The sequence below is a fragment of the Cnephaeus nilssonii genome (assembly GCF_951640355.1).
Source record: "Cnephaeus nilssonii genome assembly, chromosome: 16".
In the NCBI taxonomy this organism is placed as follows: domain Eukaryota; kingdom Metazoa; phylum Chordata; class Mammalia; order Chiroptera; family Vespertilionidae; genus Cnephaeus; species Cnephaeus nilssonii.
Window position 1 is genome coordinate 12,904,899 of NC_137087.1, and position 142,781 is coordinate 13,047,679.

Sequence of the window (142,781 nt, forward strand, 5' to 3'; positions counted from 1 at the left end):
CCAGGGTCCCTGCAAGCCTCGAGCCTGGGGCCCATGGTGGGGCTGGCTGCTGGCCTTGGGGCATTTGGAGACGGGGATGTTCCTGCCCCACCCCAGAGGCTTTCCAAGCTCCAGCACCAAGTGGCAGATTGTGTCCATGCCCCCAGCCTAGCGCCCTCCACAGGGGGATGGCTGCTGGCCTCTGGGGTGTGCGGAGACCCCGGCAGCCACCACCGGGTGGCAGGGACACGCCCCTAGCCCAGTGGGCACAACCCAGGGGCTGCATGAGCTGCAGAGGATACACCTTTTTAAAAAATTTTTTTATTGATTTTTTTTTTTTTTTTTTACAGAGAAGAGGGGAGAGGGATAGACAGTCAGAAATATCAATGAGAGAGAAACATCCATTAGCTGCCTCCTGCACACTCCCCACTGGGGATATTCCTCCAACCAAGGTACATGCCCTTAACAGGAATCAAACCTGGGACCCTTCAGTCTGCAGGCCCACAGTCTATCCACTGAGCCAAACCATTTTGAGAGTAAATACCTTTTCTGACAACTCATTGGCTAAGCTCCCTGTAGGCCACCAATTGCAGTGTTCTTGGTAATTTGGGTTATAAGAATCCAAGAAGGTAATCTAGGGTTTTTCCACCACACTCTTGAAGGAAAAAATGAAGATCCCTTGAGGGGTCCCAGATTGGAGAGACTGCAGGCTGGGCTGAGGGACAACACCCCCCACTACCCCCCCCCCCTCCCCGCCGTGCACGAATTTGTGCACCAGGCCTCTAGTTAAAAATATATTTTTTAAAAATTGTAATAAAACTAACCAGAAAATAATCCCTGACCCTCTATGCACACATTTTGATAAAGTAGCATATTAGAGGACACACCTAAAAAGCTAATTATTCTGTTAAGACCCTCCCCTGAGACCTCCCCTAGGATTCCCACCAGCCAAAGAAAGAAAGCCCTCAAGACAAAGGACCCACAGCAGGCTCTCACTAGAGCACACCCACGCCTTGTATCTCTGCTATATTTTTTCTAAACTCTGTGGGTCCCCATGAAACTTACAACCAGGGGATTAGTGGGCAGTGGCAGCTCGTCCCGGGCTTACCCCCTGAACCTGTCTCCCAGGCCCCATTTTCTCTGAGTCCTGTTGCTTCTAAAACCTTTCCTGTGTTGCACTCTAATAAACATACTCTCAAAATCACCTGGACTCGTTTTTTGAAATCTTTCCTACACGAAGTCAAGAACCCACACACTACCAGCAGGCCCAAGGCAGACCCTCTCTGGGCCCAGACCTTGTCCAGAAACAGAAGCAGTCGTGGAGGCCAAACTAAACTGTTTTCTTACCCACTTCCTCCTCCCACCCCAAAATAATTGTCAAGAGCTTGTATAGTTTGGAAGAACAAGAAAGGATCAATAGAAAAAAAAAAACACAAAACGAATGACCTCACAACTTAAACAGCAACAGGCCAGATTTGTAAACTAATACTATTTCCTACATTCACCAAGTTTATTACTCGGCAATCCAAGTCTAAATGTGTTTTATAAATCATGGTTTTAAAATGTGTCTTGGGTTTAAGAGGTTATGTTCCTATTTTAAAGGTTATGTATTTTGCTAAAAAGGTCTTAAGCAAAACACCTTGCCATCTGAGAGCCTGTATGTATTTACATGGAGAGTCTGAAAACACAGACGTTAGATAAACCACCATTGAGGTCAGAGTACAGAGAGCAATCATATTTTTTATCTTTGCCCCAGCCCTTCCTGGAGCCTCCTTAATTATTTATTTAGATGCTCAAATTTGGCCAGTGGGAGCCCCTTCAAGGTGGTTCTGTGTCCTTTTGAAATGCCCTCATCAGTTTGAGTATTTTCAACAAATTGTCATTTTCCTGCCCTAGTCCTAGAATCAGCCATTTTCCCAAGCAGTTTGGCTTCCTTTTATTGGAGAAAAGTATTTTAAAACAACATCTGGTCTGTCCCTTGTTGTCAATGGTGCCATTGCTTTAGAACTATTCAATGGACAGAGCTAAAAATGCACTTTTTTTTTTTTAATCATGAATTGACTAGAGGCCCGGTGCATGAAATTCCTGCATAGGTGGGGTCCCTAGGCCTGGCCAGAGATCAGGGCCTATCAGGGACTTCTGGCTGCCGGCCAGGGCCTTCCTTCTTTCCGAGCCGCCCCCTGGTGGTCAGCACACATCATAGCGAGAGATCAAACTCCCAGTCTCCCAATCAAACTCCCGAAGGGACAATTTGCATATTAGACTTTTATAGATAGATAGATAGATAGATAGATAGATAGATAGATAGATAGATAGATTGATACTGACACCTTGTAATTCCAATTCTTCCCACAAGAGAGCGTTCTTCCTCTCCTGTGTCCCCACCCAAGGGAGAACTGTAGTTGGAACAATGTCAGTGTATCACTCAATCCTACAGCAAGCACAGAATAGTTTCCGAATATCTCAGTTTGCCAGCCAATATTACTATGAACAGCAAACTTTCTTTGAAGTTCTTTCAGTTTTTACAATATAGGTCATAGGAGTTATAGTTTTTTTCTTTTTGTGAATATGTTGTTGATTGGTATTAGGTTTTAAGTTCATTTGCTAATTTGTATTCAATTTTAGGGTTTTCTTTTCCCTCCATCCTTGATTAATTTTCTCTTATATCATTTAACATGGTTCTTACATCCATCAACAAGGTTCAAAAGGCAACACTATATCAGAAGACATCAGAGAAGTCTATTCCCTCCTCTTTCCTTTCAGCTCATTCATACCCCCTGCCTACAGACAACGGTATTTTAAAATCTCCTGCTAACCCAGAAAATCATCTCCAAATGTAAAAAAAGAAAGAACAGTTTTATTACTGAATAAGCATTAAACTAGACTGTGATATGTGTCACAGGCAATCCGTCTGCTAATGAGATTGCAAAGGCAGAAAGAAATATCACCCTCTATATGGCCAAGCAGATACCAACCATTACATACATGTTCTCAAGATAAATGGTAGAGCTCTGGCTGGTGTGGCTCTATTGACTGAATGTTGCCCTGCGCACCAAGAGATCACTGGTTCAATTCCCGGTCAGGGTACATGCCCGGTTGTGGACTTGACCCCCAGTAGGGAGTGTGCAAGAGGCAGTCGATCAATGTTTCTCTCTTATTAATGTTTTGCTTTCCCTTTCTCTCTCTAAAAGCAATACAAATATATTCTTTAAAAAAAAAAAAAAAAGATAAATGGTAGCTAGTCCTCCTGTAGAGTACTTGGTAAGATCATTTTCTGTACATTCTTTCACAGTTGCTCCTAAACTCCCCTGGTAATTGGGTGTCATCTGTATTAATTGCTTCCATCTTTTTGTAGTTACAGCTTAAAGCAAGGCTAAACTCTCACCATGGCAGGGAGACTAGAGAGCTATCTTCCTTGGTATTTACATCTCAAGGAAAACATTCCTGGGTGGCAACACTGTTAAGAGACTTATTTAGCTTTTATATGTTTTACATGCATATCAAAGAAATAGGGAAAGGACTTATAAATATGGTTTGTTCATAAATACAATTATATTATTTAATCTGCTATACTAGTGGCCCGGTGCACAAAATTTGTGCACATTAAAAGGGGATTAATTAGAGGAAATATTTTAATATTGCTATTTTCCCTTTCTCTATAATAGAAGTGTCAGAGATTTTAAAAAATTATTAAAATGTATATGAAAATCTTCCTTCTGTTAGAGTCTGGGGCGTGCCGCAGGACACAGAGTCAAGTCCCTGCCCACCCGAGGTGCCTCAAAATCACTCGAGACCCAGACCCAGCTGGCCCCACCCTCATTGGGCGAGATCCAGACCCGGCCAGCCTCAGGTCACCTGGCTGGGCACCGGGCAGGGGGCATGCCTTGAGGTCTCCTGTCAAGCCCCACCATGGGGGGCGTGGCCTGAGGTCCCCCATTAAGCCCCACCAGGTGGCAGGCGCAGCCTGAGGTTCCCCGGCCTGGCACAAGGGTAGGGGGCGCGGACTAAGGTCCCCTATCAAGCCCTGCCAGGTGGGGGTGCAGCCTGAGGTCCCCTGTCAAGCCCTGCCAGATGAGGGGTGCGGCCTGAGGTCCCCTGTCAAGCCCCACCAGGCAGGGGGTGCAGCCTCAGGTTCCCTGCCCTGGCCCAGCACCACACAGCCTCAGGTCCCTGCTGGTTGCTAGTTAAGGCTTGTTACGGGAACTCAGCCTCTGCTGTGGGTGCAGCCATTTTGTGTTACAGAAACCCTGCCTCCACTGTGGGCGCTGCCATCTTTGTGAGGGTGTGATAGTCAATTTGCATATTCTATCTTTAGTAGATAGGATTAGTTATATGTTGCAATATGTTATTAATATATCATCCTATCTAATAAAAGGGTAATATGCAAATTAACCATCACTCCGTCACAAAGATGGTGGTGCCCATAGCCACAAGATGGCAGCGCCTAGTCCTCTCAGCTCCGCCGGAGTCCCCCAGTCACAGGGGGGCGGCTGCTGAGAGTAGGCAGCGTGAGCAGCCTCGCAGAATGTTTGCTTCGTCACCGTGGCAACGAGACAACTGTTCTGTGCCTAGCCATGGATGGGCGTCTGGGCCGCAGAGAGCCTCTGGGCAGCGGACGTGGAGCGGCCAGGCCCCACAGAGAACTATTGGTGCATGGATTCGTGCGCAGGGCTACTAGCATTATACATAATATGTTTATTATATTATATCAACTAGAGGCCCAGTGCATGAATTCATGCATGGGTGAGGTCCCTTGGCCTGGCTAGCAATGAGGGCCGATGGGGGGGTGGGGCTGGTCGGCTGCAGGGAGGGACTGAGGGAGGTTGGCCAGCTGGGAGGAGGGACCACGGGAGGTTGACTGGCTGCAGGAGGTTGGCTGTGGGAGTGCACTGACCACCAGGGGGCAGCTCCTATGTTGAGCATCTCATAAATATAATTTCTCAAGGAAATGCTCTAAGAAAAGAGAAGGGGGAAAAGATCTTTCCCTTTTAGAAATAGGGAAAATTCAATCCTATTTTCATTTACCTTACATAATAAATATCATTCATTTCTACTTTATCTTTCCTGTGTGAAATTTTGCAAATAAAAGCAAACACATATGAATATTCTTATTTTGCCTTTTCCCTAGGTGTCAATTCTTGTACTAGATGCCACCGTAGCGTAGATTCCCCAGACATAAATAGGCAGAGGCTGTTTCACCAAACACCTGCCATGGTATTTTGAGTGTTCATCCCTGGGAGAGTGGCATACCAGATTAAGAAATAAGTTTTGAAAAACTTTCCACTTTCTAACCCTCTAGAGTCCTCATGTTCTCAAAATAAATGGTAGAGCCCTGGCCAGGTGGCTCAGTTGGTTGGGAGCATTATCCCATACACCAAAAGGTTGCAGGTTTGAGTCCTGATCCGGGCACATTCGTAGGCTGCAGGTTTGAAAACCGGTTGGGGCATGTATGGAGACAACTGATCGATGTTTTTATCTCATATCAATGTTTCTCTCTCTCTTCTTTTTCTCTCTCTAAAATCAATTTTTTAAAGAAGTACTAGTGGTACATACAAAAATAAGAAGGAAGGAAGGAAGGAAGGAAGGAAGGAAGGAAGGAAGGAAGGAAGGAAGGAAGGAAGGAAGGAAGGAAGGAAGGAAGGAAGGAAGGAGAGAGAAAGAAAGAAAGAAAGAAAGAAAGAAAGAAAGAAAGAAAGAAAGAAAGAAAGAAAGAAAGAAAGAAGAAAGAAAGAAAGAAAGAAAGAAAGAAAGAAAGAAAGAAAGAAAGAAAGAAAGAAAGAAAGAAAGAAAGAAAGAAAGAAAGAGGGAGGGAGGGAGGGAGGGAGGGAGGGAGGGAGGGAGGGAGGGAGGGAGGGAGGGAGGAAGAGGCAGCAGAATGTAATGGAATAGGGTCCTGGGCTTTTGAGTGACAGCTCTGTTCAAATTGTTACCCACTATTCACTAGCTTTATCACCTTGGGTAAATTTTATCCTCTTTTTGAGTCTCAGTGTCTACTTCCCTCTTGATTTATTTCCTTTTATCATCATTTTCTTCCTGCCCCCACTCCCAGGCAACGATTCCAATGTGTTTGCTGTGCATGTATTCTTGCAAAATGTACTCTGTTGTTTTGTGAGCATGTGTTTTTAATTAACAGTGTTTTAAATAAACAGTGTTGTAATAAGACCCAATCATGTTGCCATCCAGAGTGGGGCAAAAGTAGGTTTACCATTGTTCGTATGGAAAATAATACAATAATTAATAAATAAATATACAAGAATAAACAAGTGTTTCCCCTATTCACAATTGTAAACCTGCTTTTGCCCCGCCCTGTATGTCAACTGCTGCTGAACTTTGACATCTTGAGAACTCCGAGGACAGTGTGAGTTTGGTTACTTCATCTGATTTTCATTTAATTCTTGACAATTTGCCAACAAGAGCTGAGTTGCCCACATTCCATGTTGCTCCCTTGGCGGGGGGGAAAAAATCTGTCTCCAAGACAGTGTGAGAGCCAAGTGGGACCCACGGGGTTTGAGAACAAGACAGATAACAACAGAAAAGAAAGCCCAGGCTGGCCAAGTAGCACAGTTCATCCTGGATGCCTCCGGAAATCTATCTTCATTTTGCTCGACTTCACCGGAATCGCATTAAGCTACACAGGATGTGAGATAAAACCACGCTATGGCCACTTGCAATCAGGATGCTGGAAGGGGCTGCAGCAATCTTCAGCTAGACCCCCTCACTCGACACGGGGAGAAACCGAGGGCCTAGGAAGCAAGGTAACCAGTAAGGTCACACAGCCAATTTGGCAGCAGGCCTCGGTCCCTGACTCCTCAATATTTCACCATGCTGCCTGTCAGCAGTGTTGGATGAAACATCCAAAGAGATGTTCTCAACAGGATGCCTCACCTCCCAAATATTTTTCAAATATTATCCAAGAATGACCCATTAAGAGTGAGAATACTTTCCATCTTTGTTAGCTGCCCTAACCCCCTACATCCCGTTCATGTTCCTGGCGCCCGCCTCTGATACTGTATCCATAGCAATGGACAAACACCATAAACACTCTGCAGACCCAGGGGCTTCTTGCCATTGGTTAAAGGTGCAGCAATAACATGTTGCACATGCACACAGAATAGAGGTATCTGTAGCATTTATGAAGCTGTGATATATGCACAGCTACAGAGCTTGCTGAGTTTTCAGAGGATTACAGAGGATTTCCTAGGAAACTCAAAAGAAATATATTACAAAATTTCAATTTCAATGTGTCACTAATATTGTCCTGGCAGCCTGGTGTGCTGGTTGCAAAACACACTGTTGGCCAGAGGCAGGAATTCCTTATGTAATCTCATCATATCCTTTGAAACTGCAGGAATCCCACAGAATGTCCTCTTTACTAACAGTAATAAGAACAAACACTAACTGAACACGCACTGTGTGCCAAGCATTATGCTTGGCCATTTTCCAGTTAGAACGCTGAGGCCTAATGAAATGGTGTCGCTTGTTAACAATCAGAGCTAGCGGTGGCCGAAGCAGGAGTCAAATCTAGATCCCTGTGACTCTGAAGACCATGTTTGTAACATCTGTGTGCTCATGGCCTATTGGTTGTAAACTACAGGTAGAGCCATAGCATCTAAAATCACTTCCTGGCAGCAATATTTTCACAGTGAAATACGGCCTCGTATTTGGCTCTGCGAAATACGTACGGTATTTAAAATGGACGCCACCATCTAATTCCTTATGTAGAAATTATTCCATTTATATTTCAAGCAAGGGATCCCGTTGAAATGTCTATTTGAAATGGTATCAGGAAAAGACGTTTTCATTGGAACATGAGTCTGAACAAGGATTGGCTAGAGCTCCCTGCTTGGGGCCATTGGGAAACGGCACCAAAGAACCTCAGTCCCTGTAAAAGATGGCAGTGACGCGTCCTGATTTCTCACCACAAGGAGTTAATTCAAGGGGAGGAGGAGGGGCCACTCAGGAGCACAGAGCCAGCCAGGAGGCTGATCCAAGGGCATGTCAGTGGCACTGAGGGCTGCTGGGGTAGGTGTGGCCAGGCCCCAGCTCTGAGCAGGTAGCAAGTCTTTCTTCCATGGTCACTGAGGGGGAGAGAACCCCAAGCAGGTCAGCTGTAACTGCTACATCTGGACTAGTGGAGGGGGTAGGTAAATGAACATTAGCCTTCAGGGCCTCAGAGACCAGGCAGCTTCAAGCAGAATCAAGGTAAATATTAAGATCAAGGTGGGACTAATGGGGGCTGGGCACTCAAAAAGCTACACCCAGGAACGGAGAGGAGCTGAATCAACCCTGTGACCCTGAGGTGGGCTGGGAGAGGATTGTCCTGCAGAATGTAGAAAGAAGAACCTGGACTTCACTGTCCAGCAGTTCTGAAATAGAGGCTCTTATCCTGAGGTCCATGGATGGGTCAGTGAACTTGATATTGTCTAGATTAGAATCCAAAGAGGCCCAGCAGATAGTTCCTCTTCCTTTTCTCTTTTGGATCTTTTCCCCATGGTTCTTCTTGAGTGTTTTTCTATATCAACTTTAAAATCAGCTTATCTGTTAATAAAAAGATTCCATTTATATTTCATTTGTGGCTTATTTACATTATAGAATGACTTAGGGGAAATTGACATCTCCATGATCTTGATTCTTCCTATCCAAGAACATGGTAGTCTTTCCATTTGTTCTAGTGTTCTTTTGTATCTGCCAATAGCATTTCCAAGTTTTCGTTATGGAGATTGTATCAGTTAGGTCTTGTTGTATAATAAATCATCCCCAAATGTAATAGGTTTAAACAATAGCCATAATTTAGCTCATGATATTGCACATTATCAATTCAGGCTGGGCTCAGCTGGGTGGTTTTCCTGCTGATCTTCGCTGATCTCAGATGGATTCACTCGAGAACCTGTTTGGGAGGACTAGAATGACTAAGGATTCTACATGGTATCTCATCCTCCAGAAGGTTTTGTTTGGGCTTTTTACTCGATGTCTCATACACTGAGATTGTTCAGTAGGTCTTTGAAATTATATGCAAAGTTGCATGTGCTTACGTGTGAGTGTAGGTGCATACTCAGGGCACAAGTCCTCTGCTTTTGTCAAATCCTAAAAGGAGTCCGTGTTCCAAAAGAGATTAAGAGGCAAAGGCTGTGGTCCTCCTGCACCTACTTCAGGAAGCAGAGTCAGCTGCTGGCTCTTAACTTGGCCAGTAGTTGACTTTCCTTACTCCTTGGAAACCTTGAACTTCTTCCGAGGGCCTCCGTAGGCCTGTCAGGCACTGTTTACACCCTTTCCACCCTCAGGAAACTCCCAACCTGCAAATAAATAAGGCAAGGAAACAGTGACCTCAGGAATGCTGGAAAAGCAGGTCAGAGGCAGGCAAGGGAATTCACATTTTCCACTGTGACGTGGGTGTTATTGTTATTCCTCTTTGCTGGTGAGGAAATTGAAGCTCAGAGGAGGGAAGTGGCCTGCCTAAGGCTACCCAGCCAGTAAGGATAGAATCAGGGTTTGAAGCCTCCCCTTACTGAGGGATCCTAACTGAAATGCTTTGAGTAGTCAGGAGGCAAACCAAGTCCTCAGACAGTTGACATTTTACCCAACTCCAACCTAAAGGGGCAAAATGAGATGCTCCTAGAGAGCCCTACAAACAAGGTATAATAAATGGCTAGGGGACACGCCAACAGTCTCCCTAACCCCAAGCACACAGAGGATCCTAGAATCGTGGATTAACTGAATTGCCAATGAGCAATGTGAATCTGTGCAAAAATATCTCCAAAGCCAAGCAGGTACAACCCCATTAAGCCATCTTTAAATGTGGATTCATCACTTCAAAGCACGCTTTTGGGAAACTGCTATTGCCAAACTCTGGAGCAACCGCAGAAGCTACCTCATACAGTGAGTAGCCCTGATTAACCGAGGAATGAAGCACACGGTGCTTTGAACAGTGCGTGTCACAAACTCGGAATCGATGAACGTGGGCTGTTAGGTCTGTGACTATTGATATTATAATCGTTAAGAATACACCTCTACCCTCCTTCCTCACTTCACTTCTGCCTGGACCCAAAAGATTTTCCCTATCTGCGAGGAGTCAGGACTGCACGCAAGTGGGTAGATTAACAAAAAACAAAACAAAAAACCCACACTTCTTAAATCTCAACATGTCAAGTCCCCCTTCTTTTTATTCCCCCAACAAAGACATTCATACCCACACCCCACTGGTTGGACTTCTCTGACCATAATTTGTGTGGCCTTGGGCCCGGCATCTATGTGGGGAGGAGGAGGCCTGGCCCACAGGGCTGAGGGTCTCCTGGACCCGGTCTTGCCTGCGCCAAGACGGGGAGACAAGGAGGCTTTGTGCAGCTCCCACCTCCCGGCACCAAGGCCCTTTCACTCGGCTGTCCCTCACCCCCTCTACCCCCACAGGAAAGGCCAGCCCCTATTTCCTGTTTCCCTGGATCCCTGCCAGACTCCCCACATTGGTGCCCTCAGCACTGCCAGGCTGGGAGGCCTGTGGGCATCCTGTGCCATTGCCTCTGGAGGCATAGGTGCCCTGGGAACGCACCCTCACATTTCTACACGGGCACCTCCCACCTTCTCCGACCTCACACTGTGCTCACTGTGGACCCTGACGCTGCCTGCAGGGTGACAGGAGCCTACGGCACTTCATTTATGCAGGAGGCTGTGGGTGGGCTCCCCTAAGTGCTAAGAACTTGCTACTCTGAGCCCACACATGCCCCGTTTGCCCTCTTCTCCTTTCCACATCTCTCTGATTCCCTCACTACCTGGCTGCTCCCCTGGGGCCCGAGAGAGAGCAGGCCTGATAATGCTTAAGAGCATGGGTTTTAGAATCAGATCTACCCGCTTCCAATCTTGGATCTGCCACCCTCTGACCTTCATCAAATATATCATATTTGAAAAATGGAGATAAGGATACCTACCTTATAGGTCTAATGGTGCAAGGATTACATGAGCTAACACAAGTACAGCCTTAGCGCAATACCAGGTTCAAAGAAGTTTAGCAAATAACAGACTAATGATACTTATTGCCATTGATCCCAGCTGGCCATCAACTTGCTTTGAGGCCTGGCATATGGGTGGCATATTTCCCAAGTTCCTGGCACTGGTGTCAGTTTCCATTGGTCATTTCTAGAGAATGTTGGAAGGAGGACATCAGCAAACTGAGTCCTTTCTGTCATCTTGCCCAGAAGTGTTCCTTCATGGAATTAGGCTGCTTTCTGTTGCTGTGAGGAAATAAATGATTTCCAAGCACTTATCTCAGTTCTTTTAGTTCTACTGAATTTTTTAAAAGGCAACAGAATCTTCCACTATTACCAATACTTTGTCGCCTTCAGAATTCCTCTTCTTTTAATTTGTGCTTCATTGATCAGACCATGAATAATTAATAGTGGTGATGGTGGCATTTTTACCTCATGCCTGGCTTAATAAAAGTGCCTTCTCTCTGTCCTCCTTGCAGCACATGTGAACTATTTCTTTAAGATAAAATAGTTACCTTGTTAAGGAAATGCCCCTTTATTTCCTTTATTTCTGCCTCTTAGAGTTTGTTATTGTTTTTAAGTCTAGGATGGCTGTTTAATTTCATCAAATAATAGTTTCAGTAGTTATTAAAATGATAAGCTTTTATTTTAGCTTCCTTGCAGACAAGGCTGGTCTCTGTCTTCTCATTCCCAATCGCGGTCTTGTAGTTCTCCAATTCAGTCACCACACTACCCAGCAGTCCTCACTGTCACTTCCTCCCCCAGATAATAGCCTTAGGCACAGAAATTCCAGTTCTGAAGCAGCAGATCTTGGACAGAGATGTGGATGATAGACATGATGGCTAGAAATTTTCTGGAACTCCATTTAGGAATGAATAGCTAACCAACAATTTATTTTATGTTCAAATTAGTGTCTAAAGGATGACCTATGCAATAAAGAGCATTAGGATTTTAAATGTCCATTCAGGAAAAAATTAAGTTTTAATCTTTCCTTACAACCAATACAAATTCTAAATGGATTAGAGATTATGCCTTTAAAAAAACACACACACAAAAAAAAACTTTTAAACTATTTGAAGAAAATATTGGAAAATATTTTTATAGTCTTGGTATGAGGAATCATAAACAAGTTGTAAAACTTAGAAGCCATAAAAGAAAATAGAGATATGACTACCTAAATATCTAAATATTCTGTATTATGAAAGACACACAAAGGAAGTTAAAGACAATGGGAGGATGGAAAAAACATTGCCAACAGACACTGAATTAATACTCAGAATATGTAAAAGAAAGGAGGGGGAGTATTTGAATTGGCAAATAAAGTTCAACTTCACTCATAATTAATAGCATATAAATAAAAACAACAAGGTAACGTTTTTCATCATCAAATGGCCTATATTTTAAAAGCTATATATCCAGTGTTGGAGAATGTACATACAAGGTTACTAGATCTACAACTTTAGGTCTCTCCACTACAGAATTCTTTTATGTAAATAGCGCCCCCTGCAGCACAACTCCAACACAGAACAAGATTAATTGGGGACCGGGGAGAGTAGCTCTCCAGTGCCAGTCCCTTGCAATGGGCTCAGTGAGAATGTTTGGCATATCCAGCAAAATATAAAAGGCCCTCTGACTCAGTGATTCCTCTTCCAGGAATCTAGCCTTTCAGAAATACATGAGTACGTGACATGTACATAAAGATATACACAAAAGTATGTACCCTGAAGCACAGGGGGGAAAAGAAACAAACTACATGTCCATCAGTAGAGGATTGTAGAGGATTGTCTGGGCAAATAATGGTGTATCCATTCATGAGATATTTTGCAAGTCTTCAAAGGAATGAAGTGGATTTATGTGTACTGACATAGAATGATCTTCAAGATTTGATGCTATGAGTGAGATAAACATGAATGTGAAAGCAAGTTCCAAAAATACCTATTTTTCAATCCCAGGTACATGCTTGTGTGTGTCTGAATATACATTAGGTAGGTAGGGAGTGCACACACCAGGAACGGGAAGAGTCCGCCACGCCGAGGGGATGGACTAGAATCACTGTGTAGGGGCGTTAGTGCCAGGGAGGAGTTTCACATTGTCCTCTGCCTGCTGTCCTACTCTGTGACTCACCACAAGAAAGTATTGCATGTGTGTCAGTTTCATTGCAAATTCAAATATTAGGTAGGTAGCCCACTGATTCTGGGCCGTTCTTTTGACAACGTCTCACCTGACTAACCTACCTAGGAATGTCCTACTAACGAGTGTGAGACATTCTTGGCATTCTTGAAAGAAACCCTTCTGGGCAGCTCATCTGGACATCCTAATCCCCATGAGAGCATCTTAAAAACTAGATCCACGCCTCTGTCCAAGATCTGCTGCTTCAGAACTGGAATTTCTGTGCCTAAGGCTATTATCTGGGGGAGGAAGTGACAGTGAGGACTGCTGGGTAGTGTGGTGACTGAATTGGAGAACTACAAGGCCGCGATTGGGAATGAGAAGACAGAGACCAGCCTTGTCTGCAAGGACTCCCATTAACCCTGACGGGGGCCCTGGCTGGACAGGTACATTCTCCTGGGCTTGGTGATGAAGGCGCTCCACTGACTCCAGGCTATGCGCTCCGGGCTCTGCAGATGTCAGGGCTGCTGCAGCTTTGGTTTTTGTTTTCACTAAAACTTGTGTTGTTTTGCACTTGCTGGGGGGGGGGGGGGGGCGGGGTGTGTCCCATGAATGAGGCTTTGACTATTGTGTTCTAAACTGGAGGAAGGTGGATTTGAAGTTCACTGAAAAAGCCACCAGCTATTGCTCTGGGCTTGCTTACATGAAGAAAGACAACTTGGTTCTCAGGAATGCTGTGAATATTATTATCTAAGGCAGTGATTGTCAACCCGCGTGCCATGACACACTGGTGTGCCACATGTTTTAAAACATGCAATACCTGACTATTTAGACAGGGGCACTGACCTCTTTTCCTTTAGGTTGTCAAATAATAAAAATGGCAACAGCCAACACAACAATAGCCATCCCATGTGGATGAATCAAAATTATGCCTATTTTATTTTTATTTGATATCCATATTTATTTATCATCAGATCAGCAAAAAAGTGTAATTTTTGACGTGCCACAGAATTTTAGTAATTAGTTTACGTGTGCCGTGAGATGAAAAGGTTGAAAAACCCTAGCCTAAGGGCTGGCCTGCAGAGACAGCAGGACTGGATTCAAACCCTGAATCCAGCCGGGCGACTGTCAGCAAGGAGATACCAGCCAGGCGACTGTTGGCAAAGTTCTTAACATTTCTGGGTCTCAGTTTCTTGGTTTGAAGAATGGACGCAATGATGGGGTTGCAGTGAAGATCAGAGAAAGGGTATATGGAGAGGTTAGTCGATCAACGCTCAGCTACTGTTTATTAATATTATGGTGGTTACTAGGCCGTTAACTCCTGGAGGGCAGACATACGTGAATGAGAAGTCTTTCATCCAAGTCTACCTTCCACTGAATCAGAATCGGTGTTCAAAAACAGAGCTGAACACCGATTCTGATTCTGTCAGGGCTCCGGGCTTTCATTCCTTTAAGCTGTTTAACGAGTCTGTAAGTCATAGATAGGAATGCAAAATAATGCTTGTCCAAATGTATGTAAACTAGTCCTGTTATGGGCTCAGTTAATTCTCCCCCAGGATGTGGAAGAAGCCAGTTTTATTTATTTGCACATTCATATCCATATTCCAGATCTGTGTCTGTCCTTTGGCTTGGCTGTCACCCCTTACTGATTCCCTCATTCATGACTTAAATAAGATCTTCACTGGATCCCGGGTCCGGGTGAGGCCGTGTGCCCCTGGTTCCGGGTGAGGCTGGGTCCCGGGTCCGGGTGAAGCCGCGCGCACCTGGGTCCAGGTGAGGCCACGCACCCCCTGGGTCCGGGTGAAGCCGTGCCCCTGGGTCCGGCCGAGACCAAACCAGAGGGAATCGAGCCTGCATTACCACCATTTGTCCACCATCCAGAGCTGAGGGGTCAGTGCTGACATGTACACACAAGGAACTGGTGGACATTGAAATTGGGTCTCAAAAGAACTGTTGGTCCAGAAAGAAACTCACTACAGACTGATTCATTTGCCTGTCAGCATAACTATTATTGCTCGTCTCACATTCAGTTCTTATAAGTATATCTCTAGTGACACATGATCTCGCTCATCTAGGGGAAATGATGAACAACATAGACTGATGAACAAGAACAGACCCAGAAACAAGGAGGCATCGATCGGACTATCGGGCCTCAGAGGGAGGATAGGGGAGGGTGGGGGGAGGGGGGAGAGATCAACCAAAGGACTTGTGTGCATGCATATGAGCCTAACCAATGGTCAAGTTCAACAGGGGGTTGGGGCATCAGTGGGGAGGGGTGTGGGATGGGAATGGGGGAATGAGGACAAATATGTGACACCTTAATCAATAAAGAAATTAAAAAAAAAAAAGATCTTCAGCACATGCTCGTTTTTCACCTCTCATGATTTTAGGTTTTTTTTTTAATTATCTTCTAACATTACTATGACTCCTTTAGCACTTTTCTATAGAAGGCAGATGCACTTCTCAGGGCCATTACTGTCCCAGGTAATGAGAGTGAATAACTTGTTGGTAACTTGTTCGTATGGGACAGAGAGAAGCTCCCACGCTGCGTGCAGATCCCGTGCCAGGGCTGTGGGTGACACGGAGGATGAAGGCCCTGCTCTCAGCTTCCTTGGCCGGCCAGGCTGTGTAACGGGCTCATAGCGAATGCCGGGCCGGGAGCGGGCCCTCACCCTTACCCCCGCGCCCTTCTCCCTCTCCTCTGCGCCCGGGGCCCCGCAGGAGCGGGGACTCGAGGGCAGCCCCTCGCCGGGCAGGCGCCCAGGCTGGCACGTCCGCCCTCCGCCCTCGGGGTCTCTGGGCTCCGCGCGGCCCGCGGGTGCGGAGGGGCCTCTGGAGGGGGCGGGTTCGCTCGAGCCAGAAAGCCCGGAGCCGCCCAGGAATCTTGGCCGGGACTGCGCGCATTTCCTCCCGAGCGAGCGGGCGGGCGGCGCGATCCCGGGGAGGCGGCGGGCAGTCGGCACCATGCGGCCCCTGCTGTGCGCTCTGGCCGCGCTCGCCCTGCTCCGCGCCGCGGGCGCCAACGGTGAGTGGGGCCCGGACGGGCGGGGGCCCGGAGAGACGCGCTGGGCGCGAGAGATGGAGGAGGGAGGGACAAGGAAACAGAGCCATTTAGAGAGAGAGAGAGATGGAGAGAGAGAGGGAGATGGTGAGAGAAAACGAAGAGAGAAAGATAGGAAAGGGCAGAGAAATAAAGGCAGACGATGAGAGAGAGGACAGAGGGAAGAACAGAGAGAGAAAGGTGGGGACTGAGACAGAGACTTTGGAGATAACGGGTGGGTGTGAACCATGAGCTATGAACGGCGATAGAAAGAAAAAGGAGTTTGAGAGGCAAATGGAACAAGAGGGAAAGAAACAGAGGACCTGACATGGCAAGAGAAGTGGGTGGGGAGAATCTAGAGGAAAAGAGAAAGATTCGAGACCAAAAGGAAGAGAGATTGTGGGGAAACCCCAGGTCTGAAGGAGAGAGGGGAGGTGACAGGGATCACAGGGTGGGAGGCCAGTCTACAGGTGGGGCAGCCCCCCTCACCTGCTCTTACCCCCCCACCCCCACCCCCAGGGTCAACAGAGGCTCGGGGCCTGGCTCACTGGGCCTTGGAAACCCAGCTTCAACACCCATGACCCAGCCGGTCAGGGCGGGGCAGGCGGGCCCAGGAGCAAGGCCCCTGTTCCACCTGTCAGGTGGCCTGAGGGGGCTGGTAGCTGGGGTGAGCAGCCAGTCTCCAGGCTGCAGGAGAGGTCCCTGAGAGCCTGGGGGGCGGGGGCTCTGCGGGCTGGGTGCTTTGTCTTCCGCTCTCCCCTCTGCCCTCACAAGTGAGGCTCAGGGCAGGTGGCTGCAGGTGCATTTATTTTTGGACACAGACGCTCTGCCTGTTGTACAGTATGTTATGGTTTACAAGCCACATTCCCGTTTTCCGACGTCCCATGAAGGCCTCAGCCAGGGCAGCTGGTGCCCATCCCAGTTGTCCAGGTGAGGGGAAGGCTCAGATCTCACCAAGGTGCCAAGGCAGAGCCCTCACGAAGCACCCCGGCCTCCTGCCCCAGGCCACGCTGCTCCCCCATCAACCTGGAGTCCGTGGGTGTTGAGTCACCCAGACCAAGTGCCCTGCGCCAGGATGGAAGGCCCCAACCCCAGTCCCCCTCGGGGCACAGCAGCTGTGGGGTGAGCACCAGGGAAAGAATCGGGCCAGTCCTGATCCGGGGCAGCCCTGGCTGAGTAGCCCTGGGTTAGTCACTCCACCTCTCTGAGGCTGTTGGGGGGGAAGGTACCCACCCCACAGAGTTGTCTGCGGGGATTGGAGGAGAGAGGGAGTATCAGGTACGTCAACACATTGGCTCCTTCTCCCGTCCCCTCGGCAGCCCCACTGCTCCCTCTGAGCCTCAGTTTCTTCACCTGTTAGGAGGACCTCACAGGCTGTGTAAGAGTGGCTCAGCCGAGTCCTTCTCCCCCCCTCCCCACAGCCCCCTCCTCCTGGAGCTGAGGAGACAAAGCAGGGTCTGTGTCCCCACAGGGAGAGGTTGGCCACCTGCCCACTAATGGCTGACGTTCTGTGGCCCCTTTAGCCACAACTGGTATAGACCCTTTAACTTAAAACCATTTTAAAAACATCATTTTCTTCCTGGTTATGCATGCTCATTGCTACAGATTAAGTAAGAAAAGGGATAGTAATGAAAAAGAATAAAATCAAGAAAAATATTAAAATTTAAAAATAGAAAGGAGGAAAGTATAAATGCATTAAATGCGATTTCACACTGAGTTCACACATTTTTGTGTATAACCTTTCAAACTTCGGACAATGTACCATTGTTTTTCTTAACTTTTAATTATGGAATCATTGGATATAAAGGCATACCTCAGAGATATTGTGGGCTCGGTTCCAGACCACCACAATACAGTGACTATTGCAAAAGAGTGAGTCACATAATTTTTTTTTGGTTTCCCAACATAATTAAAAATTATGTTTATACTATGTCTTAGTCTATTAAATGTGCAATAGCATTATGTCTAAAACCCCAATAATTTAAAAATATTTTATTGCTAAAAAAAATGCTAACCAGCCGAAACCGATTTGGCTCAGTGGATAGAGCGTCGGCCTGCGGACTCAAGGGTCCCAGGTTTGATTCCGGTCAAGGGCATGTACCTTGGTTGCGGCCACATCCCCAGTAGGGGGTGTGCAAGAGGCAGCTGATCGATGTTTCTCTCTCATCGATGTTTCTAACTCTCTATCCCTCTCTCTTCCTCTCTGTAAAAAATCAATAAAATATATATTTTTAAAAAATGCTAACCATTATCCAAGCTGTCAGCAAGTCATAATCTTTTTGCTGGTGAGGACTCTTGCCTTCAATCTGCAAAAAACGCAATATCTTCAAAGCGAAATAAATCGAAGTATGCCTGTAAAACGAATCGTATAATTAACCCCATGTACCTATCACCCTGCTTCAACAAGTATCAATAATGGTCAGCCTTGTTTCATCTATTATCCCATCCTTTCTCTCCTCCCTCAAATTATTTTGAAGAAAATTCCAGACATCATATTCCAGATATATTGTTTTTAATTTTTAAAAATATATATTTTTATTGATTTCATAGAGGAAGGGAGAGGGAGACAGAAACATCAATTATGAGAATCATTGATTGGCTGCCTCCTGCATGGCCCCCAGCCCGAATCCGGGCATGTGCCCTGACAGGGAATCAAACTGTGACCTCCTGGTTCATCGATCCAAACTCAACCACTGAGCAACACTGGCCAGGTTATTTTTATTTCTAAAAATTTCCTGATGTATCTCTAAAAGATAAGTAACCTTTTAATAAACGTAAGTATGAAACCATTATCATAATGTAAAAATGGTCAAAAATCCCTTACTACCATCAAATATCCAATCAGGGTTCAAATGTCTCTGATTATGTCATGTTTTTCCATTTGGTTAGTTTGGTCCAAATAAGGTGCATACAAATTGCTTTTGGTTGAGATGTCTGATGAGTTTCTTTAAATATGTAAGTTCTCTTCTCCTGTTTCATTGTTGTTTTTTCTTAAAGTTCATTCATTGAAGAAACTGGGTTGTTTGTCCAGTAGCTTTCCACATATAGATTTTAGCTGCTTGCATTCCCCCAGGTGTCATTTAAATGTTGTTGTTTTTTTTTTGCCCCTGTATTGTCTTTAAACTAGTAGTTAGATCTAGAAGCTTGATCTAATTCCAGTTAGAATTTTTCCCCCAAGAATACTTTAAGACAGTTTTAAAATATATATATATATATATATATATGTGTGTGTGTTTTTATTTCAGAGAGGAAGGGAGAGGGAGAGAGAGAGCTAGAAACACCAATGATGAGAGAGCATCATCAATCAGGTGCCTCCTGCATGCCCCACACTGGGGATCGAGCCCGCAACCCGGGATAGGTTGACGCTCAACCACTGAACCACGCCGGCCGGGCTAAGACAGTTTTTATTGCTTTCATTTGCATTTCTTTGATTAACTACCAAGATTGGACTTTTTCTTCAAATACATATTGGGCATTTCTACTAAATCATTTTTTACTTTTTCAGTTGTGGTGTTGGATAGTTCATATTGGTCTGTAAAAGCTCTTTACGTGTGGAGTGAGACAAACTATTTTGTGTCACTTGTACAGAATTTTTTTTAGGTTCAGGCTTGGCTGAGTTCCTTTCCTATTTTGCTCTCAGAGGGATCTGAAGTCCCAGAGGCTGGTCCTTTTAGCCAGTGTAACCATTGTCACCCATGCCTCGGGGCCCATCGGGGAATCTCTCACTCTCCACCACCAACCACTCCAGGTCCCTGTGGGCATCTGTCTTCCCGTGGATCCTGCTTTTTGCTGTGGGTGGAAGAGGAAGATACTGAAGGGCTGTGGTGAGGATCCCAGCATTTCTTCTTACAAAACTAGATGTTGTGGGGAGTGAAGCACTCAAAGACAGTTGGGTCCAAAGCACACATTTGGGCTCTTGTGGGGCTTAAAACAGCTGCAAGGGTGTCAGGTGTATAGGTCCCCCACACCTGTCCAGCCCTTCATTTTATAGAAGAGGCACCTGAGGCCTCAAGTGGGAGGCCTTTGACTTACACAAGGTCACACCACTGTCAAGGCATAGTATAGACAGTGTCAGGCAGGTTGGATTCAAATCCTGTCCTCACCACTTACTAGCTGTGTAATCTGGGACATCAAAATCTTTTATTTTGTTTTTCTAAACTGTAAAAGAAAAAGATGTAAGAGTTCTGAGCTCACAGCTAGAATTAAATGAGATAATGCATTTAAGAACTCACCAAAACCTTGGCACATAGTAAGTGATCACCAGTCAGGAGTAGCTTCGAGGAGCCCGTCCAGTGTGGCTCAGTGGTTGAGCATCGACCTTTTAGTCAGGCCATCACGGCTCAATTCCCAGTCAGGCACATGACCTGTTGCAGGCTCGATCCCCAGTAGGGGGCGTGCAGGAGGCAGCTGATCAATGATTCTCTCTCATCATTGATGTTTCTCTCTCTCTCTTTTTCTCTCTCTCTCTCCCTTCCTCTCTGAAATCAATAATATATTAAAAGAGTATCATTGAGGAGGGCAAAGGGATGGAGGAATGGGGGGCATCTGTAATAGTGTCAACAGTAAAAAAACAAAATAAAAAAAGAGTAGCTTTGAATATAGAGTATGCTCATGTCCATTCTAAAGGTGAAGAAACCAAAGATCCAACAATGGGCTTGGCTTAAAGGAGCCCAGAGAGCTGGGTCAGCACTGAGCCCTTTGGTGGGTGTTGGAGAAGCCCCTCCCAAACATCCTTTGGGCCCCTGCTTGGGTTTAGGTCTAGGGCAGATGCAGCGCCATCATGAGGAGAGCTGGTCGGAGTGATCTAACCAAGAGCACTGACTCCATGTAGAGGGGCAGCCCTGGGGGCTCTCACCGACCCGCTCATTCTTCAGCTCACCTGGGCAATGCCCTGCGTGGCATTTGTTTGCATTCTTTCCACAGCACTCGGAGATATCCAGGATGCCTTCTCCACCTTACGGGGGTTTTGGAATGTTCTAGAACATTATAACATTAAGAAGCACAGTATTCCAAGATAGAAGATAACTTGGTTTCTGTACAGCCTCAGGGAGCAGAGCTGCCTGCCAGCCTTGACCACAAGCCAGTCTACCTCTGAACTGATACATGAGAAAGAAATTAACTTGTGTATAATTGAGGGGGCTCTTTGTTACAGCAGTCTAGCTTGTGTCCTCAGCAAAATACTAACTTAACCAGATAGTGAAGGTATTAGAATGGCATTGCTATGCTCTCAGAGTGGATGGCAAGGCTCCAGCCACATCTGGAAAGTGACCAGAGACCAAGGGAGCAGGACATGTCTCACCCAAAACAAAACAAAACTAAACTAAGCAAGAGTGTTTCTCAGAGCCTGAGACCTCCCCCCCCCCCCCCCTCTCTCTCTCTCTTTCTCTGGGGGCCTGAGGGCCCCTCTCCTGTTTCAGCCAGAGCAGTTCCACAGATTGGAGTTCTTCACATAATTATTTGGAAATAATGTTCTTCTGGCTTAAAAAAATCAAAAACCACCGATGGCTTTAAATTAATCACAAATTTTAATACAAATATCAAATGTGACAAGATGTATTATTCTATTATACTTAATGTGGCCCAATAGAATTAACCCCCAGTGACAAGAGCTGCTGGTCCAGCAGAGGGTCTTTGATGACGCAGGAGGCTCCCAGCACCTGTCAGTGTCACCCTGGCACGGCAGAATTCATTAGTGTCGGGGGCACTTCCTTAGCGTTTGGGTCCCAGATGACAAAGGTCTCCTCTGATTGAAAGTGGAGGGGGACCCAGGGGCCAGGCCTCTTTAACGGAGCCGTTAGCCCAGCTCCTCCGCCTGGGCTTCTGGCCTCTACTGCAGCGTGTTCTCACCAGCGCACGACATTCCACCCCTGGCCACCGTCCAGGGTGCACAGAGGCCCGAGCAGGAGCCAGGCCAGGGAAAACAACCCGGCGTCCAAGAAGGTCCATTTCCCCACTGGCCGGGGCAGGGCGGGCGGGCAGAGGAAGGAAGGGAAGACGGAACCCCAGCCTTGGCTCCTCGGGGTCCATCATGGCAATCCTTCAGCCTCCCCGACTCCTTCCCTTTCTGGAAGCCCCGTGAAGCAGGCCTGATCGTGATCCCCTTTCTCCTGATGAGGTACCCGAGGCTCCAAGGTGTGCGTGTGCGTGTGCGTGTGCGTGTGCGTGTGCGTGTGTGTGTGTGTGTGTGTGTACACGCTCAAAAAAGAAAAAAAGAAGGCACCCAGGTCTTGCCTTGCTGGAGGGTCTGGTCCAGGAAGCCACTTGGCCTTGACTCCTCCCTGTAGCTAATTTCGCGGCCTCTGGGCAGGCTCTGGAAGACCCAGCAGCGCAAGGATGAGCTGTATCTGGGCGGCAGTGCCTCGGGGCCACCCCACCCGTGTTGCAGGGGCGGCTGCAGAGGCTCAGGGAGGAGGGACGTGTCCCACAGGCCCACAGCAGCGCATGGCTGAGCCGGGCCAAGAACGCGGGGCCCAGTGTGTTTTCTGCCGTCATGCGTTGAGCTCAGCGCCGTGGGAGCCCTCTCCGATGAGCCGGTCGGGAGGCCTGCCTGACTCATGGGCAGTTGGGCGGTGGAGCCCGGGCGGAGCTCTGTCCAGATGTGAGAGATTAGTGCTGCGCTGTGGAGAGCAGCTCCGGCCAGCCTTCTCCCCGGACGGCTTTGGAGCCAAGCGAGATCTCATCACAGACACGCAGAGAACAGTGGGTTTTAGGCCAACGGGAGGCGCACGTCCGTGCTGTCCGGGACTTACAGAGCTGGCAGAGCCCCACCGGCCCCCAGGGTCACAGTGCTTCCGCTCGGCCTAAGCTGGGGGAGGGGCGGGGAGGGCCTGGGAGAGGGCAGGCGAGGCTCAGAGGGGAAATTCGCCCAAAGGGCCCTGGGCAGACCTGCACAGGGTGGGTGGGGACACAGACCCACGCTGGGTCAGCCACCCCCGCGGGAGGATCAGCTCCTCCTGCCCCTCCAAGTCTTTCCTCTCCAGGCTAAGCAGCCCCGTTCCTCCAGCTGAGATAAATGAATCCAAATGTGGGTCCCTGCAACCTGGCTCGGCTAGGCCTCCCTAGGGCACGCGGCCCAGATGGAGCACAGCCCTCTAGGCAGGGTCTCAGACCACCCCTCTGTCCTCCTGAACATTTCACACCAATGCATGCCGCCCACCGTGGCTTCTGTGTTTTGCTAAAAACCTATCAGACAACTGGCTTTTCTTATGGAAAATTTCTAAACACACACACACACACACACACACACACACACACACACACGTAGAAGAGTGCGGTGAACTCCCATGTCCCCATCACCCAATTTCAACAATTACTAATCTTGTTTGCTCTATGCTCCCACCCATGCCTCCTCCACTCCCAGGCCTGGGTTATTTTGAAATAAATCCAAGACATCATAGCATTTCATCTGTAAATATTTTAGTGCAGATCTCAAAAAGCGTCCCTTTAAAAAAGCTCCATTCTAACACACACACCCCCAAAGGCAACAAGAAGCCCATTGTCTTATGAAGAGGCTTTTGTGGGTTCCGAGGAGGGAAACAGTGGAGTGGAGAATGTAAGACACAAATGGTTCGCCACAAAAGATGCTCAGAGTGGAAGGAAGTTTTGTCCCTGCTGGTGGTCCTGGCCCCCAAGTGGAAGTTTTGTCCCTACTGGGGTCCAGACGGAGCTGGAACCGGAGAGTCTCAGGGGGCGCTCCGGCAGAGCTCCCAAAGGCCAGCCTGCTGAGGGGGGTCAGGAGAAGGCCAGTGCTTGGGGTCCAGTCATTTGCTGACGGTGTGACCTCGAGCAAGTCACTCAACCTCTCACGGTGGCAATCATCACCAGCAAAAGGACCTAGCAGCTCCATTCTTAACTCAAGACCTGCCGACTTCGCAGTCCCAGGAGTTTTGCACTGACAGAGACAGTGCGGTAACCGTACCCCCTCTGCTCAGGGTCCCATCCATGGCCACGCCCGCATGTTGTCACTCCGCCCACACCGCCTGTTCCTGTCTCTCCCAGCATCGCCTCAAGGCCTCCAGTCCCTTAGCCCCTCCACCTCCCAATTGCTCTGCCTGTGGGCCTCTTCTTCCCTCTCCAAGCCAGGCTCCAGAGCTCATTCCCTCCACCCTTCGCTGGTCAAACCCGCACTTCCTTTGCTCTCTGCACGCATCCTGCAGACTCCCGGGTTCCGCTCCATCCAGCCACCGTCTTTGCTGCTCTGCACCGGCCTGCGGGCCGCTGGGGGAGGGCTGGTGCGTCCAGAGCTGCTCCCTGATGTCGGGCCGTCCTGCAGTCCGCCTGCGCTGCCTCCAGTTTTCCTCGTTCCCCTTCGGGACCCCCTCTTCACGCAAGCCCTCTACCGAGTGGCACGCTGTCCGTGCTCTCACGGGGCTTCTATTTTAGTGGCTGTTTAACAGCCTACTCACAGAATTCCTGAACATTCACAGCTCGCTCTCCCCTTCCTTAACCCCACCCGAGTGTTCAGCAAACGATTCTCCTCTTACTTTACAAAGCAAACCGAGGCCATCAGGTGGGAACCCGCTCAACGTTCTGGCCCTCTAAGTAGAACTTTTCCACCCATTTTTGCTGCATCCCCTCTCTCTTCCCTCACGGGTTGTCCCTACCTGCATGACCTCTCTCAAATGCATTCCTTCAGCTCTCCTTTCTTCTTGTTCCTCAGGCTCTAAGCACGGTGTGTATCTCCAGTGTAACAAAGCGGGAGGGACAACAATAAACTTTCTCTAGACCTTGTGATCTGCTCTCCTTCCTTCAGCCACACTTCCTGAAAACACTTCCCAGGACCTAGGTTCCCCCTCGGACCTCTCCTTCCCTTCTCATCCCACCGCAGCCTAAACCCTGCTCGGCCTCCACCAGCCACTGAAAGAGCTGGCGTGGGATTTAGCAGTGATGTTCCTGTTGCTCTGTTTTTCTCCCTGTTCCTGCTCGGCCTCTGGCTGCTTTAGGTCTCGCTGGCCTTCATTTTCCCTAAAGCTCTTTGCTTCTCTTCGTTTCTGGAACAGTAGCCTCCCTCCTGAGTGCCGAGTTCTTCCAGGGTCCAGCCAACTCCGGTGGGCCCCAGTCATCTCAGAGCCACCAGCTCTGACACCTGAGCTCAGACCAGGGTCTGAGACTTCCATACGAGGGTTGGTGGTGCCAAGAGGAACCAAGGAGGAATCAACGTTGGGGAGAAAAATGATGAATCAGGGGTTGAACGGGTTGAACCTCAAATCTTCCACTTACCAGCGGCGTGACATTGGACATATCATGTCACCCGTCTGTGCATACATTTCCTGTGTGTATGTTAAGGATGATAATAGATTGTTGTGGAATTGACTGAGTTAGTACATGTGTTTAGCACTGTGTGTGCATGTAAGCACTCATGGATGCCAGCTGTTACTAACTGCTCACCAATGTCAATGCTACTACTCAAACATCTCCACTCATTTTCTTTAAAAAAAAAAAAAATATATATATATATATATTGATTTCAGAAATGAAGGGAGAGGGAGAGAGAGATAGAAACATCAATAATGAGAGAGAATCATTGATTGGCTGCCTCCTACTCACCCCACACTGGGATCGAGCCTGCCTCCCGGGCATGTGCCATGACCAAAATTGACCGTGACCTCCTGGTTCATAGGTTGATGCTCAACCATTGAGCCACGCTGGCCGGGCTCTCCACTCATTTTCTTCCTTTCAATTCCTACTACTACTGCCCCCTTGCCTCACTTCTTACCCTGGTTACTGCAAAGACAAATCCCTCCAATCCAGTGTCTGTATTTTAAAAGTTCATCTATGGCTGTGTGACCCTTCTGTTAAACCCCCAAACAAGCACCGGGACTGGTTTGTTAGGGCCTCTGGCTTGGTTTCTGTGACCCACCTCTCCAGCCCCATCTCCCAGCCACCCTGTACTTCGCAGCCGCGCTAACTGCAGGGCTTGTGCACGGAGCCATGCTGTGCACGCTTCCCTGTCTTTGCACACGCCATTCTCCCTGGTGGACACCTTCCCTCCCTTCCTTGTTCAGGCAGCGCCTCCTTGAGGAAGCCCACCTGGACTGTCGGTGAGCCCACAGAGACAAGTGAGTGATGGGGGCAGCCCCTCTCTTGCCCTCACCCCCCCACTGAGGCTGCCTTCGCTTCTCTCTGTGACTGTGTTCAGGGCCCACCCCACTGACCCCAGTGCTTTACAGGAGTCTCAAGTGTTACCGGGAAACGGGGGCCCCCAGTGACAGGACTTGTCTTCCCACAGCCGCTGACCCCTCCATCCCCTCCAGAGGTGACCCAGCTCGGAGCACAGGGTGTGACACACACATGGCTGTCCTCGGCCGCTTGGACGTCATAGAGGAGGTAATAAGGGTGACCTGGGAGGACATGCACCTTTGGGACCACCTGTGAGGCTGCTGGCTTTATAGGGCTCGGCCAACCTTGCTTTGGAAAATTAGGGAAATCCAGGCCAGTCCTGCTCCCTGCCCTACCTGGACTGTTGGGCTGACCAGCTCCCTGCCCTACCTGGGCTGTCGGGCTGACCAGCTGCAGGGGACCCTGCCGCCGCTGGGACCCAGCCAGAAATCTCCGCAGAATCATCAGGTGAAAAGGTAGAAATTTGATCACTGTGTTTTGTTATACAGCCAGTTTGTAACCTGGGGTTCATAAATTTATGTGGGACAAAAATTATACTTTATTTTTAAAAACCTTAGCATTCACATTTAGTATAAACTAGAGGTCCGGTGCACGAAATTCATGCTCTTGGGAGGGGGGGGGGTCCCTCAGCCTGGCCTGCGCCCTCTCACAGTCCCTGGAGCCCTCAGAGGATGTCCAACTGCCGGCTTAGGCAGCGAGCGTGCCTAAGCCATCCGTCGGACATCCTTAGCACTGCCACGGAGGTGGGAGAGGCTCCCGCCACCACTGCTGCACTTGCCAGCCATGAGCCCAGTTTCTGGCTGAGCGGCACTCCCCCTGTGGGAGCACACTGACCACTAGGGGGCAGCTCCTGCATTGAGCATCTGTCTCTTGGTGGTCAGTGCACATCATAGCAACTGGGCGTTCCGCCATCGGGCCAAAACTGGATCTCCGACATCCCTCGAGGGGTCCTGGATTTTGAGAGGGCGCAGGCCAGGCCAAGGGACACCACTGGTGCACAATCAGGGCTGGGGAGGGGAGGGATGCAGGAGGTTGGCCAGCCAGGGTGGGACAGTGGGAGGGCTCCAAGGCATGTCAGACCTGTCTTGCTCAGTCCTGATTGGCTGGACCCCAGCAGCAAGCTAACCTACCGGTCAGAGCGTCTGCCCCCTGGTGGTCAGTGCATGTCACAGCGAGCAGTTGAGCAGCCTTAGCATATCATTAGCATATTACATTTTGATTGGTTAAACTGCTGACTGGACACTTAGCATATTAAGCTTTTATTATATAGGATACAATAAACCATAGTAGTATTATCAGTATTAATAGTACTGTGATTTTTGTCATCAATAGAAATCAGGTAATTTCATCCCCTTACAATTGTTTTGAACATCTCAACATATCACTCAGTTTAATCTGTATGTCAAAACTGCAGTAGTTGTTAGACTTTATGGTGGATCATGTTGTTTAGTGAGTTAATAAAAACAAATTTTTACATCAAAAATTTAATTTTGAATACTTGAATAATATGTTAATGAAATTAGTGTCCTTGGAAATACTATATGTTTTATTATTTTTTTCAATTAGATCATTTTTCTAAGATGGAGTTTGTAGGTTTCAGCAGACTATTAATGGGATTCATTCATGAAAAAAAGTTAACAATGAATAAAGAAAATTTCAAAATCCCAAACTTGTCATTTGGCAGAGTTGCCACCAGGGGGCGAGGCGACAAAAAGAATGTGAGCTCCCGTGATGAAGTCCTTGAAAGAGAAGTGGAATCCTGGTCACTCCAAACCTATGACAGAGACAAACCCGTGCCAGGAGCAGCCCCAGAGAGGGGCCCCCTAAGATTTTGTCATCTAGGAAACCCGGAGGCGGGCAGGTCAGGGACTGAACAAGAAGGGCCCAGGTCCCCTGGCAGCCAGTTCTCTCCCCGCTGCACAACAGGTGCTTCTGACTAAGCAGGACTGGGCACCACTCGTGCCCTCTGCTCCTCTGCCCCACCCCACCCTGTTCCCATCTCTCTTGCTCCAGACGGTGGAGAAGACGGTGGAGCACCTGGAGGCCGAAGTGAAAGGCCTGCTGAGCCAGCTAGAGGGGCTGGCCTGGAATCTGCCCCCGGGGCCCTTCAGCCCGACCCCCGACCTCCTGGGAGATGGTGAGCACCTCAGGTGGCAGAGGTGACAGCCCTGGGGCTGGGCAAGCAGGGTGGGATGGGTGCTCTGGTGCAGCCTGGACAGGCCAGGCCTCCAGCTCCTCCTCCAGACGGAAGTGGGCAGGCATTTCCCCCAGCTCACGCCTAGTGTTCTCAGCCCCCACCCCGGGTGGCTGCAGGCCAGCGTCCCATCGGGGCTCCTGGGACACACTCTCCCCGTCCTCTCATCTCCCTTCCATGGACCACCCCTGTGCCACCAGGAACCCTTTCAAGAAAGACCGGCGTCCCTCTGACCGGGCAGTGGAGGGATTGTACCTGCTCCCTCCTTGAGCCCTGTGTTCCCCCGCACAGTTCCTGGGACCCGGGGGCGGGGCAGGGTGCCTTCAGCACCCCTCACTCTGAGCCACCCTTTCTTCCAGATCATTAGTGAGTCGGGAGATGGAGTTGCCCAGCAGCTGGAAGTAATACACCTGCCCGACAGCTCTCCTCTGAGCCTTGCCTCTGGCCTTCCTTCCTCAGCTTTGTGCAAATAAAAGCTACACCTTTGACCCCGCTGACAGAGTGGACCCTACAGCGGCAGCCCTTCTCCACCTACCCCCACGCCCTGAGGCCCACATCCCCCTGGAGGCTTGGGCCTGGGCACCCCCAGCCCGGCTGTGCTTCAGCCCTCCTTCTTTACAAGGCAGGGTTGGTTCACAGAGGTGAGGCACCTGAAGCGGAGAATCGTAAGATGACTCAGCGGAAGGGCCCTTTGGGGAGCCTGGCTACTCAAAGTACGGGCTCGCCTGGGAGTTTGTCAGAAATGCAGAGTCTGGGGCCCCAATCAAACCTCCTGAATCAGAATTTACATTCTAATGAGACCCACCAGGGGATTTGTGTGCCCATTAAGGTTTTTAAAAAGATTTCTATTGAGGTAAAATTCACCCAGCACAAAATTCAAAGCTGTAACCATTTTAAGCTGTACAAGTTCAGTGGCTTCGCAAGGTTGTGTAGTCGTCGCCTCTCTGATTCCAGGACATGTCGATCCGCCCAGAAGGAAACCCTGTCCCCATGAAGCATCGCTCCCCGTTTCCCCGCCCGCCGTCCCTTGGAAACCACTGACATTTCTGTCTCTATGGACTTGCCTGTTCTGGACATTTTAAATAAACCGTCTCATACAATATGTGATCTTTTGTGCCTTCTTTTTTCTTCACTTAGCACGTTTTCAAGGTTCATCCATGTTGTAACATGTGTCAGTCCTTCGCTCTCTTTTGTGTGGACACATGCTTTCATTTCTATTGGGTCTATAACTAGGGATGGAATTGCTGATTCAAACAGTAACTCCGTCTGAAGTTTTGAAGAATCACCAAGCGTTTTCGCGTCGCAGCTGGACCATTGCACATTCCCGCCAGCAGTGTTTGTGGAAGGGTTCCAACGCTTCTGCATCCTCACCATCTTTTCTGTTACAGCCATCATACCAGGTGTGTGGTGGTATTTCGTAGTTTTAGGTTGCATTTACCTAATGACTAGTGATCGGAGCATCTTTTCGTGTGTTTGCTGACTATTTTTATGTGTTTTTGTGTTTTTTCAGCAAAAAGCTTTATTGTTTTATTTGGTCCAATTCATGGGAGAGGGTTTCAGGATGGTTAGAAGAATGGCTAGTAGTTTCAGGGAGAAGCTCAGGCAAAAGCCAGATTCCAGGGTGATGCAGGGGGCCCCTCAAAGGCCTCTGGGCTCCAAAGGCTCCTAGTTGTGCTTGAGGGTGAGCCTTTCGAAGAGATACTCGCCCAGCCCGGCCTGGGGGCCGCAGCTTGCGGAGGTGAGCCAGGTGCGGCCCATCTTCTTGATGAGTTTCACCTGCTCAGCCAGGCGGCAGTTCACCAGGAAGTCACGGAGCTGAGGTCTGTGCGGGTAGAACCCGGGCCTGCAGCTCCAAAGGCCTCGTTCAGGTTCTTCTCCAAGGCCATGGCGGCTTCCTGAGTGTTACCCACTCATGTGGGGAAGGCTCCTGCACGTCCTGGAGGAGAACGCGGCCACCGGGCCGGTTTTGCATCTTTTTTTTTTTTTTTTTTTAATATATTTTATTGATTTTTTACAGAGAGGAAGAGAGAGGGATAGAGAGTTAGAAACATCGATGAGAGAGAAACATCAATCAGCTGCCTCCTGCACACCCCCTACTGGGGATGTACCCGCAACCAAGGTACATGCCCTTGACCGGAATCGAACCTGGGACCCTTGAGTCCGCAGGCCGACGCTCTATCCACTGAGCCAAACCGGTTTCGGCCGGTTTTGCATCTTTAAGAGCCTCTCAGCGTCCTCGCGCTTCTGCACCAACCCCGGGAAGAGGCGCCCCCCCCCCTCCAGAGCCACATCGTCGTGGTCAAAGTAGAAGCCCAGAGAGAGGTAGGTGGGGGGCCAGCAGGTGCAGGCTGGCCAGCGGTTGACCGCAGCCTCCACCTCGGTGGAATAATTCTGACGAATTTGGGAGCTCATGGTTGTTCGGCAGTGAGTTAAGGTAGAAAAAAAAAGCGGTATGTGGTATGTTGGCTGGTCTCGGAGGTGGTTCTGAAGGTGGTGACTGGATAAGAGACAGGAGAGTGGCGGGGGCTGGAAGAAGGGGCGTCCCTGGGTCTGTTCCGTCCAAACACTGTTGAAGCAGGAGACAGATCTGGGATGCCGAGGGCACTGCCTTTATGTGTGTGTTTTTAAATGGTTATTCAAGCATTTGCCCATTTTAAAAATTGGATTGCCTTTTGTTGTTGTTAGAATTATGTTGTGGATACTAGGCTTTTATCAGATATGTAATTTGCAAGTATTTTCTCCTATTCTGTGGGTGGTCTTTTTACTTTCTTGATAGTGTTCTTTATCAAAAGTTTTAATTTTGATAAAGTCCAATTTGTTGTTGCTGCTGCTGTTGCTTTTGGTGTCATGTTTAAGAATCCAGTGCCAAATCCAAGGTTACGGATGTTGTTTTCTTCTAAGATTTCTATAGTTTTAGGTCTTACATCTAGTTCTTGGATCTATTTTGAATTAATTTTTGTATATGATGTGAGGTAGGGACTCAACTTCATTCCTTAGCTTGGGATACCTAGTTGTCCCAGCACTGTTTGCTGAAGGTAATATTCTTTCCACATTGAATGGTTCTGGGACCCTTGTCAAAATCAATTGAGCAGAGATGCTTAGGTTGATTTTTCTATGCTATCTCATTGTCTTTGTGCCTATCTTTATGCCAGTATCATACTATATAAATTACTGTAGATTTGCATTAAGTTTTGAAATTAAGATGTATGGATTCCCTGACTTTGTTGTTCTTTTCTAATACTGTTTTGGCTATTTCTAATACTGTTTTGGCTATTCTTTTCTAATACTGTTTTGGCTATTGCAATCCTTTGCAATTTCATAAAAATTTTAGGGTCAGCTTATCCATACCTGCAAAAAGGCAATTGGAACTTGATAGGGATTGGACTGAATCTGTAGATCAACTTGCAGAGTACTGCCATGTCAACAATACTGTCTTCCAATCAATGAGCACAGGATGTTTTATATTTTTGTATTTTTCAGTGTACAAGTCTTACATCACATTGGTTAACTTTATCCTGAAATATTTTATTCTTTTTGATATTATTGTAAATGAGATCGTTTTCATTTCATTTTCAGATTGTTCATTGCTAATGTTTAGAAATACAACGGATTTTCATTATTTTCATCATGTATCTTACTCTGCAACTTTGTTGAATTCCTTTATTAACTCTAATAGTTTTTGTGTGGATATTTTAGGATTTTCTATATACACTGAGTGGCCAGATTATTATGATCTCTGAACGCATAATATATATATATTAGAGGCCTGGTGCATGAATTCATGCATGGGTGGGATCCGGCCAGCCTGGCCAGGGGGAGGGGACATGGGCGGTTGGCCAGCCTGCCTGCTGGTTGAACTCCTGGTTGAGGAGACAATTTGCATATTAGCCTTTTATTATATAGGATATATACCGAGTGGCCAGATTATTATGCGTTCAGAAATCATAATAATCTGGCCACTCAGTGTATATGATCATGTCATCTGTTACTTTGCAATTTAGATACCTTTTATTTCTTCTTCTTGCCTAATTGCCCAGCTAAAACTTCATTCTTTCATCATTAAGTACGTCAGCTGTTTTTTCACAGATGCCCTTTATTTCAGTTTGATAATTTTCCCTTCTATTTTTAGTTTCTTGGGTTTTTTAATCATTAAGTGTTGTTGGGTTTTCTCAAATGCTTTTTCTGCATGGAGATGATCATGTGGTTTTTATCTCCTGTTAATAATGTGTATCACATTGATTGATTTTTGAATATTGAATGATTTTTGTATTCCTTTGATTTATCCCACTTGGTCATGGTAAATAATTCTTTTAACATGCTGCTAGATGCAGTTTGCTAGTATTTCATTGAGGATTTTTGCATTTTCTTGTGATGTATTTGTCTGGCTTTGGTATCAGGGTAACACTGGTCTCAGACTGAATTAGGAAGTATTACTTCTATATTTTGGAAGTTTGAGGAAGATTGATGTCACATCTTTATTTATTTTTTTTAAATTTCTTTATTGATTAAGGTGTCACATATTTATCCTCATCCCCCCATTCCCATCGCACACCCCTCCCCCCGGATGCCCCCACCCCCCTGTTGTCCTTAACCATTGGTTAGGCTCATATGCATGCACACAAGTCCTTTGGTTGATCTCTCCCCCCTACCCCCACCCTCCCCTACCCTCCCTCTGAGGCCCGATAGTCCGATCGATGCCTCCTTGTTTCTGGTTCTGTTCTTGTTCATCAGTCTATGTTGTTCATCATTTCCCCTAGATGAGTGAGATCATGTGTTACTAGAAATATACTTATAAGAACCGAATGTGAGACGAGCAATAATAGTTATGCTGACAGGCAAATGAATCAGTCTGTAGTGAGTTTCTTTCTGGACCAACAGTTCTTTTGAGACCCAATTTCAATGTCCACCAGTTCCTTATGTGTACATGTCGGCACTGACTTTTCAGCTCTGGATGGTGGACAAATGGTGGTAATGCAGGTCCGACTCCCTCTGGTTTGGTCTCGCCCGGACCCAGGGGCACGGCTTCACCCGGACTCAGGGGCGCTTGGCCTCACCCGGACCCAGGGGGGCGGCCTCATCCGGGACCCAGCCTCACCCGGATCTAGGGGCACACGGCCTCACCCGGACCCGGGATCCAGCTTCACCCGGACCCAGGGGCGCGTGGCCTCTCCCAGACCCAGGGTGATGTCACGTCTTTAAACATTTGATAGAATGCATCAGTCTTGATTTTTTCTTTATTGGGAGTTTTTTAAAGTACGGATTTAATCTCATTATAGGTCTATTCAGATTTTTTATTTCTTCGAGTCAGATTTGAGAATTTGTATGTTCCTAAGAATCTTCTATTTCCTCTAGGTTACCTAATATGTTGACATACAATTGTTAACAGTATTTTCTTGTAATCCTTTATTTGTATATAGTTGCTAGTAATATCCCTTACATTTCTGATTTTAGTAATTGAATCATCTGTCTCTTCTTCATCTAACTAAAGGTTTGTCAATTTTGTTGATCTTTTCAAAGGGCCTTTTTGTTTCATTGATTCTATTGTCTTTTCTTCTACTCTCTATTTTGTTTATCTGCACTCTAATATTTATTTCCTTCCTTTTGGTTGCTTTGGGTTTAGTTTGCTCTTCTTTTTCTAATTCCTTAAAATGGAAAATTAGGTTTTTGGTTTGAGATCTTCTTTTTTTAATGTAGGCATTTACAGCTGTTTCCCTCTGAGCACTGCTTCCAGTGCATCCCACAATTTGGTATATTGTTTTCATTTTCATTAATCTCAAAGTATTTCCTAATTTCTCTTGTCATTTATTCTTTAACTCATTGGGTTATTTTTTTAAGAGTATGTTGTTCAGTTTCCATATATTTGTAAAATTTCCAGATCTCCTCCTGTTATTACTAATTTCATTCCATGTGGTCATAGAAGATACTCTGTATGTATGGTTTTTATCTTCTAAAATTTATTTACTTTTGTGGTCTATCTGGATATTTCCCATGTGCACTTGAGAATGTATATTCCGTTGCTGGGTGCACTGTTCTCTATGTCTGTTAGGTCTAAGTAGTTGTAGTGTTCAAGTTTTGTTGCCTTTTTTACCTTGCCTAATTGATCTATCCAATAGAGAGAGTGGGATGTTGAAGCCTCCACCTGTACTATTATTCCCTGTCAGTTTTCCTTTCAAACTCACTTGGGGCTCTTCACTTTACAAAGGTCAAGAGGCCCAAAGAGGGCAAGTGACTTTTCCAGGATCACACAGCCAATCAGTGGCTCAGCTGAGATCAGAACAGGGATGCTCGATTCCCAGGCCAGTGCTCTTTCTACCTCAGGACTGGATCAGCTCCGATTGTTGGGAAGGAACCAGGTTCAGGGTGGACCCCAGGATTAGGCAAAGGAGAGCTTTCCAAGGAGCCAGGGCTGAGGGCAAGAGCCCCTCGCAGAGCTGGGGGCCTGATTGGATCCTTTACTGAGAGGGGACCCTGTATGTGTCCAGGTGGAGGACTGGGTAATGACCCCCGTCTGTCACAGCACAGGTGGTAGGTGTGGTGGGGGGAAAATGTAAGCTGTTACCTGCCTGGGGAAGTGGTTTAGGTTGATTTGTTTCTAGGTCTGACTCCACTCCATATCAGCCAGGGCAGGAAGAAGCTGACAGTAGAAACAGGGTCAAATCTTCGGCTAGGATTAGAACTCCCCATCCAAGTAAGAGAATGGGCATGGTGTGGCCATCCAGCTGTTGCCTGGACCAGGGGTATCTGCAGAAGTTCACCTCTCAGATCCCTCTTCCCAAAGCTGGGAGTGGACATGTTCCATCTCCCATTACCTAACTGGATTCCAAACACCCTGCCACCTGCACCAATACCCTCTGTGTGAACACGTCCGTTCTCGGGCTCAGTACTTAGATGGGCATCAGAATCACAAGGCAAGCAGGTAACAGAGGAGTTCCTGGGCCGCATGCCTGCTCTGCATCTGAGGGTGGGGCCCAGGGACCTGCCTCTGGAACAAGCTCCTCAGCTGATCCTGATGCACACGCAGGTGCTTTCTTTACTATCTTTATCCGATTCAGTGTCACAGAAACACACATCTCAGACACATCATCAGTGTTCAAAAAGGCTCACATCTGACAGCTAATTCCACACCTCCCTTTGTCTCCGTTGCAGGGACAAACTGTTTCTGCAGTTTCCTCATACATGAAAGCACTGTCAAGATTATTGTGGTTAAGTTGTGACTCAGTTGGTTGGGCACCGTCCCCTGCACCAAAAGGTTGCCGGTTTGCGATTCAGTCAGGGCACGACGTGTCCAGGTGGCGGGCTCGATCCTTGGTAGGGGGCAGGAGGTGGCTGACAGATGTACCCCTCTCAATCAATGTTTCTCTCTCTAGAAATCAATGGAAAAAAATTTTTTTTGATTGTGGTTAGCCTGGTTGGCATGTCTCAGTGGTTGAGCATCGACCCATGAACTAGGTCAGGGGTCAATTCCTGGTCAGGGCATATGCCCAGGTTGTAGGCTCAATTCCCCATGGGGTGTGCAGTAGGCAGCTAATCAATGATTCTCTCTCTCTCCCTTCCTCTCTGAAATCAATAAAAATATATTTTTTTTTAAAAAAAAAAAGAAAGACTGTGATTAAGAAGGTGGCAAGAGCCGAAACCGGTTTGGCTCAATGGATAGAGCGTCGGTCTGCGGACTGAAAGGTCCCAGGTTCGATTCTGGTCAAGGGCATGTACGTTGGCTGCGGGCACATCCCTGGTGGGGGGTGTGCAGGAGGCAGCTGATTGATGTTTCTCTCTCATTGATGTTTCTCTCTATCCCTCTCCCTTCCTCTCTAAAAAAATCAACAAAATATATTTTTAAAAAAATTTTTTTAAAAAGGTGGCAAGAGCTGGAGTTTTACCTCCCCTTTTGCTTCGTTTTTCATTCTATTTTCGAATCTAAAATGTTCAGAACCAACCTTGGAACAGGCCTCCACTTGGACAATTACAGCTCGATGGAAATACTGAATGGGCTTTGGTGGAGACAGAATTGGATTCTCAAAGTATTACCCATGGGAGTGCATGGTGTTTAACAGTGGAGGCTACCTGCTGGGTCCACCCCCCCCCCCACCCCCCACTTCTATCGTCTGGGCTACCCAGTTCAATGGCATCCCATTACAGCATATTGACTCCCTGACTCTTCAATAGAACTGCTTATTCTTTTTTTTTTTAAATGTTCCTAGTTCCTTTCCTTGGTATTTTATGTCACACTGAGGTTGAAGAACAATCACGTCAGCCCCATTTCCCCATCAATACAAAGTACGCATTCCAAGGTTCCTTCCCTAAATGTTACCGCCCAGACAAGTGACTCACTTGCCGCACCCTAGTCCCAGTGCTACCCTTAGCAGTGTTCCTCCGCGGGCCCACCGCTGTTGAAAATTCACTAAGGGCTGAACTCCCTGGATCCTCTATTCTGGAAGTGATGTTAGATGTGTGCCATGGACTGGCCCTGACCCAAAAGGCTGCAGAAAACCTGTGTGGTCCTCTCCCAAAATGATCTGTAAGGTCAAATGCCCCCTCCCCATCTTTTTTTGTTCTGAGAATAATCACTGTTAACAACCACCTCCCACTGACCTTTGCCCCTGGAGAGATCTAGGAGTTCAGTCCTCCAGCCCAAACTTACTATGGATTGGGTGCCTGGACATGACCAAGAAGGCAGCCAGAGGCACAGGAAGGCAGAGAACCAGGACCAGGATGAGCACAGGTGTCCCAAGTGCAAAAACTAGGGTCTCAAACTCAAAGGCCTGCAGGGGCCAAATAGGTAACATGTGATGGTGGAACACATTAGGGAGTGGTGGGGCCTGTAGCGAAATGAAGAGTATATGCCTAAAGGGGGCAACAGCAATTTGGCTCCAGCAGCATCTGCTGTGCCGGAATGCTAAGCCAATACTGCCAGAATTTTTAGTTTTTCAAGAGAAGCCAGCAATGCCCTGGCTGGTGTGGTTGTTGGTTGAGCTTCCTCCCGTATTCCCGTCAGGGCACACACCCAGGTTTAGGGTTTGATCCCTGCGTGTGTGCAAGGCAGCAGGTCAATTTTTCTGTCTCTCTCCCTCTCAAATCAATTAAAAGAGAGAGAGAGAGAGAGAGAAAGAGAGAGGGAGAGGGAGAAAACAGCATCAGTTTTCTTCCTTACTTTATTTTAAAAAGTCTAAACTTGTTTAAGTATGAAATCGTTCAGTACTTAAATGTTGGTAACAAGTTCAAATATCTAAAAAATCATTGGAGACCAAAGTCAATGCATGTGCAGTTAGACAGCGCCTGCTGGGCACCAGGTTGGAACTCTGGTGCAGACAACCGGGCAGGCATGCCACAGAACGCCGACAGTCACATCAGAGCAGACGGAATCCAGGCACACAGCTCTGAGGCTGCTGGGTCAGCCCGAGTTCATGGCAACTTGGGCAATGCCAAGTGGTCCATCCCACCAGGCAGGGCACACCTGGGCACCCAGGGGCAGGGGGCCTGCCCTAGGGAAGGAACACCTCAGCCAAGCATACTGGGTCTTGGTCAAGAAGCTCTGGCACGGAAACCGAGGCAGAGCTGGCCTGACAGGAGGGCCTGCATCGGTGCCGGTGCCCACACCAGTCTCCTCTGGCTGGGGAAGGCAGGTCTAGGTAGACCAGGCTCCTGTCCCGCTTGTGGCTGCTCCATGCCCCTTGGGTGATCCCCTCTTCTCACCATGTCCAAGGGGCAGTGAGGAGGTATCCTCAAGCCCTCCTAGTCTCTGGATTCTCTCCTTTCTACACTTTCCACAAAGGAGGTCCGAAAGGGAGTGAATAGAGACCTGTGACCAGCAAGCTCTGGGTTCTGGACATGACAATGACTTCTGGAAACGCTGCCCCTTTTGGACTTGCCCTGTCCTACCACCATCAACCAAGGGGCAAGGAGCCTGCCAGGGCCACAGCCAGAACCACCCCCTCAGACGGAAGGGTCCTCAGGGAACCCGGCAGTAAGGCCTGCCCAGGAGGCACGCACCCCCTCCTTCCAGTGTCCCTCCTTCGGACCTGAGCACACCCCCCCCCCCCCCACCCGCCTGCTCTCATGTGACCCAAATCTCCGCCCTTCTCAGTGTCTGGGCCCCACGTGGATTTCAGAAGCACCCTTACAACCTGGGTCCCTGTGAACTACTCATGCCCAGGTTTCCTGAGCACAAGCGTCTATGTAAAGCCACATAATTTCACTGGCTAATAAGGTTGGAACCCCTGGGGACAGGGCAGAATCACGAAGCAGAAGAAAAGAGGCCGTTTCCAGAATGTTCTAGAGCTGGCTGGCTTTAATTTAGAAACAGCTTTTGGCCATCAGCGTCCAGGTGTAAGGCACATACATCCTCCATTACAGAGAGCCCTGTACCAGGGCTGGGTCTTCCCTGGTTTTACACGAAGGAGGAACAGATGACTTTCTGGCCTTTTTTTTTTCTCTAAAAAGCAGTGAGTTTGGCAATAACAAAGCTCATGACACATTCTCACCAGATTCAAAGATTGCCCTGAAAGGTCCTCCCTTTTCCTCCTCATTGAGGACATGGCACGGCCCCCGACCGCTCACACTTCCCGAAATGTGTGGCAGCAGAGTGGACGCACCTGTCTGGCAATGACTATAAAAAAATGCCTCCAAAAAAACATTAAAATCATGTGACTAAAATGAAGCCGAGTGTCTCAGCTACAAGCAAAGGGGAATGGCTGCATGAGTCAGAGATAAAACATCTACTTTAGCAGCAAGAGGCTGAGGGGGGACGGGGGGAAGGAGACGTATCCTGAGCGTCCAGGCCAACCAGGCCCGTGGGCACCGTCAGGAGAGGCGAGGGCAGGGGTGGGGTACGGTCAGGAGGGTCGGGGGGAGGGGCACGGTCAGGAGGGGCAGGTGGGGGGGGCACAGTCAGGAGCGGAGGGGTTGTACAGTCAGGAGGGGAGGGGGGTACGGTCAGGAGGGGCGGGTGGGGGGTACGGTCAGGAGGGGCGGGTGGGGGGGCATGGTCAGGAGGGGCGGGTGGGGGACAGGGCCGAGGCTCCGCGGGTTGTCGGCACTGGGGTTTGGTAGAAACAGACAGACGTTCCTTTGGCCTTTTCCTAGCATCACTGTTGCTGGCAGGTGGACAGTGAGCCACCGGTCACGGCTCAGTCGTTGCCACCACAGATCTTCAGCAGAATCTTCCGGTAATCCCCCGAGGTGTCTCCCTGTCACAGAAATGGGTGCATCAGTGAGGGAGGTGTGGCCAGTCCTGGCCTCCTGGCTCCTCATTTCCTTCTGCCCCAAGTGCCCTCACAGAGCGGAGGCCCATCCCAGGGAAATGCCCCGTCACGCAGGCCCCAGAGTGGCCAAGACTCCCACACTAGGCAGCTAGGGCCTTGGCAATGCAGCTTGGCCTCCCCCGGCCCCCTTAAGAAAAGCAGAAAGCGACATCACCCCAATATCGAAGTCAGAATCCGAAAAACAAACACAAATTTTAAACAGTCAGCACACCACCGCCCAGGGCTAACTACTGGTGCCACTTCGCCGCGCATTTCTGAGGCTCCGATGGGGATTATGCTGTAACAGGAGTGTGTCCGTCCCACTTGGGAATGTGCCGGACTGACAGTGGGGGCGCTGTATTATCTGGGCACCCAGTTCACACTGCTGTCTCCTCCCCCTGAGCCCACGGGACTTACTCCAAAGTGCAGCCACGCTTAGCTAACGTCTAATCATGTCCTTCCTTGAAGGCAAGGCCTGTGGGGTCTTGTAGACGCCCACAGCCCGCTGGCACAGAAAATGATACTTTGTGGCTAATTACTAATTCTCTTCTACAGAGCGCATCATCATTACAGCCAGGGCAATGGAGCTCGCTTCTCCCCCGACACGCCCAACAGTACATGCCAATGGGTTTGAAATCGCGACTTGGTCATGGTGACTGCAGTTGCAAGGCTCACGCGAGTTCGGAATTTACTATAACTGTCGGGCCACACAGACAGGGTACGCCTGTCACACAGCTCCGCACACGGTGACTGTCAGACACATTACGTGTCACTCGATATGCTTTACAGGGACCGCCTCGTTCTCGTTCACCACTCCCAGGGGAGCACCAGCACCTGGCCTTGCGATGGGGAATGGGTTTGGAGGGTTAAGGTGGGTCACACAGATCTCCAGCGCGCAGAAGAGCCAGGGCTGGGCTCCACGCCGCGGGACTGACCCGAGCCCTCTGCCCCGCCCTCCTTACTGCTGAGGGGTGGGGGTGGCAGCAGGGAGGACCTATTTGGGGGCAACTGGATATAAAAGCTGAGAGAGAAAGGACAAGGTCCACAAACACGATGCCCAGGCCCTGCAGAGGCCAAGCGGTGGGAGCTGAGGGAAGGTAAAGGAGACAGTGTGGTGCAGGGTGCCCACAGGCCAGCGGGCGGCCCAGCCACCCCGAGGCCCGTACCGTGATGTCGTGGTACAGCGACTTGCCGTACAGCCGCTTGTACTCCGCTCTGATGTCCAGGAGGTCGATCTCGCTGCGAGACACCATGATGCGAATCAGGGTCCGGTCCTTTGTTCCTGCTCCCTAGAGAGTCCACCGAGGGTGTGAGCAACGGGCCTCACCGTCCCACCTTCCCGGCCCCTGGTGCCCTCCTGCCTGGGGCCCTCAGTCCTCCTGGCTGAGCTGTAGCTCTCCCCAGGCCTTCTACCAGGAGCGCTGGTCCCAGCCAAGGTGAGGCTGACCCCCCACGCCCCGCCCCTCCACGGGAAGGTGCGTACCCTCATGGCCTTGTTGAGCCTTTCAGCAAAGAAGGCAGGGGTGTTCTTGAGGCATTTCACTGGAAGAGAGAAACACAGCATAAGTCGCTCTGCAGGAAACAGTCCAGGGGCCACCTCCTCCCCCTTCTCCTCCAGGGTCAGTCAATCAGCCACATTCTCGGCTCCAGTTCTTTGGATAAACATGCAGGGCCTGGACAGCACCCCGGCCTCTTCCCGGGCAAAAGGAGCCATGTAGAGAACGGGATGGCGACCCCGCGGTGCTGCTCAGGTGGGAGGGGTGAACTGGAGATGCTGAGAACCTTGTGGAGGAAGGATGGCCGAGTGGGATGTCTCCCCGGTGTTCTCAGGCCATGAGGCCTACCATAGGGGACACGCAGGGAAGCAGGAGCGTTCGTCACCTCTCCCATCAGAAAGCTCCCAGAAAAGCAAAGCAAAAGATGGACAAACCGTGAGTTTCCCGAGTGGGTTTAGAGGGGCCAACCCTGGGGGGGGGGGGGGGGGGCCTGGAGCGCTGGCTTCAGAGGGCGGGGCGCGGGCCTGCCAGGAGCACACCGTGCAGGGAGCTAGGCCAGCTCGCCTCTAGCGAGGCTTGTGTTGCTGTTGCAACCACGTGTTTCCATCACAAACATCTGACAACTGCCTGCGGGGATGTATTTTTAGAGGAAACTTGGCGGGATGTGAGTCATCTCTCCCAGCAGGGCAGCTGGTTGCTCTCCCACGAATACCCACGCGGCACGCCCTTTCCAGAGCTGCGCTTGAAATAGAAACAAGACACCTCCAGACGGCTGGGGGCGCAACCACGCCGTGATGGGGAGCAGGGCGACCCTCCCATGTTTAGCCCACTGGGTCCTATGGTTCTTTCACTGCTCTGCCTGCCCTCGACCAGAGGATGGTGAGCACCCTGCAAGCTTACAGTACATGCCAGTCCTGGCGGGCAGGCGGCGGACACGCAGGCCCAGGACACCTACCCACGGCCAGCATGCCCTGCTCCAGGTCCCCGGACATCTCCCGGCAGATGCTCTTCTCAATGTCTCGGCCTGTCATTCGCTGATACTCGTTGAAAACTAGTGAGAAGAGAGAAGGAGCACGTTGTGGGCTGAATTCTGTCATCCTCCCTAAATGCACATGAAGTGCTAGCCCCCAGGACCTCAGAATGCGGCTGTATTTGGAGATAACTAATTGCCTTTAACGAGGTAATGAAGCCTGCGCGGGCCAGGTGGCTCAGTTGGTTAGATCAGAGAGTGACACACACAGCCCCCCTCCATGGGGAAGTAGCGTATCCCCATGGCCTTGTTGGGCCTTTCAGCAAAGAAGGCTGGGACCAGGGCTCTGGGTGGAGTCACACCTCCTGAGTTGACCTCTTGCCATCCTAGAACCTCAAACACTTTTAAAAAAATACATATTTTTATTGACTTCAGAGGACCCCGGCCCGGAATAACTACAAAGCTGAGCCCTGTGGCTTCTGCTCATGTGAACAGGCTTGGGGTTATGTTACTGTCTGCTTGTCTTTTTCTTCTTCTTCTTCTTCTTTTTTTTTTTTAATGTATTTTCATTGATTTCAGAGAGGAAGGGAGAGGGAGAGATAGAAACATCAATGATGAGAAAGAACCATTGATTGGCTGCCTCCTACACATCCCCTACTGGGGATTGAGCCCAGAACCCTGGCATGTGCCCTGACCAGGAATCAATTGCTTAACCACTGAGCCACACCCGCTGAGCCCATTGGTTGATTCCTGCATGTGCCCTGACTAGGAATCGAACCTGCAACCTTGGGGCGTTGGGACAATGCTCCAACCAACTGAACTAACCAGCCAGGGCCAAATCTCTTTTTCTGTTCGAGATCACCTGGCCATAGTCACACAGACCCAGACAGGATGTCAGAATAGATTTGTAATAAACTTTTAAGGTGAAGGGAAATGTCTTGCTCATCGTTAGCCTGAAATCTTGGCTTACCTTGATATTGCATTGTGTGTCCACCACCCAAAGTCAAATCATCTCCCGTCACCATATATTTGGCCCCCTTTACCCGTTACTATGAGGAGGCGAGAGCCCCATGCAGAGAGGAGCTGCGGTTGTACCTTGTCTGCCCTCGTTACCTGGCCCGGGGAGGTCTGGGACTGCCTTACCTGCCACCAGATGGGCCCGGCTGCGGGCGCACAGGATTGCATTGAACTTGGACTCATCTGTTCCCAGGCGGTTCTCCCCAGCTGCGTACAGATCCTGGACAGACAGAGGGGACGATGGCATGCCATGCAGGCTCACTCAACACCAGGTCCAGGTCACCCACGAGAGCCGGGCAGAGTCTCCGGGCTGCGCAGGCCCCGAGGGGAAGGGTTAGGGCCAGTGCCCCGCTGTGCTCCATTACTGTGCAGGACCGGACACCATCCGCACGTCCCTTCCCTGGCAACACCACGGATCCTGAAGCTGGGAGAACTCGGACCCAGGAGAACCGAGGCCGACGGGAGCCAGGATAGGGCAGGAACTGCTTTAACCAACCAAGGGAGCAGCAGCACCCAGGACAAAAGAACGAGGGGCCCGAGTCCTCGCTCGCAGCCAACTTGCCGCGAGGCTCTCGGCAGGCCACGGGCCCTCTCAGGGCCTCGTTTCCTCATCTCCACAATGTGAACGCTGGATTAGGTTTGGGGTCACAAACCCAAAAGCCCAAAGGGCCAGCTACGTAACCTGAGGATACAGGGCCCGAGGGAGGTGGGGACCAAGGCTAACCACAGAGGGCGGCTACTTATCAGCACCAGCGAGCTCCGTGACCGAGCAATGCAGACTCACTCTGCCAGGCCCACGGCACACGAGCAGCCAGATCCTGATCTAATGAAGTTCCCAATCTTTCAGAGGAGCATGGAGATGAGTATGACAATAACTGATAAGTCAGTTACAGATGTGGGATTCACATGCGAGGCACTTTCCCTGTGGTTGCATATGCCATGATGTTTGCAAACGGGCAGAATTTGCATTTGCCTGTTAAGCTGTTGAAAGTATGAGTCCAAAATATTTGCCAATTTGCAACCCTTGCAACAGATGGCCCAAAAGTGCCTTCCAGCCTCAGGTAACAGCTTTTAGATCTAAAGGCACCAACATGCAGGGGAGAGGGTGGCCATCAGGGGCTCCAAGACCCCACAGGTCAAGGGGAGGCAGGAACAGGTCCAGGCCATGAAGGCAGAGCAGCAGGCACGAGACCTTGTGACTGAGGCCACTTCCGCATCAGCTGGGAAACAGCCCACACAGAAATAGGAAAACAGGAATGTTCCCACTGAGGCCAGAACCAGAGCCCGGGAGCTTTGAAATCGTCCGAGTCTAGAAATGGGAATGGGTGTCTCCAGCCAGGGGGATGGTAAGGCAGACCCTCAGGAGGGCATCTGGGACCAGGGGTCAGTGTGCTCCCTGCAGGAACAGAGCCAGGAGGCTGGGCCCTTGTCCAGGCTCTGCCTCCATGTTTCTCTGGGCACAATGTCAACCTTTCTGAGTCTCAGTCCCCATTTGGAAAGCAAAATGGACCAGATCGTAAGAGTGGCTCTCTTCCAACCCTAACAAGAGGGCATTCCGCAGAGGTGCTCTTCAACTTGACCGCTGGGGGAGACGGGAGACCACGGCAGTGCCCGGGGAAGCCTGTCGAGGCGGCAGGAGCAGTGACGAGGGAGAGGGAGGGCCGCTCCGTCTCACCAGGGAGCTGGGCTCTCTCCAGACTCAATGCTCTGAATTCATTAGGGGGAAACCCAACCTCCTCCAGAGGGGCACTCGGATGCCTGGACCAAGAGAGGAAATGGGGACTTCCCCCCTCTGTCTGCAGCTCACAGCAGACTGGGCACAAGGACAGAATGCTAAGGCTGCACAATTAACCTGACAGCTGGTTTCCAGGCTCAAACCTTGAAAAGCTTCACCAGCAAGTGTGGGTTCTGCCCATTTGCAAACATCATGGCAATGCAACCAACAGAAGTGCCAGGTCACACGAAGTTCCACCTTCATAACCGTGACCTACCAACCGCTCTGACGGTCCTCACGGAGGTTCCCTCTACAGGGAGGGAAACGAACCCCACCGCGGGGACCTGCTCCAGGCCGCACCGCTGATAAGCAGCAGGCCCTCTGGAAGTCACAGCATCGGGACCCACTCCTGCCGGTTCTCGGTCCATCCTAGACCTCCTCCCTCAGGAAGAAGGAAGTGGCCTCCCACCAGCTCAGGAAGCCCAGGCAGGTGCCTGATCTGGCCACCACACTCACCTGGACATCTCTCTGGACGAGCGACATGTCCACGTTTGTGCTTTCATCCCGGTTTCCCTGAAAGGAAACAGGCTGTGTGGTCAAGCCCACTCCCTGGGGCTGCCCCTCGCTCCCCTCCTTTCCCTCCCTGCTCAGGGAGGCCCCTCTCCGCTGCGTGGGAAACGTACCTGAGAGAGAGAGATGAGGAGCCGCTGGAAGTGTCCTGACGTGTCGCTTCGAATGGCCTCCTCCAGGGTCTTCCTGAATTCTGGGAGACAGAGAAAGGCCCACCTTGTAGCCCGGTGGACAGAGCTGCCCACTGCAGACACAGTCAACAGGGGGCAGGGCCCGGGAGTCCTGGGCTCGAGACAGGTGGCCCACGTGGCTCTCCAGGGACACACATTGGGAAATCCTGGCGGGGGGGGGGGGGGGGGGGGGCTGTGAACTCCAGGTTGTCCTGGCCTCTTGCCAGGCTTGGCCCAAACCATGCCCAAGAGGTTTCCTCAGCCCTCGCTTCCTTTAGTCACCTGTCCTGTGTGCAAACAGCAGGCAGGGTTGGGCCTTAGATCAAAGCCCCATGTGCTGGCTGTGGCAGGGGGTGAGGTGATGAGAATCCAGGAAGGAACAGAGGCCCTGGGAGAGGGTGTGGCCAGGCCCGGAACACACAGGGATCTGGGGAGGGCCTGGGCCTGGGGCAGCCTACCTGCTTGGTAGGCTCTGCTCAGTTCCCGGATGTGCTCGTTGTTGCGGGAGGCGAGGATCTCGATCAGACAGGCTTCGTCCGTGCCAGCCCCCTGCAGAGGGCACCGCAAACCACAGTTTGTTACGCTCCCTCACTGGCACCCAGGAAAGAGCCGGCGCCGTGCCACTGCCCTGCTCCCCAGGTACAAATCCCGGCAACAGGAGCCACAGAGCCCCTGTGCTGCTGGCCCTCTGAGAGCAGCCGCGCCATCCCCGCAGCCCCAGGGGACAGGGACATGGCGATGAGGGGACCACACGGAGGATCGTCCCCCTTCTACCCACCGGGAACCTGAGAATCAGGTGGAGTGACTTGTCCCAGGCAAAGTGGGTTGAGATGGGGGCTCAGAACTGTGCTATCCCAAGTTCAGCGCATGAATGATATGAGAACGACTGAGAGAATGGGTTTAAAGCGAGAGTGGGCATGCGGGAAAAAGAGCCTCAGAATGGACCGTGGGCATCAGCAGACGTCCAGGGAAAGGCAGCGACAGTGGGGACGAGGGAGTACAGGGCACCAGCCTGGCTTCTGTCGGTCTGAGTCTCGGCCCTGCTGCTGACTGGTTGTGTAACTACACACACCACTCGGCCCCTCTGGGCCTCAGCTCACCGGTCCATACAATGGGCAGCCACAGTCCCATTTTACAGGTGCTCAAGGCCACACCGCTAGTCAGTGACAGCTGACCCCACACCTGGTTGCTTCCAGCACCCCACAACCACCACCAACTCATGAATGGCTGGGGCGGGGGCTGGGCAGAGGTCTAGGGGCCACTCCCAGGTGCCCTCCCCAACTGCCTCCTGACCCCTCGGTAGAAGAAGGCACGCAGGGTGCTTCAGGGGGGCCTCTCCCTTCCAGCTCCACACCGAGAGCTCTCCCTCTCCTGGGGGCAGGCAAGGTCACTGCGCCTCCCCGCCTCGCCTCTCCGCCACGGAGGAAATGTTAGGTTCCTCCCAAAGCACCCCTCTGTGGGCTGCCCTCCCATCCACAGGGATCCCCACTGTGGGCCTGGGGATCCCCGGGGTGTACGGCATGCAGAGGATTCTCCAAAGGATTCTCCGCTTGGTCACAACGAGAGGCTGGGCAGACACTAAACCAAACCGAGCCATTCACAATGTGGATTCAGGGGCCGCTGGCCTCTTCTGTGGCTGGACCTCTGGCGGGTAAATGGACAGGGACCTCGCCGAGCAGACGAGGAGCGAGCAGGAAGCAGACGGAAGCACAGAGTGGACTCAGAAGCAGCGACGAGAGCGCCCGCCTGGTTCCTGCAGTGACATCCCTGTCCCATCTGTCCCCAGGCCAGGCTGTTCCTCTCTGTGCTCATAACCGATTCCTCTCTGTTCTGCTTCAAGTGCTCCGGGTGCCTCTGTCCTTTGCTAATGAATGAGGATGAGCCCACCCGTGCCTCAAACCCCTCTACAGCCCCAGCTCCCACCACGTCATTAAGATGGAGACACTTGGATGTTCCCTGACAATGAATGACCCTCCGCTTGCCTCTTGGGGAGTCACTGGAAGGTCCCCTTCCATAGCACGTGGCCTCCAGCCCGAGGGGCTGTCGGAGCCAAAATGACAAAGGTAGCTAGTGAGCGGGCTAAGACACACCACGTGATCCAGGCCCTCCCCTGGGCTGTGTCCACATGTATGAACACACACATACACACATGCTTACACACCTTGATGGCTTCCTTTATCTCGTAAACATCAAAGAGGATTGGGGTCTTCATCAGAGCCAAGATAGTCTTCTCGAAGTTTCCTGACAGTTCAGATTTCAGATCTTTGATCAAATCCTGATTGGATAGTCAAACAAACAACAACCCTATTTAGAGACTCCACAGGTGACGGACAGGGACAGCTTCACAGATGTGAGGAGGGAGCACTGGCAGAAAAGCCGACGCCCCATCCCCAGCCCAGCCCTGCAGAACTGGAGCTGCGTTTGCACCCGTCCCAGGCGGTCCTGGCCCACTGGTGCTGGAGTACCAGCTTCCTCAACACTCACCCAGGTCCTACCTTCCTAAGATTCACAATACGCCCCTTGCATTTGTTCAGGAAAGCCTTTTCCTTCAAGCCCTTCTACCAGCCGAGCCTCAGGGTGGCCGTGAAGAGGGCAGGACAGCAGCCAGGTTCCCAGGAGAGGACCAGGCCAGGGGGAGGGAATCCCTTGCCTAGGGGCTCAGTGATCAAGGCAGCGCCGGGGCGAGAACCCCATCTCTGACGCCTGTCATCAAATCTCAGTTCCCTGTGGACTCCGGTTTCCCCCTCAGAGCATCGCTCACCCCATCATCACCCCAGGAGATGCCATCAGCCGAGGCCACTGGCTGGGAGGGCAGCAGGAATACCCTGATGCGCCTCACTGCCCCAAGGAAGAGCAGGGCGAGCAGGGCTGTGCTGGAGGACGCCTCGTTCAGGGGACCAGCCTCCCTGGACCCTCCCCCGCACCCTCACCTTCCCATACGCTGTCTTGAAGGACAGGAGGATCTGCTGCCGCTGCTTGTTGGAGCGACTCCCCAGGCAGTCGATGATGGCCTGCTCGTCAGTCCCTGGAGGAGGAAGAGGTGGGAGTGGGCAGGGCTGGGGGTCGTGGGATGCTCTGCAGCTGGAAGACTCCCCAGGCATGGGTCCTCCCCTTCTTCTGGGCACCCCCATGCACCCCCACATCCATCTTCTCTCCACTACCACTAGGGCCAGGCTGCCTCGACCCCGTGACCCCAGCCCACAGAGCCACTGGGTAACTGCCCAGGGTATGGGGGGCGGGGGGTGAGCATCTGAGCCATCGGGAACGCTCACCAAAGCCTTTCATAGCCTTCCGCAGAACCTCAGCGTCTCGCAAGGGGTCAAAGCCAGGAGCATCTGTGATGGTACCTCGATTCCCAAACTGCTGGGACAGACAGACAGGTAAGATGCTGCATCCCCAGATGCGACTGCCCCACCCGACTCTGGGAATGTCCTTTATCTGAAAGTTGGGGTAGCTGAAGGAGCTCACAATGAACAGCACAGAGGAATCCACTGAGTGGTCCTACGTGGCCATTATCTGTCCTGCAACCTGGTACTGACGCTCTGCCTGGCTCGCTCCTGTGGCTAGGAGCTCATCTACAGCCGAGTCCTGATGCTGAAAATTGGCCCTACACCCAGGTCCTCCGGGGCTGGCCTGGGCTCCTGCTGAAGGGGAGGCCTCAGGTGCAGTAGCCGCTGGCTTCTCCTCGATGCCTTACCACCAAAGCATCATTAATGGAGCCTGGCTGGTCCACGGAGCACCTCCGTGCAAACTAGAAAAAGGTGACTCCTCTGGGGGGATGTAGGTGCCCACCCTTCACGATGGTCCAGCAGCCTGACCACCTCCTGGACCAGCACCAGCTCCTGGCACCTCCTCTGGACTCTACAACCTGCTGCCGCCTCACTTCCCGACGCTGGCAGCCGTGCTCCCAGCGAACTTAATTTCCCCGCCTCAGCCGTCTCACCCTGGGCTATCTCCTGTGGCTAACGCAGACTGATTTTAACAGTTAAGGAGATAAACTCAGAGAAGAGATGAGGTGGAAGAGAGGAAGGGAGGGAGGGAGGAGAGCAGGGCAGGGGTGGGGGAAGGTGGGGGGCAGGGAAGAGAGGGGACCCCCTGTCTGAAAATAGTCATCAAGCACATATCACCAGCACTGCACTTTGTGGCTTGGCCATGTAACCATGACAATGAATTCTAGGCTCTGCAAACACAAACGCTCTCCCAAAGGAGCCGAGAGCTGCTCTGAGGGAAGGGCCAATCATCTTCCCTATAGGGCGGTTTTACAAACCCTCTCAAGTGAGCAGGGTGGGGGGGGGGGGGCATCCAGGAGCTGAAGACTCAGAGCTGTTGGGCATAAAACCTGAGCCCAGGCAGTAAGTCAACAACAGAGGCATGAGGAGCAGCCGGACATTCACACCAAGTTGCACTCAGAACATCTAACCGAACCGGGAGAGACCGGGCAGCTCCCTGCTCTTCAGGAATTCAAACCAGGGCTGGGGAGTCTGAGAAAGTGACACTCTGTTAAAACAAGAAGTGGTTACAGCCCTGGTCGGTTTGGCTCAGTGGATAGAGCGTCGGCCTGTGGACCGAAGGGTCCCGGGTTCAATTCCGGTCAAGGGCACGTTCCTCGGTTGCAGGCTCCTCCGCATCCCTGGCCCTGGTTGGGGCACGTGCAGGAGGCAACCAACGGATGTGTTGTTTCTCTCACATCGATATTTCTGTCTTTCCCTCTTTCTTCCACTCTCTCTAAAATCAATGGAAACATATCCTCGGGTGAGGGTTAAGACAAGAAGTTATAGCTGGAGGCCTGAGCCCTGGCCTGCCCACCACACCCTCCCAGCCACACCCTCCTGGCCTCGCTGGCAGGACTCCGGGCCACGCGTCTTGGGCCTTTGGAGCCCGGCTGGGACTGAGGGTAGCACAGGCTGGCACTCACCTGAGATGGGGGCACGGCCGGGGTGACGGTCCCGGACCCTTGAAATGCTGGGTAGCTTGGCATCGGCTGCTGGTGCTGCCCAGGAGGTGGCATTGGTGACTGCCCAGGGTAGGTCATTGGCGGCTGCCCAGGGTAGGCTCCTGGGGGCTGCTGTCCGGGAGGCGGCATGGGCTGGCCTGGCGCAGGGGCCCCTGGGTATGACGGGTATGAAGGCATCCCAGATGGCGGGTTTCCTCCAGGGGGCGGGTAGGAAGGCATCCCAGATGGCGGGTTTCCTCCAGGGGGCGGGTACATTCCGTACGGAGGAACAGGCTGCTGCGTGGAAGAGGGCTGCCCAAAACCCCCAGGGGGCAGAGGAGGGTAACCGCCCCCGGGGGCGCCAGGGGCCCCAGGGTACAGGTTTGGCACGTTGGCTCCTCCGAACGTCCCCGACACGTTGGCCGCCTGGAAGTCCACAAAGCAGAGAAGAGCCTAAGACTAACGAGGAGGCCAAGCAGGCCCAGGACAACAGGCAGACCCCACGGAAAACACCCAGGCGAGCAAGTCCAACCCAGTCCCCCTATCGGGGGAGAGGGGGAGCCTCCCCTCCTCCCTTCCCTGCCCTGCAGGCCCCGGTGCTGCCCTCGGAGCCCGAGCACCTGACACCGCCCCACAGCACCCCGCCTGCACTGCTGACCCCCGCCTGCTCTTGTGCCCAAAGCCCCCACACTGGCTCTAGCACCGCATGGTTACCATGGCAACTGCCCGTCTCTTCCCAGTGGGTAATAAGTACTCCGGGGCTAAGGCTGTGGTGTGTTTCATCCACAAGTCCCAGTACCCAGGATGGGCCTGGCACAAATTAGACTGCCTACTGGTTGCACTATTTACATTGAGCATACATTTGCTTACATTACAAAGTATACCATTTTAAAAGCAAATCAGCAAGTAAAAGTAGCATGTCTGCCCATGCTACCAGGAACCCACTCCCAGGCCCAAGCAGAACAGCCACCCACACATGCGTACAAACACACACACATGCGTACAAACACACACACATGCGTACACACACACACACACACACACGGACATTTGTACAAAGCGCATGCATGCATATACATGCCCACCCTCACCTCCCTGCTGGCCCTATTCTGAGCTCATACAAAAGGCGCTCAACACATTCCAAAAGGCACCACCCTACCCAACCCCGAAGAGCCAAAAAGGACCTAACAGCGCGCCAATGCATCCCCCGTCCCTGATTTTACAGCTGGGCAGATGTAGAGGCAGAGAGGGACAGTGAGCAGGTGAGAGCCCCGACAAAAACCCCTATGTCCTAAGATGCTCCTCAGTACACTCAGCATCCACACGTAACACACACAGCCCCCTTGGCACCCTGGAAGCCAGCAGCCTTACGCCCTGGCCATGCAGGAGAGGGCCTAGGGCAGCCCAGCAGGAGGGCTGGACTCACCATTCCCGAGAGGTAGTCCTGGTTGAACTGCCCTGCGTAGTTGGCCACGTTATCCAGCCCAATAGGGGGCATGTTGGGCTGGGGGTAGCCAGCACCTCCCCAGGCACCGCCACCTGAAAGCAACACCAAGCCCGTTAGCCCCTGGTCAGCCCCCCAACAGGGAAAGGCAGAGACAGCAAGCTCCCAGGTGGCCGAGGGGCAGGCCAAGCAGGGTCTCGGAGACAGCACTACAGACCACACAGAACCCACAGGCAAGCAAGTCTAACCCAGTCCCACTGCCAGAGGAAGGGAAGAGGGGGCCTTCCGCTCCATCCAGGGAGGGAAGGGGTGGTTCAGCAACACTCCCAAGCCCTCTGTGGGGTACTGAGGGCGCAGGAGGTCAAGGACTGGTCTGCCCCTCCACCCCCACCCCAGGCTCCCCATCGTAGAGCAAGAGTGCAGACGCAAGGGCAGGTCATTTTAGAACACTGACAGCAGGAGCTCAGGGAGCACTGAGAATCCAGGGAGATGCAAACGCGTGGTGGAGGGGGGAGGCTGCCACTGTGGCTATTTGCTATCGCAAGTCTGCAAGAGGCAGGGAGGAGCAGGTTGGAGGAGGAAAGGAGATGGGCCTGAGTCACGTTAAACACAGACACCGTCCTTGTGGGGACAGAGGGAGACATCAGTAAAAAGCCCAGCTCTGAAGCCAGCAGAACCAGGGACTGTGTCCTGGGGCAGGGCACCCACCACCGAAGTTCCGTTTCCCCTGGGGACAAGGGGGTAATAACTAGTGTTTGCTTCACATGGCCGTGCTGAGGCTGAGTTAACGCCCAAGCAGGGCCTCGCTGGGTGCCCAGGCGCTATGTTGCCGCTGCCACTGACAAGCAGCAGGCAGCTCAGCTGGCGTCATCGTGCCAGCTGCTGGCCTGTTAGATGCATTTCTGTTCTCGGCAGTAAACGGGCCCTGGGGCCTCGAGTTTGGCTTTTGCGCTGGCAGGGCTCCGGACACTCAGGACAGAGCCTTCCCGAGTCACCTGCCTGCTCTCTTGCTGCTCAGGTGCTCAGACGATAGGATTCCTACTAGGGAGAGGGGACTCAGGCCAGCGCAGGCCAAGCAGGACAGGGCTTGCTCGCAGCGCAATGGCCCAGTCCACCCGATGAGCCAGCGGCTGAGCTGCCTCCCAGCTCTGGGCCTGACCATCACCAGGCGACGAGGGGGGTGGGTCCAAATGGCCTGCGGGGCCCTCAGTGCTCAGATTCCAGAGCCTCAGCTCTAGAGAAATGAATGTGCCCAGGGATCTTGTGGGGCGAGGGGCATCGCAGCTCAGGCCACCTCAGGATGACCAGTCCGGAATGGTCCCTTCCCCCGCTTGTCCCAGGAGCCCTCATGTGTCCCTCCTACCCGGGGGGCCAGGCCAGAGAAGATGACCTCTGGGTGTGCAGAGCAGCACTGTGGCTGGTACAGCCGCAGGACATCTGACCCTCAGAGACCGCCTTCACTCCCCCACCCCCTCCCTGACCCCGCAGGGGGACCCTGAGCCCTGAGCACAGAAGTGACAAGTCACCTGACAGTGCGCTGAGGACACCGTGCCAGAGGCTTTCGCTGGCTCTCGTTAGCATCTGGGACAGCCCAGTGGGGGAAGAGATCCGTGAAGGCATTTGCAAAGGAGACAACGGAGCCAGGAGAAGCCTTTGCCCACCGCTATCAGCTAACAAGTCACCAGACCTGGTCCTGGCCTCCCCGAGGCAGCTTCAAACCCAGGCTCTCCTGGCCTCAGGGTCCCTGCTCTCCTCCAGCCGCCACCCCACCTGGCTACACTGTGGGGGACAATCTCATTCCTCCCCTCCCCACACACACTCTTACCTGGTGCAGCTGGGGGGTAGCCGCCTGTGGGCGGGGGGTAGCCTGGGTAGCTCATGGTCAAATCTGAAAGGAAGAAAAAAACCGCTCAGGCTCTGCCGGGAGCTCCCACCAGCCTAACCAGAAACTTCTCGGGAGAACAGCAACAGACCACAAGCCAGGCCCTGCAGGAGAAATTGCATCAGTCTGGACTGTGGCAACCAGTTTACCTTCTACCTGCCAGGGGCTCCAGCTCAGGCACACCCACACCCACACCCACACTATAGGACTCGCCACCCACAAGCAGTGGGCTTCCCTGAAAACCCCTTTCACCTAAGCTTCACTCCCACCTCTGTCTCCATCTTCCAGTGCCCTTATCACCATCCATCCAGCAGGGGGCCAGAGCCCATCTCCCTGTGCCCAACCTGCCGATGGCCCACATGGGTTGGCCCCAGGCTACACTCTCATTTTCCAACCTCTGGTTCATTCCTCAAGGGAACCTGGTAGGGAATCATTGTTCCAGAAACAAGGAGGGACCTCAGGAGCTCACCTGATCCAGGGGGCAGGATCAGGCAAGTGAGGCAGCACCATGCTGCTCCTAAGATGAGGCCTGGAGCTCAGCAAGGGTAAGCGACTTGCAGATCAGATTAGAAGAAGGAAACAGGCCTGGAAGCCAGGGCTGCTTTGAATACAGTCCCTCTGCCGTGTCCCATGCCAATTCAACTGCCCAGGAGCACAGATCTGCCGTGTTATCAGCCACTCTTGCTAATCAGTGGCTACTGTGGTTTGCAGAGGCACCCAATGACAGGTGAGGGAGTGTGACGAAACCTGTAGGCCCCCTAACAATCACACCTGCTGGCCCAGTGAGCTGCTCCTTCCATGCTGGGCCCCACTGGTTCCCAAACTGCAGGGCACCAGAACCACCTGGAGTTCAACTCAACAGTGGGCTCCACCTACAGAGTCTGGGTTCGTAGAACCAGAATCTGCATTTCTCACAAGTTCCCAGGTGATGCTCCTGCTGGTCCAGGGCCCCACTGTGAGACACTGCTACCTGCCTATGAGGTTCCAGTTGCTCTTCTTAGCTGTGCTGGAGAACTGGGAATGCACTTTTCATGGGGGCCGCGAGCCTTTCTTAAGATACTACCGGTCCCCACAGGGTGGGCCTGGTTCTTAGCCCTGTGGCAGAGGTCGTTTGTTTTGGTCTATGGGCAGAGGGGTGACTGTAGGCAAAGCAATCTTGAGGCCAGACAATGGCTAAGTGACCTTGGAGAGAGCTAGAACTGGCTACCTGCAGCATAGACCATAGACTCCTTTCCTTGTACACTGTGGTCTGATGGTCAAGATGTGAGAGTCAGGACAGCATGAACCCCAATGGGGCTGCCCTAAGGCTGGTTCATCTCCCTGTGGCTGGGGAGTGGTCAGCACAAAGCCCTCCAGGTCCTGCCATCAGCCTGACCCTCTGCCAGAACCTCAGACCTTGCTGCTGTGGAGAGGCCCGGGGATCTGAGTGATGGGTGAGCAGGGATGATGGGAGGCAGAGGGAACAGGCGAGCTGCGGCTGTGTCCTGACATCCTTCTCTCTGGAGACCATCACGATGCAGAAGCTTTGGGCACCGAAGACCCCTGTCCACTCCTCGTCTCCTCCCAGAGCAATGAAGCCCAAGGGCCACAGCCACAGCAAGCTGGCAGAAAAAATAACCACCACAAAAAGCAAGAAACTACCCTGTTCCACCCCCAAAATAAAATTCAGCCAGACCAAGGATTTAAATGTAAGAAGTGGCCCCAAACCCCAAAGATATAAAATTAATGTTCTGCATGGTAAGAAACAAATAAGGAAAACAACATAAAGACAAGAGAGCCAGGCCAGTGTGGCTCCAGGGCTGGACATCGACCTGACCTATGAACCAGGAAAGTCATGGTTTGATCCCCAGTAGGGGGCGTGCAGGAAGTAGCCGATCAATGATTCTCTCTCATTATTGATGTTTCTATCCCTCTCTCCTTCCCTCTCTCTGAGATCAAAGAAAAACATATATATACATACATACATATATATATATATATATACACACACACACACACACACACACACACACACACATATATATATATATATTTTTTTAAGACAAGAGAAATGACAAACTTAAGAAAAATGTTTTATAATAAAAAGACCACTAGAAAAAGTCAAATGATGTGAGCAGGCAATTACAGAAAAGGAACTAAAGATTAAAGATGTTCACTCTCACTATATGCTGAGAATCGCCAATGAAAAACACAGCAATGTCAAATTTAAAAATGACACCCTCTTTGACCCAGAGACTGGACTCTGGAAGTGCACTTCGCAGACACACTGACACCGTGGGAGGGGACTTCAGTACTAGTTACAACAAACCCCTACATGTGCCCTAAATACATCGCAACGGAGCCATACAATGGATACTCTGTAGCTACTTTTAGAATTAGCCAGCTCTGTATATGGGGATATGAAATGATCACCATTATTAATCAAGGAATAATACTAATATTTTTAAAAAAGAAAACCTAAACATGCAAACTTAGTGGTGTGTGTATATACACACATGCACAGAGGCCATCCCTGGAACAAGAAACAAGAAACTGGGTAACACTGGTTGCTTTTGGAGAAAAAAGTGGAGACAGAAATGAAGCTTACTGTTTATATTTGCATTTTTTGCCACATAAGTATTGCCTATTAAAAACAACTTTAAAAAGGCCCAATTCAGGTGGGGATTTCTGAGCTCACTGGAGGCTGCGGCTGTTCTTGCAAGATTTGTATAACACACACAGGGTCCATTCAGTCCAAGACAGCCCCTCTCTGAGCCTGGGGTTAGCACGACTAAATAAATATACCAGACACGGGCCTGGACCCCGGACCGCAGGTCAGCCTCCGCCTGCCTCCAGGGTGCTGGTGGCGAGTCCCCAGCAAGAGCCAGGACCTCCCCTGGCAAGGAGCTCTGCCCTCGGTGCCCGCAGGCTGGGTCCAATCCCACGTCCAAGGAGCAGTCCTTCCTCTCTGGGTCTCCCTCTCTCCCCCAAGACCTCCAGGCTCCCCTCGTGAGAACAGTCATTTCCCCACCACCTCCGGCCTGGAGTAGTTTCAGGGCTTCGACCCACTCCCTTGTTTTCTCAGAGGCCCCAGGTGTGGGCTGGAGAGTGCAGGCGGGACCATCCTCTCCCTTCCCCCTCCTACCTCCTGTACTGGCAACACTGGGGTGTTCTGAATAGCCGAGACCTGAGGCAGATTCCTGTTACATTCCTCCCTTACCTTCTGCCTGAGCTCAGCCTCCTGAGATCTCTTGGGATTCTGACCAACTTCAAACATCTCAGTGCTCACTCAGCTTTATTTAACATCCACCGATACAGAAAGGGCCAAGGACAGACACTCCCACACTGTCACTCCTGACCACCCCCAGCTACACAACAGCAGTACAGGTACCCACCAGCCAGCGGGCCACCTAACTAACCACAAAACAGCGCACATTTCCCCACGGTTCACAACAGTGTAAGAGGGTCTCCATCAGATAAGGGTGCTAACACTCTCCCACACTTAGAGCCTTCCAATCTAACCGACAGGAGAAAAGCTGGCCAGCCTCGGGGTGCACCACCCTGGCTCCCAGTGCTGGGCCCCCCACCCCCACCCCCACCCCCCCTGCTTCCCTTCCCAACTATGGCATGTCCTGGGAGGCTGCAGGGATCCTCCTGCTGCTCTAATTCAACATTCACTCTTCCCCACTTTTTTGAAAATTAAGAAATCTGCTCATCTTCTAGTCTTTGGGTAACTTTGGCCTCTGATTCTTCTCAAAAGAAGCCACCACCGGGGCCTGCTGTCTTGGCAAAGTTGTTCCCGGGACCCTGGGGCTCAGAAGGGAGCTCGGCAGGGCTTCCAGGGGCCCCTCCCCCCTCCCAATGCCTGTCCAACCTCACTGCCCAGGACAGCAGGGAACACAGTCCTTACAACCCAGCAGGCCCGCTTTCTCCTTCGCATCCAGGAGCATCCCTTCGGCGCTCCCCAGGCCTCTCCTATCCCTGTCCTCATAGAGGAGAGGGGTGCCTGGGTGGGGATTCTTCCACTGCAGTTCCCACAGGGCACATCCCGCTCTACGCGGCTCTGGTCACAGGCCTGACGGGGACTCAGGGCCGGCAGATGGCCTCTCAGGACTTCTCGTTCTTAGAAAGCAGCCTCCAGGGAACGCCAGGCCCCTCCCTGGTCCTGCCTCGTGGCGCTGCTGCAGCAAACACCACCCTCCCTTCCTCGAGGGGCCCATCTACCTGCAGCTGCACACCGATTTCATCCAGCTGTGGCCCTCCCCCAGCTGTGGCCCTCCCGCTTCTCAAACTTCAGTCTGCAGCGCTTCTTACACCAGACTGCCGGGTCCCTCCCCCGGTGTCTGAATCAGCAGGGCTGGGAGAGGACCCCAAATGCTGCTTGACTATGAACCACACTCTGAGCAGCACTGGTCACCACGCAGGAGGATCACCTGGAGAGCTCGCTAAAAGCTGCAGCCGGCTGGGCCCCCGTCATTCTGGGCCTTTCAACCTGGATGGGCCCGGGAATCGGAGACTTAAACAAGCACCCAGCCCCGCCATCACCCCCAGCAATTCTGTGCTCCACACTCTAGGAAACACTCCTTCCAGGTGCTGGCACACCGTCTAGCTTTTATTCGAATCAGTTGCCTGAGGAAAAGCACCAGAGCCCGGGTGTCCCTGGATCCCATCAGAACCGAGCCTCGGAGCAGCTAGGGGACTCGGGGACCGGAGAAGGACCTGCTCCCTCGGGCTGCGCAGGGACACACAGTGCACCGTCCAATCCCAAGGCTCTGGGGCCCTGCAGTTTGGGAACCAGTGGGGCCCATCATGGAAGGAGCAGCTCACCGGGCCAGCAGGTGTGACTGTGGGGGCAGGGTGGGGATGGGCTGGGGGAGCAACAGGAGATGTGGGAGTCAGGACAGCATGAAGGACAGAGGAAGGGAGGAGTGAAGGTGCAGGTTCCTTCTCCCAGACCAGGCCCAGCTCTGCAGCAGCAGCCCTGTGAATGGCTGTGCTGGATTTTCCAATCACCCCAAGGAGAAATCACCAACAGGAAATGGGCAATGTTTTCTTTCCATCCTCTGCATGCCTGAGCCAGCGCCTGGTCCAAGCTCCAGGAATGGGGACAGGCAGGAAGCAGAAGTGGAAGGTTGTGGGGGAGGGGAGGCACCTTGGAAAAGGCCTCCAGAAGAGGAAACCGGCCTTGGCCTGCGGAGGCCCAGCTCTGTGGGCACCCCGGAGCCTGATGTCAGTGCAGCTGGCCCTCCGTTTCCGCAGATTCCGCATCCATTCATTCATCCAATCACTGATCAAAAATATTTGGAAAAAAAATTCCAGAAAGTGATCCCTAAACAATACAGTATAACAACTCTTTACATAGCATGTACACTGTGTTAGGTATTATAAGTCACCTAGAGATGATTGAAAGTATTTGGGAGGGTATACACAGGTTATATGCAAATACTAACCCATCTATCTGTATTTATAAAAGCCTAAGTGACCGGTCAGCAGGCCGGTAGGTATGACGCACACTGACCACCAGGGGGCAGATGCTCAACGCAGGAGCTGCTGAGAGATACCAAGTTTGCAGAGTGCCCTCTCCCACTCCGGGACCTTTCGGGGGAAGTCGGACTGCCGGTTTCGGCCAGATCCCCACAGGCCAGGCCGAGTGACCCCACCTGCAGGAGGGACGCCCGCCCATTCCGCAGATGCCCTTTGAACCCTGGTGCCACCCCAGGTTCATGGGGAGGGACTGCAGGAGGTTGGCTCCAGGCATGTCCAGTCTGTCTTGCCCAGTCCCACCCGGCCGGCCACCTTCTAATTAATTTCCTTTCAATGTGCATGAATCCATGCACACAGCCTCTAGTTTTATATAAGTACTTGAGCATCCTTGGGTTGTGGTGTCCAATCCCCCGCAAATACCAAGTGACAGACATCATATTCTCTCTTCTCAGCTGCCTTTCCAGTCCAGGTCCTGGGAACTGAGAAGGGGAGGGAGCAAGGCAGGAAGGACCACTTTCACATGCACAGAGATTCATCCGTGAGGTCTCTCTACCAACCCTCCACCGCACAGCTCTCTGGCAGACCCAGCTCATTCCTGTTCCTGGGGACAGGCCGCTCAGACACCTGCCCACTAAAGGGGCTTCTGGAATAGCCATCACTTAGCCAAATGCCAAGCCCAATTCGGGATTTCGAAGGAGTGGAAAGCAGACAGCGGAGGAAGAAGGTGAACCCAGATATGGTGCCAATAGTATCTGGCTGAAACCCAGGCCAGAATGTGACAGGGCTCAGGTTGTGGTCCTTGTAGACGCCAAGGTCCTTATGACTATGGCAGAAATTTAAAAAAATCCCTCCACCCAAGTCTAAGTTCAAGGTATGGTCAGGATGAGGAAACACCTCCCACCTCAAAAAAAGGGGGAAATTGCGGGCTGTGCTTCTAAGCGCAGCTCAGGCTGGGGAGGCAGGCCTGTGTCCTTGCTTCACCACTTCCGCCGGGGAGGCTGCTCCCAATTACACCACCTCCCAATTACACCACCTGCCAGTGGGCTCCTCCAGGACCCGCCTGAGAAACCAGGTAGGAGGGACCAGCAGACGTTAATCAAGCACAAGTCCCCGAGATGTCTGAGCCCCCCCGTCTCGCCCCACTTAGCTCTCAAGTCCCTCCATCTCCTGCAAAGTCCAACTCCAGTGCTCTTTCTCCATGATCACCTCGGCCCACAGGGGAGCCGCACACTCCCAGCCCCACTGCAGTTAACGTCAAACGCAGCTGTGCCGGAAGGGAACTTGGGGAGCCCCCTCTCTGAACCCCTCCCTCGTCCGGGTGGGGAAAGGGGAAGCTGAGTGGTTCATCCCAGCTCATGCAGCCAAGCAGCACCAACACTGGGTCTCAGAATGGCCAACTCGAGATGCTCTGCAGATCCTTCCACCACCCCAGTTATTTCTCTTCCATCTCGAAGCCAGTTCCCCATCTTCACACAACCCACACCCCCCCCTCCCCCGCAAGAGCCACCAACATCACAGGGCAGTCACAAGACTTCTCGGCTCTGCTGCGTGTTTCATCCACAGCCCACAGATCTGATACCATCTCCTAGCTCTGCTGGGGAACCTGAGCGACACACGGACTTTGGAGCCAACATTCTAGCTCTACCCCCTGCTGGCTGTGTGACAGGAAGTCGCTTCACCTCTCTCCAGCCTTTCTCCTTACCTGTGAAGTTGGGGAAACGCACCATCTTACTCGGTGGCTGTGAGAGTCTGATGCACTGATGCACACAGAGAAAGCTATCTGCCATGTAGCTTATTGGCATATAGTAGGTACTCAGTTCATTTTAACTTACCCCCTACAGACAAAGAAAGTGGTTCTGTGAAATGTAGCCTCACAGGGTGATCTGGTCATAAATTCCTAATGGGGCAAGCCAGGGGGGTAGTCGCACCCCAGGCATACAACTTCTTAGTAAAGGGTTTATTTTTGCCTTAAGCAAGCTTGCCTATTGCTTCTGTACATCTAGGTTAACACACCTTTGAAATAAGCCCCAAGAAAGCACATAATCTTAATTTGTCCTATAACCCCAGTTGCTTCCTCCCACCTTCAGGTTCCTTAATAAAAGTAACAGCAAATGTCCTGTTAGTCTCAGAAGCATTTTACCTCAGTCTGTTGAGATCTGGCTTCCAGGCTCAAATAAATTTCTATTTAAATTCTCTACAGGCTTGGACTTTTCTTACATCCTAAGAAGCATTATTAGCCTGGCAGCCAGGGTTTAGGTCCCAGCTCCCACACCTGCTAAGTGACTTTCACTGACCATCCCTAGATGTGCTCCGTTGGAGTTACCGAGGACTGAATGAAGCAAGAACAGGGAAGACCTTTGTAAAGTACACACAGTTCTCACTGTGACCAGCTCACCCAGTGTCGTTCTCTCCCAAGTGGCTAAAGAGGGACAGGCTCGGATGCTCAGTCCACAGGTGTCCAGCTCACACTGGGGGGTTGGGAAAGGGGAGAGGGGAAGACTTATGAAAGATCAAGGCACCATCATGTTCCTTGACTAGGTCCCTCAAAAATACCCCAACAGGCAATCCCCACCAGATAACCTGGAACCTGTGATTGTTACCTTACATGGAAAAGTTACTTGCCGATGTGATTATAGTTACCAACCTTGAGATGGGGAGATTACCAGGTAGGCCCAATCTAATTATAAGAGTCCTTTCCTGATTGTGTTAAGTATGAAAAGAAAGAATAAGGAGAAATTAAGGATGAAAAGAAAAAGATAAGCATGAGAGGGACACCATCCGTGGAGGAAACGGCCGGGGCCACATGCCTTGTCTTGAGAGGCGGAAGACAAGGATTCCCCTCTAGAGCCTCCAGAAAAGATGTATCCATGCTTACGAGCACTAAGAGACCTGTGAGACACGTTAGAAAAAAAGTCAGCCCTAGCCGGTTTTGGCTCAGGGGACACAGCGTCAGCCTGTGGACTGAAAGGTCATGGGTTCGATTCCGGTCAAAGGCATGTGCCCGGGTTACAGGATCGATCCCCACCCAGTAGGCAGGAGGCAGCCGATCAGTGATTCTCTCTCCTCATTGATGTTTCTCCCTCTCTCTCTCCCTTCCTCTCTGAAATCAATAAAAATATCCTATCTAATAATAGAGTAACATGTAAATTACCATCACTCCGCTACGCCCACGATTGGGCGGCAGGAGGCTGGGGGGCGGGACTCGGGGTGGCCTATCTGGCCATTGAGAGTCACGGATCCGCTGCCACTGAGGGGGGCTACCCTGCTGTTGAGAGGCGCAGGGGGCGGGACTCTCGGCCCCTGTGCCTCTCAACAGCCAGATCCGCGGCCGCTGAGGGGGCCTGCTGCAGACACCCAGCTGCGCCTCTCAACAGCAGGGTAGCCAGGTGTCCGCGGCAGCCCCCCTCAGCGGCCGTTGAGAGGCGCAGGGGGCAGGAGTCCCGCCCCCTGCGCCTCTCAACAGCAGGGTAGCCCCCCTCAGCAGCCGCGGACCATCAAAAGCGGGGGAGCTGGGTGCCTGTCTGCTCCGGCACCAGGCCTTTCAGAAGCCTCCGCTGAGCTGGAGGCTTCTGAAAGGCCTGGTGCACCAGCAGACAGGCACCCAGCTCCACCGCGAAAAGCGAAAGCGTGTAGGGGACCCTACACGTGCATGATTCAATCATGCACTGGGCCTCTAGTATTTTAAATAAAAGAAAAACAAAGTATTTTTTAAAAAGTCAGTGTTGGTCCATTTCCAAGGCAAGGCATTTAACCCTGAAAGAAAAATAACTGGTAGTCTGCTTGCATAGCAGCCTGCAAACGTGACCAAGTTCATGCACGTGGAGAGTCCCCAGAAAACAGGATGTTGTTGGGGAGGAGCCAAGTGACAAAAGAACTTAAATTGGGAAAGGGAAAGAGAGAATACCCTATCCTATATAATAAAAGCCTAGGTGGCGTCACGTGTGACATCATCACAAGATGGCCACCCTCACATCGTTACAAGATGGCCGGCAGTGGAGGGCAGTTGTGGGCGATCAGGCTGGCAGGAAAGGGCAGTTGGAGGCGACCAGGCCAGCAGGGAAGGGCAGTTGGGGGGGACCAGGTTGGCAGGGGAGGGCAATTAGGGGCGACCAGGCTGACAGGGGAGGGCAGTTGGGGGCCATTAGGCCAGCAGGGGAGCAGTTAGGGGGCGATCAGGCAGGCAGGCAGAAGCAGTTAGGGGCAATCAGGCAGGCAGGCAGGCAGGCAGGCAGTCCCAGATTGTGAGAGGGATGTCCAACTGCCGGTTTAGACCCGATCCCTGTGGGGTCCCAGATTGGAGAGGGTGCAGGCTGGGCAGAGGGACCCCCCCCCCCATGCACGAATTTTATGCACCGGGCCTCTAGTAAGGAAATAGTGAAACTTAGGCGACCTCCAGGAAGATTGTACACCCCACGGTACCCAGCCAATGAGGAACCAGGGAGGGACCAGCGCACTAGGGAATAAAATGCTGGTGGTAACCGCTTTGAGCGTGCCTGCCCACCAGACACCTGATCTTGCAAGACTGACACTGAACACCTCGCTTCGTGTCTCCATGTCCTTTTTTAAATTTTTTAAATTGTTTCTCACAGACAGAACTACAAGACAAAGGTCCCGTGGTGAAATGGTTCTGCGGTAGCAAACAGTGGGGTGGTGCCTCAAAAAATCAAACATTTGACCCAGCAATTCCATTTCTGGGCGTTTACTCAAAACAATTGAAAACAGGGACTCAAACATATTTGTACACCCATGTTCATAGCAGTATTACTCATGTGGACAAAAAAGGAGCCACATACTAAACTGACAAGCTCAGGGGAGGCCTGCATGGCAGCCTACAATCTCCGAGACTGAAAGTAACCACATAGGATGGTCTGAACATAGAAATCCCTAACTAACAGTGAGTCCTGGCGGGTACTCACATCCTAGGCCTGTAGATTCCTTAACAAATGTCACTCTTTACTGTGGTAGCAGTTAGACTGATGGGAACAGAGCAAGGAAGATGGGCCAGGTTCAGGTCACCAGGGTGGAAGCCCTGGGTGCCTAGCAGTAACAACTGTAGGGGGCGTGGGGGGAGCCTGATCCCCAGAGATAAATGTCCACCCTTAAAACCCTCAGGATGGAGGATCCAGCTCACTCCCCCACCTCACGCCTGCACCTTCTTCTCTCCCCCTCGTCCCTGCCCACTTCCTCCCAGGTGCACTACCTTTTCCTTCCTCACGCCAAGCTCCAAGGGCCCTCCTTTAGCCTCTGTAACTTGTTTCCTGAGCCCATTTGTTCCAGCACTCACTTCTTCCACCTCTGTGATTTTCTAAATAAATGTCCTCTTATAGTTTGAGTCTTGGCTCTGAATTCGTTCCTAGCCAGAACTCAAGTATAGAGGTTGCTGAACCGAGGTCCAGTCTGACCCCACCGGTGTTATTCCTGCTGCAGCCGCCGCTAACATCTACCTTTACTTTTTTATTTATTGATTTGAGAGAGAGAAAAAAAACACACACACTGATTTGTTCTTTCATTTACTTATGCATTCATCGGATTCTTGTATGTTCCCTGAACAAGAAACGAACCCACAACCTTAGAGTATCAGGACAACGCTCTAACCAACAGAGTTACCTGGCCAGGGCAAGAGCCTTTACCTTTAAGTAAGCCTGTATTTTTGTATGTAAGATAACATACCTTTGGAATGTCAGAGTAATCCCCCTTTTTCTGGACCCCTCACACCACAGAACAAAATCACAGAACCTCTCATTGTTATGTTGTTCCCCAAATACCATCTCTATGTGCTGTATTCATTGTTAACTAGCCTATACCAACCAATGTAAAAGAAGTATGTGTATAAGAAAAAAAATAAAAGAAAAGATTAAGGAAGAAAAAAGTTTCTCTCTATTCAATCTCAGAGAATTCTCAGCTTTGCTTTCTCCCTCCTCCCTAATCTATCACCAATGGACTTCATTAACCTACTTATATCTCCTCCTTTGATGATCTATAATAATAAAAGCGTAATATGCTAATTATACTGGATGTCCTTCTGGATGAAGCCTGGGTTGCAAGGGAATCCCAGGTCCCAGGTGCCGGAGGGAAGCCAGTGTCAGAAGCCGGGGGAAGGAGGTCCTACTCTTGCACGAATCTCGTGCATTGGGCCTCTAGTCCTATATAATCAAGAGGTGATATGCAAATTGACATCACACCCTCGCATAAGATGGCCACCACAAGATGGCCAGCAGGGGAGGGCAGTCGTGGGCGATCAGGCCAGCAGGGGAGGGCAGTTAGGAGTGACCAGGTGGCAGGCGAAGGCAGTTGGGGGGGACCAGGCCTGCAGGGGAGGGCAGTTAGGGGCGACCAGGCCGGCACGGGAGGGCAGGTGGGGGGGACCGGGCCTGCAAGGGCAGGCAGTTGGGGGCAACCGGGCCAGTAGGGGAGGGCAGTTGGGGGCAACCGGGCCGGCAGGGGAGGGCAGTTGGGGGCGATTGGGCTGGCAGGGGAGCAGTTAGGCATCAATCACGCCGGCAGGGGAGTGGTTAGGGGGTGATCAGGCTGGCAGGCAGAAGTGGTTAGGGGCAATCAGGCAGACAGGCAGGCGAGCAGTTGGGAGCCAGCAGTCCCGGATTGTGAGAGGGATGTCCAACCGGGCCTAAACCGGCAGTTGGACACCCCCCGAGGGGTCCCAGATTGGAGAGGGTGCAGGCTGGGCTGAGGGACCACCCCCCCCCCCCGCCCCAGTGCACGAATTTCGTGTACCGAGCCTCTAGTAATGTATAAAAAAAGCTGAAAAACTGCCACTCTCCAGAGCATTTTCTCAATTCCTTGAGATTTGCTTCCTGGCCATTATCATCAGTTTGGTTCAAATAAATTCATGAAAGTTCTCTACAGGTTTGGACGTTTCTTAATTTATAACAGCCAAAACGCGTAAACAACGCAAATGTCCATCAATAGATGAACAGATAAACAAAATGTGGTATACACATAGAATATTAGTAGCCCTTAAATAGGAAGGAAATTCTGATCCGTGCTACAACATGAATGAACCTTGAAGACAGTTATACAAAGTGAAATAAGCCAGTGCTAAAGAAAAAGAAACACAGGCCCAAAATGGCATCACTCTTACTAAAAGCCCTTGATACCAAACCTAGACTTACTACGTGATCTAACTGCAGTTTCATCCTTTCCCAGACACAGAATAGTCATCTACCAGTCTGGGATTTCCTGATCACGCACCAGTAAGGTAGTCTGTCAGGTAGGCCCTCTCCACCACCCACCCCACAAAAAGAGGCAATCTACACGATCAAAACCCTTCCATTTACCCTGGCCAGTATGGCTCAGCTCGTTGAGCATCACCCCATGCACCAAGAGGTCACCCATTCTGTGGCAGAGTTAGACAGACATGAGCAGAGCAGGGACAATGGGCCAGTTACAGAAGGTCACCAGGGCAATGTCCCGGACACCTAGCAATGGGAAAAAAAACTGGTGGAGCAAATATTGGAGATAAGTATTGTCATTCAGTACCTCGCCCGAGCCCCCCTATCCACCCTGGTCATGCAGGTGGGATTCTCCTGACCCTTCTCCCCTGGCTCATGGTGAAGCCCTGTGGGAGACCCCACCCTTAGAGAACAAGGGGGCTGGAGGAAAGCCCCACCTACCTTCCACACAAGGACAGAAGACGACTGGACAGACCCTGACTGGTCAGTGTGGAGAAGAAAGCCGCTAACCCCCTCCAGGGGTTAAAAGGAGCCCTAGCCCACTCCCCAGGCCGCTGTTTGAGTAGCCCGCTCCAATTTCCCTTTGCTTGCCTAATAAATCTTCTCTAGCGCATTTGCCTTGGCTCTGACTTCTTTTCTAGCCAGAACTCAAGTACTCAGGTTGCTGAACCCAGGTCTGGTCTGACCCCACCAGTCAGACACCTGGTGCCGCCATTCCCAGGGCCAACAGTTGGACACATGCCCAGGTTGTGGGCTTGTTCCTCAGTAAGGGGTATGCAAGAGGCAGCCGATCGATGTCTCTCTCACCCTCTCTCTAAAATCAATAAAAACATACTTTAAAAAACAACAACAAACCTTCCAGTTTTGCCCTGGACGATGTGGCTCAGCTACTTAGGGTGGTCCTATACATGGAAGTTCTGGGTTCAATTCCAGGTCAAGGGAGGCAATTTGTTTGTTTGTTTTCCACTCTCTCATCAATGGGGGAAGGGAGATTAAAAAAACACACCTTCCATTTCTATTCTCTTCCTCCAAAGAAAACACGTCTTGGAGTGCCCTTCTAGTTGCTAGATGAGATGCTGGATTCGTGAATTGCATCAAGTTTACTGGGTTAACTCTGGTCACCAAAAGATAAACGATTCCACTTATGAGGTACGGAGAGTAGTCAAATGGCTGGGGAGGGGGAAACGATGAGTTACTGTTTAATGGGGACAGAGTTCCAGTTACAAGGCAAAAAGGGCCTGGAGAAGGGTGGTGCTGACGGCTGCACAACAACGTGAATGTATTCTATGTCGCAGAGCTGCACGCCCAACAACAGCTAAAACGGTAAATTTTATGTTATATATATTTTTTTTACCGCAAAAAAAAAGTAGTGCTTTTAAGCCACTAAGTTTGTGGTGATTGGTTAAACACCAGCAATAGAAAATGAATGCAGACAGTGAGCACTGCTTTCTGCCTCCCTCCAGATCCCTCCACATGGAAAAGGCCTCTGCTGTCCCTGTAAGAGCTCTGCGCACTCAGCAAGCTTTCTCAGACAAGGGAAGTACCAGGCCACACAAAAAACCATCCCAACAGAGAACAAGGGCCCAAGGAACTCACCTCTCCTCGGGGCTGGGAATAAGAGCTCAAAAAAGCTTTGCTCACTCCTATTGTCCTTAACAGTCACCATGGTGAGACTCTGAATGGGTTCCCTGTGGCCAGAACAGGCACACCCCGCAGGCAATGCAAATGCGTTAGGGAGGGAAAAGGTCCCAGAGTGATCTACCTGAGCAAGCCAACCGCGCCCAGTGGGCTAGGCCCTGCAACTGTGACCCAGAGGTCACTCAGCCCTGGAGATGACTCAGTTCATTCCTACCCACCCCACCGGCACGCATTTCACAAATGGGGAAACTGACCATCAGAGAGGAGGAAGTGCCGGGCCACGTGACACAGCAAGATCCTAATTGGCTGCCCAGGACCCTCACCTCCTGCCCCCAAGCCAAGAACTCACTGTCCAAAAGGCAGGAGGCCAGCCAGTTGCTGGTAAAGACCAGCATCATAGCTACAGCAGACTCATGCGATTATTCTCTGATAACTACATAAACCATAAATTTTAGTCTAAAAAAAAAGATCTTTTGTGAAAATAATGTGTGATAAAGCAAGGGCTATATAAGTATCTGACATGTTTACTTCTGTTATTGTAAAAAATTATTAAAAACAGAGAAGCAAACTTAAAAACTGTAAATTACTCATTAAAAAAATAATAATAATAAATAACAGCATCTACTGGGAAGGTCCAGGTTACGTGGGGCCAGGAGCCTGTACAAAAGTAGGGGCTCTCTTTAAGAAAATGAATACGGAACACTTTTTGGCAAATTTTACAAAAGCACATAATTTTATGAATTCCCTCCCCGGGCAGGGCCCACAGGCAAGTGCTGTGAGAGGGGTCTGAGCTGGAGCTTAACTTTGCTCAGCTTCACAGTAAGACCACCTGCGGCCTAGACTCCCGGGACAGAGGGAGAAAAACAGGCTCAGCCAGCGCCAGGCTCAGGCTCTTTTTCTGGGGAGGGAAGCGCAATAGCAGTTACAGGAAAACCCCACAAGGACCTCTGCTTAAGAGCCAGTCCCAGGGAGAATGGAGATAAGGCTAACAATCAGGAAACGGGATCTTTGGAGCTGGGAGCGGGTGAGAGGAGTGTCTAGAAAACCACTTCTCTGCCAGCAAACCAAGGCTCTGCCGAGCACGTCACCTATCAAGTGAGTTGGCCTGTGGGAATCCACGTTGTTAACCCTGCTGCCCAGAGCCTGGGCTCTGTGAAGGTTTTGTAATTCACAAACAATTATTTCTCTGTGGGAGGGGTGCTGCTGCAAGAGAGACTCTCTGACTTAATTTTGTTGTAATGGGAAAATAGGAGCCGGGCAATATGCTGTGGCTGTAGCAGCTGCCCCGTCCCCACCTGGGTTGTGCCTGAAGGCACCTGTAGTCAATGAAATAGATGTCACCCGGGGCCCTGCCAGTTACATACATGAGCCATCTCACCTCCATATAACAGTCTGTCATAGGTCCTCTCAGAATTAAATGGGGGGGATAGGGTGGTAGGTCAGGGTAAGACTAAAGACCTGAAGGCAGCAGAGTTCCCTGGCCTCTACCAGGGAGGTCCTGACCCGCCCAGTGCTTGGGGCCTGTTCAAACAGCTCTGGAAAACCCCAGTCCCTTCACTCCCAACCTGGGAGTACCTCTCCACCTCCCAGTGGCTGTGCCACCCGGCCTTGCCAGGCAGCAGCGGGAACACTCTCTTCAAACAGCACTTGCTGAGGGCTGCTCTTCTATTGGTGACAGGTCCCCAGCCAGCCTGGCACGGCTGGAAGCTGAACAGAAACTCCCACCAGAGCCGACAGAACACACTGGAGAAGATTCTTTCAGATCCCAGGTACGGCTGAACCCGTGTAGGCGGGATCCTAAGCTCTGCCAAAAGACTCTGGGCCGAGTGACACGGTGCCATGGCAAGAAAACGGACGGTTCCCGGAGATGTATGTGTGACAGAAAGAACCACAGGAAATGCGTGTCCATAGCTCAACCAAGCCGATTCCTCAGCGCTTTGCATCTTCAGGACTTCTGCTCCAAGTCCCTCGACTTGCTCTGTCCTCCTGTCTCCTTTACACCTTTCTTAAGCCTGCGTCAATCCTGGGCTAGTCAGGGCGACTGCAGAGGAGGAATGTGCACTTTGGGTGCCGGCACCCATGAGCGAAGGCTGCCCTGACTGAGCCTCGCTCGCTTGGGGCCTAGCGCACTCCTGCAAGGCAGTGGGTGACAGGACGTGCTTTTCCGAGTTAATGAGAGAAAACACTGATTCTCCCGCTGCCCACGAAGGTGGAAAGTGGAGTGGGGAGACATGCGGGGAGTGAGCGAGGTTCCCTGTCTGGGGGTTCCAAATCCACCGTTGGTTCCTTTCATCACTGACTAGAGATATACAGGTGTGCTCCCAAAATGTATACACACTTTGAATACCTACTAATTCCAATGGGTTTAAGCATGAAAAGAAAGAACAATGGAGCTGTCATCTGTTAAAAATGCGGGCACAAACCGGTAGTCGGACATTCCCCGAGGGGTCCCGGATTGGAGAGGGTGCAGGCCGGACTGAGGGGCCCCTCTCCCCTCCACCCCCTGTGCACGAATTTCGTGCACCAGGCCTCTAGTGTTCTAATAACAGTCCTGTTCTCCAATACCTACGATGAACACATACGTTACTTTATTATACAGCCCTCATTAATCTGGGGCACATGGCAGCCCCAAATAAGGACTATGTTCCTACAAGGTATTATCACCTCAAGGGAACTAAGGTTCAGAGGTGATTCTTGACAAGCAAGGGTCAGACTTGTGCCCCAGCGAGAGTTACTTTTTCGTAGGCCTCCCAATGAGATATAATGTCCAGGACAGGCCTCTCCTTCTCCTGCCACTGGCTGGCACGGGGCTGGGCACAGCAAGGCCCAACACACGCCAATGAGACACCAGTGGACCCTGACTCATCTCTTCCACACCCTGGGTGGCACCTGTTCTGAAGGCCTCTTTGGTCAGAGTTTCTGGTACGTAGGCTCCAGGAATTATGGGGGCAGACAACACATCTAGGACATTTCTCTCTCCCTCCCATGCCAAGGCAGGACCTCACGGGTGTATGAACATCCCTAACTGCTGAGAAGGGGGTAGGTGGCCCTACTCTCTGCACCCCAGTGCCCTGCCCTCGTTGGGCTCTGTCTCATCACTGAGGTGTGGGTCACAGGTGCCATTAAGCCACAGAAACAAGCCAGGGAGAGCCCCAGGGCAGCGCTCCCCCAACCCTGACTATTTCCCACGCAGTGAACAAAAGGCCCACGGAGGTGCTGTTCAACATTCAGCTCCCCACCCACACGCCAGGAACTAAGAATAGCTGGAGCCTACGTCAGTCATTAGCCAGGCGGTGCCTCAGACCTTGCCCTCCAAGGGCTGGCACCTGGGGCTGCCCAGCCGGGAGAAGGCTGGGCAAAGCAGGCTGGGAGCGTGGCAACGGGGCAGTGTCTAGGCTTGACCAAGGGGCTGCACTTGAGCAAGCATGTTCTGAAGATACCTCTCAGAAATAAAACATCAGTCACACAAGAATCCTACAACATCGGAGCTGGAAGGGGCTTCGTGAAATCGTTTGGTTCAACTGGCTCATTTTACGGAGGTGGGAGCCCAGGCCGAGAGCGCAGGCCCAACGTCTCAGGACTGGCTGGGGCGGGAAAGACTCCAGAACCGTGTCTCTCCACTTCCAGGCAGAGGCACAATGACCCAGGCTGGCTCCCCTCCACTCAGCACACTTCCTGGGCTCCACTCCACCTTCCTGGCTGGAGAACGGCCTTGGGAAATGTAAAGCCTGTGCCCTGGGAAGGGCAGGATGAGAAAGTGACTCTGCTGCCTCCCAAATAAACCCACAGAACCCAGCCACACAGGAAGTGCCATCTGCTCCATGGAAGTCTGTGACATCGTTTCCCCCAAGTTCACCTCCCTAAGACTTAGCAGCTGCCGACAGCAGGGTTGGCAGCCACTGGGGTACCAGGAACTGCAGAAACCACTGGCCCCAGCTCAGTTCAGGGTTCAAATGGCCTCTGCCCCCAAGCTCTCCCAGAAACAGTCACCTATGTGTAATACCTGAGGTTGGGGGAGCTCGGGTGGCGGGAGAAGCACAGCAAGATCCTCTGCACCCCAAGGCTGGGTCGTGGAGCCCCCTCCCATGCTGTGGGGCCTGTAAAAGCGGGAGGTAGCTGCAGGGGCAGAATGTGTGGCTGCCAGACCTGACTAGTGGGAATCAGCACATCAGCAGCTGCCGGTTTCTTCACCAGTCGCAGGACTGGAGGCCGCCAGGGCTCCCACTGCCTGCTGGCTCACCACTGTCAGGAGACATCCACCATCCCACTTCCTAAGCTGAAAAATAGTGGCTTAGCCAATGGCAACACTGACAAGCACCGTAGTAGCTTCAAATTAAGGACAGCAGTGGGTGGTGTTCCACAAACTCCTGATTGTCCCCTTAAACCATCTGTCCCCCCTTCCTTCTACACAAAACACTAGCTGTACTAGGGCACATGGCAACCCCAAATAAGGACTATGTGTTGAAGTCACACTGGCAGCCAGGCAGGCCTGTCAGGTAGATGTGAAGGTCAGCTGTCCTGGGCCGGGCAGGTAAGGGAAGTGCTGCAAATGAGGAAGAGCAGGGCAACCCAAAGTCTGGTCTCCAGACTGGCGGGATCAGCACAACTTGGGCACTTGTTAGAAAGGAAATTCTCAGGCCCCACCACAGACCTTCCACCTCAGAACCTTTGGGAGTGGGGTCCAGGAATCTGTGTTTTAATAAACCTGCCAGGTTGTTCTCATATGTGCTCAAGTTTGAAAACCATAGCCCTACAGGATGCTGGGAGCAACTTTACATATGGAGTGTGGTGCCTGCACAACCTCACGGAACAGACACTAACCCTCCAACTTCTGAAGAGAGAGAGATAAGCAACTTAATTCATAACCAAACCTGAATCCTAATACAGGCAGGTGGGGAAGAAGAATGATGAAAAATCTAACCAAGATAGCAGCAATCAGGAAAGAAATAACATCCAAGTACAATAGATGATCAACAGAAAACAAGATGCAAGGGATAAAGTCAAGAATATTGGTTATGTGAACAGTCTGAATTCTCTACGAAAGACACAGGCCACCACATTCAGTTTCTTGTTATCATCATTGTCTTCTGCATTCCTTTCTCCCTCCCCTGCACCAGTCATGTGCTGGTTATTAGAAAAACATTCTTTTTAAAAATAACATTCTGCCATCCCTTCTCCCTCCCCATCTGAGTCATGTGCTGATTACAAGAGAAACATTTTATTTATTACTGAGAAAGAAAAGTTAAAAATTAAGGTTGGCAGAGCCAGCACACCTAGTGGACAGTTTCAGACCACATCGAAGCACCACTACCCAACCACCTCCACAAGCAACACACTCAAGGGGTGGACTCAGTAAGCATGAGCCAAGCTGTCCTCCACAGTGGTCACAGCCAGTCCTGGCAGCTGATCACCCTGGGGGTAAATCCCTCCCAATGACATGCCAACAGCAATCAAGGCTCAACTACAAGAAGAAGGTGTATGTACATAGCCCACACCGGGGGCACACCTCGAGTGCTCAGCTTGAGTGATTTAGGGAGACTGTGCCACTGGACCCTACAGAACACTGACTACATAAGGCCACTCTACCAAGCCTGTGATATGTACCAGCTTTACCTAATATATACTAGTAGAAACAAACACAGGGAGGCTGCCAAAAGGAGGAGACAAAGAAACATATTCCAAATGAAAGAACAGAAGAAAACTCCAGAAAAAGAACTAAACAAAATAGAGACAAGCAATGTACTAGATGTAGAGTTCAAAACACTGATTGTAAGGATGTTCAATGAACTTAAGGGAAGAGTAGATGAACTTAGTGAGAACTTCAACAAAGAGATAGGAAACATAAAAAAAGTCAGAAATGGAGAATACATTAACTGAAATGAAGAATACATTAAAGGGCCCTGACCGGTTTGGCTCAATGGATAGAGCGTTGGCCTGTAGACTGAAGGGTCCCGGGTTCGGTTCCGGTCAGGGGCATGTGCCTTGGTTGCGGGCATGTCCCCAGTGGGGGGTGTGCAGGAAGCAGCTGATCGATGTTTCTAACTCTCTCTCTCTCTCCCTTCCTCTCTGTAAAAAATCAATAAAATATATTTTTTTAAAAAAGAATACATTAAAGGGAATTAACAGTGGAGTAGATGAAGCAGAGGATCAAACCAGAGATTGGTAAGATAGGGAAGTAGGAAAAAAAATCCGACTAACAAAAAGAGAAAAGAATCTACAAAAATGAGGATAGTGTAAGGAGCCTCTGGGACAATTTCAAGCGTGCCAACACTGGAATCATGTGTGTGGGAGAAAGACGAGAAAGAGCAAGAAGTTGAAATCCCATTTGAAAAAATGACAGAAAACTTCCCTAACTCGGTGAAGGAAATAGACATACAAATCCAGAATATGCAGATTCCCAAACAAGATGGGCCCAAAGAGGCCCACACCAAGACACATCATTTAAAAAAAAAAAAAGTCAAAGGTTAAAGACAAAGAGAATCTTAAAAGCACCAAGAGAAATGCAGTTACCTACCTACAAGGGAGTACCCATAAGACTGTCAGCTGATTTCTCAACAGTAACTTGCAAGCCAGAAGGGACTGGCAAAAAATAATCCCAAGTGATGAAAATCAAGGAACTACAACCAAGATTAATTTACCCAGCAAAACTATCTACACTAATAATAGACTAATATGTAAATTAACCGTACCTCCACAATGCCCACAGCCAATCAGGAGCAAGTATGCAAGTTAACCCAATGAAGATGGCTGGCCTGTGGGTGTTGTGGAGGTATGCAGGTGCCGAGTGGCCGGGGGCAGGGCGGGATGCCGCACAGTCACCGTAGCAACGGGCTGGGGGCAGGGTGGGCGTCTCTGGGACGCCGCCCACTTCGAGTTTGTGGCCAGCGTGCATGCACACCGATGCCGAGTGGCCAAGGTCCCGGGGACGCCACTGGAGTGTCCGGTCCTGTCAGCCCGGCCTGGGGGCGGCTGGAGTTCGCAGTCCTTTTAGTTTGTGCAGCCCCTGGACCGGAAGCGAAAACCAAGAGCATGGGAAGCACCAGGAATGCTGGGAATCATAGTTCTGGTGGCAGCCCCTGGATCGGAAGCGGAAGCCCAGAGCACGGGGAGCACCAGGAATGCTGGGAATCATAGTTCTGGTGGCAGACACGTTGCGGGATCTCCTAGACACTAGAGCAAAGTGAGCCTGGAGCAAGTTACTGTTGCGGGTGGGGGATGGAGGGGAAACAAAGGTGAGAGACATAAGTAAAAAAGAAAAAGACCTCTATTATTCTGTGAGCACCAAACCAAACTGGGTTGGGGTCTCAGACAATTAGCTCATATGATTGCAAAGAGAGACAGAAACTCCCGGATTGGAGAGGGCTCCCCTGAGGGCTCCCAGATTGGAGAGGGTGCAGGTCAGGCTGAGGGACCCAACCCCCGTGCACGAATCTTCATGCACTGGGCCCCTAGTCATTTAGAATTGAAGAACAGATAAAGAGCATCCCAGACAAGGAAAACCTAAAGGAATTCATCACCACCACCAAAACAATATTAAATTTTAAAGGGTCTTCTTTAAGAAGACAAAAAGATAAAAAATGTGACCAACAAAATGTCAATAAATACATATCTAGCAACAATTGAATCTAAAAAAAAAAACCAAATGAATAAGCAGAACAGAAACAGACTCATAGAAACAGAACATTTCGATGGTTGCCAAATGGGAGGAGGGTTGAGAGGATGGGTGTAAAAGGTGAAAGGATTAAGAAGTACAAATTGGTTGCTACAGAATAGTCATGGGGCTATAAAGTACAGCATACGGAATATAGTTAGTGGCGACCCAGCACTGACTGCCAGAGGGGGCTGTGGATCAGGCCCGGAGAGAGGCCCGAAGAGAGGCAGGGTCTGATCCACAGCCTCCGTGGCAACTGTTGATCAGCTGTTGCCTCTCTCTTTCTCTCCGGGCTTTGCCAGCAATCCCACCTCTGTTTCTCTCCGGGCCTCCACAGAGGTTGCTGATCAGCCCCGCCTCTCTGATCAGGCCCGGAGATAGGCCTGGACACTGATTGGCATAGAAACCGATCAATCAGAACCAAATCTGGGTGAACTGTGAGGAGCCAATGGCTGCCTAGGAGACAGAACTTTTGATGCTGACTGGCATAGAAACCGATCAATCAGAACCAAACTGGCCGGCAGGGGAGGGCAGTTGGAGGCAACCAGGCCGGCAGGGGAGGGCAGTTGGAGGCAACCAGGCTGGCAGGGAGGGTAGTTGGGGGCGAGATCAGGCCGGCATGGGAGGGCAGTTGGGGGCAACCAGGCCAGCAGGGGAGGGCAGTTAGGGGCTAGATCAGGCCAGCAGGGGAGGACATTTAGGGGTGATCAGGTAGGCAGAGGCAGTTGGGGGTGAGATCAGGCCAGCAGGGGAGGGCAGTTAGGGGCGATCAGGCAGGAAGGCAGAGGCAGTTAGGGACAATCAGGCAGGAAGACAGAGAGGTTAGGGGCGATCAGGCAAGCAGGCAGCAGGCAGGTGAGCGGTTAGGAGCCAGCGATCCCAGATTACAAGAGGGATATCCAATTGGAGAGAGTGCAGTCTGGGCTGAGGGACCCCCCGTGCACAAATTTCGTGCACCAGGCCACTAGTCTATAATAATAAAGGTGTAATATGCTAATTAGACCAGACCACCTTCTGGATGAAGCCCAGGCTGCAAGGGAAGCACAGGTCCCGGGTGCCTGCCAACGGCCGGAGGGAAGCCCAGGTCCCGGATACCAGAAGGAAGCCGGTGCTGACACCCAGGGGAAGGAAGGCCTACTCTTGCATGAATTTCATGCATCGGGCCTCTAGTATTGTAATAACTATGTATGGTGTCAGATGGGTGCGAGATTTACCAGGATGATCACTTAGTAAGTTATGTAATGTCTAACCACCAGGGTGTATACCTGAAACTAATGTAATAATGTATGTCAACTGCAATTGAAAATTAAAATTGTTTTTAAAAATTAAATTTGAGCCTTAGCTGGTTTGGTTCAGTGGATAGAGTGTTGGCTGTGGACCAAAGGGTCCCAGGTTCGATTCCAGTCAAGGGCATGTACCTTAGTTGCAGGCTCCTCCCTGGTCAGGGGTCATGCAGAAGGCAACCAATCGATGTGTTTCTCACACATCGATGTTTCTCTCTGTCTTTCCCTCTCTCTCCCATTCTCCCTAAAAATCAATGGAAAAATATCCTTGGGTGAGGATTAACAACAACAACAAAAAAAAAAATTAAAAATTAATTTAAAGGGTTGGACAGAAACATATTAGATAAGCAGAGAAAAACTGGAAGTGAAAATATTAACATTAAAAATATGTTGAAGACTTTTCAATAATCCTGCCTCAACAAGCTGAGGGTTTTTCCAGCCATTTGCCTTCATCTTGAAAAACAGAACTTGGAAAACTACTCACTAGGAGTTCATGGCACAACAAGGCTTAGCTAGTCCAGTCCCTTTAAATAGTGTATGTGACTTAATACACACCGCAGAAAAGAACATAAGACTTGGAGGTCCAAGTCTTTACATATGACATTTGGCCCTGGGGTCCTTGTTGTGTACTAACTTTTTTGTCTTATCCCTTGGGGAACAGAGAAAGTCCATCTTGCTGCCACAAATGAGGAAGGATACACACAATTGCAATCAGAGCAATTGGACCATCTCCTTGAACCTAAAAAAAAAAAAGCAGGTGGGAACCAGAAGAGAGAAGAGAGGACAAAGGCCTGACCCTGGGGTTTGCCCACAAATCTCATTTTACCCATCCCTCCAAATCCGGTTTTCAGTGCAAGAGGGGGAGTTCATGATAATGGAGAGCTGAGAAGGTGGGGAGACACCTGATTACTACCTACTCCACAGCCTGAATTGAAAATAGCCGAAACCGGTTTGGCTCAGTGGATGGAGCATCAGCCTGTGGACCGAAGGGTCCCAGGTTCGATTCCGGTCAAGGGCACGTACCTTGGTTGTGGGCACATCCCCAGTGGGGGGCGTACAGGAGGCAGCTGATCGATGTTTCTCTCTCATCGATGTTTCTGACTCTCTCTCCCTTCCTCTCTGTAAAAAAATCAATAAAATATATTTTAAAAAAATAAAAATAAAAAATAAAGGGGGCCCCAAGACTGACACCTGCCTCTAAATTTCTGAGCCTCTCACTGTTTTATAAAATTCTCTTATTTATTAACTTTAGGACTGTGTAAAAAGAGGGGTTCCTCTTTTTATGTAGATCCTTAGCAACATGTTTTCCTAAGCACACATAATATGGAATTTTGGCCAAAGGTCAAAAGCATTAAATAAGCAACAAATGACACAGGGCGCAATGCACAAAGATAAGCTTGATAAAACTGCATACAAACGTGAAGGCTGAATTCATAAAGCTAGGACAAATACAAGCAGAGCTTGACTTAAAAAAAAGATTACAGTGAGACTTTTTGATATACTTCTCAGAATCAGACAGATCAATAAGCAAGGATAGAGGAGGACAAGCTCAAGTTCACAAAAAAATCCCAAGTGGTCTCCCACGGAGAATAGTCTTCTCTCATGTCCATGAACCTTTTAATATTAGTCATGTAGTTGGCCACAAAGAAAATCTTAGTACAGCCCAATAAAAGAGATTTGCTGATCCCATTCACTAATCATCCTATATAATAATCCTATATAATAAAAGGGTAATATGCAAATTGATCCTAATGGTGGAAGGACCAGAACGACCACTCGACCAGTCACTATGAGGCGCACTGACCACCTCTTGATCCCTTCCCCCAGCCGTCAGGCTCTGATCACCCGATGGTGAACGGGGAACGGGGAGTGGGTGGCGGCGGGGGGTGGGGCCGGCTGCGGGCAGCTGAGGAAGATGGCCCTGATCGCAGGCCAGGCCTAGGGACCGTACCCGTGCACGAATTTCGTACGCTGAGCCTCTAGTAACCCCAAAAATGTAGCAGTCCACAATAAAATATGAAATACCATCCAGCCCCCACAAAACTAGTCAGAAATTCAGAACCCCATCTTATAAATAATCCTTGGATCAAAACTTATCTACACAACGACTAGAAAACCACGGAAAGGTGAGCATTTCATGCAAAAGCCCATTAGCTACCGCTGTATTCAAAAGAAAATGTGGAGCTTTATAAATTAAAAGACTAAAAATAAATGAACCAATTTACAGTATATAGTAAAAGTAGAGCAACAAAATATGCCAAAAGTAAGAAGGAATGAAGAAAGATAAAGGTTGAATTTAATGACCAAACATAAAATAGAAAGGATACAAAAAATGCCGGGTGCCTGCCAGATGCCAGAGGGAAGCCCAGGTCCTGGGTGCTGGAGGGAAGCCTGGGTCCCAGGTGCCAGAGGGACGCCAGTGCCAGCAGCCGGGGGAAGGAAGGCCTACTGTGGCACGAATTTCATGCATCAGGCCTCTAGTGTGCATCGGGCCAGCAGAGGAGGGCAGTTGAGGGTGATCGGGCCGGCAGGGGAAGGCAGTTGGGGGTGATCAGGCTGGCGGGGGAGCAGTTAGGCGTCAATCAGGCCGCAGGGATTGGGCCTAAACCTGCAGTCAGACATCCCCCAAGGGGTCCCAGATTGGAGAGGGTGCAGGCTGGGCTTAGGTACACCACCCCCGCCCGATGTACAAATTTCATGCACCGGGCCTCTAATATGTGTGTGTGTGTGTGTGTGTGTGTGTGTGTGTGTGTGTGTGTATTAGCATAGCCAGTTAGAATTCCATCCACAATATCTAGTAAAGACATATTACAAGGTCTGCAATCTGTCCCTGACTTGGAAAAGTTAATGTCTACTCTTCCTTATAAATACTAAATACATTCAATGACATTCCAATTAGGATCCTATAGGTTTGAAAAACTGTACCAGGTTTTAAAAAGAGCATCCTTGTATGCCTATATGCACGCAGACAGTGGGGTGGAGAGGGCCTGGGGAGGGGAGCGGAGGCAGACTGGAGGGGGCCAATAGGGGAGAAAGGGGACATATGTAATACTTTCAACAATAAAAAGTTATTTTTTTAAAAAGAGTAACAGTCTCAATACCCATCAATAAGGGAAAAGCTTAGTAAATGATGGTACATTTGAACATTATATATAAACCTGCTACTGGCGTGGAAGAGCAGTAACCTGAAGTCACTGGCCACGATAAATTAATCAAAAGCACAAGCTGGAGTGCAGTATATACATGAATCCATTTGGTGAAACAGGCAGTTTTACAGCTGCCTGTGTCTGTGACAGGGAGAGGGAGGGGATCCTTGACTGCAGACCATCCACACTAACTTCTCAGGGGAAATGGGAGGAGAATGGGATGATGAACAAAAACAAACACCCCTCAAGGTGTCCTCCAGCATCACCCAATCTTTCTCCTCCCCTTCAAAGCCCACATCTTCAAAGCTTGTCTATAGTAGTAACCCCAGATCATCACCTCGGGCTACTCCCCCACCCATTCATTCCCCGAGCCTTCTGCTACTATCATCCCACAAAACAGCCCCAGCTGGTGACCAGTCTCCTCCACATCACTTCCCACCGCAGCCATGGCCACTGCCGGAGGCTTCTGTGTGGGACACTGTCCGGGTCTTCTTTCCTGCTCTTGAACTGCTCTTTTTCTGGCTCCTTTACAGGCTCATCCTCCTTTACTCAGCTGTTCTCGGTTGGAGTTCCTCAATCTCACCATGTCTTCGACATAAGTTACAACCTAGACAAAAATGTCCCTCTAACCCAGACTCCTTCTGAGCCCCAGACCCATCTGCCTACTTGGTATCTCAAACACAACATGTCCAAAACTGAATTCATGATAGTCCCCATTCTCCAGACTAGTTCCCATCCAGTGTTTTTTATGTCCTATGTCTCAGGGGAATGCAGGGAACAACCCAGGCTGGGTGGGGCTGGCCTCTGCTTTGGTGCACACAGCATGGGGCTAGGCAAACAGTGGGTACTCATAATAAGGAGTTCGAGGGAAACATGCCTTGTCACCCACTTGCTAAAAATAGCCGTGACCTTTTAGGTAGACACATCAGGCTCACATCTACGATCACCAGCACCCACCCCACAAACACACCCTTTTCCCCACGATGCCACTCCCCCAGGCTTAATCTGCCATACACTCCCTCCACCTCCCTGTTAACAGCCTCTGAATTTCTCTCTCCCCTCACTCTGACTGCTCTCATCTTGTTAGGGGCAAAAATAGAATATTGGGAACTAGCTACGGTTATGGGAAATATAATCACGCTCTGTTAACTCTGATTGCCTTGTTCTGTTTAAAGGACGTTCTAACCTGGCTGGGAGTTGTACGCCCCAGGGACCTGGCTGTCAACCTTGGAATGGGGTCCATTCTCATTCAAGAACTGCTATTATTATGGAAAGATTAATTGCTGTTGCCCAAATAATGGAGCCCCTATTTCCCATTTTGCATACCCATTATTCCTCTTGCCTACTTCCCCATGTAATCTTTGTCCTTCTACCCAATATAAGCAGCTGGCTTATGGTGGGGTGCAGAGCAGATTTTTGTGGATGACCTGCTGCTCTCCCATACTGCCAGCGTTATTGGAATAAACACTCATATATGATTCAACCCTGTTTCTAACTTAATTGCCTCAAATAGTGACAGGCAGCCTTGTCTGGTTTCAATTCCTCCCTTCTGTTCTGATAAGACAGTGGGACCTTCAGGAGCACAAGCACCTGGCAGACCTGAGCGTGCCACTCCCAGCTTCAAGGTCCCGTGCAGTAACACACCCAAGGTATCACCACCCCCTAACTGAGCTCAAACCCCTTTTGCAAACATCTCACTGGATTCTGCAAACAACCATTTGAGGCAGGCATTTTACCATCCAGAACACAGAGTCTGTGTGGTTACATGGCTTGTGCCTGGTCATCTAACACGAATGAGCTGTCTCCTGACTCCTTGGTTGCCCTCACCCATTAAGTTCTCACATCAGTGTAGCATGGTCAGCTGTGATTCGAGTCACTGTTCTGGCTTTACTGTTAAGATCCTCACACCATGTGGCCTTTAATTTCGGGGTTAGGGTCAGCAGACTGAATGTATGGCTTCAGTAGTTATTAGATACTAGTGGCCCGATGCACAAATGAAGATTCGTGCAAGAATGGGCCTTCGTTCCCCTGTCTGCTGGCATCACCCTCGCTCTGGAGGGAGCAGCCTTTCCCCTCTGGCCCGGAGCCGCCTTTCTGCCTTCCCACGCTGCCCAGAGGCCCCGAGCGACTAGGGTGGTGTGGAACTCCTGCGTCCAGCCCTGTCCATGGCCACAAGGTGCCTGTGTATGCAAATTAACCTGCCATCTTTGATGGGTTGATTTGCATACTCACTCCTGACAGGCTGGTGGGCGTCACAAAGGTATGGTCAATTAGCATGTTACTCTTTTATTAGGTAAATAGGTAGATGCCATTTCAGCAACTCCTTTTAAAAATGCAAATTCCCACCAAGGGAACTTTTGTTTCTTCCTTTTACCTAAGAGGTGTCCTATGCTGGCAGCATTCAAATTCCTGATGTTCCAGGGAAATGAGACCAGAGGTGTTGTAGAGAAAAATCCAGAGAAACCTGAGTCTATTTGGCTATGACTGTGACACACACCCGCACACAGATTCTCCCCCAAGTGTCCCTTGGAACCAAGTGCCAGGAACTGCTTCAGGTTTACGGGGAGATGATGGCACCTAAGAGGGAGGAAGGAGGGAGAGCTATAGGAAGGCCCAAGGGCCTCTGAACAAATTTCGTTTCTACATTCACCACCTTTACACACTGGTGTTTCTCTCTCTCTCTCTCTCTCTCTCTCTCTCTCTCTCTCTCTCTCTCTCTCTCTCTCTCTCTCCCTCTCCTGCAGTGAATTCTCAAGAAGAACCCACACTAACCTATTCTGGCTGTTTTCCCACCTTCATTCCGAACTACCCAGCCTCCTCCAAATCACGTGACCAAGGCACACTCATCAATCTTGGCCTTCTAGGAACAGCAATCCAGGATGGGCCCTGTCTGTCACCCTTGCCCTGGCCACTTAAAGGAACTCGAAGGCCTTGCTACTTGGCCTCTCAGGCAGCTCCTACTGCCACCCCTCAGTCTGGACTCATTTCCATCTCCAGGTCTAATGTAACAACAGGGAAACCTTGCTTCCCTGGCCTGCCTCTTTCACTCAGCTGACATCTACTGAGCACCCACATTAGGAAGGCCCATCCTGGTGCAGTGCGGCTCAGAGATTTGTAAGAAACAGCCCTCAACCTCCAGAGACAAAGGACAGGGCAGAGGTGAGACATGTGGCCATATAAATACTACCAAAGGCCAGTATAAGAAGTGGGTCAGTGCCAAAGGAGTGGAGGAGGAGAGCTTTGTGGACTCGCCGCGAATCTTGTCCCTTCTTGGTGGGAGCAGGCACCGTGATGGCTCCCAGGAAGGTGCTGAATAACGGGGTAGGAATGGGGGAAGGAGGGCATAACAGCATGAGCTAAGACAGAGGGGACAGGTCAGAACAGCAGTTCAACTTGGCTGGACCTTCAACTGCATGAAGGGAGTGATAGCTATTACTACTGCATTATCACTGACACGTACAGATGATGACTTATGCACAAGGCCCTGCTGTAAGCTTTATGTCCAATCTGGGTGACATCCACCGGGGACACACAGGTATGGTATGAGTCACCACCTATTCAGGTCAGTGCCTGAGCTGTATGGTTGTTAAATATATTAATTCATTTCTTCCTCACAGTCACCCTGTGAGGGAGGTATTGTTATCACCCCCATTTTAAAGATGAGGAAACCGATGTCTGAAGACTAGTTAAGAGACAAGATTAGGGAGGGATGCAGGAGCCTGAGGTGAGGCACCAATGTCAGGGCAACAAACTACCCTGGCACCTCACCTCACCACTCTAATCAGGGAACACCTTGCAGCACAGAAAGTGCCTGGAGGGAAGGGTACCCGTTAATCCTCCTGGAATCCCCAACAACTGACTGAAGCAAGAAAGGCATGAAGGGACTTACTGAGAGCCAGTTAGGGGTGAGCTACTCCTGGACTCAGACTGGCACTGCCCTGCAAGCTTTTGCTCCTGTTGTGTGGGCAGGGCAGAGGCTCACCCCTCACAGCGCCACCCCATGCCCAGGCCAGGGCAGGAGGGGACAAAGTGAAGGGCCTGTATAGAGCAGAGTGGCTAGCTACCTCAATACCCAGGCTCAGTCCTCAACACCCATCGCTACACAAAGCCACTGGTTAGATGGGCGGGGACAGAAATGGCCCAGGCGCACAGCTTCCTGCTTGAGCTAGTACCGCCTGGCTTACCAATCTGCCCTCCCACGTCTCTAGGTGAAGAACTTCATTCTCTACGTCAGACGCAGTTTCTACCTTGTGAAGCCTTCAGGGGCTGAGTTGAGGCCCGCAAGGGGATAAAGGTCCAAGAATCCCTCCCTGAAACTGTCGCCCAGGTTGGAGAAGGTGGAAAGGCGGAGGAGGTGAACACAGGTGAACACAGCACCCGGGATGAACCCCGCTCTTTCAAATAAAGTGCCTCACAAATACACTCCAGCAACAGAGAAACTCCCAGGAATTCGCGTCCTCCCGGTTCCGGGAGAAAGTTCCTGAAGGCAGCCTCCCCCACCAGCTCGCCCGGGGCAGCCTTTCCCGGAAGGGCGCACGCACACTCAGAACCCAGCTGGGTCAGAGGGGACGCACCAGCGGCCACCCCCACCCCGGCCCGTCGCCCCTGGGCCAGGATCACCCGGTCCCACGCCGCCCAGGCCGTTCAGCCCCGACCCCGGCGGCGCAGCGCAGTCACGAGCCCGGGCCCTGGGGGCCACGGGGAGGAGAGTCCCCGCAGCTGACCGAGCTGAGGAAGCCCGTCCGGGACCAGCCGGACACCGCCCCCACCCCCACGCGGTGCAACGAGGGTCCCCCGCAGGGCCAGCCGAGACCCTTACCCACCTGGCCACCGGCCACCGGGTGCGGAGCCGCGAGGGGTGAGCGGGGCGCGGCAGTAGCGGCGCTCTAGGCGGGCGTCCGGGCGCGGCGCTTGGGTCGGTGTGAGCTCGGTCCTCGGTCCGCTCCGGCTCTCGGGGTTCTCGGCCCGGCGGGCACCGCAGCCGCAGGGCGGGGCGGAGGAGGGGCCAACTCAGCGGAAAACTCCGGGTCGCTGCGGTCCGCGCCCCGAGGCGGGGCCGCTTGCTCAGGGGCGGGGCCAGCGTCGAGGGGCGTGGTCTGTGTGCAGCCCCGCCCCCAGGCGTGAGCCATCTGGGCCCCCCTGCGGGGAGGGGCCTCCCGGAGCGAGAGGAAGGAAGGCGTGGCCTCCGGCTTCCCGGAGAGGGAGGACTGTGCCCGGGCGCGGAGGTCTGTCGGGGGGGCCCCCCTCCAACAGAGCCGGGTCCCGCCCCGCGCCGCCCTCCCGGGGTGGGGATTCCCCAAATCCCCTCCAGGCCAGTGTGCCACTGTTAGCGACTCTCTAGGGTGACTGTCTGCTGTAGTGAGGGCGCACAGAAGTGCGGAAATGGACGGGTGCGGGGAAACCCGACCGACTACCTCAGCCCGGTGACCGGGTCAACCTAAGACGGAATGGGGCTTCGCTCTGGCGGCCCCAGGGGAAGGCGAGAGCTAACGCCCAAGTCCGGGCCCTAAATCCCTCCCGCGGGGATCGCTGGGGGTGTGGGGGGATTCACGGGATGGGAGGCGCAGAATCGGAGCAAAAAGCGCTCCTCGACCGGAGGGGCCGTGAGGACGAGGACTGGCTGCGCTCCTGCAGCTCCGGCACAGATGTTCACCTACAGTTCCTGCGCTGGCCGCATCCTCCTAGGAGGGCGTGTAACTGGCTCGAGGTTCAGAAACAAAACTTGCTGGCTACTATAGTTACAAACCTTGTGTAAAACATGATGTGATTGTGGCTCTGAAGAAAGCGAACGGTGATGCCACTTTGAAATGCGAACCCCTTGCTCTTCGCGTGCAGTATCTCCAGTTGCAGGATGCACAGATTGTGCCTTCAGAGCTGCAGCGTCTGGTTTCAGAACTCCGGCAAAACAGTGGGAAAGAGGAAAAAGACTGCCCGGGGCACAGATGGCTTAGGAGTCCCATTAAGCCACAGGGAAAATAGATGGTGACAAAGGAATAGATCTATTTCCTATTAAAGATAGCAAATAGAAAAATGGAGGAAAATAAGAGAATTGAAAGGTTCTACAACTGCCTACAGCATGCTTTGGATAGAGAAACTTAACATCCCAAAGAGAAAATCAATGAGAAAAATAATTCATATTCTTGTTAGGGGCATAAATAGAATACATATTGGGGACTAGCGTGGTTATAAGAAATATTAGGCTTTGCAGATGCCGCAGCCCCGAAGTCAGCCTTGGTGAACCCCACCGTGTTCTTTGACATCAACGGCGATCCCCTGGGCCGCGTCTCCTTCCAGCTGTGTGCAGACAAAGTCCCAAAGACAGCAGAAAACGTCCATGCTCTGAGCACTGGGGAGGAAGGATTTGGTTATAAAGGTTCCTGCTTTCACATAATTATTCCGGGATTTATGTGCCAGGGTGGTGACTTCACAAGCCATAATGGCACAGGCGGCGAGTCCATCTATGGGGAGAAATTTGAGGATGAGAACTTCATCCTGAAGCATACATGTCCTGGCATCTTGCCCATGGCAATGCTGGACCTAACACAAACGGCTCCCAGTGTTTCATCTGCGCTGCCAAGCCTGAGCGGGTGGGTGGCAAGCATGTGGTCTTCGCCAGTTGACAGAAGGCATGCATATTGTGACAGCCATGGAGCGCTTTGGGTCCAGGAATGGCAAGACCAGCAAGACGATCACCATTGCTGACTGTGGACATCTCTAATAAATTTGACTTGTGTTTTATCCTAACCACCAGACCATTCCTTCTGTAGCTCAGGGGAGCACCCCGATTTGCTTGGAATGTTCTATAATCTTTGTGCTCTTGCCAGTTTATTGGGTTCCATAATTTCCTTACCCCTTCCCAGTCTAGCTGGATTGCAGAGTTAAGTTTATGATTATGAAATAAAAACTAAAATATTAAACATGCTCTATTAACCATGGTTGTTTTGTTCTGATGAAAGAAAGCACATTCTAACCCAGCTGGGAGTTGTACGCCCCCAGGGCCTGGAAGTCAACCTTGGAATGCGGTCTATTATCCTATTATCATGGAAAGATTAACCACCCTATTGCTTAAACAATGGCCTCCCGCCCTCATTGCCTGTAACCTGTGACCATCATACCCATTTTTATTCCTTTTGTCTACTTCATGTCATCTTTGTCCTGCCCAATATAAGCAGCTGGTTTATGGGGGGGGGGGGGGGGGGAGGAGGGGAGGGGGCGGCAGAGCAAATTTTCGTGAAGGACCTGCTGCTCTCCCATACTGCCAGCAGTACTGGAATAAATGCTCATATACGACTCAACCCCGTCTCTGCTTAATTGGCTCAGGTAGTGACAGGCAGCCCAGACCTATTGGTTGTCCAGTTTCATTCTCATAAGTAAAATAATGAGAAACAGCACATGGCAAATGTACTACTAATAAATTATAAAGAACTTGAAAATGATGATCCAGGAAGGGTGTCACTATCGTCCCTGAAGATTACTAAGATTTGGTTCTAAAGTGTCTTTGGGTGCCCTGGCCAGTGCGGTTCAGTTGGCTGAGCGTTGTCACATGCACCAAGAGGTCGCTTGTTTGATTCCCAGTACAGTATCCTGCTGGATCCCCAGTAGGGGGCAGTGCAGGAAGCAGCCCATCAATGACATTTTTCTCTCCCTCTAAAAGAAAATAAAAAACATTTAAAAAAAATAAAGTGTCTTTGGTACAATAATATTTCTGTTAATGATTATTTTAGTTTGTTGAGTGTATCAGACATCAGAAAAGCAAGATTTAATTTTTCTCTATATTTTATAGACACCCATCTTATAAACATAGATGCCTTTTAAAAATAGCTGTGTATGTTTCCTCATTAAGTACCGTATTTTTCTAAAATCATTTGACGGAAAATCGAGGGGCGTCTTCTACACAGAAGTCAGCCGAGGAGGGAGCCACGTGGGTGCATAGCTGCCCATACCTCATCAGACAGGCTTCCTCCAATCATGAGCCTTATTGTTACTGATGCCCTGCCCGCTGGTCACCCCACAGGTGGCCCTGATCGCTGGCCAGGCCTAGGGTCCCTACCCTATATATTAGGAACAGTCTCTTAGATTTAAAAATGAAAACCTAGCAAGGCTACTCTAACACTAAAAAAACAGGATGATGCAGCAATGACATGCATAGACTCTGGCTTGCACATTTTGTGGTCAGCCCTGATTCTGACACTTATAACTGTGTGGCAAAGCCAATTACTTAACTTCTCTCTGCTTCAGTTTTTCTACCCATAAGATGGAGAAAATGGTACTACTGCCTCAAAAGGATCATGTTATGTACTGCTTTTTATAATCAGGGCAAAAACATGTAGCTGCCCATACAACAGCAAGATGCCATTCACCTATATGAAAAGTATGGTCACTGGTGCATGCAGCATCCCGGATTGCGAGAGGGATGTCCGACTGCTGGTTTAGGTCCAACATTCCCCATGAGGTCCCAGATTGCGAGAGGATGCAGGCCGGGCTAAGGGACGGTCTCCCTCCCTGCCCCCCACCCCCCCTGCAAGAATTTCATGCACTGGGCCTCTAGTATTCTCTAAAATACCTAATTGGTAGTCCTTAAAACTGTGAAAGTCATAAAAAAATAAGGAAAGTCTGAGACATAGCTCTGTCTCAGCCAAGAGAAAACTAAGGAGATGTGAAAATGAAATGTAATGTGGTATACTGGATGGGCTCCTGGAAAAAGGACATTTTGTCCTATAATTAAAAAAGAAATGTTTTTAAACTGAGATTCACTCTTCAGTCACCCAACCCACTTTTTAGGTGTGCACTTCCAGATCTTTCTGCAGCACATTCTATGTATATACAGGGTGTCCCCCAAAATGTATACACACTTTAACAGCTGATAGCTCAGTTTTGGAAATGAAATGTATTTTAGTAAATATTGCCTTTATAATTACTCAAAGTGTGTATATTCAGTTTGTTGGGACACCCTATAGATGTGTGTGCATATTCACATAGATATATTATTTACAGAGCGGCCTTGCAGTATTTCTCTGCAGCGTGCTTTTAACACTGTATCTTGGAGGGTCTTTCCATGCAAGCAGAACCGGATCAACTTGTTTCTTCCTAGTGACTGCACAGTAAGCGTCATCATGCGCGTCACCATTCGTTATCACCTAGTCCCTCGGGGAGGACATTCAGGTTGTTGGCTGTTTGGGGCTCTTACCAGCAGTGCTGCGGGTCCCCTTTGCCCTTTTACAGCTGGCTGAGCGGGAAAGACTGGACGCGGCCGGCTGAAGGGGAAGGCTCTGGCCTCTGCTTCGCCCTGGCAGGGGTGCAGGTACTGGGGAGCCGCGCCCTCTGGGCAGCTAGCCAGAGCCCTGACGAGCCCTGGGGACCCAGTCATCTGCCACAGCCTCTCCAACAACCCCTCCTCCCCCAAGGCGCGGCTCCTGTTCCAGCCTGGACTGCATTTTTTGGAGATGAGTGGGCGAGTGAGGGCTAAACTGAGGCCAAAGATTCCAGAACAACTTAGAGAACACAGCAGTCATTGGGGGGAGGGGGGAGGGGGGAGGTGCAGTAGCCGGGTAGGTATAGTAGCTGGCCAGACTAGCAGGGCCTGTGTGAGGCCCCCATCTAACCATCTAACCTACAGCATTGGAGGGAACATTTGTCAGCCCCCCCCCCCACATTCCCCCCCCACTCTGGCAGAGGGAGAGGGGAGGATTGGTCTGTGAAGGCCATCTGGCGCCCACCCAGCCCCTCTGCCTGGACACCCAGCGCCACCCACCCCACACCCCCACCGCTGTCGCAACCACTAAGGCTAGCTTCTCTGAATGACTCAATTTTTACATCTGAGTGAGTGGTTCTTGAATGACCAGGTCATTTAGGGTGGAATTCCTTCTGTATGTAGCACACACTTTCCTGCCTCAGAACTGAGCTCTAAGGGTCAGAGGATTAATAGTGTGGGGGCTAAAAAAGATACTTTCCCTCCCACTTTGTATGTTCTGGCTGGGCTAATCAAATTAACAGATATTAACAGGAGAAAATCAAACAGGCTCCCGGGGAATTCATATAGGCATGGAAATTCCAATGACAGTGAGGCATCTTGGGAAAGGACATTTTGGACAAAGGAGAATGCAGGGGGACGGGGTGTTTAGATTTCAGAAGTGAGAATGGGTGTTTTGCAGGTAGTTGCAGACGCCTCTCTCACATCAATGTTTCTCTGTCTCTCCCCCTCCTTTCCACTCTCTCTAAAAATCAAAGAGGATTAACAATAAAAATAAAATTAGTGGATCCCAGGTCCGGGTGAGGCCGTGTGCCCCTGGATCCGGGTGAGGCCGTGCGCCCCTGGATCCGGGTGAGGCCGTGCGCCCCTGGATCCGGGTGAGGCCACGCGCCCCTGGGTCCGGGTGAGGCCACGCGCCCCTGGGTCCGGGTGTAGCTGGATCCCGGGTCTGGGTGAGGCCATGTGCCCCTGGATCCGGGTGAGGCTGGGTCCCAGGTCCGGGTGAGGCCACGCGCCCCCGGGTCCGGGCAAGGCTGCATGCCCCTGGGTCCGGGTGAAGCTGGATCCCAGGTCCGGGTGAGGCCATGCCCCTGGGTCCGGGTGAAGCTGGATCCTGGGTCCGGGTGAGGCCGTGCCCCTGGGTCCGGGAGAGGCCACGCGCCCCTGGGTCCGGGTGAGGCCACGCGCCCCTGGGTCCGGGTGAAACTGGATCCCGGGTCCGGGTGAGGCCGCGTGCCCCTGGGTCCGGGTGAAGCTGGATCCTGGGTCCGGGTGAGGCCGTGCCCCTGGGTCTGGGATAGGCCACGCGCCCCTGGGTCCAGGTGAGGCCACGCGCCCCTGGGTCCGGGTGAAGCTGGATCCCGGGTCCGGGTGAGGCCGTGCGCCCCTGGATCCGGGCGAGGCTGGGTCCCGGGTCTGGGTGAGGCCACGCGCTCCTGGGTCCAGGTGAGGCCACGCGCCCCTGGGTCCGGGTGAGGCCACGTGCCCCTGGGTCCGGGCGAGACCAAACCAGAGGGAGTCGGACCTGCATTACCACCATTTGTCCACCATCCAGAGCTGAAAAGTCAGTGCTGACATGTACACATAAGGAACTGGTGGACATTGAAATTGGGTCTCAAAAGAACTGTTGGTCCAGAAAGAAACTCACTACAGACTGATTCATTTGCCTGTCAGCATAACTATTATTGCTCGCCTCACATTCGGTTCTTATAAGTATATTTCTAGTAACACAAGATCTCACTCATCTAGGGGAAATGATGAACAACATAGACTGATGAACAAGAACAGACCCAGAAACAAGGAGGCATCGATCGGACTGTCGGGCCTCAGAGGGAGGGTAGGGGAAGGTGGGGGTAGGGAGGAGAGATCAACCAAAGGACTTGTGTGCATGCATACAATCCTAACCAATGGTTAAGGACAACAGGGGGGTGGGGGCATTCGTGGGGAGGGGTGGGGGATGGGAATGGGGGGATGAGGACAAATATGTGACACCTTAATCAATAAAGAAATTTAAAAAAATAAATTAAAATAATAAATAAAAAAAATAAAATTAGCCCTGGCCGGTTTGGCTCAGTGGCTAGAGCATCAGTCTGTGGACCAAAGGGTCCCGGGTTCCATTCTGGTCAGGGGCATGTACCTTGGTTGTAGGCTCCTCCCCGTCAGGGCCTGGCTGGAGCACGTTCTGAAGCGGCCAATCAACGTGTTTCTCACATCGATGTTCCTCTGTCTTTCCCTCTCTCTTCCACTCTCCCTAAAAATCAATGGAAAAATAACAAAAAACAACAAACAAACATTAAATGAGGCTCAAAGAAATATTGAACAGGCTCTCCCTTTTTATTTATTTTTTTTAGACAAACAAATTTGTGGGAACCTGACAGTAGAAAGTGCTCATCAGAAAGGAATCTAAGCAAGGTTTGGATATTTATTAGTGAGGAATCTAAACAAAGTTTGGTCTAGGGCCATGGTCGGCAAACTGCGGCTCACGAGCCACATGTGGCTCTTGGGCCCCTTGAGTGTCGCTCTTCCACAAAATACCACGGCCTGGGCAAGTCTATTTTGAAGAAGTGGCGTTAGAAGAAGTTTAAGTTTAAAAAATGTGGCTCTCAAAAGAAATTTCAATCGTTGTACTGTTGATATTTGGCTCTGTTGACTAATGAGTTTGCCGACCACTGGTAGACTCTAGGGTAGTAAAGGAGTAACAGGGTATAGTTATACACACTTTTTTGGCTCTGGATTATTTTTTGTAAATTTTAAAATTGATTTTAGAAAGGGGAAGGGAGAGAGAGAGAGAGAGAGAGAGAGAGAGAGAGAGAGAGAGAGAGATTTGTTGTTCCACTTACCTATGCATTCACTGGTTGATTCTTATATGTGCCCTGACTGGGGATTGAACCTAAAACCTTGACATATTGGGACGACACTCTAACCAACTGAGCTCCTGACCATGGCATGGATTTTCTGTTTCTTGTGATAAGGTTGTCTCTCAGTCCTTCAGAAACAAGTAAATCTATCATGGTGATTTATGTCCAGCTTTAAGGGGGACAGAGGAAAGTCAGAGAACTCCTTCTGCATTGGTGCTTCTTAGGTGATTTTAATTAGAAAAATATGCCATTGTGGAATATGTTGGGGCAGCATGCCCTGGGCCCAGACACGTCAAATGAGATAAGGAACGGTAGGTGCCTTCTGCAAAGGCCACGTGCTGTAGCGCTCTGACTAGTACAGTACTATAATGTTTCTCACGTTGGCTCCTTCAGCAGACAACGGTTGAACACAGCCAATGAGACTGGCCCTGTGCCTGGTGCCACTGTCAGAGGCACAGAAGAACCCTCTCTTGCTCTAAGAAAGGTCTTGGTCTAATGGAAGAACAAATCGTAAATACCCCACCTAGCAGAGGCTTGCAAAGGGTCCCTGGTGTCAGTGAGGGGCCGGTGAGAGGATCCGATTCAGAAAGGCTTGCCAGACTTTGCAAAGAAGTGACTTTTAATTTTTAAAATTATGTTAAATCTTTTTTTTTTTTTAATTGTCTATTGCTTTAATTCCTGCTTTTGTCTTTGAGTTCTGTTCCTTCTAAAACCTTCTTTGGGTTTGTCCTGGTGTTCTTTTTTGAGTTTTTAGAGTTGAACATTAGGGGCATTTATTTTCAAATTCATTTGTTGTTGTTTTCTAGTAGATGTACACAAGACTATAATTGTCCTTATAAATCCTGCTTTAGCTACATATCACAAATTTTAATATGCCACGCTTTTGTTATCTCTCATTCATAAATATTTTGGGAATTTTTTTCTGTTAAGATTGCATCCTTAATTCATGAATTATTTAGAAATGTGTTTTTCTTTTTTGTTTTAAAAGTTATGGCTTTAAAATTTTTTGTTATAGATTTATAACATTAATGCTTGAAATTGAGAAAATGCGATACTTTTAGAATTTATTGAGATGTTTTTGTGGCCTATATACAGAACTTTTTTTAATGTTGCAGTTTTTGTGAATGTATATACACGCTTTATATGCACATGTTTCTGTCTCTACAGCTCTTCACCCAGTTTGCTAATCTGGATATTTAAATTGTTTTCCCAGTTGTTGTTGTTTTTAAATTTCAATTCATTGATTCCCTCCCCTCCCCCCCAAACTATAAGATAAAGTTTATTGAGAAAGTCTCAGAGGCAGAAGTGAACATAGAAGAAATGGACTCAGGAAATGAGTTAGAGAGAGAGAGATACTCTCCTTGAAAGATGAAAGAGGGAGGAAAGGAGAGAGAGAGAGAGAGAGAGAGAGAGAGAGAGAGAGAGAGAGAGAGAGAGAGAGGACTCTTAAGGGCTTCTATCAGGAGTAGCGGAGGATCTCAGGAGAACATTCACCAGCTTTCCAGGTGTGCCCCCTCAGGGTCAGGGCCGTGGTCTAACAGACTAGCGGGCACCAGGGGCAGGGAGCCATTAATCAGTGCAGCTGGTCCCCATGTCAGCCATCTGATTTTGCTGCTTCTCTAGGCCTGGAGCTGAAACAAAACTGAGGCCTAGATGTCATCTCCAGGGCTTAATGCTTAAGGAAGTGGTCATGCAAGAGCTTGTAGTTTTGCCGTTGCTAGGCACCCAGATTTCCCCGCCCTGGTAACCCTCTGCACCTGACCTATTGTTTCTACTCTGCTCTGCATATACCTACCTACCTACCTACCTACTACAAAAATGCCTTTCTTCTATTGATGTAATTGTTCCCCTCCCCTTCACAAATACCCATTGCCTTCATCTCTTAATCAGAATGTTATTTGGGCTTCTGCCTGAATTAATGATTCCCAAATAGTTATTCTTTTTTAAAAATATTTTTTTATTGATTTCAGAGAGGATGGGAGAGGGAGAGAGAGATAGAAACATCAATGATGAGGGTAAAGCATCCATCAGCTGCTTCCTATACGCCTCTCACTGGGGATCGGACAGGCAATCTGGGCATGTGCCCTGACTGGGAATTAAACTGTGGCTTCGTGGTTCATGGCTCAGTGTTCAACCTCTGAGCCACGCCAGTTGGGCTAAGTATTCTTTTAAAAAATTTTTTTTATTTTAGAAAGTAAGAGAAAGGTAGAGGAAGATAGAGAAAATGATGTGGGAGAAACATCGATCCACTGCCTCCTGTTCGCCCACTACTGGCCAGGGTGAGCCACACTAGCCAGGGTGAGACCACAGAATTTGAGAGGGACTTCCATTTGAAGCTGCTGGGAAGTGGGGTGGGGAGGAGACAATAGAAGGGGAAGAGGAAGCCCTGGCTGAGGTGGAACGGGAGGGAACTAGCTTGGCTGCAGCTCCCAGGCCCCCAGGGTACCAACCGCTTCTCCTGTAGGAAGATGCTGGGCTCAGCATCAAAGATTCTGGAACTTGCCAGCCAGGGGCTGCATGGCCGCTAGTTGCAAAGGTCGCAGAGTTGTCTCCGTATCTCCGGGCACCGAGGACCGCCCTTTGCTCCAGGTGGTTGCTACTGCCTTTCCAGTGCTGGGGACGTCCACGTGGTTCCTGGTCACCGGAGGGTGTGGGCCCTCTGGGCAGGACTTCTCCCTGGCTCAGGGCCAAGGGCTGTGAGAACCTGGTGGCTCTGTTGCTGTGGCCACTGTTGCATTCTCCACGATGCTCCCACGGATATGATGACCCAGGACTGTGTGTCGGAGGTTGGACGTTTGGGCCTGGGTCTCCTTTCAGTTCCTTATCTTCTCCCACCACCAGCAGGGACCCCTCTTCCTCCTGGCCACAGACATCTGCCTAGCGCGCTGTGCTTGCACCGTTTGGCTCCCAAAGGGACCAAGGAATACTTCTTGCCCCTCCCAAGCAGGGAAACACCAGAGATGGGGGGCAGGGGTGTGAATGTGACTGGTTGCAGGGGAGCTGCTGAGATTCTCTACCACCAGGAAGAAAAGGTACTTCGGGGGGAGGTGACTTTAGAGGTCCCCCTAGGATTTCTTCTCCTGGGCCACTTCCCTTACAAGAGTGACCTGGGCAGGCCGCCTGCAGCCGCAGCTCCCAGCAGCAGCTGGGCCTGCTCCCTGCCGTCCCCCAGAGACTACCATTTCTTAGACTCTAAGGACTTAGAGGACACGTCCAGCTCCAACAGCCTGCCTTTCCCCAACCCAGGCAAGTTGTGGGGGGCGGAGGGCAGGAAAGAACCTGGCACGCGGGAACTTCTCCCTGACGTGGGTACCTCAGAGTCTGGGCGTGTCCTGTGGGCTGCTGGGTTTGGCCTGGCCCCCTCCTCTGGGACAAATGCTCACCCTCACCAGCTGCATCTCACCCAACTCAACTGCTGATCCATGATTCTCTCTCATCATTGATGTTTCTATATCTTTTTTTCTCTCCCTTCTTCTCTGAAATCAATTAAAAATATATTTTTAAAAGAAAATATTAAGCCACTTGTCTGGCCTATTTGCTGACCAATTAGAGACTTGGAAAAGGTCCCGAGTGCTCCCTGGGACAAGCACGACCCTTTTGTTGCTACATCAGGGGTGGGAGCACTGTAAGGTCTTAAAACAACCATCAGGATGGAAGAATTTCTTTTTTAAAAATATATTTTTATTGATTTCAGAGGGAGAGGGAGAGAGGGAGAGGGAGAGGGAGAGGGAGAGGGAGAGGGAGAGGGAGAGGGAGAGGGAGAGGGAGAGGGAGAGGGAGAGGGAGAGGGAGAGAGAAACATCAATGATGAGAATCATAGATGGGCTGCCTCCTGCATGTCCTCCACTGGGGATCAAGCCCACAACCTGGGCATGTGCCTTGACTGGGAATTGAACCGTGACCTCTTGGTTCATAGGTTGACCCTCAACCATTGAGCCACACCAGCAGGACTGTTTTCTTTTTTTCTGAAGTATTTTGAATATTATGTGAAATATGCTTTCTCTTTGTTTCTTTTTTTCACTTTTCTACCTTCCTTTGGGTTGTTTGAATTTTCTTTGTTTAAACAGGGATGGGGGTTTGGGGGGATGGTACTAGAATTACAAGTGTATCAATAAACATCTTTACCAGAATATTCCTCAAAAAACTCAAATTCATCATGTCAGAAAAATGAACCTACCACCTCGTCCCCTCAACCTGCTTTTTCTCCCGGTTCTGTATCCCAGGTGGGATACCACTTTCTGCCAAGGCATCGGGCTGGGGATCTGATAGCTACTTTGTCATTTCTGACTTTGCAAGTCCTACAGATTGAGAAGGATTCACCACGAAGCTGCAGAGCCCCGGGCTTGCAAGGGGTTCTCATGGGAGAGTCTCGGGAATGTTTTACGTGGTCACGTGTTTCTGTAGAATTTGCAAAAGGAAACTATTTTAAGTGCGAACAGTGAAGATGGCTGGCTCTTTCTACTCCGATTTTTCCTCAAGCCCCTCATGTTGGAGTGGCCCTAGGCATCTTCGGGATCTTGCTAGGGCAAGGTGAGCTGGCGATACATTTAGTTTGGGTTTAGCCGGACATGTGTATGTTATTTGTGGTCACTTCCATGTGTAGTTATGTTGCTGCTAGTCTTCCCAGTGTAGAAATGAGTCACCATTCTGATTCAGCCAGCTCAGTGATAAACAGGTCCCACAGCACCTGTTTTAGGAAATCTATAAACAGTGGAGGAGAAACAAGATTTGACGTGAGGCCAGAAGCCAGTCTATGGGAAATTCTTCCAGTCATCGTATGTATAAAGTTCTAAGCGTGAAGTCTATTCTCATCCATGACTATTTGAAACGGAAGTTCTCCCCTATAGCGAATATATTTGATATGGCAACATCTGCAATTAAAACATACACACCTATAAACACAGCTTTTTTGAACAATTCAGGAAATATATTTTACTAGAAATCTTGTGTAATAAGGCACAAACTGCAGGAATACCAGTAATAGAAGCATTCCCAAGTGTGAAATTAAATGTTGTATGCATCTACCATATCAGATAGCATCTTAGTTTATCTGACATATTTGGTTCTTATGAAGTCTGTAAACTTCTAAATGTACACACTAAGGAAAGACTAAATTTTATGAAGACTTGATGTGAAATACATCTAAAGTACAACACAACTCAATTTATCACTTCAAAAGAATATCCATGACAAACTGGAAAATACTTGTATCAATTCAAGAAGTATTTAATATTAGTAGACACTGCACAAGAAAACTTAAAATGCCCTGAAACCTCATAGCTCATATATGAAACTTAATAGTATTTCCACTTTGATAATAGTTATAAAAATGGGTGGGATATTACCAGTGGTATTAACTATTTGCAACTGAAATAGCTTACTTTTGCAAATTTTACAAAAAACATCTGACCATACTGGAGGAACTGGAGTCTCTCTTTATTCCATCTAAGGAAAACAAATACTACTGGAAAATTCTCCCTGTCTACAGAGTTTTCTTCCAATTTCTTGCATCGGCCCCTCACTTTCCATACCTTAGGTACCACTGTCCTGGCCTCCAGGCCCTGGTGAGTTCTCGCCTGGACTTCTGCAGGGCCTCTCTAACTGGCCTGCCTAGCTCAGGTTTCATTCCCCTGACCTCTGTCCTCCAGAGTGGCCCAGATGCACATGTGACTCCTCAAGAGCCTTCAGGGGCTCTCGGGATAGGGGTAAGCCTCTTAACCTGATCCATAGGACCCGGCCTCTCCGTCTGCAGCCCGTGTACCTCCCGACTCTGGAAATGTCGAATTGCTCGTAATCCCTCCTCACCTCCTCACCTGCCATACCGTGTCCTGTCCCCATACCTTTGCCCATGCTGTCTCCTAGTCTGTAATGCCCTTCTCTCCCCTTTTCACTTTAGCAGCTCCTCCTCCTTCTCCGAGATTCTGCTTATCTGTCGTTTTTTTATGGAACAGGAACTCTCTGACTCCTCTTTTCACCATAGTGGACAAAACGCATGCTCCAGTCTCTCCTCAGCTCCAAACCCCAGAAATGACAGGAAAGGGGGGAAAGCATGACCTCAAAAAGGATGGCTGAGCATGTTCAGAGAAGCAGGAGTGCTGAGGAATTTCTGAGAAGCCAAAAGCAGGCAGGATGGGATTTAACATGGCAGCCCAGCTTATGGGCAGTGGTCATGAATACAGCACGGGCCCAGCTGGCATGAACCAGGAGGTCAGGGTTTGATACCCAGTCAGGGCACATGCCTGGGTTGTGGGCTTGATCCTCAGTAGGGGGCGTGCAGAAGGCAGCCGATCAATGATGCTCTCTCATCACTGATGTTTCTATCTCTCTCTCCCTCTCTGAAATCAATTAAAAAATGTATATTTTTTATTAAAGAATTACATCACGGGCATGCTGTTCCTCTCGGGAGCATGCTCCACCCCCCCCCCCGCTCCCCTCCACCCCCCCCCTCCACCCCCCTCCCCCGTGTGTTATCTTTGCCTTTCTCTCTCCTAGGCTTCTAGGGCCTTTCTGCCTCTGTAACTTGTTCCCTCCTGAGCCCATGCAGCTCAGCTGGCTCACTTCTACTACCTCTGAAACTTTCTGAATAAACTTTCCTTTATAATTTGGAAAAAAAGGAGAATATAGTATGTATATTCTTGAATGTACATACTACAATATACACTACAAAAGTGGGAGCAGAAACAAGGGTACTCGTGCCCAGAGGCAGGGGAGGCCTGGAGTAAGAGGGAGCCAACTCAGTACCCATGGGTGAGTCAAGGTACATACCCTTGATGGGGAATCACACTGCGACCCTTTGGTCTGTGGACAGACGCTCTAACCCAGTGGTTCCCAACCTTTTTTTAGCCGCGCCCCCCCTGAGCATCTCTGAAATCCTGATGCCCGCTCTGTGGCATATAATTCTTATTATTCAAAAAGTGAACTATTCACGTGGAGGAAGCCTAAAAGGCCATTACCTTGGACTAAACAAGCTTCCAAAGAACATGGCATCCATGACAGAGAAAAATAAAAGAACAAAAGGACAGTTGAAGTACTGAGGAAGAAGTCACTAAGAAATTGTTAAAAAATAATAATAATATGAAGTGATATGAAAAAATAGCAGGGTCCCGGGCCCGGGTGAGGCCGCGCGCCCCTGGTTCCGGGAGAGGCCACGCACCCCTGCGTCCGGGTGAGGCTGGATCCGGGCCCGGGTGAGGCCGCACGCCCCTGGGTCCGGGGGAGGCCGCACGCCCCCGGGACCGGGTGAGGCTGGATCCTGGGTCCGGGTGATGCCGCGCGCACCTGGGTCCGGGTGAGGCCACGCGCCCCTGGGTCCGGGTGAGGCCACGCACCCCGGGCCCGGGTGATGCTGGGTTCCAGGTCCGGGTGAGGCCGCGCGCCCCTGAGTCCGGGTGAGGCCGCGCCCCTGGGTCCGGGCGAGACCAAACCAGAGGGAGTCGGACCTGCATTACCACCATTTGTCCACCATCCAGAACTGAAAAGTCAGTGCCGACATGTACACATAAGGAACTGGTGGACATTGGAATTGGGTCTCAAAAGAACTGTTGGTCCAGAAAGAAACACTACAGACTGATTCATTTGCCTGTCAGCGTAACTATTATTGCTCGTCTCACATTCGGTTCTTATAAGTATATTTCTAGTAACACATGACCTCACTCATCTAGGGGAAATGATGAACAACATAGACTGATGAACAAAAACAGACCCAGAAACAAGGAGGCATCGATCGGACTGTCGGGCCTCAGAGGGAGGGTAGGGGAGGGTTGGGGGAGGGGGGAGAGATCAACCAAAGGACTTGTGTGCATGCATACGAGCCTAACCAAAGGTTAAGGACAACAGGGGGATGGGGGCATCCGTGGGGAGGGGTGTGGGATGGGATTGAGGGGATGAAGACAAATATGTGACACCTTAATCAATAAAGAAATTTAAAAAAAAAGAAAAAATATCAAATAAAGTTTCAAAACATATACGAGAGAACTGAAGTGCATAAATATGTCACAATATATATTTATATGCTGTATATGAGGCTGCTAGAACCATAAGAAATGCAAAAAAATCACTGTTAATAACTCAGTCTCAAATCCCCCCCCCCCCTTAAAATCAAATTGCCCCCCTGTGAGGCGTGTGCCCTATGTTGGGAACTGCTGCTCTAACCACTGAGCAACTGGCCAGGGTAGTAGTAGTCTTTATTTTTAAAAAAATTTTATTTATTTATTTATTTTTTTTAGCATTCTTTCTTAATAGACAATTGACATACTACTACCTGCCTACCTCCAGAAACAAGGGCTACCAATTCTGGATTGTGAAGCATCATTTTAATAGATAGCCTTCAATTGTAGAAGCATTTATAGAAAATAACTATAAGTAGCAAGTTACCGTATGTAGTACTTTGGAAGTGCATCTCACAAGCAGTGTACCTAGCAGGGCCCGTTCGCACATTGAGGTGTGCGGAAGATTTTTGCATCCTGGGTCAAATAGGGTTTATGGTTACACACCGGCTTTACAGTGTTTCCAGGCTAATTTTGACTGGTATGGCACTCTCTCGTGTGGAGCTGTGGGGCCTCAATTACTCATCTGTGGCATCGTTAGAGAGCTCGCAAAGTCCCCTCAACGCAGAGCTTGGCTCTACCCACAGAGGCTGCCTTGCTGCGCTTTAGAGGGGGTGTGGGCTGGCCTTCTCTGGAGGAACGTGTCCTTGCTGGTGCCTTACTTTTGTAAGAGGATCTAGCCCAGCTGGTGTGGCTCAACCCAGCCAGTGTGGCTCAGTGGTTGAGCGTTGACGTATGAACCAGGAAGTCACGGTTTGATTCCCAATCAGGGCACATGTGTGGGTTGCAGGCTCGATCCCCAGTAGGAGGCATGCAGGGGGCCGCTGATCAATGACTCTCATCATTGCTGTTTCTATCTCTCTTCCCCTCTCCCTTCCTCTCTGAAATCAGTAGAAAGATATATTTTTAAAAAGTGCTGATGCATAAGAGGATCTAATCGAAATCCCGGCTCAGTGGCCCATTTCTTAATTGGCAATGGGAGGTACCAACACTCCAGGTAAAATCTCAGCCTCACAGCTACATGTGCTTTTTAAAGCTTGGCTAAGAGAAATGCTGCTCGCGGCCGAGGGCCTGCAAAGTGCACCCTGGACTCCCTCTCTCGAGAGAATTTTTAATGTTGCCGCTTTAGCCAGAGCAGTGGGGTTGCGTGCCTACCGCCTCCCATGGCTTCTCGAAGAATGACTCTTAGTGCTTTGTGCCTTGGTTGGTGGCCCTCAACCTACACTGAGGGACATTATACAAAATTTGGTCTGTAACATTGATCCCTCTCTGTGTAGAGATGTTGAGGGCGTCACGTCTTACGTCCACAGGGGTCCCTCTAAGGACCCCTCGTAGAAGTGAAGATGCTCTGTGGCCTCACTATGTGGAATAGTTGCTTTTCCTTAGCAACCTGAAAGGACTCTGGATCTTGTAATAGGTCATACCCCCCTCCCCATCAGAGGCTAGGGTCTTAGAGCTAAGTTGGTGAAAAACCACGAGACCCCACAGAGGGGACTAAATATCTCAGATTGGTGCCACTGGTGAGCATGGAGTCAGAACATGGGGTGTTGGCAAGATGCCCTAGGGCCGCGCTGCCATGCTGGGTGCCGGGGAACCCCTCCCTGGACAAGGGCTGGAGATGAACACAGGTCCCTCCAAACCAGTCTTCCAGAGGTGCCTGCAGACAGCATCCCTCCCCCTTAGGGTTAGGGTTAGGCTCAGCTATAATAGGGCGAAGACATGGGAGACGGGCACATCTCCCTCACCGCTTTACCTCTTTTTACACACATGGGCATTGCTGGAACCCCATGGGCACCGCATGTGAAATCAAGCGCTGTGTGCTTTCCACTGTTTCACCATCACGTCCCCAGAGTTCGCTTCTGGTCTGCAAGCCAGGGAAGCGGGACGCTGTAGACATTCAAAGCGTGGGCTTTGGGTCAGAGCGCCAATCTCAGATCCTGCCTCCTCACTCGCTAGCGGAGTGGCCGTGGGTGGGACACTGAGCCTCTGCATCTGTGGAAGGAACAGAAGCGCTCTCACCGAACACAGCTGCTACAGGAGGCACATGCTCTAACAGGTGAACCGCCTCGCATGGAGCTTGGCCCACAATGGCTGCTGGCGATGAAGAAACACACTCTGGTGCGTAAGAGCTGGGCCTTGGGATTGGATGTACCTGGCTTCACATTCCAGCTCTTCCCTGCCCAACTGTGCAACTTTGGGCATGTTTGTAACTTCTTTGTTCCTCAACTTTTCCATCTGCAATTGGGGCTCATAATACGTATAAAGCTCCGGGCACACTTCCTGTGTGAAGTGTGTGCTCCATAAATGACAGCTCTCATTGCCTGCTGTTTACTGATCACGCTCGCCGGGCAAAAGGGACCGCCTGAGGGAGGTTTGAGGGGCAAGAGGGACCGCCTGAGGGAGGTTTGAGGGGCAAGAGGGATCGCCTGAGGGAGGTTTGAGAGCCATGTGGTAACAGGAACCCTTGGTGGTAACGGGAGGCTGAGTCTCCGTTTTCCAACTGAAAATGGGATTCTTAAGATGCCTTCCCAGCCCATTGCCCCCCGCGGCTGCTGTGGGAATCAGCCTTCCCTCAGGCTCCGGAGAGAGCAGACAGGTTCGTGTTCCCGTGGTGTATCCCCGTGTTCTCCTCCCTCACCATGTCCACAACTGGAGCTTCTGGAAGATGCTCAGGGCATTTCCTCAGCAAAGGGGGCGGGGGTGGGTGCTTCCAACAGGAGCAACGGGCATTCTGAGGCACCAGCACCGGCACCGACCGCAGGGTTTGGCGAAAGGAAAAGAAAAACCAACTTTCTCCCCCTTAGACCTGCGATGGGGAAGTTAGGAGCCGGAAAGCTAAATGCTGTCCCCTGCTGGTCATTTTCTGTGTAGCAGCATCGAAATGTTCATAGTTCCACAAAGCTCTTATTTAAACGTAGCTAAGGGAAGAGGAAGACGCGTGGATGGACCAGCAGGATTGGCGAGGATCCAGAAGGAGGATGTTACAGGGGGCTCCGAGAAGGAAAGGAGGAGGGGTCCTAGGCAGACTAAGAGAAGGTTTCAAGACATGCCCTCGGGAAGCCTGCCACGTGTCCCCTTCGCGTGTCTCCTTGTTTGTGAAGCTGAGGGCTAGTCTACAGATCTCTAAGTGCCCGTCCTGTTCTGACTTCTGCTCAGGGAAACAGACAGAGGCATTGAAAGACTTCTGGAAGGAAGGATGAAATAAACACCTGTGTAGTCTCCACCAACTTTAAGAAATAGAACCATATGGTTACCTTAAAAGTATTCTATTATATGAATATGTCATGATTTATTTACGTATTCTACTGTGACTGGACATTTGAATTGTTTCCAACTGTTTCCAGTATTTGGCTGCCTGAACATCTGTGAGCATGCATTTCTGTCCAGTGTACACCCAGGGGTTGGGATTGTTGGGAGTAGACCATGTGCATTTTCAGCTTTGTAGATGATGACAATTTACTGTCACAAGATGTTGTACCAACTCAAACTCACATCGGAGGTGTGTGTGTGAGTCCCTATAACTCTAAATTCACTACAAGCACTTATTGTCAGATATTTTAAAGTTTTAATCATTTGATGGGGTGATGACTTCCTTCTCCCCAATTAATAATGAGCATGTCTTCATGTTTGCTGGTATTTTGAGTTCCTTCTATGACATAACTGTTTATTTCTTTTTGCCTATTTTTCTATTGTTTTGTCTTTTTTCTTATTAACATGTAAGAGTTTTTAAATATATTGCAGATATAACTCTATTGTGTATGTATATTGTAAAATTCTTATCCCATTCGGTAGCCTACCTTTCCACTTTCTTATGTCTCTTGAAGACAGAAGTTAGCAATTATAATATAATTGTGATAGACAAAATTCTGAGATGACCCCCCGGAACCCCACCATGGTATATTGTCCCCGCCCCCCACCCAGAGAGTGGACAAAACCTTCGAATATGACAGGCATCACTCTTGATCATGTCATATTGTTGGCTGTCAGTCAGGATCTACCCTGTCTCTAGGGACAGCCTGCATTCCGCGGAGCCTCCTCCTTCTTCAAAGCTGGCAGTGGCAGTCGACTCTGTCTCATGCTTTGACTCTGACTTTTTCTCTTTCTGATCTCTAGACCCAGGTGTGCAGGATCACGTCAGTTGGTCAGGCCCATTTGGATAATCTCCCTCTTGACGAACTCATACTCCATTGATTAGTAATCCTAGTTATATCCGCGAACAAGGACCTGGAGACCTCAGTCCCACAGCCTAAAGGAGCTAAGTCTGCCACAACCCCAGGAGCTGGGAAGAGAACCCAGAAGTACAGAGGAGACTACAGTCCCACCACCACCCTGATTTCAGCCTGTGAGACCCTGAGCAGAAAACCCAGCTGCGTCTCGCTCAGACTTCTGGTCTGTGAACAAACAAATGGGTGCTGACATTATTCACATGTTAAACACTTGCAACATGTTCCCCATCTCTCACTCACTTTTCCATATCTTTCATTTTTTTTCTTCTCTGAGTATCAATTTCAGTTTTTCTAACTTCCATTTCCTTAAACTGTTCTGTTTTTAATATATATTTTTTATTGATTTCCGAGAGGAAGGGAGAGGGAGAGAGATAGAAACATCAATGATGAGAGAGAATCATTGATTGGCTGCCTCCTGCACACCCCCTCCACTGGGAACTGAGCCTGAAACCTGGACATGTGCCCTTGACCAGAATTGAACCTGGGACCCTTCAGTCTGCAGGCCGACGCTCTATCCACTGAGCAAAACCGGCTAGGGCAATCTCTTCTGTTTTGTCTAACTTGCTGTTAAACATACCTATTGGATTCTTAATTTCAATTATTCTTTTCAATCCTGTAATTTCTACTTATTTGTTTGTTTGGAGTCACTACAGGTTTCCCTGTATTCCCTTCTCCTTTTTTCCTTTTGAAAATTGAGATGTAATTGACATATACCATTGTGTAAGCTTAAGGTGTACAGTGTGCTGCTCTGATACATTTATATATTATCATACTATTTCCACTGCAGCCCAGCTAACACCTCTATCGTGTCACATAATTATCATTTCTTTTTTTGTGGAGAGAACGTTTAAGACCTGGTCTCTTGGCAACGTTGAAGTATGTACTACAGCATTGCTGACGATCATCGCCATGCCTGCATTGGCTCTCCTGGCTTATTCATTTTCTAGTTTCGAGTTTTATTTAATTCCTCTTAAAAACAAATTCCAGGTATTGGTGAAATTCGCCACATATTCATCTGTTCTTTGTGACTATTAATCATGGTTATGTTTAAATTTGTGTCTGGGCCGAAACCGGTTTGGCTCAGTGGATAGAGCGTCGGCCTGCGGACTGAAAGGTGTCAGGTTCGATTCCGGTCAAGGGCATGTACCTTGGTTGCGGGCACATCCCCAGTAGGGGTTGTGCAAGAGGCAGCTGATCGATGTTTCTCTATCATCGATGTTTCTAACTCTCTATCCCTCTCTCTTCCTCTCTGTAAAAAATGAATAAAATATATTTTTTAAAAAATAAAATAAATAAATTTGTGTCTGATAACTTCTGACAAGAAGCGGGATCATTTGTGGGTCTCTTGCTATTTCTCTCTCTTTTGGTTTTCCATCCTTCGGCTCTGTCTCCTGGTAGACCAGGTGTCTGAACTGCAGAGACTAAGCGAGGACGGTGTTCCTTCCACAAGAGGTGATGCAGGTTCCTCCGTTGTGCGGTGAGAGCCTGGCAGGTCGCCGTGCCCTCAGGGCCTGAGGTGGTTCACAGCGGGTGTGGGGCTTTGAGGGGTGCTCTGTGTTCATTGTGTTCTATGCATGCAGCCCTTCCACCGGCCATGCTCCCAATGGCAGCTGCAAGCATTTCTTTAGGTTCTTTCCATGTCTATTATGTCTTGGGATACATTTCCCTGTACTGGATGTTCTTCATCTGCCTTCCGTATCTATACTTTTCTCTCTAATCTATTGAATTGTTTATTCATTCCAAGCACATGTCACTTGATTTGGGGTAAGATAAAGAAATACCCCATTTCTTTTTGAGTTTTCCAGTGTTTGTTCTTTTGCTGTTCCCGGTAATTGTTTATTTCTGATATGTTTCTTTCCACTTTCATTCTTTTTTTAAGATACGTTTTTATTGAGTTTTAAAGAGAGAGGAAGGGAGAGGGACAGAGAGATAGAAACATCAATGAGAGAGAAATATCATTAATCGGCTGCCTCTTGCATGCCCCTGGCTGGGAATCAAGCCCACAATCAGGGCATGTGCCCTGACTGGGAATCGAACCACTAGTCTGTGTGGACTAGTGTGTGTGTGTTGGGCGTGTTCACTTGAGGGTATGTGGGTTGGGGTGTAATGTGTGTGATGTGATGGTTGGTGTGTGTGATATGTTGTGTGTGTGTAGATGGTGTGTGTATGTGTGTTGTGTGTCTGTGCTGTGTGATGATGCGTATGTGTGAATGTGCATTAGTGTGTGTGCATGTGTGTGTGGTGGGCATGTTCTCATGAGTGTGGACAGATGTGTGATGTGCAACCTGTGTGAGTCTACGTGGTCTAGTGTGTGCGTGTGGGGAGGGCAAGGCTGGACTGGGGGGCCGGGCAGGACACCCGCACCCCTAGGAGCACACGTGTCAGGCTCACAGCCCCCAGGCGCCGACCCGGCGTCACCCCCAGCGAGGTCTGCATGCCCAGCTGAGGCCTGCTCCATGTGTCAAGTGCATGTTCCTTTGTTTTAAACACGGCCACATTTTTGGCACTGACGGGATTTCACATGGGCTGTCCCTGACACAGACACTGTCCGGACCACTCCAGCTGCCCAAGCTCCAGCAGGCCCTCCCCCCACAGAAGAGCCCCCCTGCCCGGGACCAGTCACCAGCCAACACCCCCTTTCCTCCCCACCCCCGAAAAAGTCAAGCCGAGCGCCTGACGCCAGCATGCTAAGCACTCAAATCCGTGGCTGAGCTCCGGTGGCCTCAGCTGTCATCCTGACAGGGAGATGCCCTCCCCCTCTTTGGAATTGCAGAGCCCCCTCCCCCGACCTCACTCCTGACCCCTTCGTGGCCCCTTTTCCTCCTAATCATTCACTCCACCTGTGTACTCTCCGACCCCTCCCTGGAAGGCAAGCTCCTTGAGGGCAGGGTTCTGCTCGGCCTGGACCAGGGAGTGCGCGACGTTCAGAGGCACTGGGAGACGTGCAGGGAAGGAAGAGAGGAGGGAGGGGGCCTAACCCACCTTCCGCCTGGGCCTGGGCCTGTGGTGAGGGGCCTGGGGGAGCGGCCCCTCCCCACTGGGTCCTCCTGCTTACCACCTGGGCACAGCCAGAGGCGAGGGCAGCCTGGGGCTGCAGGTGGGGGCCTGAGGGAGGTCACAGCTGGGGGGAGAGGGGAGCAGGAGGGAGGATGCGCTCAGTGTCTGGGGACAGACTGGCCCTGGGAGGATGGATGCCGTTCTTCTCCAGGCTGGAGGCTGTGGCTGGGAGGCAGCGTGTGGTTCAAGGGTGGCACCGGCCACAGGGACCTGCGGACAGGCCCAGCAGGCGTGAGGCCAGCACCTCCTTGGACAGTTCTTCCTCTGGGAGGACAGGCCGGCTGGGCCTCACCTGCCGGGGCCACGCTGAGTCACCACAGCAGGTTAAGGGCTGAACAGCCTGCACACCCCTTTCACAGGTGTGGTCTCATTTGGGCCCCTCAACCCCCTGCAGGGAACTCAGGTTTCCACTTTACAGGTGAGGAGAGGGAAGTGCGAGAGCGCGAGGCCTGCAGGAGCAGCTGGTGGCGGGGGGTGCGGGGGGGGGGGGACCCAGGGCTCCAGGGGCCTGCTCTTCCTTCGCAGCCTGTGATGGGAGGAGGCTGACGCGCCTCTGCCTCCCGGGCTGTGGAATGGGCCCGCCGGGGAGGTGGCACCCAGGCCCATGCTGATGTCATGACGCTGGGAATCAGAGCGCCCAGGGTTGGTCTCCAGTTTGGCTGCAGATTGGGCAAGCCACCGCTGCTCCCCGGGACTCAGTTTCCCCACCCGGGCACCAGGCCTGTCGCGTTGACGGTGCCCAGGTGGGCTTCAGTGAGACTCAGACAACACTAGGCTTTGTCCTCCACAGACTCCTCTCACTTTCCAGAAGCTTCCAGAGGCTTCCCCGGGAGCCCTTTCTCTTTCCTGCCATCTTCCCCTTCTCTGCCCACCCTCTCGTCCCTCTGCTGGGCCATGTGATCTGAATAAAGGCCAGAGAACTCAGAGCTGCTCTTCGGGGCCCACCGCCCAGCAGCTGCTCCGTAAGCCACCGTGGCCGCCACAGCAGCTGTGGGCGGGAAGGTGCCTCCCGTGCCCGCTCCCACTGCGCGGTTCCTTGTGAGGGGGAGCTCGGGGTGGGGTCTTTCTGCTCACCCCGAGGTTTGAGTGATGATGGGGGGCCCCAGGCTGTCAATACTGTCACTTCCAAATGGGGCCAAGGCCCACCAGTGGATGAGTGGAGACAAGGTGTGGCAACCCTTGCAGTGGAACGCTGTCCAGCCATAAAGAAGAATGGGACGCGGGTTCGTTCTATAACCCAATGAACCTCGGAAAGCGAACACTCAGTGAAAGAAGCCAGTCACACAGTCACATGCCGTGTAAACCCATGTATCTGAAACAGCCAGAACAGGTAAATGCAAGAAACAGAAAAAGAGTTAGTGGTGCCAGGGGCTGGGAAGGGGGGAGGGAGAGCCATTGCTTAACCTTTTGCACTCGGATGTCGAGTGTGACTCGACACGGTTAGCATTAGAATAAAGGAATCGAGAAAAAAGCAAGCGAGTGCAAAGGGTTAATGAGTACGGGGTCTCTTTTTGTTGTGATGAAAACGTGATAAAAGTGGTGGTTGCACTAAATTTTAACTCTAAAATTGTTAATTGTATGTTACATGAATTTCACTTCGGTTTTTAAAAGTTGGGCTAATGCCCTGGCCCCAGGGTGCCTGCACCTCCCCTCTCCCCCAGCCCCTGTGGCCTCCAGATCCCACTGCGGAGCCCACCCCTCCAGATCCCACCCTCCTCTGCTGTCATTAGAGCTTCAGCCCCTCAGCTCCCGGCCAGCACTCCCCACGGGGCTCCACGAAACTGAGTACCGCAGTCCCCGTGTCGCCAGCACCTGCTGTATACCCGCCCCCTGCTGATATGCACGACACCCCTGGGAGGCAGGACCTCTCTCCCCACATGACGGTGGGATGTGAGGTGCCCAGTGCTGCCACGTGGCAGCTCCTTCGTGGGTGACTGGACCTAGGCCAGGCCCCTTGCACTGCCACACAAGGCCTGTCACCCCCCAAACCACCCCAGATACCCCAGTACTAGCTTCCCCTCTGTCCTACTCCCTCAGCCCTGCTGCCATGCACAGGGCCCTGTGGGCACAGGCCTAGGCCTTAGGGGGCCACAGAACTGCAGCCCCCAGCCAGCACGCATCTACCTTCAGCCTGGGCCACGGCTACAAAATGTCCCGACGTTTGGGCAAGGCCAGGCCCTCCTGGGACACCCGCCTAAGATCAGCGCCCGACTCCCCTCCCCCGGAGATAGACTCCCAGGGCTTCAGAGATGGCCCACTGCTCCCAGCTTCACCAGGAGAGCCACCGGATATGACACCTGGATACAATAAGACTGTGGGGAAAGATCTGCCCGTCCTTGGCCAAGTCCTTTTATTTATTTTTTTAATATATATTGATTTCAAAGAGGAAGGGAAAGGGAGAGAGAGATAGAAACATCAATGATGAGAGAGAATCATTGATTGGCTGCCTCCTACACCCCCCCCCCCCCCCCCGGGGATTGAGCCCGAAACCCAGGCATGTGCCCCTGGCCAGAATCGAACCCGGGACCCTTCAGTCCGCAGGCTGACACTCTATCCACTGAGCCAAACTGGCCAGGGCTGGCCAAGTCCTTTTACACTGCCATCTCCCTGCAGCCTCACCAGGTCCCAGAAGTACAGTGTGATGTAAGGACCCACAGGCCGCCTCTGCAGCTGGAATTCCCTGTTCAGTCCCACTTCCACCCCTTAGTCACCGTGTGATCGTAAGCTACTGACTCTCTCTGAACCTCAAGTCCTTCATTTCAAAAACAGCTGCTCTCACGTCACGGGCTTGTGACACCTCGGTGTTCTGCCTGTGTCAGGAAGCACCACACAAGGCTGTGACTGCAGCCCGTACTTCACAGAAGCCGAGGCTAAGCCTCGGCGAGCTGGTGCGAAAGGGCAGTTGGGCCCAGGATTACTTTATGCCAAAACACAAGCTGTTGAAGCAGAGAAGAGCCGGGAGCACTTCTTTGGGGCATGGGGGCATCTAGTTGGTTTGGGGGAGCCCTGTGAGGACCCGAGCCTGGGTAGGATGTTGTCAGAACAGGGGGCACCGAGCCAGGGGAACAGCGGGAGGTGGAGTTGTTGGGAAGCCTGGGAAGGCTGACAGGCCCGCAGGCAACAAAGCTGCCTTTCTCACGGAGAACATGAGGTGATGGCGCCGCCCTAGCGGCAGATCTAGCAGCCAGCCCTGAGCCAAAGCAACCACTGGTGGTGGGCAGAGGTTTCATGGGCCCTAGGCAAGATGTAGCTGGTCCTGGGGTCAGCACGGGCCCCGGGCTTGGTCCTGAGCCTGCCCTGGCCCAGATGGGTGCCCAGGAGCCTCTAGCATCTCATCGGATGCTTGTCCAATAGCTGCACCTGACAGAGGTTACTGGGGCCCGGAGCGGGCGCCAGTGACTCGTCAGGGTCCCACTACACAGCTGCGTTGGGACCCAGATCTCATTCCCCATCTAACACTCCTTCATGGCACCACGCGGAAGACCTAAACGGGGGGGGGGGGGGGGGGGCGGGGGGGGGGCGACGGGGAGCTCATGGTCCCACGAGGCCCAGGTCCAGTGTCCCCCCAGCTTCCCCCAGACCCTATGTCCCACCAGTAGAGGCGATTTCCCTGGTGGTAAGGGACAGCTATTAGATGTTTGGGGTTAGTTGTAAGCACAGGCAAAGACTGCATAGTCAAAAATTATCTTAAAGACATCCTAAGAGACACCTGGTGGACCCGTCCATGCAGTCCCTCAACAAAACCACGAGGCCCCGCCCACCCACTGTTTCTTTGCTGGGCTCAGGCAAAGAAGCTGACTTGTGTTTCAAGGCCACACATACCGCACCTTTATGCTCACCCGGAGTCACTCCCATCACGAAAAGGAACGTGTACTGCGCCAGAGACTGGGGATCCAGCCGAGGGCGGCAGACCCAGTCCTCCCACCGCACACTTCCTCCCAGCATATGGGCATCACAGGGTCTCCCGCGTGGGCTCCATCATTTCAGCTGAATCTGGTCAGACGTGTTCAGCTGAAATGGCTCAGGTCCATGGCTCACATGGTGATGGGGACATGGAAAGGGAGGTCAGAGGTCGGACACCTGGAAGGTCACACATAACAGTACCTTTATGTAGGAAGGCAGCTGGAAAAGACATTTAGGGAGCTGGGGGTGGGGAGGCCGGGAGCAGGGGTCCTCAAACTACAGCCCGCGGGCCACATGCGGCCCGCCGAGGACATTTATCCGGCCCGCCGGGTGTTTTTGCCGCCGCTGCCTGTCCTGCTTAGCAGCCGACTTAGCAGTGTGCATAGGAATTTGTTCATAGTGTTTTTTTTTAAACTATAGTCCGGCCCTCCAACGGTCTGAGGGACAGTGAACTGGCCCCCTGTTTAAAAAGTTTGAGGACCCCTGGCCGGGAGGCTTGTAGGTGTCCAGGTGGAGGTGGACCGTGTGGCTGCCCTGTATGCTCCTGGGCAATAGGACTGGGCTGGCCTTTACCAGATCATGTGGTTGAGGGGAGAAAGAGCATGGGCTCAAAAGTCATTAGACCATGGGAACTGCGTTCAAATTCTGGCTTAGCCATATCATATTTCTGTGAGTAAATCAAGTTTCTTGTCCTCTCTGGTTCTGTATTTCCTTCTTTGACAAAGAGAAAAAGCAAAATAGTCGAAGATAAAATAAAACAAGCTTTTCATATACTAATAATAAGCATTGTGCATGTATGTGTGTACACACACACACACACACACACACACACACACCTCTGCGAAGTGGCAGGTGTTGATGGACATGGAAAGGGAGGTCAGAGGTCGGACACCTGGAAGGACACACATAACAGTACCTTTATGTAGGAAGGCAGCTGGAAAAGACATTTAGGGAGCTGGGTGGGGTGAGGCTGGGAGGCTTGTAGGTGGGGTGCTGCTAAATCAAGAGGCTTCACCCCAAATCTGGTCCCGCCCCCACACTGGGGAGAGGTTCTTGGGCAGCCCAGCCAGCCAGGGGGCAAAGGGATGGACAAGAATTCAAACATCAAAGCTGGGGCCGAGGTTTCGGCCAAATGAAGAGCAGCAGGGAATGTCTCCGAGCTGTGTCTGAGCTGCCTGCGGCTGCGGAGACCTGGACTGAGGGGCTGGGAGCCTCCTGGATTCTGTCCAGACACCCGGCTAGCCCTGCTCCACGCCTATTTGGGGGAAGAGAGGAGAGAAAGCGAGAGGCACGCAGCTGTTCCTGAGCTGGGGCCTCAGAAATTCAAGCCGAGCCACAGGCTGCTGCAGGCAGGGAGGGCCTCCTGGAAGGCGACTTCTGAGGCGCTGGCCCAGCCTCCCCAGCAGCCCCGGGATTAGCTCAGCGGCCTCCCACCCCCCTCACTCCCCCACCCCAGCTCTGAACATCTGCAGGAGTCCACTTCGCTCTCTCCCAGCCCCACAGGGCAGCCCCTGTGATGGGGGGAGGGGAAGCAGACAGCTGCCACCTGGAGGGGGCCCCAAATGGCCTAAAACTCAGGGATTAGGACACAGCAATGGTACAGAGGCCGCCTGGGCTTCATTCCAGAAATGCCATCCCCTCCCCCATTTTGTGAGCTCCAAGGAGAAGAGACAAGAAGAAAAGGTGATACTTGCACTGGTCGGTCTCAAGGCTAGACTTACTATTTCCATCCTTCAGTTGAGGAAACAGGCTCAGAGAGACTGAGTAACTTGCCCACAGTGACCCAGTCAGTTAGGAGCAGGGCCAAGATAAAAACCCAGGCCAATCTAATTCAGAATCCTGAGCCCACTCTTTATCTGGGCCCCAAAGAATTAGATTAGAACCAGGCAGGTCAGATGGAAGCCAGGATGGGGCCAGCCTGCCCGAGGCTCAGGGCAGTCACTGGCTGTATCACTGAGGTAGAGCCCTGCAGAGGCGGGAAGGGCAGCAGGCTTTGCAAATTGCTCCCAGACTGTCACGTCCAGTTCTCATGTTGCATTCTGCCAGAAGCAAAGATCAGGTGAGAAGTTGACTAACCGTCACAGGAGGCTCGGCTGAAAAACTGGGGCTCTGGCTTAGACAAGACTTAGAGGAGGCTGGGTTGTTGCGGGCCCTGAGCAGACTTGTTCTGTGGGACGGATTCAGCCAGGATAGTTTAGGTTTTGCTGCAATAATGTACAGTCCCCCAATCTTAGTGGCTTACACAATCAAGGCTTATTTCTTGCTCATATCACATGTTCAGCACAGGTCAGGAGAAAGCTCTGCTTGTTCTAGTCAGTCCGGGATCCAACCCAAGTCGGTTTCCTCCATCTCGAGTTCCCCAAACACTGCAGCGCGAGAAAGAGTGGGACTAGGCGCTGGCTCCTGAAGCTTCTCATTTCACTGGTCGAAGGAAATATTGAACTTCAGGAGGCCCTGGAACTCAGACCCACCCAGTGCCCACGAGCAGATGGAATTCTTGGATGGGCAGCACTGACTGTTCAGGGCCCAAAGGTGTAACTGGGGCTCTGGGTGAATGCACGACGAAGTTGACTCTGAGTCCATTTTAGCATGAGCTTCCCAGGGTACAGAGGTGTGCGAGCCGAGGCAGGAGGGACGTATTGCAGGAAGGTGATGGAAGAGACTCCACCATCCCTGGAGTGAGGGGAGACGACCTGTGTGGCAGTAAAGGGCGGTGGTGGATAAGGGCAAGGGCTGTGGAGCCGGAGGTGCCTGCATTCACACCCCGTTCTCTTAGTAGCTGCTACTTTGTGTAAATTACCTAACCTCTCTGGGCTCCAGTCTCCTCCTCTGTTATGTGGGGTGGATAATAGCCCCCTAGGATGGTTGTGAGAATTAAGTGAGATAGTATATGTGAAACCTATTGCACACCATGCTGGCACACGGGAAGCTTAATCAAGTCAGTTGCTTTTGTTGGTCTCATTCCTACCCAAGATCCTGTGATCTCCTCTCCCGGAATCCTTGGCCACATCCCTTCCCAGGCCTCTCACATCCCTAAGACATTAGTCAGCGGCCAGGGCAGAGTTGGGAGAGTTCTATGCTCTGGACAAGCAGGCTGTTTCCCCCACAACGGTCACATGGCCCATAGAGGCAGGGTGCTTTCTGGGACTTTCTCTAGCCTCCCCTCCCCCTATATATTTCCCTTTCCTCTTGCCTTCAAGCCTGGCTGCAAAGCAATTACCTTCTTCAGCTCATCCCCAAATCTTCTTTGACAACAATTGATGTAATTACGATCTCCATCGTTTTAAAAGCCTTTTCCCACAAGTTGTCGGTTGTCTCTCGGTTTATCTGCTTTTTTGAGGTTTGGCCACAGTAGACGGGAGATGACTCTGTCCCCTCCAGCTTTCTCCTTGTCCAGCTTGGTCGCTGGCATTTGCTCCCTGGTGGCTGTCTCTGTAACCCTAGTTAGTATGTGTGACTTTTAGCTGTAGACCGTGTCCCTCAGGCTCCACACTTTCTGAGACAAAGCTCTAGGTGTCTAGCATGACCACTTTAGAGACATCAGGAGGAGGGACGGCAAAGGGGGGTAGAGTGTTTCAGGAATGAGTGCTGCAGGAGCTTAGACAGGAGGCGGAAGTTAAGAGAGGCTTTCTGGAACAGGCAAGGTTTGAGTTTCATCCACCTACTTTCCTAGGGTAGCTGCTGGTCAACCTGCTCTCTGGGTCTACACGTCTTGACCTGCAGTACCTCATATGGACACCAGGGGGGAGACAAGTGGCTTTGCTGGGACCCCTTTGCTCAGATGGAAAGAAGGCCCATGGGGCTCTCCCCACCATTACACCTTTGAGCAGGGAGAGGAGGAGCTGACTCAGTTGTCAGCTCTCTATGCCAGCAGAGGCTTGAATCCATGAATATACTGTAGTTTCCAGGCCTCTGTCCATTGAAACTGACTCATCTGCCCTCCAGATTCTCAAACTGTGTTCCCTAGATCCCTTGTATGGGAACCGGTTTGTAGACGTGTGGATTCCTGGGTCGTGCTCTAGCCCTCCTGTCAGGAGACGGGGCCTGGGAATCTGCATGCTTAGTACTCAGCCTCGCTCATCTTATACCCAGGAGAGACTGAGAACCTCAGGTTTGAGGCATGCCACCATCTTAGCCCATCAAATCTCTTCCCCCTTTTCTCCTCTATTTTCCATATAACTTTCCAGGTAAAGGATCTATAATTTGGGCATATTTGATTCCTGGAGAGTCATGGTTCATACCACTATGTTAAAAGCCCTGTATGACTTTGCTAAATGTAGCATTTTCCTAATTAATGGTCAGGGAAACCCCTTTTCCCATGTTAATACCTACTTACATCCCATAGCACATCTTAGGAAGGCCACCCTGACTACTGCCAGCCTGAACCAGCTGCTCCCCTGTGCTCCCTGCAACCATCATGCACTTCGCCGCTTCCATACCACACCCTAACTCTCCCTGAGACACGCAGGCCCAACTAACCCCTCCTCCCCCCAAAAGTAGTCCTAGATCTCTGCAGCAAACACAGGGCTTTTGGGGGTGACAGCCTCACTAGCTATCCCCCTTATATTGCATTTTTTTGTCACTTTCTGGATCCTCAGCTCTAACCATCTGAGTATAACAAAACCTCTTTCCTCGCTTCATTCTTTAGAAGTGGAGACGCAGGGCCCTCTGGACAACATCTCCAAGAGAAAGAAAGACGAGACTCATTCCAATCCCCCATAAGTTCAACCCAGTCCATAGCCTGAGCCCCGCAAGTTAGCCTGGTCCCTTCCAGTTCACCGTCTCATCAACTATGCTGCCTAGTGCAAGCCACCAGCTCACTCATCATCTCCAGAGCAGCAAAGGTAAGAGCATATGCTCAGAGGGAACTAAAAGTCACTGCATCTGAAGTCAGAGACCACCTCACCCTAGCCAGTTTGGCTCAGTGGAAAGAGTGCCGGCCTGGGGACCAACAGGCCCCAGGTTCGATTCCGGTCAAGGGCACGTACCTTGGTTGCAGCCTCCTCTCCGTGCGGGCCCAATGTTTCTCTCTGTCTTTCCCTCTCTCTAAAAGATCAATGGAAAAATATCCTCAGGTAAGGATTTAAAAATAAATAAATAAATAAAGTCAGAGACCACCTGGATTTCTACTCTCCATTTATTTAGCCCTGTGGTTCTCAGACTTTTGGATTCAAGGGCCTGTAAGTAAATCAATTTGTAGGGCCAAATCAAGTTTGCAACTTTTAAGTTTGCCAAGAAGCCCATTAAAATATTATCTGATCCGCACTTCTTTGTTCCCAAAACGTAGTTCCTGGAGACTTTGAATGGGAATAAGTCATCATTTTATAAAATAATTTTATTACAAATTTTAGTTTATTTATTTTTTATGAAATATTTTAAAAGCATTCTTTTTATTTTTTTTTAAATCCTTACCAAAGGACATGCTTAGAGAGAGAGTGAGAGAGAGATAAAGAAACAACGATGTGAGAGAGAAACATTGATCAGTTGCCTCTCATACATGCTCTGGCCTGGGATTGAACCCGAAACCCAGCTATGTGCCCTGACCGGGAACTGAATTGGCAACTTTTCAGTGCATAGGATGATGCTCAACCAACTGAGCCACTTGCTGGGCACACATTTTAATATCAATATTTTTACTTTAATACCAAAACAAGGAAGAGAAACAGACTGTCCAAATAAAGAAAAGTCTTCTCAGTTAATAAATTTAACTTTGTGGAATAGTCATTATATTTTTCTCATTTTTTCTGTTTTGCACAAACAAGTGAAAAACTGACCACAAAGCAGCTTGTGTCCTTGGGCCAGGGTTCGGGGAGCAGGCCAGCGTAAGCACCTGGTTTGAGCGTAGCTCCAGCCATGTTGGGATTGCAATAGTAAGGTGGTGTCAGTACTGGGCATTCAGTACATTTTTCATGAAATATTAACACCTGACATTTTCATGGCAAAGGAGGTATTATTGCCATTGCTTTCTATATTCGGCCCTTTTCCAAAGACTGAGAGTTGAAGAAAATTTAAGAAAGTGATAGCATCTCTACACCTAGTGTCTACTGTGAAGGGCTTAGGGTCTGTGGGCAGTATTAGGCACTGCCCTTTGGGCAGCCTGGTCTGGAGGGTGAAGGGTGGGAACCCGCATGGGGGAGCGAAGGGAGGAGCTGGAAGTATGCGATACAGAAGATGAGCCCCAAGAAGGTTATCATTTGGCCATCTATCTCTGAAGGCCTGGCCCAGGAAGCTGTCTTCGTTCTGAGACCCTAGGAAAAAGAGCTAGGTCCAATGGAAAGAAATTACAGAGAGGCAATTTGAGCTTAATAGGGGAAAGAAGTTCTAGGAATCAGAGATGCTTAAGTACAGCAAGTGAACTTTTCATTGCGGCATACAGAGGCGGAACAGTCACTAGTCTGGGAGGTGATGGAAAAGATTGTGCATTTAAATGAAAATAATAAAACTAAATAGAAAAAATTAAAACAATAATTTTAAGTTTATAGTACTCGACAGCTAATAAGTAGTTTGGGTACAGCTGAGTTTTAAATTGGTCTTAACAGGTAGATAAAAATTATTGTGACCTCAGGTTCAAGATGGCAGATGGAGGATACACAGCACTGAACAAAACAGATAAAAACGCTGCCCTTGTGGAGCTTACAATGAGAAAATCCACAGACTTTATATTGTCCTGGAGACACTGGAAGAACTTGAGGATAGGGTAGACTAAGACAATGCAAGGGAAAAAGAAAGGCAATGATAAACTCCAAGAAAAAAAGGACAACAATAAAGGCAATGTAATTATAACATACTATTGATTATATTGTAAATATTATGTAGTTATAAGGATATAAACACCGTTTTTATTTTTAGAAAAACTTATCAACAAAGCATAGAAGCTTAGTGATGATTAAAGAGAGAATGAAAATGCTAGCAATTTTGCCAATATAAAAATGAATAATGTATACTCCTCTCTCCTTCCCAGGAGCACTCCCATGCCATTCCCTTTCCCCTCTCCCCGCCCCCTTCCCCCCAGGCACATTACCATTAGCTTCCCACTTTTAAGCTCCAAGGGCCCTTCTTTTACCTTCATAACTTATTTCCTAAGCCCATTTCTTCTAGGGATCACTTCTTCCACCTCTGTAACTTACCAAATAAATGTTCTCTTACCAACAAAAGTATACTTAGTCAGGGGGAGGAGAGAAGGGAAATAAAGATGGAGAAGTTAATAGTCTAATGCTCATACAGGTTTGTTGAGATACTGAATTGAGTTGATAAAACAAGGGATAGAAATATAAGTACATTATTTAAATGTTCAAATGTAACCAGTAGATGACATAGATAAATGGTAGGTAGATAGATAGAACTGAAGAAGAAAATGAATGAATTTATGTCAACTAAATTCTCATTGTTTATACCTTGGAGTCAATAGATTACCTAAAGCTGGCAAATCAAGAAATAGGTTCATAGCATTTTATTTGGAATTTCAGAGGCTAACTCCCTAAATAAGCAAAAATATAATTTGTTTAAAAAAGGTGAGCTTGGGGAAGTGAGTCAGGGTAGGGAGGATTGACCCAAGAAACTTGTTTTTTATTACACAAATTGTATAGAACATTTCTTGATTTTAGAATACAATGTAGTTTGTTATTTTCCTGTTTTAAAATCTACCTTCCCCATTTCATAGACACCGAGGAGGGGCTGGACACCACATATTGTGAGGCCAGCTCCAGATGACCTGAGCTTCTTCCCAGAAACTTCCTCCTGCTCCTCTGACTCACCAACCATCCTTCATCACCCCGACTCTCTTCTGTCCTTCCCTGTACTCTGTCCCCCCTTCATATAATGTTTATGTAAATGTTTGGTTATCCATCTGTCTGTCCACCTTACTCTCCCATTTGCCGGACTGTGAATCCCTCCAAGGCAGAGGTTTGGTCCGATTCAACACTATACCCCGGGTCCCACCCCAATGCCTGCCACTGGGCTTTCAGAAGTGTCTGGGGGAATCTGTGAATGGGTGGAGTGCATGTGTCTTTGCCTCTAAGCTTCTGGGCTGGCGGCCCAAGGCGCTGGAGCCTGGCCACAAGCCTGACAGCTGTGGAGGAGGCTGCTTTATTAGGTTCGAAATCATCCCTAAATGACTCTCCTACCGCCAGCCTTCATATTCTGTCACCCTCTGGTTTTCTTGCTCTCCTGCATCCCAGGGCTTATCTGCAAATCTCAGCACTGCGGAAGGCATGCTTTAGGGGCCAAGTGGAGCCTTCCATCTGGATCGCATTAACTCACCGACAGAGCTATGTCCCGAGTCAGCAGGGGCTAGATAGAGCAAGGCTTTGGGGAAGGGCTTTGACCTTTTCCCCTTAGAGCAACTACATCAGAAGAAAAATAATGTGCAGTCAATAGGTAAATGTTGCCCAAAGGGCTGGGAGCAGGGGATGGACGGATTGAGCAGCTCTCACCCTGCGTGTTCCCCAGGCAGGTTCTCAATGCCTCTGGGCCTCCGTGTTCTCACCGGCTAACAGGAGGGGTGACGCCTGCTACCTGGTGGTGGGCATTCATTGAGACCAAGCGTGAGGGGCTGTCAGGAACAGTGCTGGCTCAGAGCACATGCTGTTTTCCTTCCGCTCTAGTTTTTGTTTTCTTTTTCTCTATTTTTGTTATTGATTTTTATCATGGACTTAGTTAAAGAGGTAACTTATTCTTTTGTTACAACAACTGTTTCCCACCCTGTCCTCTATTTATTTCTCCCTGGAGGCAACCACTTTCAACTCATTTTAACAGTTCTCTTGGTATTTACTTCCACATTTAAAAATAATTTGCTTGTATTGATACTATTATTTATTTTATTTTTTAAATTTTATTTACTTATTTTAGAGAGAGGATTTGTTGTTCCACTTGTTTATGCATTCATTGGTTGATTCTTTTTTTTTTTTAATTGCTTTCAGAGAGGAAGAGAGAGTGAGAGAGAAACATCAATGATGAGAGAGAATCATCAATCGGCTGCACGCCCCTACTGGGGATCGAGCCTGCACTCGGCATGTGCCCTGAACCTTGACCTCCTGGTTCATAGGTCAACACTCAACCACTGAGCCATGCCGGCCGGGCTCATTGGTTGATTCTTGTATGTGCCCTGACCAGGGATTGAATCCATAACTTTGATATATCGGGACAACTCTTTAACCAGCTGAGCTACCTGGCAGGGCCTGTATTGATACCTTTTAAATCCATCTGTTGAAGGACATCTTTGTTGCTTTTAGTTTTTAGCAATTATAAATATAGTTGCTATAAACACATGTGTGCAGGTTTTTGTGTGAACATAAGTTTTCAACTCATTTGGGTGAATGCTGAGGAGCATGATTTCTGGATCCTGTGCTAAGAGTATGTTTAGCTTTGTGAGAAACTTCCAGACTGTCTCCCAAAGTGGCTGTAAAATTTTGCGTTTCCACCAGCAGTGAGATTTCCTGTTGCTTCACATCCTCACCGGCACTGGGTGTTGTCAGGGCTTTGGATTTTAGCCATTCAAATAGGTGTGCAGTGTTACCTTGCTATTTTAATTTGTAATTCCTAATCACGTATGATGGTGAGCTCCTTTTCATAATTGTTATCCGTATATCTTCTTTGAGGGGGTATCTGGTCAGACCTTTTACCTAATTTTAATTAGGTTGTTTGTTTTCTTATTGTTTAGTTTTAAGTTCATCTATATTTTAGATGCAAGCCTTTATCAGATGTGTGTTTTGCAAATATTTTTTCCCAGTCTTCAGCATGTCTTTTCATTCTCTTAATCTACTGAGCTTTTATTCTTATTACGAGTTTAATTTCTAAGAGGTAGTTTTTGTTCTCTGGATGTTCTTTCTTCGAGTTCCTTCTTTATTGTTTCATGGATGCAGTAATTCTTGTCTCTCTGGAGATGTTCCTGACAATTTTCCCTGAACAGCCTCTGTTTCTTCCAAGTTGCTTTTATTTCTCAGTGTAGGCTTCCCTTTATTTTTTTTTTAAATCCTTACCCAAGGATATTTCCATTGATTTTTTTTTAGAGAGTGGAAGAGAGAGAGAAAGACAGAGAGAAATATCAATGTGAGAGAAACGCATTGATTGGCTGCCTCCCGCATGAGTGCTGACTAGGGCCTGGGCCGGTCTGAGGTATCTGCTCTTGACCGGAATCAAACCCGGGACCCTTTGGTCCGCAGGCCGATCGATGCTCTATCCACTGAGCTAACCCAGCTAGGGCAGTATAGGCTTCCCTTAAACAGGAGGTGGTTTTTGGCTGTCTTCTTATCTGAGAAAGACACCAAAGATCTGACTGGATGCTGTGTGTGTGTGTGTGTGTGTGTGTGTGTGTGTGTGTGTGTGTGTGTGTGTTTGGGGGTGCTTGGTGACTATGGGCTCCTTCCTAGGGTAATGGGGCCAAACATTTTGTAGGGAGCCTGCCTGGACCTGCTAAGCCTGGCTGCTAGTGGTTTAGGATTTGAATCGGGGAGAAGACGGGAGGTTTGAACATCCAGTACATACACTTCCATTAAATCTCCATTTCAATCCTCCACACATCTATGCCTGCTGTCTTCCTGTCTGGATAGCCTCATTTCGCCTCTTGAGATAACGAGTCTTCAGGCTCCTGCTGAGGTGGAGAACACACAGTCCCCCACCTGTGTCATAAGGGAGGGAATGGATCTGGGGGTTAAACTTCTTAGACATTTTTGGCATAATGTATTGCATTGATTCCAGAGGGGAAATCTCATTTTCCCCAGAGTTTTAGTATTCTACAAGGAGAGCATTAATGTCTTTTCATGTTACGTGTGGACTTACATTTTAAAATCAGAAATGGTGATTTCTGTGTATTTACACTAATTTCCAATGACCTCTTTTAATAAAAATATGATGAAGTTATTTTTCTGTCACCCTATCAGATTTTACTAAGATTTATGCATTTCTGTCATTTGTTCATCCAAAGATTTGTATTTATAATGACGGAACTTGTACAAAACATTCCTGTTAGGAGACATTTCTATATATTTCCGTTGGGTAGATTATTCAAGGTATTCAGGCTAGCATTATCTAGTTATAGTTTCCAAGTATTTATTAAAAGTAAACTTTCTATTTAGTAGTCATGTCTCCTTGGGCTCCTCTCAGCTATGACTTTCTGAGACGCTCCTGGGGTTTTGATGACCTGACGATATTGAGGAGTGCTGGTCAGGTGTTTTGTAGAATGGCCTTCAGTTGGGATTTGCCTGATGTTTCTCTCATGATTAGACCAGGCTAGGTGTCCTTGAGAGAAAGGCCACAGAGGTACAGGGCCATTCACGTCACATTGTCCAGAATACATTATATCAACATGGCTTATCACTGATGGTGCTAACTTTGATCCCCTGACCAAGGTATGTAAAGTGACTGTCCCCCCTCGCCCTCCCTCCCATTCTGTTCTCTTTGGAACTAAGTCACTATTTACAGCCATGTTTAAGGACTGGGGAGTTATGCTCCTCCTCCTGGAGGGAGAGTATTTGCATAAATTATTTGGAATTCTTCTGTATGGGAGCTTGAGCTATTCTTTATATCTTTATTTAATCATTATTTATTTATATCAGCATGGACACATTGATATTTATTTTCTTCTTTGAGTTATAAACTAATATTATTTTATTTAGTTGCTCAAATTGTTCCAACTTTGACGATGAGGATCTCTTTCAATGTCCTTTGACATGCCCCCATTATTGTGGGTGCGGTGTGTGTGTGTGTGTGTGTGTGTGTGTGTGTGTGTGTGTGTTTGTGTGTGTGTGTGAATGTACTTCCTTACTTTCTGAAACCACAAGATGCTCCGGGCTCATTTGTACATTTTTCTGCACCAGTTCTAGATCAGCAATTTCTCCAAGGAGTTCTGGTTCCTTTTATTGGACAGTGCTATTAGCAACCAAAATCCAAGCGCTAAGGGTGCTCATTGACACTGGGCTGGTATTGCTTGTAGGCTTGCTGAGCTGATAGAGCAAAAAATGTACGTGTGTATACTAAGTCATGTATATGCACATGTCCATAAATATTCCCAGATGCAACTGTCTATACGGTATCTATATCAAACTAAATATGCTATATATTGTTGCCTCCCACTCTAATCCATTAACAAATAGATCATTCTAGCCTCTTCTCCTTACTTATTTGTAACTTCCCACTGCAAGAGTGAGAAACCAGCCTCCATCCATTTACCTAATTGTTCAATTACAAGATATGTGTATAGCAATATTCAAATTGTTAATTATTTACTCCTGTGGGAAATAAAACTAGAGTGCAGTGATTATGCACAGTTTCCTTTGCCTTTAGTCTACAAACTCCATTCATTTCCTAAGTTACTTAGGTCAACACCTCCTCCCCCACCCCCTTTAGTCAGGTCGTTCATACAGCTGTAATACAGTCAGATTGTTTTGTCACATTATACATCCCATCCTGGGATCTGGTGACCTCCTAAATGATTTTTTAAAAATTGTTGCATAGCCCTGGCTGATTTGGCTCAGTGGATAGAGCGACAGCCTGCAGACTGAAGGGTCCCTGGTTTGATTCCGGTCAAGGGCACATGCCCAGGTTTCGGCTCGATCCCTCGTAAGGGACGTGCGGGAGGCAGCCAATCAATGATTCCTTCTCATCATTGATGTTTCTATCTTTATCTTTCTTTCCCTCTCCCTTCCTCTCTGAAATCAATAAAAATATATATATTTAAAAAATTGTTGCATATGTTAAAGTTAATTATTTGTTCTACAAACTTCTATGGGTTTTTAGAAATGTACCTTTACAGTATCATACAAAATAGTTTTATAGCCCTAAAACAATTCCCTGTGCTTTACCTACTTAACACTATCCCACTTCCTGTTTTTATTTTTTAACTTTTTCTATAGTTTTGTCTTTTCCAGAGTGTCATATATTTGGACTCATACAGTAGGTAGCCTTTTCAAACTGGCTTCTTTTGCTTAGCAATAAAGATTCATCCATGTCTTTTCACAGTTTCATAGCTCATTTATTTTATTTATTTATTTTCTTAATTTTTTATTTATTGACTTTGAGAGAGAGAGAGAGAGAGAGAGAGAGAGAGAGAGAGAGAGAGAGAGAGAGAAACAGATTGTTGTTCCACTTATTTATGCATCCACTGATTTTTTCTTGCATGTACCCTGACTGGGGATCAACCTGCAACCTTGGTGTATCTGGACAACACTCTAACCAACTGAGCTACCAAACCAGGGCCCAAGCTCATTTTTAAAGTTACTGAATATTATTCAATTCTATGAGTATACAATTTTATTTGTTTGTTTGTCCATTCACCTATTAAAGGGCATCTTGGCTGTTTCCAGTTTGAGGCAATTATGAGTAAAGTTGCTATAAACATTTGCATGCAGGTTTTTGTGTGGGCATAAGTTTTCAAATCAGTTGGGTAATTAAATAGGCTTTTTGGCCCCACCTTCACACCCACTTCCAGAGGAAAGGGATGTCGCCTGTCCCCAGGTCTTTTGGGGTTTGGCGCTATAAATTAACCTGCTTCATGGCTTTCTACCTGCGCTTTTATGATTCAGCTTTCTCTGTTCTACTAAGTCAAGTTACACTCTTATATCTGCTTTCCAGCCTGGAAGATTATGTTGCATAATTCCTCTTCTAGTCCCATTATTTTGTGGGTCGGCCTTTTCTTGACCTTTTACTGTCATTTTAGAAAATGATGGAGTGAAAGCTAATGTCAGTGTTCAAGCCACCAAGTTCAACCAGAAGTACCTCCCCTTCCTTTCTCAGAGGCTGAGATGTGATCTCCCTGGGGATGGAGGAGGGAGTGTTTGTAAAGTTGTGTAGATTGCAACTCCAGTCATGTGAGAAGACCCTCTGCTTCAAATCTCTGTCCCAGACAGGGTCTTAGTCCTGACCCCTGCCCTTGAATAGTCCTTCCTTAGGGCTTTGAAGACCCAAACCTGCTGGGAAGGGAGGGGCATTGGCTCAACGTTCTGAGCTGAAGGCCTCAGAGCAAGGTCTATGGCTCAGCTGGGGAAATGACAAACAGTGGGGTGGGGGTTAGGGGCAAAGAGAGCAAGAATCTCAGCAATAAACTTGTCTCTGGCACCTCCATCCTCATCTCCCTAATGCTGTCTTGCAGCAAACCTTCTAGGGGGAGTGATAGGGGTGGTGACTTCAGGGTGAGGGTCAAGAAATGGAATGACGGGTCACTGAGTAGAATCACCTCCCTCTGACCACCCCCTGATACCCTTTGCCTTTATCTCTGTCACCCAGAGTGCCTTCTCCCTGGCGAGTCATCACTCAGTGCCCTCACTTGCAGCCTGGACCCTAAGGACGCCCCAGGTTGTATCTCCAGCCACCCTCCCCTTCCTCACCTCCAGCTGGACAGAGCTGCTCTCCCTGGATGTCCCGCGGTGATCACAGCGGTGTACTCATCACACTGTCCTCTTTCGATCCAAGCCCATCAACTGTTTGGGGGTTTCTTAAAGGTTCTCCATGTTCCCGGCTCACTTATATATCTTCTTGCTTCTAAAAACTGTTATGTATTTGTTTGGTGGCTTTTAAATATCTTTGCTATAATTTTATGTCTTTGGATGGGGGTGGGAGGCAAAACAGCTGTGTGACTTGAAACTTGGAAGAACATGTGTCTCCTTTTCCTGGGGCTCATTTGTGAAGGGCCTTATAGTATTCTTTCAACCCAGGCCGTCTCGAAACGAGAAAAAGCCTGCCTTCCTCGGAGAATGATGCTTCCCAACCTCTTGCACAGATTCGGGTCTCACAAGCACTTGGCAGTGTTTTCTCAAGCGTATTCTGACTGTCATCCTCTCCTCCATCACTAGCTCCTCTCTCACTGGGATAAGAACAGCTTCCCAGACCCCTGGTTTCCCTTTGGAAAATGCACTGGAGGTCTTGCTCCCATGGGAAGAATGGGATGAAAATCTGCTCCCTCGGATGACTCCACAGCTATTTAACGGGATTTGTGCAACGTTCTCACTGTCCCCAGGCCTGTCCCAGTAAACATTTGCTGCCTACGGGACAGAGCCCGAATGCCTTGTCCTGTGACGAAAGCCACCCGACCCCGCAGCATTAGTGCTCTTCTCTCGAGGCTGCAAAGAGTCAGTAGAGCGAGGTCAGGAATGTGGGCTCTGCAGCCAGACCTCCTGGTTCCCATCTGACGCTGCCACGCCCGTGCTGTGAGACCTTGGGCAAGTCACTCCACCTCTTCATGCCTCAGTTTCCTTCCTGGTACATGATAGTAATAATGGTATATGCCCCCGAGAGTTTTGGTGAAGACTAAATGAATGGATAAATGGGAAGGGCTCAGCACAGTGCCTGGTGCTCTGTGGCTGACAGCTCCTACATGACCTCTCTGCATCCCACTCAGACCGGGCCAGTCCCTGCTCCCTCCCCAGCTCTGAACGTCCGTTCCATAGAGCCTCCCAGGGCGGATTGAATCCTCCTCTTCCTTCCCCTTCTCCTTCTATTATCAATAACTACTGTTCATTGAACATTTGCCACATGCTAGTTACGTTTGAAGTGTCATTTTTTCAAAACTCCCAGTAACCCTGAAAGGCTGGCAACGTCACTCCTGTTTTATAGATAAGGAAACGAAGCCTGAGAAAGGAAAAGGAAGTGGCTCTGCTCAGGGGCAGGGCTGAGAGTTGAACTGTGCCCGTCTGGCTCTGTCCTCCACGCAGGCTGTCTCTCCTTCTTATCAAGCACCCGCTGCTGCCACCCACCCTGCAAGGCCACGCTTGGGGTCCTCCATGTGGTGGATTAAGTCACTCACGATGATTTTGGTTGCAATAGGAAGCCCAACTCAAGCTGACTTAAACCAGAGAGGGAATTTGTTCAGAAAAATGAACTGTTAGAGGAAAGGCAGACTCCAAGCCAGGGTGGGTCCCGTGGCTCAGCGATGGCCCGAGGGCCCACTTTTGTTGTTGCCCTGCCTGCTTCTTCCAGGGCCCTGGTCTCACCCACCGCGGGCCTCCGATGGCTGTCAGCAACAATCCGGGTACGTTGGGTTAGATTCCCCACATCCTGAGACGGGATGTAAGAATAAGTAGTTCACTTGGGAAGCAATCCCAGGAAACATGAGTAGATAAATGGGAACCTGTGACAGGGAAGGGAAACAGTGCCTAAAGCGTTCTCTAGAAAATAACCTTGGGAAACTAGAGCCATCTCACTGCGGAATTTGGGGGGAACGGTAGAACCATGTGTCAGAGTTATCCCAGCAACCTTGGGAGCAGGCAGAGCGGGCTCCGCAGCCAGAAAAGGCCTCAGGCCAGAACAAAAACCAAACAAACACAATGCAAGAGCTAGCAATTGGGGATGGGAGGGGGCCTGGGTGGGGGAGGCACCGAGCACACCTGTTATACTGGTGTGCGCTCCCTCAGCTGTGCCCACAGGGAGAGGACGCCATCCTCCCACAGCCGTCACACCACAGCCTGCACGGTACTCTGCCCACCCCTGAACCAAGACCTCTGTCCAGGCGCCCACTCGGCCTGACTGGCTTAGTCGTCAGTGGCTGCCCACCCAGCAGCTCTTCACTGTGGCAAGGGATGGGGTCACACTGAGGGGCCTCCCCACACCCTTCTAGGGTTGGAGGTGGGGCCAGTCCACCAGGACTTCCTGGTGGCTGTCCCGAAGGGCCGGGAGCGTGGGAAGGATGCCAGGAAGCAAAGGACAATGTTCATCCCATAAGTATTCCTAGAACAAAGGGAATGGAACGGGAGCGGAGCTTGGGAGAGGCGAGCAGAGGCCCAGAAGCCCGGAGCCAGGAGAGGACTCTGGAGGCCGCACAGCCTGAGCCAGCGGCGCTGCTGCAGGGCCTCCTGTCTGTGCTCCAAAGCGGCATTCCGTCTCAGCTCTCACACCTCCAGCGACAGGGGCCCACACTCAGAGCAACCCACATTTGTTCTAGAGACATCTCTAATACAAGTCTCTCCCACAGCGGGTTGGAATCTTCCTTTCTGTGTCTTCCCTGGGTTTCTAGCCCACATCTGCTTCATCCGCCCTAAATCTCAGGCTCTCAGGGAAGTGTAAACAGTGATTGCATTTCCAAGACTCCTCTGGACAAGCCGACCCCTCCCAGGCCTGTCTCCTCAGAGGTGGAGGCCACAGAAGGGCCAGGAGGGGGGCGGGGTCTGGGGGGCCCTCAGGGCAGGCACCTTGGAGCTGGTGGAGCCACAGGTGAGCTTCCTCCTGGAAGCATCGGCCAGTCTCCAGGTCGCCAGTTTACTGCTCAAAACAAATGCCTGGGTCACAGGGAGGAGCCCCAGTTCCCTGGTGGGTGTGCTTATTTGGAGGATGTGATCCCCCAGACACGCAGACGCTCTGCCTGCCTCCTCCCCCGCAGCTCCCGCAGGAGCTCTGAAGTGTCTGGCCATGGCCGCGTGCTCTGTAGCTGTAGTTTCTGAGGTCTATGCTGCTCCCATCTGGCCACACAATCTAGGCTCCAACCCAGCCCCTGCCCTGACCCCCCACCACCTCAGAGGGCTGCAAAGGGTGAGGTGTACACAACAATGGAAGGAGTCTGAGCTGGAGTCAGGAGTCCTTCAGGGAATGTTGCTCCTCTGAGATGGGCGACTTTGCCTCTAAGAGCCTCAGTTTCCCTTATCTGAACAATAGGAGAAAAACTCATTTGCAAAGGTGCTCTGGGAATGCGAATGCGAGCATACACTGGGTTCTTAACAGGGGTGTATTATGGTGCTCGGTTGTGAAGGCCTCCCTGATGCTCCCCTGATTGTCAGAATCTGCTGAGCTGACTACTGGTCTTTTGTTGCATTAATCTTGCACCTCTGCAGGCACCAGATGGCAACTCTTCTGTCATGGAAACGCATCCGAACTCCTGCCTTCCTCCAAGATGCCCTCACATACTGATCAGACAGGGTAGTGTTCCTGCACTGTCCCTCTTCAACTTTTATAGACGCTATAGAAGACATCGTAGTGCGGTCTTGCCTGCTTCTTCTTGGGGGGTGCTTACCCCATTCACATGGCTGTAGAGGGAGCCCCTTGCTGGATGACTACCTGTCCCTGGGTCTCCGTTGACCTCATGTCCTTCTCTATGACCTAAGCTGGGCTAAACAGTTCTCTGAGATTCTTCATGTTGAACGTGGAAGAATCCTTCCTTCTCCAAGGTGCATAGACCTGCAGCTGCTAGAAGCCAGGTGGCAAACACCAGGAGCAGCGAGGGAACAGGCTGACCCACAGAGGCAGGAGCAGGGGCAAATGACACAGCATGTTTGAGTCTATGGGCCAGGTGTTCTTCAGCCTTCGGTCCCGCTGCTTAGTGGCACAGACCACCCTTAGAATACAAAAGGAATGGACTATTTTCCCGGCCTCTCTGAGGTCCAGCCGACTGGAAAGGGAATCTATCCAGAAGCTGGATTGGTCCGATCAGATTGTACATGTCCTGGAACTGGAGCATAGAGGGTCAGGATCATACAGACAGTAGCCAGTGCCACGCTCTAGAGGGAAACAGACAGAGCCTTTGGGGGCAGTCATGTGGATTCTTACATAAGCAGAGGCAGAACTTGGAGAAGAGACAAGAGGGAGGCAGGGAGAGGGCCTGCCTTGGTTCCCGACAGCTCTCCCTTCCTGTTTTTACCCCGCCACTACCCCCCCTCCCCCAGTCCCGCCCTGCCTGCCCACAGGCATCGTGAACTATTCTGCACCTGATAAATCTTCCCTTCTGCTCAAGCCGCTTTGAGAGGGCTCCTTTCCCTGTCCCTACACTTCCTGTTTCTTCAGCATCGCCCAAGATGGAGGCAACAAAGAGTCTGTATTCACCCATAGGGGGCGCTGGAGAATGGGAGTCTACATGACCTAGGAATTTATACTCGGCTTTTTAAATAAATATATAAATTTTTATTAATTTCAGAGAGGAAGGTAAAGGCAGAGAGAGATAGAAACATCAATGATGAGAGAGAATCATTGATTGGCTGCCTCCTGCACACCCCACACACCCCACACAACCCGGGGATGTGCCCTGACCAGGAATCGAACCAGCGACCTCCTGGTTCATAGGTCAACACTCAACCATTGAGCTATGTTGGCTGGGCCTTCACACCAATTTTTACTACTCTCCACAGCCCCTGGGGACCTCTAAACTGCTTTCTCTCTATATATAGATTTGCCTATTCTGGACATTTCATATAAATGGAATCATACAAAATGAGGCCTTTTGTATATGGCTTTTTCCCCTTAGTGGAATATTTTTAAGGTTTATGTTGTAGCATGTATCATTACTTCGTTTCTTTTTATGGCTGGATGTTATTCACATTTTGTTTATCCATTCATCAGTTGATGGATAATTTGGTTGTTTCCACTGTTTGGCTATTGTGAATAGGGCTGCTACAAACATGTATGTACAGTATTTATTTGAGTACTTGTTTTCAATTCTTTTGGGTGTATACCTAGGTGAGGAATTGCTGGGTCATATGGTAATTTCTATGTTTAACCTTCTGAGGAACCGCCAAAGCTGTTACACTTTACATTTCCACCACCAATTTCTCCACATCCTCATCAATGCTTGTTCTTTTCTTTTTTTTCTTTTTTTTAAGCCATCTTAGTGGCTGTGCAGCAGTATCGCTCTGTGACTTTGATTTGCATTTCCCTAATGACTAATGATGTTGAGCATCTTCTCATGTGCTTATTGGCCATTTGTATGTCTTCTTTGGAGAAATATCTATTCAGATCCTTGTCTATTTTTAAAAAATTGGTTATTTGTCTCTTTATAAATGAGTTGTAACAGTTCTTTACATAGTCCAAATACAAATTCCTTATCAGATATATGAATTGCTAAATTTTTCTTCTATTCTATTGGTTTCCCTTTCACTTTCTTGATTGTGCCTTTTAAAGCACCCCCAAGTTTAAATTTTGATGAAGTCCAATTTATGTATGTTTTTCTCTTGTTACTTCTGCTTGTGGTGGCCTATCTAAGAATATTCTGTCTTTTACCTTAAGGTCAAATTCTTTCCTTCCGTGGAGTTCCGAATTTTGCCTGATGTTTGCAAATGTCTTTTCTATTACTTGTATCTTCAGCAAGTCTACCCGTCTCAAATTATAGATTCTCAGGAGCTGTGACCAATTCTGAAAAACAAGTCCACACTGTGAAATTAATTAAAGTTTTAATGATGGCTGCAATAATGACCAGTGATCAGAAAGTCCTTCTTTGCGTCTAACCAAACAAATCCATTTCCCTTTCACAGGTTCTGAGGGGGACTCTGATGTGAAGGCCCCACAAAAAGGGGAGACACTTAAACACAATGGAGGGGGTCAGCAGTGGCTGACCTGCTTGGAGCTTATCCACTAACAGCAAGAATTTCCACTGAGCCTGGCTTTCCACCAAGCCGAGGGCAGCAGTTTGTGCTGGGACAGCGGTGGGGGCTGGGACTTGGCACCGCCTCCCCGACTCCAAGAGAGAAAGACGGTGATGCCTGGGCAAGATCCAGTCTCTAGCACTGGCAGCTCTGGCTACGGGTGGGAACATGGGCAAGGCAGGCAGGCGCAGGGAAGCGAGGAAGGTGCCGCTCAGCTCCTGGTCTCCATGCAGCTGCTTTTGGTCAGCTCTTTCCTGTGGGAAGCTCGTCCCTGGGGCTCTTCCTAGGTTCTGCCAGGGCAAGCCAGCCTGACCAGGCACAGCTGCCAGTGGACAGGGACCACAACTGATCCGCTCCAGGCCCCGGGCTGCCCACACTCATGGACTTTTGGGCAGAACTCAACAGCACATTCTGATCCAGCATCACTTAGAAAGCTCCTACTGTGTGCCCGTGCCACCACAGGGCCCTCAACCAGGACCTCAGCACCGAGCCTTGCACACTGTGGGGTTTGGGTGGGAGTCCAATGTCCCTGCTAAACTCACAGGCCCTGAGAAGAGCCCGGGTTTTGGTGTCAAAACAGTTTGTATGCTGACTTATCATTTAGTTCGAGTGTGATTTGGGGAAGTCACTTAACGCTTTCAAATGTTTGTCCCACCTCTGGGAAAATGATGTCACGGGGCGGCAAGAGCATACGAGGTGAGGCATACAGGGTCGAATGTCTGACTGGATGGGCTTGATACATGGAAGGTCCTGCATCGTTTACTGCAGAGCCAGCTTGCAGCCCTGGTCTGGCTTTAATGTCTTCCTTCATCTCCTAAATGGGCACCTCATCCTAGCTCTCTCTCCTGAATAGCCAACCCATCCCAGGCCTGTCCACCTGGAGTCTCAGGGCCCCCCAGCTCGGCATGTCCATCCTGAACTCCGCACTTCTCCCTGAAAACTTGCTGCTCTTCCCATGCTGCCGTCTCAGGGAGACCTGACTATCCAGTCAGCGCCCCACGCCAGAAAGCTGGGCGGCGCCCTAGAGCTCTGCTCTTCCACATTCCCACACCCGCCTGCCACAAACCCTCCTGGGCATCTGATTGCATCCTTCCCGTCCCAGGGCCATGTACAGTGGGGGACATCAGCTTCCTGGCACACTGCGACATCATCCACTCTCTCCATGTCTTCCTGGTGTCTCTCCTACCAACCCCCGCAGGGCTTTGATCCCCACACTGCCCTCGCGAAGAACTCCAGGGCCTCCACTAAGCGAATCCAGCAATTCCCAGTGCTCACCTCCCTTGCCCACGGCCTGCATTTGACACAGTGGCCTCTCCCTGTCCTGAGATACCGTCTGCCTCTCCTAACCCTCAGGCTGCATCCCCTCAGTCTGCCTGGCTGGTTCACCCCCATCTCACTAACTTCTAGCTGCTGGTCTTCCCTGGAGCTCATTTCTTTCTCTTTCTTTTTTAAAATATATTTTTATTGATTTCAGAAAGGAAGGGAGAGGGAGAGATAGAAAGATGAATAATGAGAGAGAATCATTGATCGGCTGCCTCCTGCATGCCCCCTACTGGGGATTGAGCCCGTAACCAAGGCATGTGCCCTTGACCAGAATCGAACCTGGGACCCTTCAGTCCACAGGCTGACGCTCTATCCACTGAGCCAAACCTGTCAGGGCAGGAGCTCGTTTCTTAACTATTTTCTACCTATGTGTACTCCACGGTGATCTCTCCTGTCCTGTGGGTTGCAATACCATCTCTATATTGGTGGTTCCAGCTCTAGTCCAGACCAGTCTCTTTAATCTGTATCGCTACCTGACTACCTGACAGCTCCATTAGAATGTCAAGCAGACATCTTGAATGAACCATGCCTCAAACTGAGCTCCTAATCTTTCCCACAAGCCCACTCTCCTGCAGTCTGTCCTTCCCGTCTCAGTTAATGGCAACTCTGTGTTTCCAGTTGCTTGGGTAAAAAATGCTGGTGTTATCTCTCACACTCCACAAGAAATCTGTCAGGAAGTTTTGCCAGCTCTACTTGCAGAATATATCCAGAGTCCAACCAATTCCCACCCCTTACCAGCTAAGAAGCTGGTCCCGGCCACTATCATCTCTTGCCTGGATTACCACAGTGGCTTCGAACCGGTGTCCATGCTTCTGCCCCAGCTTTCATCTAAGTAAGATTCAGATCCTGTCCCTCTGCTCATAACCCTCCAGTGCCCCTCCACATCACACCCAATAAAAGCCATGCTCCTCACAATGACCCTCAAGGCTCTGTGTGGGACCCCTTTCCCCCTCCGAACCTATCGTCTTTTACGTTCCCTCTTGCTGTCCTGGGTCCTACTCCATGTCCCTTGAGTATGGCCAGCCTAGTCCCACCTCAGAGCCTTTGAACTTGCTGTTTCCTCTCCCTAGAATGCGGTTCCTCCTGATATCCCAACGGTTTTATTCCCTCATTTCATTCAGGTCCTCACTTGTCAGCTCCTCAGAGAGGCCTACCCTGACTGCCCCATTTAGAACACCAGCTGCTGGCTTTTCTTAGCCTCCTTTCCTGCTTTATTTTTTTTCTCTCCTTAGCACTTACAATTCCTAACATGTTATTTACTTTACTTATTTACTTGTTGTGATGGCTAATTTTGGGGATCAATTTGAGTGGGTGCCCAGGTACTTGTAAAAGAACACTCTGGGTGTGCCTGTGGGGTGTTTCTGGAGGAGATTAGCAGTGGACCAGGGAAAGCAGATTGCCTTTCCCTATCGGACGGGCCTCATCCAATCCGTGGGAGGCCTACGAGAATAAAAGGCTAAGTAATGAGTCTCTCTCTCTGCTGGGACACTGGTCTTTAGACTCAGACTTGGACTAGACGTAGGTACAGATGGAGAGATAGAGATACAGATATAGGGGTTTGGGTATCTCCTATTGGTTCTGTTTCTCTGGAGAACCTCTACTAATGCACTTGTTCATTGTCTAAATTCCTTCACAAAAATGTAAGCTTGCTGAGAGCAAAGGTTTTGTGTGTTTTGTGGACTATTTTGTGTCCAGTACCTAGAGCAGGGCCTGCACAAGGCTGGTACTCGGTAAAGTTTGGGTGACTGAACACCTCCTCTCTGGTCCCTGCTTGTCAGGCCCTCCCCCGAGGCTACCACATTGTGGCCAAGCGTCTGCCAATCATGCCATACCTTCAACCAAGAACGGAGTGGCCTCAGACTGTGATGGTCCAGGCCAATCCAGAGAAGGCTGATGACGGATGAATCCACATTGGAAATTTTCTAGAAAGGTGAGATGCCAGGTCAATGGGACCAGTGGGATGCTGATAAGAATGATAGACAAGATATACCAAGACAAGTAAGGGGTCTGAGGAAAGAAGAAAAATGGGAGTAAGAGAAGGTGGGTGACGGAGTTGGAAGGAGAAGAATTACGGTCAAAGGGAGATGTTTGCATTTGCACGGGCAGAGGCGGGTGATTCTGAGTGACGTGGCCAGGATGTGGCTGGGCAGTGTGAGGACTGGAGTGCAGAGGACGATGGTCGCTGAAATGAGGCCGGCAAGGACTGAGAGGGCAGCGTGGTGATGAGCCATCACATTGCTTCTGGTCCACCTCTGGCAGTGAAAGGAGATGTCATTAATTTACAGTCTGCACAGGGATGACTGTCCTGAGCAAACGGAGACACAGCCACCTTAATACTTAGGCACTGGGCTGACGGCAGGCCTCGGGACAGAAAAAGGCAGTGCCCTGGCGTGATGTCACAGGGACGGAGGGGCCTGCAGGCAGCAGAGCCCAGAGTCGGGAAAGGTGGGGGCCTAGGAGCTCACCCAGCGGCAGAAGCCCAGGTGGGAAGCTTTGCTGCGGAGGTGGAGGGCACAGACCCCACCTGCAGACCTGGTGGGGTTATTGAGCTAGACCACTGGTCTGCAAACTGCAGCTCGTGAACCACATGCGGCTCGCGAACTGTCGTTTGCCACTCTGTTGACTAATGAGTTTGCCGACCACTGCTAGACTAAATGTTACCGTGTAGTTGGAAGCTGTGAGGATTAGGCAATTGTGGCATATTGTGTGCAAAGGGGTAAAGGGTAGTATATGACAGTGGTCGGCAAACTCATTAGTCAACAGAGCGGCAAACCGCGGCTAGCGAGCTGCATGTGGCTCATGAGCCGCAGTTTGCCGACCACTGAGCTAGACAGTGAGATTTTTCAACCTCACACACGAGTGACACTTTTTTGGACTTTTCCAAACATGTTTTTGCTGCCTCATAACTTCCCTAAGAGTTACCTACTGTGCTTCCCGTTCTCAGTGAAACCACGGCCGAGTGTGGATTAGGTGACTGTCCCAAGGCAAATCGAGGAAACCTCTGAAGTAGGTGCCGCATAAGACACAGGGCACCCGGTCACATCGGAATTTCAGTTAAATGACAAATCATGTTATTTATTTATAAAAAATCTTTATTGTTGAAAGTATTACATATGTCCCCCTTCCCCCCTCATTGACCCCCTCCGGCCTACCCCCGCCCCTGCCCCTGCCCCAGGCCTTCACCACCCTATTGTCTGTGTCCATGGGTTATACATATATGCATACAAGTTCTTAGGTTGATTACCTCCCACCCATCCACCCTCCCCCGGCCTTCCCTCTGAGATTCCACACTGTGTTCCATGCTTCCATGTCTCTGGAACCATTCCATTCATCAGTTTATTTTGTTAATTAGATTCCACATATGAAAGACATGTGACACTTGTCTTTCTCTGACTGAGTTATTTTACTTAGCATGATATTCTCCAGGTCCCTCCATGCTGTCTCAAAGGGTAAGACATTCTTCTTTTTTATGCCTACATAGTATTCCATGGTATAAATGTACCACAGCTTTTTTATCCACTCGTCTACTGATGGGCACTTGGGCTGTTTCCAGATCTCAGCTATTGTAAATTGTGCTGCTATGAACATGGGGATGCATACATTCTTTCTGTTGGTGTTTCAGATTTCTTCTTTTTTTTTTTTTTTTGCGGGGGTTAGGGGGGTGGTTCTTAGGATATAGTCCTAGAAGTGGGATCACTGGGTCAAATAGCAGTTCCATATTTAATTTTTTGAGAAATTCCATACTGTTTTCCATAATGGCTGCACCAGTCTGCATTCCCACCAGCTGTGGGCTAGGGTTCCCTTTTCTCCACATCCTCTCCAACACTTGTCATTTGCTGATTTGTTGATGGTAGCCCTTCTAACAGGTGTGAGGTGATACCTCATTGTTGTTTTAATTTGCATCTCTCTGATGATCAGTGACTTTGAGCATTTTTTCATATGTCTCTTGGCCATCTGTATGTCCACTTTGGAGAAGTGTCTATTTAGGTCCTTTGCGCATTTTTTAATTGGATTGTTTGTCTTCCTTTTGTTAAACTGTATGAATTCCTTATACGTTTTGTATATTAACCCTTTATCAGATGTATCATTGACAAATATGTTCTCCCATACAGTGGGCTCCCTTTTTGTTTTGTTGATGGTTTCTTTTGCTGTGCAGAAGCTTTTTATTTTGATGTAGTCCCATTTGTTTATTTTCTCCTTAGTTTCCTTTGCCCTAGGAGATGTATCTGTAAACATATTACTATGAGAGATGTCTGAGATTTTGCTGCCTATGGTTTCTTCTAGGATTTTTATGGTTTCACGACTTACATTTAGGTCTTTTATCCATTTTGAATTAATTCTTACTTATGGTGTAGTTTCATTTTTTGCATGCATCTGTCCAATTTTCCTAACACCATTTATTGAAGACACTGTCTTGACTCCATTGTATGTTCCTGTCTCCTTTGTCAAATATTAATTGAGTGTAATGGCTTGGATCTATTTCTGGGGTCTCTGTTCTGTTCCATTGATCTATATGCCTGTTCTGTGCCAGTACCAGGCTGTTTTGATTATGGGACTTCGTAGTATAACTTGATATCTGGAACTGTGATTCCTCCAACTTTGTTCTTGTTTCTCAAGATTACTGCAGCTATTCAGGGTCTTTTTTGGTTCCATATAAATTTTTGGAGTATTTCTTCTAGATCTGTGAAATATACTGTTATTATTTTAATAGGGATTGCATTGAATCTGTAGATTGCCTTGGGCAGTATGAACATTTTAATGATGCTAATTCTACCAATCCATGAACATGATATATTCTTTCACTTGTTTATATCTTCCTCTATCTCTTTTCTCACAGAGGAACTAACACCCATCTTCCTCAAACTATTCAAAAAATAGCACTATAGTTTTATGAATACCAATCTTTTACCTCATTGGTTAAGTTTATTCCTAAGTATCTTAAATTTCTTGTTGCAATGGTAAATGGGATTTTTTAATTTAATTTAATTTTTTTTTTAGTTTCTCTGAGAATTCATTATTGGTGTATAAAAAAAGCCATCAATTTTTGAGTGGTGATTTTGTACCCTTCTACACTGCCAAAATCATTTATTAAATCTAGTAGTGTTTCAGTGGAATCTTTGGGGTTTTCTAATGTTATGTCATCTGCGAATAATGAAAGTTTTACTTCATCCTTTCCAATTTGGATGCCTTTTATTTTTTCTTCTTGTCTGATCGCTGTGACTAAGTCTTCCAGTACTATGTTGAATAAGAGTGGTGAAAGTGGGCATCCCTCTCTTGTTCCTGTTCTTAGGGGAAATGGTTTTAGCTTTTCCCATTGAGTATGATGTTGGCTATAGGTTTGTCATATATGGCCTTTATCATGTTGATATATGCTCCCTCTATTCCCACGTTGATGAGAGTTTTTTATGACAATAGGTGTTGGATTTTGTCAAACACTTTTTCTGCATCTATTGATATGATCATGATCATGTGATTTTTGTCTTTCCATTTGTTTATGTGACGTAGCCCATTTATTGATTTGCGAACATTGTACCAGCCTTGCATCCCTGGAATAAATCTCACTTGGTCATGGTGTGTAATCTTTTAAATATATTCCCGGATGTGATTTCCTAATATTTTGTTGAGGATTTTTAAAAATATATATATATTATTGATATATTTTTTTTTTACAGAGAGGAAGGGAGAGGGATAGAGAGTTAGAAACATCAATCAGCTGCCTCTTGCACACCCCCTACTGGGGATATGCCCGCAACCAAGGTACATGCCCTTGACTGGAATTGAACCTGGAACCCTTCAGTCCGCAGGCCAACGCTCTATCCACTGAGCCAAACTGGTCAGGGCTCGTTGAGGATTTTAGCATCTATACTCATCAGGGATATTGGCCTTAATTCTTTTTCTTTGTAGTGTCTTTATCTGGTTTTGAATTAGGATAATACTTCCCTCATAAAAAGAGATTGGAAGTGTTCCTTCCTCTTGGCTATTTGGAATAGTTTGAGCAGGATAGATGTTAGTTCTTCTTTGAATATTTGGTAAAACTCCCCTGTGAAGCCATCCAGACCCAGGCTTTTGTTTGATGGGAGTTTTTTTTGTGTGTGTGTGTGTGTGTGTGTGTTGTTTTTTTTAGTACTGCTTCTACTTTATCAGTTATTATTGGCCTGTTCAGGTTTTCTGAATCTTCCTGATTCAGTTTTGGGAGGTTGTATTTTTCTAAAAATTATTCCATTTCATCCACATTGTCCAGCTTGTTGGCATATAGTTGTTCATAGTATTTTCTTACAATCCTTTGTATTTCTGTGGTGGCATTGGTTACTTCTCAGCTTTTGTTTTTTATTTTATTTATTTGGGTCCTCTCTCTTTGTTTCTTAATGAGTCTGGCTAATCGTTTGTCAATCTTGTTTAATCCCTTCAAAGAATCAGCTCTTGGTTTCAATGATTTTTTTGTTTATATATGTTTTTAGTTGCTATGTCATTTATTTCTTCTCTGATGTTTATTATTTCCGTCCTTCTATTTACTCTGGGCTTTTCTTGTTCTCTTTCTAATTCTTTAAGTTGTAGTGTTAAATAGTTTATTATTAATTTTTCTTGTTTCTTGAGGAAGGTCTGTAGTGCAATGAACTTCCCTCTCAGGACTGCTTTTTCTGTGTCCCAGAGATTTAGGGTTGTTGTGTGTTCATTTTCATTTGTTTCCAGGAAGTTTTTTATTTCTTTCTTGATCTTATTGGTAACCCATTTATTGTTTAATAACGTGCTATTTAGCCTTCACGTGTTTGAATGTTTTTTGGGTGTTTTCACTGTAGTTGATTTCTAATTTCATTCCACTATGATCTGAGAAGATGCTTGATATGATTTCAATCTTCTTGAACTTGTAGTGAATTGTTTTGTGTCCTAACATGTGGTCTATCTTTGTGAATGACCCATGTGCACTTGAGAAGAATGTATATTCTGCAGCTCTGGGGTGAAATGTTCTATAAATGTCAATTATATTAATCTGATCCAGTGTATCCTTTAGAGTCACTGTTTTCTTGTTAATTTTTTTTGTCTGGAAGATCTATCCAGTGAATTCAGTTGGGTGTTAAAGTCTCCTGCTATGACTGTATTGTCGATCTCTCCCTTCAAATCCTCTAGAAGTTTTGTTTTTATATATTTAGGTGCTCCTACACTGGATGCATATATGTTTCCCAGGGTTATATCCTCTTGTTGGATCGATGGCTTTAGTATTATGTAGTGATCTTTGTTGTCTCTTGTGATGGCCTTCATTTTGAAGTCTATTTTGTCAGATATGAGTATTGCTAACCCAGCTGTTTTTTCTTTTCCATTTGCATGGAAAATTTTTTTCATCCCTTCACTCTCATCCTATATGGGTCTTTTGTTCTGAGGTGGGTCTCATAGATAGAATATAGTTGGGAGATGTTTTTGTATCCATTCAGCTACCCAATGTCTTTTGATTAGAGCACTTAATTCATTTACATTTAAGGTTATTATTTATAGGCAATTTATTTATTGCCATTTTAATCTGTATGCCTAGGTTTCTCTTTCTATTTCTTCTTCTCATTACAGCAGTTCCTTTAGCATCTGGCTTGGTGGTGATGAACTCCTTTAGCCTTTTTAGTCTGGGAAGTTCTTTATTTTCCCATCTATTTTGAATGATAGCCTTGCTGGATATAGTAATCTTGGTTTCAAATCCTTGCTTTCCATTACTTTGAGTATTTCATGCCATTACCTTCTTACCTGTAGAGTTTCTGGTGAGAAGTCAGATGATAGCCTTATGGGAGCTCCTTGGTAGGTAACAGTTTGCTTTTCTCTTGCTGCTTTTAAGATTCTCTCTTTGTCTTTAATTTTTGGCATTTTAATTATGATGTGTCTGGATGTGGGCCTATTTGGGTTCTTTTTGCTTGGGACTCTCTGTGCCTCCTGAACTTGTGTGACTTTTTCCTTCACCAGGTTAGGGGAGTTTTCTGCCATTATTTCTTCAAATGTTCTCTATCCCTTTCTCCTTTCTGCCTCTCCTGGCACTACTATGCAATTCGTGTTAGGTTTCATGTTGTCCCACAGCTCCCTTGAGCTGTCCTCCTATTTTTTAATTGTTTTTCTTTTTGGTTCTCTGATTGAATGATTTTTTCTACCCTGTCTTCTAATTCACTGATCTGATCCTCAGCTTCCCCTAATCTTCTGTGTATTCCTTCTAATGTGTTCTTTATTTGTACTATGTCATTCTTAATTTCCGTTTTCATAGTATACCTTTTCTCATACAGTTGAGCATCTTTACCATCATTATTCTGAACTCTATATCAGATAAATTTCTTATCTCCATTTCATTTATCGCTTCTTCTGGAGAATTCTCCTGTTCTTTCATTTGGGGGTTGTTTTTATGTCTCCTCATTTTGGCTGCCTGTTTGGGTTTGTGACTATGTATTAGGTAGACCTGCTACACCTCTCAATTTCCAGTGTAAGACTGTCAAATGCTGTTTCTGACTAATTATATCAGGCAGACTCAAAGCCTCCAAAGACCCTCCTCTGCTTACAGACTGATATGATTCTGGCTTGAGTCGCCCTCAGGCAATCACCCACAGGTGTGGCAAGAGATTTTCCTACAGAGTGGGACAATTGCTTCTGCCTAGAGGTGAATAGTTATTCTCAATTTCTTCATGGGCCTCAGAAACTCCACACAGTGGGGCAAGATGTTTTCCAATATGGTGGTCGACTGTCATCCCCCCAGGCAAAACTGCTAGGATAGCAATTGTCTGCTGGAGAAAGATGTTCTCCGCAGCATGAGGGAATGACTCAGCACAGGAAACCTGGGTGTCTGCCTTCTGAGCTCTGACCCCAAAGCCCCCAATCCTGGCTTCTGCTCACACAGCTCCAGTCTACTCTGCCCTCCCTAGGCTGGAGCACAAGGTGAGTGCCTGCACAGGGTATCTTGTGTGTTGGCCCTTTAAGAGGGTGCCTGCATTTCCAGCCATCTCTCCCTGGCAGACAGCAACCCTGCTGCTTTTCACAGCCAGATGTTCTGTGGATACCTTTCTCAGTTCTGGTGGTCTCTATTGGGGGGCCTAGCTTGGGGATTAAACCCCAAAGTTCTCAGTGGCAACCCCCCACTGCTGGGATATCTCTCCAGAACTTCAGCTGCTGTCTGTGGGAGCCCGGCCAGCCCTCTCGTGCCTTTGCACTTCCCACCAGTCTCTATGTGGCCTCCACTTTCTGTCCTTGATTATCAGGTCTCCAGCTGATAATTATCAGGTCTTCAGTTGATTATTCAAGATGGTTTTTTGTATTTCAGTTGTAATTCCAGCTTGGTCCTGGGAGCGTGTCTGTGTCACGAATTGTTTTTTAGTATAAGTATGTCCCAAATATTGCACCGAGACATACTAACACTAAAAACATATTGTTCATCTGAAATTCAAATTTACCTGGG

At 49.8% G+C, this 142,781-nt stretch overlaps 2 protein-coding genes and 1 pseudogene across 4 annotated transcripts; 2 read left to right on the plus strand and 1 right to left on the minus strand.

Annotated features, from left to right (window-relative positions):
- The first annotated feature begins 15,720 nt into the window (after nucleotides 1-15,720).
- Nucleotides 15,721-29,511, plus strand: PLAC9 (placenta associated 9). 2 transcript variants are annotated; one of them, XM_079793731.1, is made up of 5 exons: nucleotides 15,721-16,089; nucleotides 26,109-26,162; nucleotides 26,333-26,430; nucleotides 28,237-28,360; nucleotides 28,777-29,511. In XM_079793731.1, exons 1-5 carry the CDS (start codon nucleotides 16,029-16,031, stop codon nucleotides 28,782-28,784), a joined length of 345 nt encoding a protein of 114 aa, XP_079649857.1. In that variant the 5' UTR covers nucleotides 15,721-16,028; the 3' UTR covers nucleotides 28,785-29,511. The 2 variants fall into 2 exon arrangements, with proteins under 2 accessions (XP_079649857.1, XP_079649858.1); XM_079793732.1 differs by lacking the exon at nucleotides 26,109-26,162 and having other exon boundaries at nucleotides 15,775-16,089.
- A 9,168-nt stretch (nucleotides 29,512-38,679) lies between these two features.
- On the minus strand, nucleotides 38,680-85,267 carry ANXA11 (annexin A11). Its single transcript, XM_079793292.1, has 15 exons — nucleotides 85,045-85,267; nucleotides 53,794-53,856; nucleotides 51,951-52,063; nucleotides 50,507-50,950; nucleotides 48,864-48,951; nucleotides 48,522-48,616; nucleotides 47,753-47,866; nucleotides 46,050-46,140; nucleotides 45,535-45,614; nucleotides 45,368-45,424; nucleotides 43,264-43,357; nucleotides 42,106-42,201; nucleotides 41,138-41,196; nucleotides 40,821-40,943; nucleotides 38,680-39,600 (listed from the first exon to the last, which is right to left on the minus strand). Exons 2-15 carry the CDS (start codon nucleotides 53,846-53,848, stop codon nucleotides 39,541-39,543), a joined length of 1,569 nt encoding a protein of 522 aa, XP_079649418.1. The 5' UTR covers nucleotides 53,849-53,856; nucleotides 85,045-85,267; the 3' UTR covers nucleotides 38,680-39,540.
- Nucleotides 85,268-86,197: 930 nt separating this feature from the next.
- On the plus strand, nucleotides 86,198-87,136 carry LOC307112979 (peptidyl-prolyl cis-trans isomerase A-like; annotated as a pseudogene). Its single transcript has one exon. The product of its transcript is annotated as a peptidyl-prolyl cis-trans isomerase A-like (transcript).
- Nucleotides 87,137-142,781: the final 55,645 nt, after the last annotated feature.

Bases quoted from the DNA above. Each gene is read 5' to 3' on its own strand.
- ANXA11 (XM_079793292.1), bottom strand. From the start codon at position 53,848: ATGAGCTACCCAGGCTACCCCCCGCCCACAGGCGGCTACCCCCCAGCT. The intron at 48,617-48,863 runs GTGAGCGTTCCC...TTCCTCCTCCAG, and splicing joins GAAGGCTATGAAAGGCTTTG to GGACTGACGAGCAGGCCATC. The intron at 47,867-48,521 runs GTGAGGGTGCGG...CTATCCAATCAG, and splicing joins TCAAGACAGCGTATGGGAAG to GATTTGATCAAAGATCTGAA.
- PLAC9 (XM_079793731.1), top strand. From the start codon at position 16,029: ATGCGGCCCCTGCTGTGCGCTCTGGCCGCGCTCGCCCTGCTCCGCGCC. The intron at 16,090-26,108 runs GTGAGTGGGGCC...TTCCTTGTTCAG, and splicing joins CCGCGCCGCGGGCGCCAACG to GCAGCGCCTCCTTGAGGAAG. The intron at 26,163-26,332 runs GTGAGTGATGGG...GTCTTCCCACAG, and splicing joins CGGTGAGCCCACAGAGACAA to CCGCTGACCCCTCCATCCCC.